This window comes from Lonchura striata, chromosome 2, assembly GCF_050655825.1.
Source record: "Lonchura striata isolate lonStrDom1 chromosome 2, ASM5065582v1, whole genome shotgun sequence".
In the NCBI taxonomy this organism is placed as follows: domain Eukaryota; kingdom Metazoa; phylum Chordata; class Aves; order Passeriformes; family Estrildidae; genus Lonchura; species Lonchura striata.
In genome coordinates this window covers 18,617,169-18,737,341 of record NC_140704.1, presented here as the reverse complement: position 1 = coordinate 18,737,341, position 120,173 = coordinate 18,617,169, and the positions used below count along the sequence as shown (strand labels likewise).

General features: G+C 37.1%; 1 protein-coding gene across 2 annotated transcripts; it reads right to left on the bottom strand.

Moving 5' to 3' along the window:
• Window positions 1-4,934: 4,934 nt before the first annotated feature.
• DNAJC1 (DnaJ heat shock protein family (Hsp40) member C1) lies at window positions 4,935-113,920 on the bottom strand. Of its 2 annotated transcripts, none has more exons than XM_021530379.3 (12): window positions 113,657-113,920; window positions 76,541-76,642; window positions 75,749-75,795; window positions 69,611-69,776; window positions 68,640-68,737; window positions 67,490-67,583; window positions 58,044-58,134; window positions 48,456-48,622; window positions 20,294-20,413; window positions 7,198-7,246; window positions 6,290-6,753; window positions 4,935-5,155 (listed from the first exon to the last, which is right to left on the bottom strand). In XM_021530379.3, exons 1-12 carry the CDS (start codon window positions 113,819-113,821, stop codon window positions 5,087-5,089), a joined length of 1,632 nt encoding a protein of 543 aa, XP_021386054.2. In that variant the 5' UTR covers window positions 113,822-113,920; the 3' UTR covers window positions 4,935-5,086. The 2 variants fall into 2 exon arrangements, with proteins under 2 accessions (XP_021386054.2, XP_085421741.1); XM_085565615.1 differs by lacking the exon at window positions 113,657-113,920 and adding an exon at window positions 77,954-83,091.
• Window positions 113,921-120,173: the final 6,253 nt, after the last annotated feature.

The window sequence follows — 120,173 nt, the reverse complement described above, 5'->3', positions numbered from 1 at the left end:
TCTGGGACAAGCAGTAGGAAGATGGTGTTGCTGCTGCCTGTGCCATTTGACTGTTGTTCCATTTGCTCAAAGCCCATGTGTTGAATACTTTTATTTTCCAATGGGGACAGCTGGAGTCCTCAAAGAAGATTGGTAAACAAACAAACTCGGAACTAACAGTAAGGCAACGTGAAACGTCACGTGGCACAGCAAAGAAAAACCTCCTGACATTTTGGGGGTGGTTGATGAATGTTTTATGCTTTGAAGTGAAGAGGTCTGGGAGACTTCAGCATTTCTACTGATTAAACCTGTACAAGGGCCAGAGCTGGTCAATGCTTGTAAGGGAGACTACAGAGCACTACAGAAGGCCGGGCCCCAGAGTTACACTTGGTAGTGCCAGACCTGGAGAGGAGGGGGAAGAAAAGCCCAATCTGCCCCTGCTCCCAGCACAAGGCCTCTAGGGAATCCTGAGTGCCACTTCTCCTGGAGCTGGTTTATTTGTGGACCTAAACCAGAGCCAAAAACGCTTAGGCAATGTAAGTCAGCTTGCTCCAATTGGAGCATACCATGATCAGGAATCAGTAAAATTGCTAAGTCCCACCTTTCCTTGTGTATTTCTCCTATTAGAGGCATGACCTAAACTCTGATACCAGTCTCCTGCCAAGAGAAGTGTGAAAGGGGCAAAGTTAGAAATACTTGTGAAATTGTCAAAAAGAGATTGGTGTCAGAAGTCCAGGATAGCAATGGGTGGTTTACAGCACCACAGTCCTGGTGCGCCAACAGCAACAGCAAGGAAATAATGAAAAGGACAATTCTGACATCCAAACAAAAATTCAATTCACCAGCCCTTCAAAGAAAGAAACCACATCAAAGCCAAGTTCACATGAGGGCCAGATGCAGTCAAAACCAAAACTTGTTTCAGTGATTTTTCAGGTCCTGACATGAAAGATGATGGCCTGTGGCTGACTTGGCACCAGTTCAGTAAAGTTCACAGTGCTGTCCCTGTGGAATGCCTTGGATAACAGAGCAGCCCAGGCCCCTCCACAGGTCCCTGGCAGCGAAGCTGCTGAGCTCTCCAAGTGTGTTGGGAACTGTTCTAGGCTCAGTGTCATGAAAGCAAGCACAGACTAAAGGTGCTGCATTCAGAAGATTTTTTACCAAAAGCCCACTTTACTCACAAAAATGACAACAAACCTTATGGCTTACAGAAGCCAACTCATTCTGGACAGCCTACATCTGAAATCCTGCTTTTATCAACTTTACCCATTCAAACTGTGTTAGCAGACAATTCATTCAGCAGTAGAACTGCTGTGACATTTAAACTGACCAGTTTCCTGATGCCTGTTTTTCATAAGCTACACTAAAATCTCACTGTTGGGTTTGCCTAAAGGAGAACTCTTCACTGTTCCTGTTGTCTTCAGGTCCCATCATCTCACAAAGAGGTCACATTGCAAAATCTTTCCTGAAACATCTTCAATCTTTTTTTTTTTAATTAGTTCAAATACTGAGAACTATTAAAGTTGAGATTAATATAGTCCAAACATCTACATTTACAAAAGGACACTGCAGAAGAGCATTACTGGACTTTCCTCTAGAACTAAACAGCCTAAATGAGAGCACTTCACAGCATCTCAGTCATATTCTGCATACTTGTGTATGGTTGTCAGGGCCCTCTAGCTTGGCATTGGACTTTATCCTCAGCATGGTAAGGAAATATTGTCCTACCTGTCTCATCTGCCCAAACAACTCCTTTCCACAGTGTTCTGCCCATGCCACCAGCAGAGATTAAAAAGGACATTGAAAGTGGGTTCAAATCAGACACATTCAGGTGCAAATCAGAGTGTAGTCTGTGCTGTAGGTTCTATCTCTAGGATTGAACACAAAGTTACAATGGAAAAGCACTGCTGAGCTACAGCTCAAAACTGCCCAGGAAAGAAAATGTATTTTGCTAGCAGGCAAATACTAACATTACTTAAAGGAAATCTGCTAGATTCTGTACTAGAACAAAAGTTGGAAGAAGTTCCTTAAATCCCAAGTCTGGAGTGACGTTGGTTTGCAGGGCTGCTAGTGGGTAACAGACCCATGAGAAAACAAAGCCTGGGTACAGTCTTCCACTTCTCTGGGGAGCATCATGTCTGACCTCAGTCACCACAGACTAAAGACATTGATAAACGGGCTGTGTCATCATCCACAAAACACCTGGCAACCCAGCGAGGACCCTGAGAGGCTCTGAAGGTCTTGGACTCTTACCAGGCCTCCTTCCTCCCTACTGCCAAACACTAAAGCTAAAGCTAGAGGTGGGCCAGCTCCTTTGGCCCTTGATGAACTGAACATGAACATTCACTGGATGCACCCTGGACCAAGCCTTCACTACCCTGCTCCATGAGGGATGGCTCCCAGATGGGGATCTGAGCATCTGGTTGCAGAGCACAGATCCACTGCTGTAGGGCACTGGTGCACATTCCCCATCCCAGAGCTTCATCCAAAGACCCAGCAGTGCTATGCAAAACCTTCCCAGTTCTTCATGCTGAGACAGTTGGGCCTGTCACCGATCCCCGGTGCAGCACCACTGTGCAAGAGGCCAGTGCATTTCTCTTACACAGCCAGCCTGCCTCTGCTTTCAGGAAGGCTCAGTCTTCAAGCACTAAGGATGCAATCCATCAATTCCTTTCTATCCAGGCATAAGCAACACCTGTGACTAGACAGACATCCACCTCTTCAGGTATTCAACCCAACAAGTGTGACAGCATGGCATGTTCAACCTTTGCCCATCCTTAAATATCTTCCTTCAGGTAAACTGGATTTGTCAGGAGCATTGTTTTAAGTTTCTCAGTGTGAATGGTCTTACAAACAAACAAACAAGAATTCTTACCAGTCAGCAGTGCTTGTCCTTCCACCTTGGACCCCGGTGCAGAAAGGCTGTGGTGGAGGGAAGCCGAAGGTGCTGGGAGGCAGCGTGTGACTATTGCCATGCACTGCTGGGGACGTGGGCAGTCTTGAGCAGTGCTCACCTCCAGCAACAGAGGTGTCAAGAGGCCTCCCAAGTCCTTGTTACAGCTGCCACTGGATTTTTTTGCCCTGACACCTAACTAAGCTATTTCTCACTCCAAACTGAACCCATTGTTACTCTTCACAGCCACAGCAGATATGTAACAGTTCCATGTGGATCACATCAGGGAAACAGATCACGCAACTGCAAAGCTCTCTTTTACGTACCTGGAAGATTTTTCTCTCCCTCTAGTCTAGACCAAATACCAACAGTACCTTCCTAGCAAATCAAGCAATGCAAACACTGGATCATTCTCTCTGCTCTCTTCTGGGTGCTCTACATCTCAAAGTGTGATACAATGAACCAGGAACACCATCCCAGGCAAAGTCTTATAAATCCGGAGTGGAAAAGAAAGGTTATTCTCTTCTCCTCACAGACTAAACTCTTCCATTACTTGCTTTCTCTTTTAGAAACTGCAGAAATATTCCCATTGCCAGTCTATTTTTCTCATGAACAGTACATCTCCATTTTCTCATATCCTACCCCAGCTCCACCCATTAATTTTCACCAATTCACTTTGCCATTTTAGCCGCTTTTCTTTGCAGCCGCTTCAACTACCTTGCTTTACATCTAGTCATCTCTCGCTGAGTGTTCTGGATGACTAAAAGCATTTGAAAGTTCAGTTTTCCTGATATCTCTTGAAAAATCCTTCAAAGTAGCATAGAAATCCTGTTCCATTGATTAGCACCCAGATCACAGCTTCTAAATATCTTTAGCTTCCACTGCAGTTAAGCTGTGAAGTGCTCTGTGAAAAAAAAAATTCAATGCATTATTTTGTATCTGACTATGTTTCCATATCATTATTTCTACCAACTAAGATTTTTTTTATATGCGACAAAAAAAAAAGCTCCAATTGGAAGAGGAACACATATGGAATGCTGTTATATTCCCTAAATACTTCGCCTTTAAAGTTTTATGGGAATGGGATGAAATATTGTGAAGTGCTGATCTGACAGAAGGAGCACAATTGGCAGTTACTGGGGAAATCAGCAGTGGAAATGGCAGGAAGTTAACAGAGACTTTCAGCCACCGAGTTTTGATTTGGAGTTCAGATACATGATTTTCTGAGTTTTCATTTTGATTTTGTATTAAAGCTCAAAAAATTTCTAGAATCCTGGTATTAAATCACAATTTAAATGGTAAATAATGCTTTAAAAATGCAAGTCCTTAATGCTTCTTGCAATAGACTCTGATCATTGCTCTGATTTATTGCTGTCATTTACAGCCCATTTAGTACCCTTTGTTCCAGCCTTTTAAGCTTTTCACAATTCTGGAAAAGTTATACAAAGCAAAATTACAAGTATGGAATAAATATAACCCTTATTACCTGTTCTTCAAATTGAAGCCAGGGTACACAACCATCCCCAAAATGAGAACTCTTACCCCAAGAATGTTAGCCATACTGTACTTAAAAAATGGTCCTGAAGTACCTCATCTCCTAATTTCTGATTAAAATATGAAGGCCTTTAGTGTTTTTATCAATTTCAATTTTACTGAATCAACACTGCAGAGTTGGTAAAATCAGGTATTATATTGCAGATGCACATAAATATATGTAGAAGTTAATATTAGAAATACTACTTAATTTAAAATATTACTAGGTACTTATAAGAATAAGGTATTTATAAGCATATGGTCTTGGATTTAGAGGTGCAAGCAAGAAAAATATATTTTGAGTACAGTGTTTCATTACTCTCATGCTTGCTTAATAGTTTCAGGTCAATTCTATCTTTCAAAATAAATATAAGTTATTTGTATTATCCACTGGCTGCAAACCTACCAGATTCAGTATGTAATTATCAGAAGAGGTTTTCCTGAAGCTCTGCTCACTTTTAGACACTGTTATCACACATCTAGATAAGCAGCTCTTCAATACAAACACACCTTCATTCTTCAACACACAAACCAGGTAAGATGGTATAAGATTTATTAATATTTTCTTTTACTAAGGCACATGACATATAGAAATACTGAGGTACAAAAATGCAGTTTCCTGCATATGAGATTTAAAACCCCATTTTGACAAAGATGAACTACATCTCCTCTTGCTCACAACGTTCAGCTTTTAGCCATTTTTTTCTTTTGTACCAGTTCAACAAGCAACTTGTATCTTGCTATACACTCCTCCTGAAAGGAAACACAAAGTGTTATTCAAAGGTTGATATTTTAGAACTGCTTTAACTCCATACATGCTGCTTTATTCTAGAAGAGGAGCTGTGTTCTGGGGGTTGTGTAGGGGTTTTTGTTTGTTTGGGTCTGGTTTTGTTTGTGGTTTTTTTTTTTTTTTTTTTTTTTGTGGGATTTTTGTTGGTTTTTTTCTTGGTTGGTTGTTTTCTTATTGTTTTGAAGTTGCACACTAAATTTGAGAAAGGGAATCTACATCTAGTGAAGAGGGGATTAGAAAAATGAACTTGCAATTTACATTTCTTAGTGGCTCATTTATCTGTTTGAAGACCCAAGAAGCAGTTGCCAGTACTTCTTGACCGTGACTGCAAGAGCCATGATGGAACAGCTGTATTGCAGTGTCTACTTAGAACAGTTACTCTGGTGTGAGCCACACTGCAGGCAGGTTAAGCTGAGCCTTCAAGTTCACTAATGCAGCACCAGAAACTGCAGAACAGCTTCTGAGCCAGAGAGACACCCAAATCCTTCCCCATGCACTTCCTGCTCCCTCAGTGTGTTTGGCACAAATATTACAGGGCTTTTCTGCAGCTACAATGACTGAAGCAAGCAAACTAAGCTATCACAACTATTAGGAAATCTATTACACACCATCGATATCAATGACAATTAATGCTATTTTTAAAAGTTATACTTAGATTATTGAGCATTTAACACTTGCAGATGGATTACTTATTTTGTCTGTTCATTGAGATGGGTTGAGAAAGGTATTGTGAAAGTGTGAGCAAAGCAGCTCATCAACATTTGGTTACTAACTTTGAATCAAAATTTGTTTTAAAATTTAATTTTGTCCTGCAATTGAAGATTGGAAAGGCAGAGGAGAGGCAGGTATTTCAAATGAAACAGGAGTTATTTCAGTATTTTCTGTGTTAGATAAACAAGCTGACATAAATAAAAAAATGTTTTAAATAAAGCAACAAATGTGACAGTGATGCTCTTTAGGTCACCTGAGTCTGGACTGAGAGGCCAAGTAAAGGCTTCACCTTTCTAGATGGACCCTCATTCTTACAGTAATCATAAATTGGTAGCAAATACGTTTCCCCTCAGTTGATACTAGAGTTCAGTCAAAACAAGTCATACCTTGCTTTTTCCAGGAACACATTTTGCTATTTTATCCCAGCGATCTGATGTTCCCTTTGGATACTGCTGCAAGGCCATTTCAAGAAGTTTCTGTTGATTTTGAGTCCATGGTTCTTCTGGTGCACGGCTTTTCTCCCTTCTGCTTTCATCATCACTCTCTTCCTCTCGCTCAGTGTTATCAAAATCTTTCTGACGTCTCCCTCTGCCCTTCTCTTCTGGTACCTCTTTTGTTGCCAGCAGAGCCATTTCAGGTGCTTTGACAATTTTTCGTCTTCGGTGTCTAGTTTCACTTGCTGTGGTCTCCTTTGGATCTGTCTGGGTATCCATCTGCTCTGATAGAAGACTGTAGTTCCCCTCCTCCTCCCTTTCTCGCTGGGTGATTATGTGATCTGGCAGATTCATGTTGCCTTTGAAATTTTTGGAATTGTGTGCCAGCGTTTTAAGCTCCGAGAGCCTAATGATACCTGTTAGAAGCACTGCTGTTACACTTCTGAAATAGTAAAACACCTCACAAACAAGCAGAGAACTGCCCACAAATTAAAGGTTCTCAGAATAGTGCAGAGTGGACAAAAAGCTCTTCTGAACTGACAGCTTAAGGAAAACAAAATTGAGAAATCAAGGCATTCACCTGATCATCAGGGTGATGAACTTTGCCAATTAGGAGCTTATCTGATCTAGAGGAAATGCTACTGAATTCCCACACTGATATGAACAGAGAGCAACCTGAACAAATGACCAAACCCCACACTAAACAGAGTAAGAAAGCCCAGGAGGATGTAGCTAAAGGAAACATTCCCTGAGAATATCCAGCAGTTCTTTTTTCTCAAAGCATGGTATGGTTGCAAAAATCTCTGCAGACTGAAAGGCACAGCTATTACCCAAACCCAGTAATTTTCAGAAGCACACACCTGGTGTATATGTAACAGAATCCTTCACCTGTTTGGCTTTCAGGGTAACCTGCATGAAAACAACAAAAATAAAGGCCTATTAAAAAATTTAATCATTGGAGCTATTGAAGAATTCATTATTACCTTACCACAAAACACCTACATTGAAAACACAATAAATACAGTGAGGCTGTGGTTCTTTGGCTGCCTTTGCTCTTATGTGGAGTTCATACTGGCTTAAACTCACCTGCTAGATTTTTTTCTTTCTGAATCATTACTGGCTTATTAAAATAATATAAATGATGCTATACATTTCTATTACTATCACCATAATACACCACAGTTGATACTCAAATTGTATTTTATTTCCTTGTTAAACCCTAATTTTCTGGTCTAAAAATACCACAAGGATAAGGGGAAAAGAACTAAATGAGTTATCTTCTATATATTAGTTTCTCAAGACTGAATAAAAGAACAGAATGACCCACATAGGTCCGGATGATGGAGCACACAAGCAGACAGTCCCCAAATGAAAGGTAACAGTCTGACTGCCAAAGATCAGCAAAGACACCTCCTAAGCCCTGGTACTGCAGCAAAAGTTATTACTGATAGTGCAGAGGATAGAGAGCTGTTTGATTCAGCCTCTCTGTGTATACTGAAATCTCTGTCCTGGGAGAAAAATAACACTAATTTTAGCATTATTGGATTTTTTTGAGTAAAAAGTGATTGTTTCAAAATTTGTTCTGTTTGTAAGCAAACAAAGAGCCTTTCTCCCTACCCAGAACAAGGAGCTTCCTTTAATGCCAAATTTCTAGACTTCAGATAATAAGCCAGTCTGCACTTAAGATTCTTTAATTATTTAGCATCTTTTTTATATAAAATGACCACAGAATTATAGAATGGCTTGGGTTGAAAGGGACCTTAAGGATCACGTGGTTCCAACCCTCCTGCTGGATCAACCAAACCTTGAATACTTCAGGCATCCATGACTTCTCTGGGCAACCTTTTCCAGTGCCCCACCACCCTCACAGAAAAAAATTTCTTCCTAAGATCTCATCTAAATGAACGTCCTGTCAGTTTAAAGCCATTGCCCCTTGTCCAGTCACTACAGACACTTGCAAAAAGTCCCTCTCCAGCTCTCTTGTAGCTCCTTTTAGGTAGCAGCCTACAGCCCCAAACTCAGCTACCACAAAAAAACATCTTAAAATGTAGTACTCAAAGAATTATACAATCTTTTTAATTGCTGAAGATGTTTTATAAATACCAGATATAAATTTCTTTATAAATGTATTTTTTTTTTTTTTGGACGTGAGGCCTTTATTAAAAAGCCAGAAATTAAAATCATGTAGTCTCAACCACTTAAATAAAACTTAAAACACGAACAGGAAAGACACTGAATCAAACTTGATACTACGTGGGATTCTCTGCTCTCTGAACCTGGGACCTCAGATGTTAATATCCATTTAGTGTCAGGTGTACCAACAATAGAACATACATCAGTTACAAAGTCAGGAATTCCTCTGTGTGGGATTTGTGGGATTTAGCCACAATAGGAGTCATTTAAGCCTCCTGAACCACAGCACAAATTTCTGCTGCTTTAGCTACCTAATGTTAACAACAAGAATTATCCCTACTCAGAGCAGCACTAGAGAGCAAACCTGCCAGAGGGTTGTAAAGCCATTTGCTGTGAGAAGAATTAAATATTAAGATTCAGGATTTTTGTTCTATGACAAGATTCATAAGTGAGCACCTCAATAGTTAAAATTGGTACCATCTGCTTCTAGTCTGGTGTGTTTGGTTCCTCCTGCCCACCTTTCTGCCCATGGAATTGCAGCAGTTTGCTGTAAAAATAGGCTCGTGCTGGATCTCCTTAAGGAAATGACAGCAAGACTTAACAAGGCAAAGTGGTCTATTTTCCCTACAAATTAAGCCTCATTTTCTGGGATGATTAAGTTCAAATGAAAACTCTGTGAACAATGAAATCCCAACTCTAATTAACCAAAACCTTTATCCAGAGGTAGACATCTGGCACAGAAAACTCCAGTTTCTACTGCTGCAGTACAATAAAGTTTTAATTGTGCAAAGAAAAATGTCAGAATACTGTAATATGAACAAATAATTTTAAGTCACACTAACAATTCTGGGACCTCTGTGATCCCAATTTTGGAACAATAGAAGGGATCTTTCTTGAAAAGCATGATCCATTAATAGAAATTGCCTTCTTTCAAACAATTATATTCCAAAATAATGAAAATTAAAATGCTTGTGTTTCATCTTTAGCAGTGTCTCTACAGTACTAATGATTTAAAAAGTGGAGAGGAACAGAAACCATTCTTGACTGCTGAACAGAATGGATCCTTAGTGGTGTCCTGCTATGCATTTCTTACAAAGAAATCATGTTATATAAACTGGATTATAACAGATTATTTTCAAAAGAGGGAAAAGAATTTGCCATGCAAACAAATAGCTTTTAGAGCTTCCTGCAATGAAGCAGTGGATTTATTGCAAACATGACAAGGCCCTATCTTTGTGCATTCCAAGAAAGCTGTCTCTAAACCATTTTTGCTATCTTTAAAATATGTATTTCAGAGATTTACAGCCTGCTCATAAGGACATGAAGGCAAGAAAAAGAGAGCAGAAAAGATTCCCTGAATAAAACAGAGCAGAATGAATTGCAAGAAAAGACAAGTACCATGAGCTGCTGCCTCAGTGCCAACTGAGTTCAGTTTTCTCTCTGTTGAACCTCTGATGTTTTCAGAGGTCAGCAATTATCATTTGATCTTTCAAGCTGAGACTATATATGTAACACAAACTCTGCTTTGGAAGTGGTGCAAATCAGCTGAAGTTAAGTTTCCTTTACAAGACAGGTGTCCCCAAATTCACTTAGTGTACGTATCCCATCATAGATATAAATTTTGCTGCATATTACATCTATTTGGACTGGAATCTGAACTATACCTCTCCATTTGACCAGTGAAGGATTTTGGCTTATTCCCAGATCCTGACTGCATTTAGTATTTCCACTTACATGCAGGAAATTCAGGAGTAACAGTCTTTCCACAGATTATTTTATGTTGGCCAACTTCACTCATTATAGCTTGGTGAAACCAAATATTAAATTACTCCATTCATCACATCTAATAATTCCAAGATGTTAACTTTTGAAGGCTTTAGGATATTTGTTCATATTTTGATGGACTTTCAATTTGAACATCCACCAGGCAAGCTGGAAATAACAACTGTGTGTATGGTTTAGATACTGAAAATCTACTATTTCAAACATTGAACAAGCACTTTCAGTTGATGTAAGTTTGACAACTCATCAAGCTTCCCACAGCTTTACTATCATCATTTACAGGTTACAGGGGAAGATTATTTGTCTATTATTATTTTTGTCAGCTTTCTTCTTCACACAGAAGTCCTTTTCCAGGTGCTATGTACAGTGCACGTTTACTCCAGCTCTTTTCACTTAGAGTTCAGGTATCACTTATTTAGCCTTCAGATTTATGTGTCATCAGCCTCAACTGTCATTGTCATTCCAGATGCTGACACAGGGCAAGAATCGTTAACATGTCAGTATTAAACTGCTGAGGATTATTAGGAATCCAGCCTATGGAACATCCGAAATTGTATTTCAGTTTGATCTGTTGGAGTTTAATCATTGTTCTTGCCACTCAAATCTGCAGACTCTTCTGTTGCCCATTCCTTCATGCTTTTTGACATCCTTAATATCAATTTAAATTTCCTCTCCAGGTGTGAATAGCATTATTTACTAGCTAGTTCCTAACTGATTCATAAAAAAAAAAATCACTGTTATGTAACATAAGTTGCTCCATTGCTTTCTCTACTCAATTACTTATCAAAGCTTACTTATATGATATTATTACTTTTTCTTTATTAACAGATAACATACTTGGAGAAACTTATTCAAAGTATGAAGCAGTTGTAGAATATTCTCTGGTACTTATTACTGCTGTTTGTTCCTGCATAATGCTTTAAGATTAGAATTTTAATGTATATTAAATTATGAGTTTTATCCTGACAGTGAGAAGGTATGCTAAAAGCCTGCTGTTACTGACAACAGCTTTCACAAGAGTATTAGCCAATCCCCTTAAGAAATCCTGGGTCTGAGGACACCTTAAATAATATGGATCAAGACTGTGAAATTGATTTAAAACAGAAGATAGAAGATCTCATATTCCTGCAAGTATTTGTACTGTTCAACAGACACACTGCATTATTTTATAGGAATCAACTTTAAATATTGTAGTCCATGAGGGATAATAGAAGTCACAAATAAAGTCAGGTAATATCATGCACAGTGAAAGAGATTTCCTTAGACAGATAAAGATGACAAAAAAACCTGGATGCAAGCAATCAAATTGCTGGAGTAGAAATCAAACTACTTTACTATGGGACCTACAGAAAGAAACCACAGGAACAATTTGCTTCTGAGAACTCCCTTCTGAACTCAGCTTCAATAGCTCTTCAGCTATAAAAAGATTCTATCAAAAGCAAGTGGGATTAGTGGGATGATTTTATGTGATGAAAGCCAGACAGAGCTGGTTTCCTCCTGTACTGCTAACAATTAGTCCAGATCACAAAGACTAGTTGCTACTTAACAAGACACCTAGCAGTAAAAGCATTCCTCATCATGACCATCCAGATATTAACTCTCTTACTACCCTGGACACCTGCCACCTCTTTCAGATGGGACAATTGATACTTCAGAGATATATAAGAAAAAAAATCAGCTTTAAAAACTCTCAGATGCATAGGCAAAAGCAAATTTTGCTATTACATGAATGAGATGGTACTTTCCACCCTGCAAGGAAGGCAGACATAAAAAAAGCACAGAACTATGACACACCTAGAAAGCAAAGTGTGTAAAGTCAGGTACAGTGATCCTACTGGTGCTAAACAGAGAGACAGAAACCTTTTGCATAAGATGAAGAGCAATTCCACATTCTCATAGCAGCAGCCACTGGCCCACCAGCTCAGCTGAGCCCTCCAGCACTGCCCCCAGCCCAGCTCCCCCAATGTGCCACCAAAGCCTTCAGCACTCGCTGGCTCCTGGGAATCTTCTGTGGGCAACAACCTATCTTCTGTCCTTCTCTAGGATAGTATTTTGAGCATTGCAGCAGATAGTCACAGAAGTACAAACCTCTTGGGTTCTAATGATATTTTAAGAAAATAATGTGGGATTTGTAGAGGAAGAATATCTACATCTCTTGGCTTTCCAAATGTATATAAACTCCTTGCAAAGCAGGATGACATTATGGTGCTACTCAACACAGGAGAGTCTGGTAACATTTTTTGTTACTCTCAGCATCTTCCTGAGCAAAAGTTCTCTAAGTATTTACTAAAGATGTAATAGTTTCTCAGCATTAACTATCAGAAATGTGCTCTCCCAGTAGCAGTCTTCTGCACCCAGTTGTTATCTTCCTGCATGCTCCCCATCTAGTTATGTAATGAAAAAAATGCCAAGATCTGTGGAATTATGGAAAAAAACTTTGTGGAGACAGCCTGTGAGTACTTGAGGTTACTATAAAGCAATAAGAAATTTCTTGAATCTTCTAATTTGAGTTGTAATCACATTTTTTTCCTACAAGGGAAGGCCAGATACAAAAGGATTTTAATGCCTTTGTGGCTTTGTCAAAGTAGTAGATTTTTACAAAGCTAATTCCCCAGAACCACACAGAATAACTTGCCAAATTTAAAGTTCTCCTCTTATAACCAAAACACTACCTGCTGCGCTGAATTTTCTTCCAATCTAGACCTAAACAGCTTTTTTCTGTTACTAACAGAAGAAAACTAACAGAAAAAAACTGTTACTAAAAGAAAAAAATGGCTACAACTGTATCAAGCACTGATTGACACAAGTCAGGCAACAATAACGACCCATTCTTTTATTTCCATGTGACTCAAAATTTGTTGCTTTATACACTGACTTCCCTTTTAGACACTAAAAGAGCTTCTGAAATGGTCTTTCAGTTTCACCAGATTGTGGAAACTTCAAATCCTGATACATTGAGCCAAATCATTCTCCATTTTCTAAGTGTCCTCATTTGCAACTTACAAGACCACTTGAAGTAAGTATTTCAAATCAGAGGTGTCGCTGTCGAGGCAGGACGGGAATGAATAGACTTGACTCAGAAGGCTGTTGAGAGTAAAACTCTGATTTATTCAAAATACACTGCTCTTTTATACAGAGCTTCACAAGGACCAACTCCATTGGTTCTGAAGTGAAAACAACCCACAGCATTGGTGCAAAGTGCTTGATGCACAGTGATAGAACTTAACTATAAACAATGTGAAAAACAAGAGAGATAAAGAATTATTTACATTCTTTCCCAGCTCTTTCCCAGGCTTTTTGCCTGGCTAGAAACTCTCAGTTTCTTTCTTTGACTGAATCTGAGACCCACACAGAGGTACCTTTGTTTTGGCACTGCTGGTAACAGTTTGCTTAGTAGAGTGCTACACTTTCCCAAAAGTTGGTAAGGCTACTAATCTCTAGGCACTGGGTAGGTTAAATTTGATACTAATACAGCTAATGAGTATTTGAAGGACAATGTTCTTGACAGAACTAAAAAACATGTTATGAACTTAACTGAATTTGCTTAGAACCACCAGTTGCAGCCAGCAACAATACAATTTTATTATACTTATGGACTTAGAAGCCATGTGTGATTCTGAACTTTGCCACTGCAACAGAAATCCCCAAAACAACCGTAAGTTTTATTATGAGGCAGTTTAAGATGTGGCCTGCAAGAAAGGCAAATTTGACCTAAATCAGCAAATTTAGAACTTTCTCTAGTTTAAGTCCCCAGACAGTTATTTCAAAGCAGCAAAATAATTACTCCTTTTTTCAAGACGCAAGAGGAAGAACTTTGCAATTAAACTTGTGATAATGCTGGAGACTTCATACTGTGCTTTTTTGTCAGTTAAAAATCCATGAGAGAGTTTTTAGCTCTATCCTGTGGGCACTCATGCAGGAGAAGGCTTTGACCCAAAAGCCCACTGCAACAACTACTTGGACATCTTATTTTGTTATTGATGATGCAAAATGCATTACCTTTTTTGACAGTCAGAAATTTCAATTCTGCAATGAAATTCAAGCCCAGATCACAGTGAGCTTTGTGAGACATTATATTAATTTATGCTACTCTATAAAAAGTTGCAGCATCACTGGCTTAACCCCTTCACAAGCCATCTATTTGGACCAAAAATTGCTGTTCCACTGCCTTCTGTAAAAAAACTTTTTCCTTTAAGTGAAAAGAATTGCTCTGGTCATGCTTTATGAGACGAAAATCCATTTTGTTTGTAAGGGGCGTTGTTCTGCCCAATCTTGTAAAAAGGCAGCGACAACTGTAGAAGTGCACAGGATAAAACTGTACAGTGAGAGTGCTGTGAACAGCAACCACCTTTTCCTCCCTCCAACTATCAACAGAATCACTCTGGTGTGTCTGTGGGATTAAACATGTGTTTTGAAGACTTCACTGTCAGACTGAGGTCCACATGACCTATATATTACCTAAACCCCATCTGAGATATTCATAACCTCTCTTGGACCTCGATCTAGGTCTTTATACTTCAATAAGCAACTGGGAGAGCTATTGATTACATAAATATATGCAAACTGCTAAGGGTGAGTGTTTCAGAATACCCACAACTGGATTGCACTGTAACAGAGTTAACACAGATACAGTACACAAAATGAAATGTAAAACAGTCTTGGGAAAACAGTTAATCTCCAGAAGCAAAAGACCTAATAAATTCATGAGCTTTAACATATGGACCATTTCTCATATAGATGGTTTTTTTGTTGGCAGAGTAATGAGCTTGCATTTGTCAAAAATAAGAAATCTATTTTACAATGGCATATGAAGTGTAATGAGTATGAACTCACAGAGTCAGACTTACAGGCTGAAACTGTTCCTTGGGCATACAAGAGATACCACAAAATATGCACCCACCCCCCAAAACCTTATGCTTTCAGGTTTCATGGTAATTCAGAATGTCTGCCACCTGGCTATTGTTTTGCTGTCTACCTCAGTGTTCTTCTATACAAGCAGCAAATCCCAATCAGTCTGTTTTTGCAACACAAATGCATGAGATTAGTGACTGCAGGAGCAAACAGAATCAGTTTAAATCCTGTAAGACAAGTGAATGATATTACTTCACAAGTATGAAATCTGAGATCTCTTTGCCTTTAATTTAAAAAACCTGTACCTAATAATCACATTAAAGTCTGTTTGGCATGCCAGACAGCTTTTACTTCCTCTATTATTTTTACAATTTGAATGTCCTTTGTAGTTACTGAAATTAATTTATGCCTTTCAGCAAATATTTTTTTTAAACTTTTTATCTATAAAGGTTGGTATTGTCAAGTACAATATACTTCCGTAATTTCACATCTAAGTGCTTTTTCTCAATTTTTGAATTCAGCAAAAGCTGACAATCATTGTTATAAATCTTCATAAGGCTTAGCATTTGTCATATCAAACAGTATATTTTTTGCAGAAATAATAGTATTGCAACTCTGCTCCATTCATTATTTAGACTGTGCTGTAGAGTGTTCACAGTGCTTAGGAAATTCAAACATAACTTTTTTATTTTGTTTTAAAAGGTCAATTATTTCCTTAAGTATTGGCAGACAGGAATGAGAACTAACCCTGGAGCAACAAATTCAGCAAGGAAAATGGGTCAAAGAACAGATGTTTGGAGGATGACAGAGAGCAGTGGTACAGGTAACCAGGTCAGCAGGCAGGAATCCTGATTAGAGTTAACTGAACTCCATTTCCCTTTCATAATCAAAATACTTGAAAACCTAATTTACAATAACAGCCAATTGCAATAATAATTACTCTAAAAGCTGCAGAAGCTTTCAGTTGTGAAAGCAGTAAGATTTCATTATACTAAGCCAGCTGAAAATCATCTTTATAGGAAAAGATTGATAAATTCCCTATATGTACATACTGAAGTGACAATTAGCAATTTAAATAATTCAAATAACTGAACATACTGATAAAGTGAGCAAAATTTAACCTCATCTATTTTGGGTCGATTATTCATTGGCTGTTAAAAGATGTCTTCCTAAAGAGAGACAAGATAAACATTTACCATGACAGAAGTTAAACTAGTAACCCTTCCTCCAGTATGTCTGTACCACAGCTACAAGCCTACCCTTGCTCTGAGATGAAAAGCACAGGAATATGCTGCAAAGATATTTATGCTGGTATCATATGAGGCAGCATAAATAGAACCAGTAGAGCTGAACGAGCTCAGGGGTACTATAGCATGGATGTAGCTGCTCATTGCTGGATTTTGGTTGCACTTCCCAGCAGCCTGCATCACACTGGTGGATGTACTTGTTTGGACAGGGAATCTGGTAGACAAACTCATATAATGGGCCTTGCAGTAAACCTTATTTGGGCTGTGCTTTGGGAAATAACAATTAACAAACTAAATGTCTACAAAACATGTACTTGAAAAGTAGTAGACAAGAAAAATGCTGAAGGAACACTATTAAGAATTACTGAATTTAAGAAGTCAAGCATAAGGTATATGCAGTGGTTACTGACCAACTATGGTGACTATCTGGCTTTAATTCTACATTTCTGAAAGTGAATTCACACATGCTTCCAATTGTAGGGAAGGTCTTTTTCCTCCCCTTTTCCTCCCAGATAGCTTGCACTTGCTGGTGTAATCACAGACCATATGAAAGAAAGGACCTAACCTCAGGCAGAACCACTATACTGATGTTGTTTCTTGCAGATGGTTGTGTAACCTGTTCTTAAAGGCCCACAAATACAGAGACTTACAGCAGCTTATTCCACTGCTTTATCATCTCCACTGTCATTCTTCATCCTTCAGTGTCTAACTGAAGCCTCTGATTAAATTTTGAGGCAAAAACTTCTTGCCCTGTAAGATTAATACAGTGGACAAGACCCTTCCTCATTATGGTTTTCTTTTTATGTAGTTGAATACTTATATTCTCAGATAATTTTTTTTTAAGTTCAAGAGTATGAATTCCTTCACAATCTTCCCTTGTAGATAACATTTTAGGAACCTATTATTCTTATCTGGACTCTTTCTATCAAACCACATGTTTCAGTGCAATACTGAAAACTAGACACAAACTAAAGATGCAGTAAGTTAAAACAATACCATGAAGCTGTAAAGTTCAAAAAAGTCAAGAACACTATCAAGTCACTGCTTCACACTGCCTAAAAATTGCAAGTGGAAACACAATTGGATGCAGTAGTAATTTATTTCTTAAAAAAAAATTCAAGACAGAATTTCTTTGGGGTAGTTAGAGGGAATGAATTTCATTGATGCTCTTCTGATATATATGAATGGGTTCAGTCTATTTTTTTAAAATTTTGAGGCTTTTTCTAATTTTTTTTTTCTGAGTAAGAAAGCTTTGAGAAAGAAGCAACAATGGAGATATTATTTTGGACTGGATTACTCTGAGCTATTTTTATTAATACCTATTTAGCTAATCTACTATTAAATAAGGTCTGAATCAATAAAATCACTTAGAAGCAAGCACACTGTACCTTATCAATCCCTTCTATCATAATTCTCTTAACTAAGAAAGCAAAACCAAGCCTTACTGCTCTTGATGCTTTGCAGAAGAAAGAAGCAAACACTAATCTCAAAGTCTAACTATTTCCTATACTAGAAAATGTTAGAAAACCAAATTCAAATCCATCCTTGAATGCTTTTCTTTTTCAAGATGTAGTACATTTGCTAGATAATACATATTTCAAACCCCCTCTGGCTTGACTCCTGTTAAGCCAGCTGAAAGCAAGGCATTCCTAACCTCTTCTACCTAACACAAGCTGTTTCAAAGCAGCACCTTCTTATCTCCTTGCCCTGCTCCCAGCAGAAACAGGGAACAGCTGTTTGGACAGTAAATGCTGCATTGCACCTTTTTTACTATATACAAAGTTAACAACCCAGAAGTTTCTCCTGCAACTTTACCATAACATTTCTTATCTAACTATGGTGATGCCCAAATAAAATAACAGTCCTCGCTGTAAATTTAGATTCTATGTTATCTTCAAGAAATATACAGGATAAGTTGCACATCTTACTGAATATTGAAATCTTACTGAATGGATATATCTGAAGTAGTTTCCAGTTCCACCATTTCTAATACTGATGCAGTAACAATCTGAGACCCAAAGAAGTTCCCATTAAGCTCTTGTTTAAAACATTAATTTTGTAAAATACTTGTTTCTGTTTCCTCCTAATACCTAATTGCTGCAATTCTGTGTAATGCAATGATAAAAGTAGCAGGAATTCTAATAAATAGTTTGTGTCAGGAAAGTGACCTAGCATTAGCAGCAGTTGAAAATTTTGAGAGAAGCAAAAACTTGTGTGAAGAACAACTACATTAATCATATAGTTGGAGGTTACTAGGAGTAAAAAGGATTATACTCAGACTTTTCCCCACACATAAAAATCCTGGAAATTCCTTTTCTTATACAAGAAAATGGCAGCTCTTAGAACAATCATATGTCTTTCATTTCTCTTTCCTACTCACTGAAACAAAACAGCAAGTTGCTGAGGACATCTCATCTAATGGAAAAAACAAGTGAGCTTTGTTTTTTTTTTTTTTGCAGCACTGGATGCGTGCAAGTACAATGGCCAAATGTATTACACAAAGGATTCTTAATACACCCAAATCAAGGAATAAAGCAGACAGTGGGTGCAAAGGGCAATCTGAGTATAGTGTTATTTTTGTGATGGATGTATGTAGAACCATTCCACATGTCCATACTATCTGTGTCAAGATTCAAATTTTCCAAACCAATCTCAAAAGCTCTTTGCCATGAACACTATATACTACTAACATATGTGAAAAATTTTTGCTATTAAGATCAGTAAAATGTAGCATCTTTATGATAATAATACTAATACTGAACTTTATTAAAAAGTTTATTCTATTATTAAAGTTTAGTATTAGTATTTTTCAATTTAGTCCAGTTCAGTAGTATGAATACTTCAAGTATGAACACAATAAACCTTAAAAACCCTAATTTAATTTGATTAGTAGGTTAGTAACTTCTTGTCTACATGCACTATTTTGCAAATAATGTATTGTTTTAAAATTATAATAATGCAAAAGACTTATTTTTTTAGCATATGTATCAGAACAGTATGGATTCAGTAAAACTTTAAAAATAAGTTCTAAAAATATCTTTTTGTCATTATATCAACAATGAAAAAAATTTAAGAAGTATACAAATATCCCAGAGGGCTGTAATATTCCACTGTAGTCAGTGGCTTTGTTTCACATTATTTAAGATAATTCCTGAAATATGATAAAGAACATCTAATCTCAAAACATACATGAACAGATTTAAATGTTATCCTCATTAACCCCTACAGAGCCTATTAAATAGGGTCAGCTGAAAGGGCTTTCAAATGGTCCTCAGCAGACACTACAACATGTTCTAGTGATCTATTGCTTGAAAAGGAGAAGTCTTTTACAGCCTAGCCCCTAAGGGTTTTAAGATCATAGCACTTAAAAAACATAAGTACAAGCCTTGGCATCTGGTATATACTATAAAATATGAATTAACAAGGACATTATTTTACATAATATAGTTTTTAAGCATGCTATAATACTGAAAAAGGCACTGAAATAGTATCATACATATTAGTAGTTTTAAAATTTGTAAAAATATTTCTGCTTAATTAATGGAAACCACCTGTCAAAACACCATTAGCTTATATGCATTTTTTAAGGGCTGGCTTGAAACAGAGATGTAATCTTTAACCAAGTCACACAAACATTCACTGAAGTGAAAGGAGGTTGCTACAAAACCTGCAGTTCATTGTTTTTCTGTTATTGGGTTACAGTAGCTGAAGTTTGTAAGCACCAGAATCCCCCATCCAGCTGATCAGTTACAGCTGTTAATTGTGGAGGGAGATACTGGCTGACATCTGCTTCTTGCATAGTTAGTTAATGGTTCACTTCCAGGTCCTAAAAGGATTGTAGCTTCTCTCAAAAGACAATGTCAGCCCCCATATCTGCCTTCTACACTGCCTGTCTTGTTCTGGTTTGTCATCCTCTACACAATGCAAATCTGAGTGCACTCACATCTGCCACTGATCGACCCAATTCGTGAGCAATCTTTTCCCATCGACCGGGGGTCCCCCCTGGGAACTTAACCATACTTCTTGTCAGCTGGCTCAGGTCCTCCTCTGTCCATTCAGGTGCCTGTAAAACATTTGTAAAACATTCATTACATTGGAATATTGGACATTTATTTGCAAGGTAATATATGGACAAAAAAAATCTTTAAACAAATTAATCTAACAATGTAAAAAAAAAAAAAAATCTAGGTATCTGCTCCATGTCTTGTTGCTGAAAATGAATAAAAACAAGAGACCAACAGTAAGACACAAAATCCTGAACACTCAAAAACTGCACTTTGTCTATTATGTAAACTAACACATTTAATTCCTATTAACTTTAATACAACATACATAACACAACACTACAAAACGCAGTAAAGATAATATTCAACAGCACTTTTATTAAATGGGGTTGTGCAAAAATTAGATGAGCCCAAGTCCAATAAGAACTTAATCTGATTGCTGCTGTAAAAGACAACAAAAAATGTTTCTGCAAATCCATGAGCAACAAAAAGGAGAGCTGAGGAGAACCTCCATCTTTTACTAGATCTAGGCAGAAACAATTACACACAATGAGGAAAAGGCTGAGGTACTTCATACCTCCCCTTTGCCTCAGCCTTTACTGGAAAGATCCATTGGTCTCCATGTACCCAGTCCCTGACCTGGAAGACAGAGCACAATGAAGGCCCCATAATCCAAGCAAAAATGGTCAGTGACCTGACAGAGACAATCCATGGGGCTGGATGGGATCCAGCCATGGGAACTGAGGGAGCTGAACGAAGTGCTCACTGAGTCCCTTTCAAACATTTACCAGCACACCCAGCTAAGGAGGTCTCAGTTCACAAGAGGTTTCCAAATGCAATACGCATACAGAAGAGTTACAAGGAAGATCCTTCTAACTATAGTCTATAGTTAGACTATAGGGAACTATAGTCAGTCTGACCTTGGTGCCAAGGAAGGTCATGGAGCAGATCCTCTTGAGTGCCATCATATGTACAGGAGAACCAGGGGATCAGGCCCAACCAGCACAGACTTGTGAAGGGCAGGTCCTGATTGACCGACCTGATCTCCTTTTGTGACAAAGTGATCCATTTAGTGGATGGGTGAAAGGCTGTGGATGTCCCTACCTGGACCCCAGGAAAGCCTCTGGCACCGTTTCCCACAGCATCTCCTGCAGGAACTGGCTGCTCATGGCTGAGCCGGGTGCTCTGTTGGATGCGTAGGAAACTGTTGGCATGGCCGGGCCCAGAGGGTGTTGGTGAATGGAATCACATCCAGCAGAGCTCCCCAGGGCTCAGCGCTGCCACCAGCTCTGTTTAATCTTTCTCAGTGACCCACGTGAGGGGATCCAGGGCACCCTCACTCAGTCTGCAGACACACCGGGCTGGGTGGGAGTGTTGAGCTGCTGAAGGCTCTGCAGGGGGATCTGGACAGGCTGCAGGGATGGGGAGAGCCCAGAGCTCTGAGCTTCAGCAAGGCCAAGTGCCTGGGCCTGCTCCTGCCCCTGGGTCACAACAGCCCCTGCAGCTACAGGCTGGGGCAGAGTGGCACCAAAGATGCCTGGAGGAAAAGGTCCCGGGGCTGCTGGTCAGCAGCAGCTGAACATGAGCCAGAGAGTGCCCAGGCGGCCAAGGGGCCAATGGCATCCTGGCCTGGACCAGCAACAGTGTGGCCAGCAGCACCAGGGCAGTGACCATAACCCTCTACTCAGGACTGCTGAGGCCACACCTTAAATCCTGGGTTCAGTTCTGGGCCCCTCAATTCAGGAAGGACATTGAGGTGCTGGAGAGAGTGCAGAGAAGGGCAATGGAGCTGGGGAAGGGTCTGGAGCACAAGTCTGATGAGGAGCAGCTGAGGGAGCTGAGGATGTTTAGCCTGAAGAAAAGGAGGCTCAGAGGAGACTTTATTGATCTCTACAACTACCTGAGATAGGAAGCTGTGGCAAGGTGGGGACTGGCCTCTTTCCCAAATAATAAGATCTAGGACAAGAGGAAATGGTCTCAAGTTGTGCCAGGGGAGGTTTAGATTACATATCAAGAAAAGTTTCTTCCCCAACAGGGTTTTTGAGCACTGTAACAGACAGCCCAGGGAAGTGGTGGAATCACCATCCCTGGAGGTATTTAAAAGTCCATGTGTGGGTGTGACACTTGGTGGGCTTCACAGAGCTGGATTAATGATCAGTCAGTGATCTGAATGGCCTTTACCAACCTAAATTATTCCATTATTAAACCACAGTTTAAGACACAACATTTTAAACATTCACTTAATTGCTTATCTAATATTTTTTTCAGCAAAGACACAGAAAATATCTCCATTTTGATATATTAAAAAAAGCCTCTAAATGAAACAGAACAGTCATCTTAGCTTTTTGTCACTGTTACTATCCTGTGCTTTAGCACTCTAGCTAAATTGGGAATGAAATCTCTTGACTCTAATATTCCATCAAGATAATTAAACAACACCCCCTCCCCCCCTCCCTAAAATGCAGTTATGCCACAAAACCAGACCGGATGCTTCCACTACTCAATAACCAAAAGATATAAAAATGTTTTACTCTAACTACATGCCAAGCTGTTAACAATGACTGTCTTCATAACGGCCAAATAAAAGTGAACAAAGCAAGAAACACACAATTAGAGCAGTTTAAGGCATGAAATCGCGTTTGCCTCTGAAGGCAAAATGCAGTAACTGTCTTTGACATTTGCAGCATCTTTGGCAACGACTGAAGAGCCAAATCTTTGCTATCACCAGTAGTTTGCCATTTTATTTATTTTTAAGGAATTATTTATGACATACCTCTTCTAATCACCATTTCCGATAATGAACAGGCACATATCAAGCGGTTTGCATTACAGAGCCATCAGCACAGAACAACAGTCAGAGGTGAGTGACCCCAGGGACCATCTCCACAACTACAGCAAAGCTTCTCCCTGACACTAATCCTGCCTGTCATTCTCCCACTGTGCTCTAACCACACTGACATCCGCCCGCTGCACTGCAAGCTTAACGGGGCCCTTCCTGACTTTTTACTGTCTCCCCCAATCAATGGTTCAAGCGTGCTCTTTTCACCATGTCCAAATGGCAGCTTCACTCATAATCAAAGTGCATTGCTCCCGTTAAAGGGCTTCCCGAAAGGCTTCACCATTTGCATTCATTTGCAAAGCAAACTACTTTTATTCACTTTGTTCTGCTATCAAGAGTGTTCCCTGAAGCAGATAAATTGGCATAAATACAACCTGCCACTTAAAAGACAGTAAATAATAGCCAATAGTAGCAAGGATTTTATCAATCGTCCTGGTTTGGATCCATGTAGTCTTTTATTCAATGCTGAAAGCCTCAAGTTTTTAATACAGGAATAAAATGAATTATCTCTGATGATTCAAACACAAGATGCTTAAGTAACATGTGTGTGTGTATGTGAGAGATCTCACACATACTATTACTTGCATTATACAATTACACCCTAGTCTACAGAAGAAATGACATACATAGAAAAAAATCTCCACACTGCAAAATAGCCTTATTACTTTTACTGGTTTAAACAAGTTAATATATTATATACCTTTATTCTATTATACTCCATACAGATATTTTATATTAAAATATTTCTCAGGGATTTTTGTAAAGAAAGATTTCCAGTGCTGAACATTCTACTTATAAAAATTTTTATCACTGTAATTTAAATAACTCTTCTAAAGAGTTCTGGTTAAAAGCCTTTTGTTTAAAAATAAAATTTCATACTTCAAAATTAGGGTTAATATGTGGTTTACCATAATTTTCTATTTAATTTGTACTAAAACTTGGTGATTTGTTTGTCTGTGGGGTTTTTTAACCCCAGATTCAACAGCTACATTCAGAGCTAGTCTCTCTTACCATATCCAAAGCATATCTAAGCAATTACACATGGAAATCAAGATCATCTTTTCAGTGATATACAGATGTCGGAAGCTTTCTGCTAAGTTCTATTTTCAGACTTTTTTGTAAACTTTGATTTGTCCTCACAGTTTTACTAGCAATTTGTAAATATTACAGAACGCTCGAGGTTATCTTCCTAAATAATGGACAAAACTACAATAATTCTGTAGATCTGTAGTTAATTACACAGCTAATTCAGGGCACACAAATTCATTAGCTACATTAAAATATCAACTTCTTAATCTTATTTCAAGCTGACAATAATTTTAGAATGTGAAGATCTAAAACATTTACAAATTTGGAAAATCTCTGAAAAGTTTTTTGGTTTTTTCTAAGAAAATTTGCTCTCAACAGCAAAAGTGGTAAAGGAGCTTTTGTGAATTTGCAATTCCTCAGCAACAGTTAATTGTGTCTTTAGATGCAACAGCGCCTACTGTGATCCAAGTACTACAAGCAGCTACGAGGGTGGTCATGGTGTGAATGTATTCTCCCTGTTCTAATCTGTAGCCAACTGTAACTGCAAGAGTCAAATGAATGCATAAACATACTGCTTTGTCACCTAAAACCATGTGTGTCCAATATTACTGAAACACTGGGCCAAAATTCATCTCTACAGTAAAGCAATGGAAGACACCACATGGTGAGGGGACAGCTGTTCTTACTACACAAGCATTCAGATTTTGCATCCAAAAAGCCCCATTCTGGGATTAATTCCCCATACTGAATACAGAATTAAAAGTACAGAGTTATGGTCTGAAGTCTTTTAAAATGAAAATAAGCTACAAGTGTAGATACAAAAAAATTCATAGCATTCCCATAAATAATAATCCTTTGCTATGATTTATTGTACAGAGCTGGCAATACTGAGGGATTAGTTCACCCAAACCGCCATGCACTTTCTATAGAAAAGAAATATGAATGCGGTTTATTGTTCAGCATCACTCTTACATGTGCATCTGCACTTGGCAATTCCATCCCACCTCTTTCAGCATGACAGCTTTACAGTATTAGGATTTTTTAAAATATGAGCAACACTATTTTCAATTACATTAAAAGCAAGTTTTTAGACAACAAAGCATTTCTTGTCAAGATAAGTCTGACTCATTTAATACTGTTAATAAGTATAAAACTATATATGCTTTTATTGATAAAATGGGAAAGCGGCTGGTATTTGAGAGTTTTTAAGGAAACTTTCAGTCACTTACAGTACCTTGACACTGAAATAATTTGATTTTTCTAGATTAAATTTTAGATATAGATAAATTCTTCCTGACATCAATATATTCTGTATAGTTAAATATATTATATATACTGTATAATTAAAATCACTGTTCTAGGGAAGTTTGGCTAACATTTCAATCTATTTAGAATTTTGTGCTACACTTCACTGAATTTTGGTGATTCACTGATTTTATGCACATCTAGTCCATGATCTTGAAAATAAAATGTGCGGCAGCATCTGTTTAAAAATACCTGTACAAATATTTTTAGACCAAGGGTCCCAGTAAAACTGTGGACAATTCTGCAAATGAAAAAACATTTAGCCTAGAAGATGGTGGTGTTTTGATCCAGTAACGAAGGAGCAGAATGTGAAAGTTTTCTGATCTAATTTTTTGCTCATAATGTCTTATTTTTATTACAATAATCTTCTCTATTGTTACAATCTCTTGGTTTACCTACAAGAAGTCTGAAGTCAGTCTTGTTTTCTCTAGTCTAACACACAGTTGGCATTGTGATCTTGCTGTTGCTGAAGAGAAAGGGTCTTGCTCCAGTTCTAAAGATCTGTTGTGAAGCTCTCAAGATCAGCTAAAGGGTATTAATCATCTGAACTCATTCAAAGCCACACCTTTGGTCCTTCAAAGCTCTTACATCCAACTTTCACTAGTACTGTTTTTATTAGGTGAGCCAACAAAAACAAAGATAGCTATGCTGTTTCAGAGCAATGGTCAGAGCAGGTCAGTAAGCACATCATTTGTGCTCAGGGAGTGCAGCAGCAGAGAACTTTGTGATAACAAGAAGATTATGTTTATCATTGATTCTTTTCAGTCCCACCCTACTCTGAAAAAACAGGCACCATATGCACATACAGGAATTAGATGAAGGCAAGCATATAGGTTACCTACTGTGCCCCTAATACTCTCCCAACTCCAATTATTTTCATCTCAAACAATTTCTCTAGCCTGATATATTTTATCTATTTAGATTTATTTATCTCAATTAATCTGTTTTTCTGCTTTTTTCAGTTTCCTGTGAAACTATGTAAACTTTCTGGATTTGCAACATCATGTTCACGAGGAGCTGCACATATCTGCTACTCACTATACAAGAATTCAGCTTATTTTATGTTTGAACCTGACTCCCACTAGCTTTGATGACATCTGGCTCTTGGCTTTCAGAGAGTCACCTCCAAACAGTCTGCATCTACTGACCTCCATGTCACTTATAGATTTGTTTAAAATACCCCTCAAGAGTATTCCTCTGTAAGTTTTCTCTTTCTGCCTAACGAGTTCTGATCTACTCAGCTGTAAAGCCATATTACACATAATACTTCCCACAATGCCTTTTTCTAAACCACCTGCAATTCCATTGTAACCAACCTCTTTGAAATGAGGTACTAAACTGCACAGAGCAGGATTAATCCTAAGCTACACAGTGGAATAAGGATTCTTCTGTTTTGCTCTCTATTCTTTTCTTAATAATTTCTAACAGTTTGCATCATTTTTTGGTATGATCCTGAACTGATATTCTCAATGAAGCCAGCACTGATAACTCCTCAAGGATCAAGGTCACCTCAGAGCTCATTATCTTGCACATGAAGTTTGGACAGTCATCCACTGTATCAATCTTTGCATCACCTTGTATTTATATACTGGGAAACTTTTCTGCTGCTTTATTGCCCAAGCAGCCAAACTCCTAAGATCACTCTGCAGTTCTTCAGTATTTGTTCTCATGCTCACTGTTCCACACACCACTACCATTGATAAAGTCTCTCACCTCAAGAATCATCTTTTTATCATATTACCATCTTCACTATATGAATACATTGAACAGCAAAACTCTTAGCAGAAATTCAGCCAAACTGCACTACTAACCTTGCTCTATTGAAAGAGGTATTTATTACTACCCATCATTTCCTATCTTTTAATTAATTGTCTGGGAAGTAGCCTTTCTCTTATTCCATGACTGTTTATTTCCTTAGAACCTACGAGCCTTGTTAAACCCTTCTGGAAAGTCAGGCAGAGGCTATCAATCAGTTCACCTTCTCCCTGTATATTTGTTAATCTTTCTATGAAGCACAAAGGGTTTAAGACAGGACTTCCCATTACAGAAACAATGTTCAGGACTCCATGCAGGTCATATTTACCTGATGCTCACGGATTCTTCTCTTTGTATCAGCTTTTTGTTAGTTTTCTCTAAAGAGCTGTTGAAAGTACAGGCCTGTAAAGGTCCCTGAATTCCACTGACAACTTAATAAATATGCAGAATGACACATTTGCCATTTCAGTCCCTAGGCACCCACAAATATAAACAGTTACTTGAATTATTTAATCCTTAAATTTTCTTTGAACTGTGTTGCACGTCCTCTGGTCCCAGTAACTTAAATAATTTAAATAATTTAATCTTAAACAATATATTACAGAGGTTTTAAAGAACATTAATTTTAGAATTTTTCAAAGCAACTATATGTAAACACGAAGACATAAGTAACTGTCTTCTCTTACACAGTTGTCAAAATAATAACCTAATCATAACAATTTTTTGTTTGTAGTATTCCTCAAACAGGAATGCCTTTGGCATTAAAAACATTAAAATATTAAACAACATACCTAAGTAGACAACAGCTCTTGGAGAAGAGTGAGAACCTAAGAACAGGAGCATGAAGTTTCATCTGCCTCAGTGTCAGGTCTTCTACCACATGCAGAAACAAATGTTTTAGGAAGAGATTCTTTCCTTTCTCACAGCTGTCCCCAGCATGGATTAGCAATTTCCTAAGCATGAAGTTGAATCCATTTTGGTTATAAAGCCAGTAATGAAGTTGTCCACTCTCGTCATCCCGTATTTACTCTAAACCAACATCATAAGCTGGCTTTCTACACATTCAGTTTCTCACTTCTTACCATACCCTACTGCCTTTTCATTTCTCTGTCCCATATATTTCTGCTTTGCTCTACAGCTTCAGATATAATATAGGAAGGAGAAGGAAAAAAACCCACATTAAAAAATAAAACCCACCAAAACCCCCACTACCAGGAAGCCATTTACTTTCTAAACCCACAGATGAAGGGAGTCCCTAGGAAAAGACAGTACTCCTTGGAGAGATGTTTTTAGACCTTGCCTGTTTGATCATGAGGATTTCATAGACATTTTGATTAGTGGTGCCCTAAATAACTCTGTTACCCCTTGCAATTCACTCCACTATAGATAATTTCCAGCACTGAACAGATCCTTGCAGATTTATATGAAACTCCTCTAGTGACATTTTACAATAAAAATGTATATGTTTCCTGTTCTTGACAAGCATTTCTCTAAAGATTTTCCTTTCAGTCTTAACATTACTTTGTAACTATAAGAAGTCTTGCTGACAGAACCTGTCAAAACCTTTAAAAAATCCAAGTGCATTGTAAAGCTCTAATAGTAAGGCATAACTTTTCTTTAAATTCACACTGACTTCTTACTATGATTTTTAAATTGGCACTCCTAATAGTACCATTCATTCATAACTTCAAAAAATTACCCAGTATGGAATTCATGCTAACCAGTCTGTACTTCCCAGAATCCTCAAGCAAGCTCAAAAATTGGTATCCTACTTCTATCTTTCATTTCAAGGCTCATTTAAGTAATTGCTAAAATATTAACAGCAGTATTAAATGGATTTGATATTAGAGTTATTTTCAGGTCAACGAATGGTGAAGACCATTGTTCCAAGCAATTTGTTATTCATCATCCTCAGATGAACACTTCAACCTAAAACATTCCCTTCTCACTTGTCATCAATACATGATGTCAAAAGTCTCTAAAACTTCCTTGTAGTAAACATCAGTGAAAAGGACTTTTGGCCCTAGCATCTTCTAGAAACTGCTTTATATTTTGATCATTCAGTATTTCATCTAAATCCTTGACAGTGCTCTTTTCTCTATTTCTTGGGGGGGGGGGGGGGGGAAGTTATAATCTTTTGTTCTTGGGCTTACCTTATTCTGGATTTGCATAAGTCTTTCCCTCTTTAAAGCTCCTCACCACACTGACCCCCCCTAAGCAGCTATCGTCACTTTTTAGTCTGGGACATGAATAACTTAATTCCAGTAAAATGCTTATATTTGTAATTCCTCCTCTAGCTACCATATTAATTATTCACAATTTTGACGATTTTGTTTTACCTTCAAACTATACATTGACCCATCCTAACTGCACATCAACAGATGATATGTAAGCAACAAAACAAACAAAACAAAAAGAACCAGACCCCCCATCCAAAAACACAAAACCAAAATTCAGTTCTGAGAGTTTAAGCATATTACAAACCAAAATGCAAATATGTCCATAAATATATAATGCCAATACAACATATCCCATACATTTTTGGGAAAACAAAACCAGTTACAGTCTATTCAGAAAAAACAACTGAAGTATTTATTCACAAATATACCTCACAGCTAATGCAGGTCAAAAAGTAATTACTATTCAGCTCTCATTCCTAAGATTTTCCTCTCTCTCTCTCTATATATATATACACACACACATACACACACACACACACACACATATATATATATACACACACACACACACATGTATCTTATTTAGCAGGAACCTTACTTAACCTCTGCAGGAAGCTGTAATGAATAAGAGATTGTCCCATCACCACCTTCAGCAGTATTATTTGGTGCTGCCAGGATATTCCCAGATTTGGAATAAACCATACCTTAAGACTGAAGAATTTATGTTCAAAAAGACAGACAAAAATCAGAGGAAGAGGATGAGAATTACATTTTTTAAAATTTATGACTATATTCAGAAAGCTGTAGATACTTGAAAAACCGTATTAATCAGTCATCTTACAGAAAAGGTGGCAAACAGAGACTTGAAGAAGAAGCACAAGATGTGCTGTATACTCACAAGATGAATGCTATTATTCTACATTCATTCCAACATCTTTGCCTTTCACTTCTAGCCACTGGCCTTTCTCTGTCTTCCTCCCAGACCAAGCAAATCTTTAATAACAAGTATTTTCTCCCATAAAGGTCTCTCTCCACGTATCAGTAGACACCATTTCCAATGCTTCAGTAATTCCTAGATTTTCTTTATATCTATTTTACACCTTTTTTTAATGTAAATCTCTAAATGACAAAAGACTGTTCAGAGTTGATTTTCATTCCCCTTTCTTAGTCATTATTTATTCCTACTTCAAGAATTCGAAGCCAAAAGAAGTTTTTAATAGTTACTTTAAAAATGCTCCAGTTCTTCATCAATAATGTGTAGAGGAAGGCACAGCGAAGCAGTAATTCTTAGGTTTTTCAGAACAAGAATACCTCAAAACCAATTTTATATTACTTTAATATAAATATTTTCTTGTCACTAGAGCTGAAAGTGCTCAAAAACAATGACTTGTTAATGCCTAGTCATTGATATGAAGCAATCTGGTTAAAACTACACCACCTTGGAAAAACTGGAATAGCATGTAAAAGAATGAAAACACTTAGTATTTCATTGCAAGAATCTTTAGAAATACAACAGAAAAAGTGACACTTCTTTTATCAGCTGACTGTAGGCAGAATTTTGATAGTCAAGGCAGCCTCTCTGAAAGGAGGTGAGGGGCTGCCCTGTGTTGGGCATTGCAGACCCACTGCAGGACACAGCTGAGCCCATGAGCCAAACTGGTGGCACCTCTGGAAACATCTGGTGGCACTGTATTTAGGAACGGGCAAAGTACTGCCCAGCAAAATGAGGGGAAGTGTGAGCAACAGCTCTGCAGGCACCAAGGTCAGAGGAGAGCAGAGACTCCCTGGCAGCCTGTGGAATACACCATGCTGCAGCCTGTGGAGGACCCCCACTGGAGCAGGAAGAAGTGTGAGAAGGAAGGAGTGGAAGGAAGGAACTGTAACAGACTGACCAAACGCTCCCTAACCCAACCCTCTGGGCCACTGGGAGCAGGGAGGAGAGAGAAGAACTGGGAAAGGAGTGAAGTTGAGCCTTTGTCGTGGTTTGACATGGAAAGAGAATATTTTCCTGAAGGAAGAAGTCAATTTGGATATTGACCAATTGAAGGTGGACACGCCTCTGAGAACACAGAGGGGTTGAAAGCAGAATTCCCAGGGGAACTCGCTCTCTTTGGTTCCGGTCAGCCGCAGTGCAGACCTTCCCCCCCCCCAGCAACAAGCTGGGTGGGGGAGGGGAAGCCCCATGGCCTGATGGAGGTAAGGCCGAAGGGTGGTGGAGGGACTGGAACCGGGCTGGCCCCTGCAGATGGAAGGGTGGAGGAAATCTGGGATGCCTCCATCCCCCCCCAGAGTTTCTCTCCCGAGAGGGAGAGAGAAAGAGACAGCAGCAGTCCTGTCAGCAATTCCACCGCGAGGAAGGAGGAGTGGAGGGGAGCTGCTGCAAGGTGCCCAGTTGTGTGGGAGTTGCTGGATGTCCGGGCAACGAGCCATCCCTGGGAGTTCAGACTTTTAACCCTTCCTTGAGAAATGAAAGCTTGTGAATTTTTCCTTCCCCTCCTTGGTTTGAAAGAGAGGAAGAGGGACACCTTGGACCCTGGGATGTTAGAAGGAGGAATTCTAGATGGGAGGGGGACAAGGAGTGGCTTTTGGCTGGACTTTTCCGTGTTAGCCACAACCTGAACCAATCTTCTCCTCCAAGAGGGACTGTGTTTTGGGAGGATGCCAGTGAGTCAAGAGACCTGCTTCAGCTGGGAAAAGACAAAATTTGAGTGAACAGAGAAAAGGTTAGGGGGTTTATGGTGGCGCCCCCTTGCCCTGGAAAGGAAAGAGAAGAGAAGAAGATCTCTGTTCTTGAGCCCTCGGCCCCAGGGGAAAATGGGGGGGACTGTGGTCCCAAACAATGAAAACTGAACTGTTGTTTTCTCCCCTCTTGGCAGGGCATCCTTGAAAGGAAAATCCTAAAAGCAGTCTGTCCATCCATGCATTGGTGGTGAGAGCACTGTGCATGGAAAGGAGAAGGGTCACCACAGCAAACTTTCTCCGGGTAGTGCCATGTGTGACATGGAAACACGGGATGTGGAGCTGTGTTTCTTGGGGGGTCTGTGGCACAGGAGAGACTCTGTTCCCTCGATGGACTGAGTATCGATTGTTTGGAGGGTGGAAACCTGATTGGAGTCCAGATTGTGTCTCACTGTGGTTTGTTGGAGTTGGGTGGTGGGGGGAGGAATGCTTTGCAAGGTTTTCATTTGACCTTTGTGTGGTTTTTTTTCCTTTCTTTTTCCTTTTGTAGTAGTAGCTTAATAAAGTTTTTTTTTTCCCCTGTTATTAAGCTTGGGCCTGCTTTGCTCTGTTCTAGATTCCACTTCACAGCATTCAAGGGAGGGATCACATTTTCATGGGGGTACTGGCATTGTGCCAGTGTCAAACCATGACACCTTTAACTTCAAGGGATGTGGGAGAAAGATGTTCTAGGTTTTGTCTTAATTTCTCACAATCCAACTCTATTTTACCTGTCAATAAATTAATTTTTTCCCAAGTCAAGTCTATTTTGTCTGTGCCACCAATGAATTACTTGATCTCCATACCTTTACCTCAACCCATGAGATTTTTCATCTTGCTTTCTCAGCCAGTTGTGTTGAGAATAAGGAGGGAAAGAGTGGCTGGGTAAGGACCTGGCAGCCGGCCTCAAAACACCCACTGAAGAATGATGAAATACCAACATAAATGGTTTGTATCTAGAAGAAGTTCTGTGGAAGAAGGTTTTGGTGATATCTCCTTAAAACCACAGGACATTACCAGCACCTACAATTGCTGCTATTGGTTGCAACAGTACAAATACCAGATTTTAAGTAAAACTCTCATAGCAATAAAATAGTCTGCAGATCTACCTCCATGGGAAATAAATATAAAAAGTTTATTACTCATTGATATAACCTAACAAACTGGTTGAATTTCCTACACCAACTAATGATAATTTTAATAAAAAATTACTCCCTCAGTGATTCAAGTGCTTCTGAAAAAAATTATTCAGTTTTTTCCTTTTTTTAATACCTTATAAAAAAGTAAAATCTTCCATGGATGTCTACATCGTAAAAATGTTGTCACCCCTTTTAAGTAGCAGAACATACTGGTTTACTTCACTAAAATGCTGAAGCCCTTTCATGATCACATATATAAAGGACATACAACAAAATTGTTAGACCATGTTAGACATTGTTAGACCATGAATGTTGTCACTTAAAGTTAGAGAACAATTACACCCTACTCCCTACACATAGTAGGGATCAAATAACATCAGAAGCCTAAATAAATTAATAAACTTTCTAACCCTGTTTTTCTTTAACTAGAGGTGTTTGGAAAAATCACTTCTATTTCAGTTTTACTTGATCAGGAAGATACAAGATATCACTTATATCTGAGGAATAAGATGTTTCTCTCAGAATACTTTCTTACAGTCAATTAAAACTGGCATTATCCTGGAATTGTTTGAGACTAGGATTAAAGTCCATGAGTAAATACACACCACTTAATCCAGTACAGAACTGCAAAGCAGCTGAGGTTGAAAGGCACCTCTGAAGGTCATCTGGTCCAACATTTGGCTCCAGCAGGTCCACTAGAGTCAGCTGCAATGGATCATGACCAGACAGTTTTTTAATATCTGTCTTCAAGGAGGGGGACTCCACAACCTCTCTGGGCTACCTGTGCCAGTGGTCTGCCACTCTCACAATAAGAGAGCATTCCTGAAAGACACTCATATTTGCAACCACTCTTATATCCTGAGCCACAACACCCTTAGAACAGTTGAATTTGGGTAAAGGTGTAAGTTATTTCTCCATTAGGAAATTGTTAAGAAAAATAAAGTTCTTTGCAAAGTTACACTTAAAATTCTACACAGTTTTCTTACATTGTACTCTTTCTCCTTTCCTAAGCAGGTTTATCAGTTGTGATGACACTGCTGTTTGAGGACACTAAGTTATGAGGATGGGACTGGAACTGAAAGACTGTTCTGGTTCTGGCCAGAACAGGGTTAATTTTTGCAGTAGCCAGAAGGAAGCATGATTAGGACCCAGAGGTTATTCTATACCATCTCATGTCATCTTCTGGGGACTGGGGAAGGGCTCCCTTATGGGTGGCAGGGGCAGAGGTTAGGTATTGTCAGGGGGTTTCTGTGGAGTTGAGCAATGACAAGTGAATCTTCACCTTTTCCTCTAAACTGTCATTACTATTGCGGCTGTTCTTTCTTATCTCATTGCTGTTTCCAGTAAATTGTTCTATCTCAACCCACCACCTATATCTTTTGTGCCTCCAATTCTCCTCTGCAGCCCATCACATGGAGATGGAGAGTGATCAAGTAGCACCACGTTTTGGAGTGCTTCATTGAGAACTCTAAATTGGGAAATAGGATTCCAAATGCACAGCACTGTTCTGTGATACCCTCTCCAGCAGCAGACTTTTTAAACGATACTAAGAGCCCTTTTTGGCAGTGAAGCTGCTGTGTCCTCATCACAGCATCTGAGGCACAGTTCATGGCAATACCTGGACTTGTGTAACAGAAAGAAATACAATTAGATGCGTCAAGGTTCATTTCAGTCCTAAGATACAATTTTTCATGAAACAGAATTGAGCACCAGAAAAAATTCTAAAAGTTCTAAGATTTTGTTGTTTTACAAAGATCAGTCTATCTTAAGTACTTTACAAATCTGGTAATATATTGGGAAAGCATTAAATAAAGTGCATGATACTTTAAATTTATACATAAACTGGAAACTCATCAACTGCAAGTGATACAGAACAAGGTTTACTGGTAGAAGGGTCACTCTAAACTTCCACTGTTACTCAGAGATCAAAACTACAAAAGATACTACTATATGGATGAAATAAGGTCCTTCCAGAGACACAGAATCTCACTTGAGAAAATAAAACAACTTTTTAAGCCAGGCTTTGTTTTGCTTAATCAGAGTTTTCTGATTATGTTCGCACCCCTACAGCCAGTAACTTGAACAGAACAGAGTAACACATCACAGAAGAGGGACATGAGCACTTGACTTAGTATTTACCAGAAGTTTATTCTGGACTTTAGAAAATGCTTCAATGTGATTTTCAGCATGCTAAAAGGACCTGGAGGGTTCAGAGGGGAAAAGAAAATCTTAATCCATTCTGGTAAGGACCTTGTTCCATAGCAAGTTCTCTCTAGCATTAACATAAAAAAGTGTTAACTAGCTGTTCGCAGTGCATCAACTCATAAACAGTTTTCTTTTTAAAAGAAGGAGCTAAAGCCAAAGAAGCATCTGTCTTTAGCAATACACACCTGAAAAAGGCCACTGCTCTACAATGTAATTTTTTACACTTCAGTTTCTACCAGGCTTTGGGTTTAGACTTAACACAAAGCTTTAGCTGTTAACATGACCAAGTACATGCACGGATGTTTCAAATACCCATCTATACTACCATAAAGCAATTTGAATATTCCTTCTATTAAACAGATAGTTTTGAAAAGCATGAAAAATAATTTGAATTCCAACATATTTTTATGGCTTTTGAAATGAAATTGTGCCATCATATTTACACAATGCCCAGGTAATTCTGCCTTTTTATTTTCATCATTACAGCAAACCATGAGGGGGAAAAGGTTACTTCTTGCCACATTCACAAAATCAAATCTATGTTTGCATCATGCATGCCAGAGGAAAAATGTCACAATTAAATGGTTCATAAGTATAACACTAAAATTACTATTTAAGTCAATTTAATTGAACAGAAATTAAAATGTAGTTTTTAATTGCATATTACAACTTAAATGGTAGCACTTAGCAGAAAGTGTTAACTCATTTATTTTTTAATTGTTAGCTGCTTCAAGGCAATTGTTTTAATGCAGAAAAAAGTGAGAAGCTCTTCAGTAAATTTGATTGTAGGACACTCAGGCATGTAGATCAAATAAAATATAGGTTGAATAGGTAATTAGGTTTGGCCTGTGATACATTAACGTGGCGACAAATTCCAAAAGAAAGGGAATTAATGTTTTTCATTTTATTCTCTCTCAAACACCACTCTATTTGGATTCTTAAATGCAGTTTGAAAAGTATTTCCATTTGATAGAAAACATGAAATTGAAAATCTTCTATAGTAAATAGGTCAATGAATTCTTCAGGAGAATTTTGTAAATTTCAAACTTCAATAAGTGCATAGGGTAATAAGTCTTAACAGATTGCATGTGGCAACTTACTTCACAGTTACTTGACATATTAAAAATCTTTAACCATGCTAAATTCACTGGAGAAGACAAGCCAAGGGGCATGCACATACATTAAAGCATATGATTAGTCTGTACTAATAAGGAGTGGTTTTCCTCGCAAGGTTATTATTTGACTCATGAAAGTGTCAAATATTTTACAACATCAGGCTGTATACTCTTCTTTTATCAACTCCAGTACAACATGGCATGTTATGGGTATTCTGAAAACATTAACATATGGTTTTAAATACCATTCAATACACTAAACCGTCCTGTGATGGTGTCACAATGAACAAGATACTATTACACAGCTAATCCTGCTGACTGCTCTGCAGAGCTGTCCTCCCTCTTCTATCCTTTGTCCAACTTTTCTGTCAGGCTTCCTGGCGCGATTTATCATAAGATAGAGATCTTACCACAATAACATTTGGATTTGTTTGGTTTTCTGTTTTTTTTACATTGGTCTGTTGCTGGCAACATATTTCTCCTACCTTCATTCATCTTAAATAGCTTGTCCAGAATCAGGGGGCTTTTTGTATCCCTTGACTTCTTCAAATATAGTTTTAACTATCTCCCTCTGAAGTATTTTGTCACCACAGATAATTTCTAAATAATGTTCTTCCTTTCACATCAAATGCAACTAAATTCTTTTACTAGCAGTGCTATCTTGCTCTAATGTCCTAAACCAGCCTGAATATTCCAATCTCTTAATTTAACTCAAATGCAGGAGGTACTTTGCATCCCCAAAGTGTGTAGATATACTATGGAATCCAGTACTATATAAGTATGACTCAGGTCTATCACTATGCTAAGACCCAAAGGAAAAATTCAGCACCCTTCTACAAAGGGACAAGATATCCAAATATCTGAGAAGTCAACCTTGAGCAGAGCACTGCCAAAAAACCAAAATTCAAAATTCTTAATTGTCATGAAATACATGTAATTGAAAATAAGGAAAACACTAGTAAAACTAATTAAACCATATAAACAGTGAACCTGCCTGTCAAAATCCCAAATACAACCACAAAGTTTGGGCTAATTAAAATCAAAGGTAGTCTTTTTCTCATATGCAGAGATTTTCCTTCCCATAATTTGTGGCCACTTGCAAATGTACCATTAACGTCAGTCTCATTCTTCCTGCACTCACTTTCTCATTACCAGGCAAATTTTCCAACCAAGGACAATTTAAAAAAAGTCCAAGGCAGTGACATATTGCAGGCACTGGTATATATCCAGTCATTCAGACCAGCACTATTAAAAAAACCCCAAAACACACTCATACACTAGAAGTTACAAACCTAGATCCTCTACTGATATATTTTCTTTCTAGACCTATTCCAAACCAGATTTCCAACATGAATTACAAATATCACTGAGTATATAGTAAAAATGGAAGCATTATGTTTTCCATGTTCATGTTTGCATGTTTCTTAAAAAAGCAAACCCAGGCACACAGTTTACTTTATGCTTAAAAAGAAGACCACTAGGAGAACTTTGGATGGTCAGAATGCTGATGGTTCCCTAAAGAGGTTTGTGTAAAAAAAACTGATGCTATACAACACATCAGGAAAATGCTCACTGTAAATGCATGCTTACTTTGTGAATGTGTGAGTGCTGCAAAAAACCACAAGCTTTTCATAATACTCAATTGCAAATAATGCAAGAAGGTCCACTCCTTCAAAACTTGCATTTCAAGTCACTGTATTAAAAAAATTCTGCATTTTGGAAATTACAGAAAGTGCCATCAATGTAATAAACCAACCTCACTACAACGCACTATTTCTCATACTGTTTCAACTTTAAGAGTGCTCTACTCTTTTGCAGGTTTGTAATATATAAAAGGTAGGTAATATATTTTCCAGTAGCATTTTATAAGAATGGTTATGAACACAACTTCTATTCCTTTAAATGGAATGCAACTGCATGCTCAAATGTGCTGAACTGAGAGTTTGAAGAGTAAAGGTGAGCTTTTCAAGACTGCATCCTGCCTGACAAAACCTATACAGAAAATGGCTAATTAACTGGATTGAGATTCTCTGAAAATTCTGAAGCAACAAAAAGCATATGTCAGAAGTGTTAAATTGTTCCTTACCAAGGCAGGATTACATACTTATCTTTACTACAACAACAAAAACCAAACATCTCTCACACTGTTCAGTTTATTTTTAGTAATTGGAGTTTACCATAGATTAAGGTTTCTGGGTAATTTTTTTAAATTAATTTGACCAAACCTCACTATAGTCATGGCCCCAGGAAGAAAAGGAAAGGAAAGCAACAGCACTATACACTGTGAAAGAAAGTAAACTGCTGAATCTAGCCAGTTTTTAATTGGTTTGTCTGGAAAATATTATATAGAAATATCACTATGGATTTACACTTATAAATTAAAACTGGATTTATTTGAAGCTAACTTCCTTCTCCAAGTTAAAGATCACTAAAATCATACGAAGAAAAGTAAATAAGTATTTTGCAACAGTCTGCACTTTTCAAAATCATGTTAAAAAGCCAAAAAGAGCAGCAGTGAATTGAACTACAGAAGTCAGTGCTATAAACTGCAAATTCTTTCTGATCCCTAAGTTGTGGATCCTGTGAAAATCCCATTTCAGGGATATTTAACATCCTTGCCTCTCATTTGTTGCCAAAATTGTGATGATACAGGGATTGTTGAATTGTTCTCTCCCTTCCCTTGCCTTGGGCAGGCAAAAGGGGCAAGGTCACAATGATTAAACAGCTTTCACATCTTCTTCCAGCTCCTACTTCTCATATGTTCAATTACTCCCTTCTGCTTCTTTACTATTCCTTTTGTAGTTGAGATAGGAGTGACTTTGTTTTGGGAATTGAGAGAGACAATTCTGCCTAGGAAACTAGGATGTCCAGCACCCCCTGATTCCAACTGGGCTAAATCAGACCAATCCCATCAGATGTTTTTCTACATCTCTCCCAGGCTGAGAGGAAAATAAAACCGGTGCAATAAAAACTATTGTACAATTTCTTGCACATTTATGTAAAATGGATATGACCTTCAGGACAGAAGAAATACTGACAATGATTAAAATCAGATCTTCAAGGATTGACTGGGAAAGATCAATTTCCAGTTTCTCCTCACAGGAGTGAAGTTTCTTTTCTGTCAGTTACCATGTTTTCTTGTGATAGACAACTACTATGCCAATCTCAGAAGTCCAACAGGACTTGAGACCCGAGGTAGATTAAGAAATCCAGCCAGAGCTAAAAAAAGTTAATGCAAAAAGCTCCAATCTGGACCCAGGCAGGTGCCTGAACTGAGATTATAGTACTGCCTAGTGCAGAATGCAGAGTTGCATTTTAAAAATACTGTATGTTCTTCCCCACAGGTTAATACTTTGCACAATTAACTGGAGCTCTTTGGTAGTTTTCAACTGACAGACTCAAAAAAACTGAGTACTACATACGGAAAGTACACGGGTAAAACTAGATTGAATTATTGCAGCAAGTCACATCAATCACTTCTTCTGGAACATAGATGCAGTTGGAAAACTACTGAAACCTAAAATTTGACACCACAACATCTATAGCATGGTGTTGAAATCAGTGTATTACTCTTCTTGTCTTTACAAGACAAGAACCCATCCTACTATATTTAATTAGAAGGAAAGTTTAAAAACTCAATCAAAATCAGGAAATATCAGGCAAATGTCAATTGTATGGTCTTAATTCAACACATATGGATGGCTGATTTATGTTTTTAACTAGTGCATAAGTGTTTATATAACACACTGTTACTATCTTTAGGAAATGCCCTTAGGGAAATATGTATTTTGGGTCTTTGTTTCTTTTGCAATCTAGACTGAATTTTGGTTGTGCTGTGAAACATACCACTTCCAAACCCCCTTCTTTTTTTGGCTGTCATATAAAATGATTTCTCTATAGCATTAGATACATTTCAATGTTAATCTTTAAATGTTCATAGCATTACTTTCTTGCTTGCAGTTCTAGCTAGCCTGAGCATGGTATATTTGAAAGCAGGATATTATTGAATTATCTATATTCTAACAACACACAATTACTTTCTATAAATACAAGAATAAATAAATAAATAAACTTTCCTATGCTTTGTTAGCCTAACCTAACTAAAGGCCAAAAAGAGAAAATACATAAACTACACATACTTACATTGCAGCTATTCAGTTTGTGTTTATTCACAGTCTTTACATATTCATTACCTATTTCAGGCAAAACTCTGTAACTCTTGGTTTAATGCTTACTGCTTGCAGCATTTGTCTCAGTCATAAAAACTATTTTTTCTGAATCCAATGCTAGGAGAAATTAATTACTTCATTATGCGTTTACAAATACAATTTGCTCTTCAATGTGTATTTGCCATAACATTGACATCATCAGTCTGAGATGCTAGTTAAAGAATATATCACCATCCTATAATTTTATTCTTCCTTAACAAAACCTGAGGACTAAAAAGCCTTGCATGTTTAATACTGCAGATTAAATTAAGATTCCTGATGCTAATGATATTCACAGCTCAAAAGCAGACAAGCCTTATTCTAGATTTAAAATATATGGGTCATCCTCTCCAAGGAAAACTTAATAATTAAAAATTATATTTTTTTAGAATCACAATTATTCTATTCTTAAAGCTATTCATGTCCAAAGTAAAGTACTTTGAGGCTTAAATACTTAAGACAGAAGCCTGAAAAGAAAGTTATTGTCTATATTTAAGGAAAGATGACTCAAAAAGTATATAAAAGTAAATAATTGTTTCAAAACAAAACAAAAACGACACCAAGTGGATAGAAATATGCTAAATACACTAATTTCCTAGAAATAGACTGCTCTGGTTCAACAGTCACATTAAGAAACAAGCAAATACCCTAGGAAACCAACAAAAATTTGGCCATCAGTTATAATGCTTGAAAAATTGAAAAAAAAATCTCTCTTGCTTTCTTCTGTTCATTAGGCTGACTGAGCTGGTGGCTAGCAAAGAGGGAAAGGAAGAGAAAGAGAATCACTAATATGTAATTACATAAACATTTTAGAATAACCAAGGTGTCAAGGTATTTTATTTGTATATCCTGTTCTCTACATCGCCAAAGTAACATATAACAAAAGGATGCCTTCCCCACACTCTCGCTGGGTGCCAAGGAAGGTCATGGAGCAGATCCTCTTGAGTGCCATCACACGGCATGTACAGGTCCTGCTTGACTGACCTGATCTCCTTTTGTGACAAAGTGATCCATTTAGTGGATGGGTGAAAGGCTGTGGATGTCCCTACCTGGACCCCAGGAAAGCCTCTGGCACCGTTTCCCACAGCATCTCCTGCAGGAACTGGCTGTCCATGGCTGAGCCAGGTGCTCTGTTGGATGCGTAGGAAACTGTTGGCATGGCCGGGCCCAGAGGGTGTTGGTGAATGGAATCACATCCAGCAGAGCTCCCCAGGGCTCAGCGCTGCCACCAGCTCTGTTTAATCTTTCTCAGTGAGCCACGTGAGGGGATCCAGGGCACCCTCACTCAGTCTGCAGACACACCGGGCTGGGTGGGAGTGTTGAGCTGCTGAAGGCTCTGCAGGGGGATCTGGACAGGCTGCAGGGATGGGGAGAGCCCAGAGCTCTGAGCTCCAGCAAGGCCAAGTGCCTGGGCCTGCTCCTGCCCCTGGGTCACAACAGCCCCTGCAGCTACAGGCTGGGGCAGAGTGGCACCAAAGATGCCTGGAGGAAAAGGTCCCGGGGCTGCTGGTCAGCAGCAGCTGAACATGAGCCAGAGAGTGCCCAGGTGGCCAAGAGGCCAATGGCATCCTGGCCTGGACCAGCAACAGTGTGGCCAGCAGCACCAGGGCAGTGACCATAACCCTCTACTCAGGACTGCTGAGGCCACACCTTAAATCCTGGGTTCAGTTCTGGGCCCCTCAATTCAGGAAGGCCATTGAGGTGCTGGAGAGAGTGCAGAGAAGGGCAATGGAGCTGGGGAAGGGTCTGGAGCACAAGTCTGATGAGGAGCAGCTGAGGGAGCTGAGGATATTTAGCCTGAAGGAGGCTCAGGGTAGATGAGATAACAAACACTAGGACAAGAGGAAGTGGCCTCAAATTGCACCAGAGGAAGCTTTAGACTGGATAGTAGGAAAAATTTCTTCACTAAAAAAGTGGTCAAGTATTGGAACAGGCTATCCACGGAAGCAGTGTAATCACTGGTCTTGAAAGTTTTCTAAAGACTCACAGATGTGCCTTAGTGGTGAACATGGTGGTGTTGAGACTTGATGATCTTGGGAGGTCTTTTCAAACCTCAATGATTCTATTGTTCTAACTTACCAATATTTCATCACTAGTATTCTGTTGCACAGAAGAAAAATACATTGTTCCATACTTGTCCACTGACCTCAGACAGGAGGCAAAGAAAAGAGGTAGATTTAAACAATTATTTTTAAAAGCATGTGTACAATTTTTCATTAATAGTAATAATGCTAATGTAATGTGCCAACTGCAGGATTATCCTATGTAACATAAACAGTTTTTTTAACATGCAAACCCCAATATTCTGCTCTGGCTGAGTCAACAATATTTGCAGTGACACTAAGTATAAAAAAAACCCAGGAAAGTCTGAACTCTTAACAGTTTTAGTAACACTGTAATGCAGATTTTATTTTTCTTAAATTAAGCATTTTTTTAGTAACACTACATTTTTTAACAGCTTGGTAATAGAATACTGAGTTTTTCACCTCAGGGTTACTAAATTCAATATGGCCCAGATCAATAGTGACTCAAAGTCATCACCATTTTGATGAGAATTTGGAGCTCAGGTTAGAATGTATTATGAACATAGTCTACTCCAGTGAATAGCTTCATAACTGATACTAACATGTATGGTTACTGGCAGTCTCAATACAGAGCCTTAAATTCACTGGGAACACAGAGAGATTTACTTTCTGGACCTACAGCAATCCTTCTGAGTCAGGATTAAGGCCCAGTAGCTTGCACTACAAGGAATCTCAGACTTGTTAGCTGCTTATTTGTACCTGTCCCAAGAATAAAAGAGCATTAGAACCCAGACACACTTTTCAAGTACCATATTTGCTTCACTGCTTAGAAAGAGAAAATAAATTATTTCAAAACTACATGACCTCAGGCTGCACACCAGAACAGAATAACCCTTCCCCTCAAAGACCAATTTATTAAAACATCTGGTTTACACAGCACCTTAATCCTGCTAAGATACAAACTGCTTGCTTAAGAAATTAACATTTTTTTAAAAGCCTGGAAACTGTATTCAGGTAATCTGTCATATGACATCTGATTAGAACAAGAACCACATTATTTGCTAGTAATGAAAAAGCATACTCAAATTTCAAAGCAGCACAGATGTGGGAAGATCCAAGGCAGAAGAGAGCAGGTGGCAAGCTAGCTGGCAATTACAAAATGTACAAGGTTATAAAATGACTAAGACTTAATTGTCAAATCTATACATTTTAAGCTAACAAAATAGTAATTTAGCATTTGTATAGCATTTTGCCTTTTAATGTTAGAAAGCAGGAGATCTCTTCTGTACATTTAAAGTCATATTCCTGTTCCACAGCCAACTTTCAAATAAAACCTTCATGATTAAAAAGCTCCATCAGTTATCAATATCCTGTATCTGAAACACAGTACTTTAATGGCGCAGGCTGAGAAAAACAAAAGCACAAAATGTCTTTTAACCAGAAAGGAGCTTAGCACCAGAGTGATCAGTCTACAGTACAACAATAAAGAAAAAATGATAACTGCCATGTTTCCAGCATCTACAATAACGTGTGTAAAAATAATTATTATGTATAAAAGTCTACTTATATAAAAGTATACTTAATAAAAATATACTTATGTACACTTTTATTTCACAGTATTTTTAATAATCTTAATTTAAAGGTTAACAGTATATAAAATGCAAGTGATGTGTGCTAAGTTTCCCATACTCTAGGCACAAAAAATTTTTACAACTCCTGCTTTAGTAAAATCAAGTCAGGTGCTCCTGCAATATCAAAAACACCCAAATGCCAAGAAGTGCTGCAGATAACATGAAAAACAAAAATAATGAGAAACATCATTTTCTATCCATACATCTGGTCCAGCTGGAAGGGATCAGGCACTGTCTTTTTCCACCTTTATCTCCTCTTTACAGAGCAAGCAAATATCAAAAGGTCAAAAGTATTCACTAGTCATTGAGACAGAACTTGGAACTCTATCTTCATAGATGAATGAGTGAAATAATGATATGGAGATTCCAGTGGAGACGATGAGGAATCTGCAAACCAAAAGAAATTATAATCCTGGTCCTACTGAAGACAATGATAAATCTCCCAATGATTTCTTAAGGGCCATGATTTTCATGCAACAACAATATTCTTCACATAAGTAATGAACTCTCATGAAAACAACATGTGTTACAAATCACATAAAATCAAATCAGAACAAAGTATGAGGAAAATCCCTCTGAGAGAAATGATTCATCAATAGCATGGTTCCAAAAACAGTGAAGACACATTGTTGTATGAATATTTGCAGAAATGACTGAACAAGATCAGATGTAACAAAATGCGTCCTCTAAGAAGTCCCTTTTCTTTCTTCCAGCTCCACATAATAGGTTGCTTAACAGGGAAGTAAAGTGTTAAATCATTGCTAACTAATGCAATAGTGGCTAAACAACTTATTCAGGCTACAAAATACTACATCTCAAAGCAAGTTCCATTCCCTCTAAATTTCCCTTAATTACTAATAAGCATACATAGAATAAATTTTCCAGTCACCTTTTAGTGAGATACAGCAAAAAAAAAAAATATCAGAAACTTAAGCTAAGCGAATTAAGATCTCAAAAACCTGTATGATCTTGCAGATCTTTTTAGAAACAGAGCATCAACATTCAGTGACAAAACAAAAATAATCCTAGAAATAAACTTTTTCTTTGCTTGTTTTGCTTTGAAGAGTTTTGTTGATCAGCATAAGAAGCAGCTTTTAGCAATTTCTCCCAGTTCTTAGTCATATGCAGTTTGCATGAATAGTACAGCTAGCACTATATCAATATGCAATTTAGTCCTAGGTAAGTATATGATTTCCTATATAGCAAAAAAACCCCTGCCTCTAGAGTCCCATTAGTTCATTTTCATGCTCTCAAATACAACTGACTCAGCCCACACTATTTCCAAGAAAGCGAGTTCAAGAACAGGATAGATGGAAAGGTTTCATAAATGATATAGGTAACATGCTCTTGGTATGTGCCTCCACCTATATGTGTTCCCAAATCTGAATTCAAGCATCCTGGCTGCAAAGAAAATTGAGTATTTCTTTCTCTCTGAATTTATGAAAGGTAGTAAGTCATAATAAACTATTATAATTTTACCTAAAACAAAATTGGAATGAACTGAAAAAGCATTGTAACCCATTAGTCCCACACAGCCTCCCTTTTTTGTGGTCTAAAATTCCAACTATTTAACCTTCTCTCATAAATATGATTGTCTAAATTTATTTTTACAGTTGACCTAGTCTTTCTGTTATGTATTTTTTTGAGTACAATTAAAACTGTATAAAAAAGGTACTAAAGGTAGATGGATCACTGCCACACAGAAATACAGAAAAATTACCTTTCTGTTCTGCAATACTGATATTATCTATCTCCCAATAGGTTGCTTTCTTTTATTATTTCGTTTAATTTTCAGTTCTAACTAAAGAGTAACAATATGGCAAGATTAGCTCCCTATGGACATAAGATCAGTGCATTCTCAAATTTGGGCAGAAGAATAACTTTACAATGCTATAAGCATGTTTTCATCCAGCTATGTAACCTTATGAAAGAAAAAAGGGAAAACATTTTCTCTTTCCCTTGGTAGATAATTTTACAATGCCTAAGAAGGAAACTATTTTCTTCTCTACAGCCTATTCTTTATCTACTTCAATACTTAAATCCTATGGAAGCAGTAATCAAAAAGAATAAATCACAAGGAAAAAAAACCTCAAAGTACTCAAAAAGAATAAATCAACCTAAGAACTGAACATAATCTAATCTTTCTATCAAATTAGGCACTTTGCACAGTACAGCATTTCCAAAACACTAGTTCATGGATTATAGGCACCTCTAAAGTATAAATATCAACAGTTTAGAGCAGCTGATGAACACTATTAAATTACTGTAATCATCTGCACCTGGAATGCCAACAGCAGGGAAAGCAACTCCACTTCTTACTCCTGGAATACTACTTTATAAAGCTACTTTGATGTTGTCTGGTACATAGTCCACATCTCTGAGCTACCACAGAAGACAAGGGAGAAAAGAAGCTAACAGGCATCCTTATGAGTGAAGAATGACAATCCCAAGAAAAGGTCTGATAGCAAAATGATTTATGACAGGCTAACTTTTCCCTAAAACAAGCAGAACTGAGACGTGGGCATTACACACCACTTGGTTTCATGTCTGTGCTAGAGGCAGACTAGGGATGCTGACCCAGTTCACATCCACGATGTGATGAAAAATATGTATTTCAAAAATGGAAAATGTGTCAAATGACAGTTAGGAACAATTCACTTGTGGTACAATCACTTCCCCAGTGAGCTTATTACAAAGCATATGACACAGCCCTTCTCCTATTAGATACAAATGGCTCCTATAGGCTTCTGGAGCCAGTGACATATATTCTCCATTTTGACTTGCAGTTTATAAATCTGTTTTCCTCCACAACTATATTAAATGTTGATGTTGCATTGTGATAACATATTAGCTGTCAAGCAAAGGAAGCAGAACTCATCACAGTTTGTTCAGGTCAAACACTTTACCCAGACAGCATACCTACAAACTGCCTGGCTGTCCCTAAAAGGTTAACCCGTTTTGTAACAGAATGATTTAAAAAAGACACTAATTTATCAAAGCAATGGAATGCAATACTGAACATCCAGGTGAAAGTGTAGAAAACCAAGTTAGTTTTGTTGAAGACATCTGAAAGGACCTACAACCAATTCTCCTAGCAGTGTCTCTGAAGACACTTGTGAGGAGGTATAAATTTACAGATGGAATAGGCCCATTCTTACTCAATTTCTGCATTTTCATGGAAATTCAAAGACAGACTCAGTTTCTGTCAGAGGGGAAGATGAGTTTGGAGATCTAGATGATCAAGCATGCAACCAACCCAACTTTGCTTCAAACATACCCTTCTCACCTGTTTTCCAAGGAAGGCAGATTTTCAAGACAGCAGACTAATTTACAATGTTTATTCTCAATGTTTATTCTAGTATGATTTAATAAAATTTACCAGAACACAATTATACTAACTACCACTAAGAACCCTTATATCTGAGTAGAAAGAACCTTAACAATAGGCCTAAACTGAATTGTTAGAACTGTTCCATGCATCAGATAAAATACACAAAGTACGTAATCAGCTCTACAAAAGACAATACATCTGCATATTAGAAAGAGGTTTTCTTTTTCCTTTGCTTCTCTTTTAAGAGAGAAGAATCTGTTCTTGCAAGCAAAATGTTATTAACTGCAATTAAGAGAAAGAACCAAGCCTCATACAACTTGACAGCATTATATTCTACTAATTTCTAGTGAACAAGAATAGTATTTATATTAGAAACCAGAGAGCTTTCATATGGCTTAATCAATGACATCCTATTATAACAACATTTCCAGTATCATTACACAAATTACACTGAACATTAATATAATTTTTTCTGTTATATCTCTGTCAGACAATTAATATGTCTCTATACTTCAATGGTATATGAATATTGTGGTGGTAGACACACAATATTCTGTTTTCCTGAGAGGCAAAGAAATGAATCAACATTTTAAATATATAACATGAAAGATTTTGAACCTACCTTCTTCTTCTGTGTTCTGTTCCTGCCTCCCAACCAATCATCCATCTGTTCCTCAATCTCTTCGATTGAAGATCCATGATCATAAGATGGTACATACACACTTGATTCCAGAGCTGTGTATACAGGGAATTCTAATTTTGGTTTCTTGACTTTAGGCTTCTTCTCTTCTATACAAAAGTAAAAAAGAAGAAAAAGTAATGCTACTAGTACTGCAGGCATGCATAATTAAGAAGCAGGTTTAGCTTCTCATCTCTTAATCCTATCTTAAAATTTCCACTAAGGAAGTGCCTTCAATTCCTTTGTTAAAAAGAGAATCAGAGTTTTGCATAATATTTTTTTTTTCTTCCATCTGAACTATGCTGGAAAGGGGCAGTTGAGTTAGCTCTTCTTACTGGTACACCACTTGGCAGAGAAGATTAGTACAGGCAAAAGCACAGGAGCTGTTAAAAGATTCTAAAATCCAGCCAGCTTCAGAGAAATTGGCAACAGTTGACAGGTGAATTTTAGACAATTCTGTGTGACTTTATGGTCAGCTATGCTAAGTAGAAGCTTCTCAGTCAACAGATGGCTTCTCTATTCTCAGATTTCTCCGACCACAAATAGCTCTGTTCTAACTCTTACACATTTAGGAAGATTAAAATGTTGGACCTCATTTCTAACACTGATTACCATTTTCTGCTCTCTCTGCCCTTCAAATGATATTAAATGGGAGATGCAAACTCATGGGAAAGAAAGGAAGGACCACAACCTAAGTCCCAGCACCTAAAAATGCCTCCACTATATAAGATGATCTCAAAAGCAAGATTTAAAATGGACAACTGACAGAACTTTAGGAAAAACAAAATGAGGAGCAGAAAGACACTTGAACACTCAGAAAGCATCCAGAAACCTCAGGTGTGTCCACGGGACTCTTCTGGCTTTTCCTCTTGTTTTCAAAATATGCTGTATTCACAATGACTAAATGTTCCTAAACTGAAAGAGCTGATCTAATACTCCACTGTAACCAAGAGGGAAGTTCTACATTTGACTCCACCTTTTCACTCTCCACTGCATATCTTTGTGCTCCTCTCCCTCCTATTGTGTTTCTACAATCACCCAATCATTCAGCAAACTACTTCAATTTACTAAACAAGTAGAAAGCTACTCTTAATACTCAAACAAATAGAAAAAAATCCAAATCATTTAAAGGTGGTGGGCAAGGAAAAGAAGAACCACACTTGTCTGATCAGCTTATCTGCCTTTACAACCACACCCTAATTCTTCAGAGGAGAAAAATCTGTTTTTAATGGAAACCTTTAAAAAATTCCTAAAGAAGACAGAGGACTGTTCCCTACAGACTCTGAAGCATAATTTCTTTTCCTAATAGTATATGTACAGAAACAGCACAGTAAAAAGACTGCAGATTTGACAAAGCCTAGGAACTGAGTATTTAAGAAAATAAAGGGACAGAGAACTGTTCCAAGTCCAAAATGAAGAGAAAAGTCATAGAGATCTTAAAGTCTAACAGGATGATGAATGAGCTTTTAAACTTTTCACTGTTCAGAATTTCACTGTACGTTGTTCAGAGACCTGTTTTTATATAGAATCTTTAACTTTGCCTGTCAAATTTCAGTAAATGAAATATTAAGTTAAAATTTGTATTTGGATATTTTAGCATGCTTCTGTAGGGATGTGTAGAAAATACAATGAAAGGACAGGTACTCCTCAAAATTAAATGAATATCCAAAAGTGTAATACCATCATTCGTCTCACTATGCAGATATCAGTAAAGATTTTTTTTTTTATTTCAAAAGGTAAATTTTATCATCAAATCACATATATTAAATATTATCTCATTTTACTCCAAAACTGCCACATATAACAGCTTCTAGAATCTGTTAAGATTTGTATGGATAAGTAACAGTAGTTTACCAGCTCTTTGCAAACACTGATACCAGCAAAAATATTCTAGGAAGCTAACTTTAGTGACAATTTTCACCACTTTATTTCAATCCCTCAAAATAATCAAGCACACTCTGTGTCTTCACTTGGAATTACTTAACAGTGGAGAACCCCATGACAGTTGGCTTTTCCTGAATCTTGCACCCCATCAGCTACTGCTTATTAATTTTCACTCTCAAGATATGCAAATAGTTAAAGCTTGAATGCTTCTAACCAACACTTTAAATGAAGAGCATAGCCTGGAATAGGTCATCTAGGCTCTTGCTGTAGTTTTGGAAAAAATAATTATGTAACTATTTCCAGAGGACATTGTGCTCCACTTTAAAATGAGGTATCAAAGACAGTATCTAGGCTTTCTTCAGGGAGTTAAGCGACAGAGGAAGACCTAACATAGATAAAACTGTTTGCTGACTACAAAGGAACAAGAAATCCCACCTAGAGAAGATGGCTGTACAACCTCAAACAAGCACTCAACCATAATTAAAAAACCTTATCTCTACTGTCTCCCATGGGTATACATAAAAGATGAAGGAGTTCAGCATATCTCTTGATACCACAATGGCTGACATATTGAATTAAAAAAACCAGATAGAATTGAAGTTGCAGCACCTTTGCCATAGGGCTCCCAATAACCCATCATGAACAGTTTCACCTCAGAATTTTCAAAGCTACTTTTTAGAACAGGAAAGCACATAAAAACAGTTTAATGGTAACATCTTAAAGTATTTTAGACAGAGGAAGTTCAGAAGTTATGTTTAGTGTTATGAAGCCTCAAATTAAGGGAGCCAAGCACTGGTGCTCTTTCAGGTAAATATGGAGAAAGCAAAATAGACCACTGGAACTATTTCACACAAAAACCAGAAGTCCACAGGAGATACTCAGGAAGAAAACCTCCCTCCTTCATGTTATCTTTTCACTATCAGCAATTCAATTGGCAGCCTAAAAGACATTTCCAACCTGACCAGGCACTTTGCCCTGAAGAGAACATGGATCGGGTTTTCCAGACACTAGATGATGCCTAGACAGGTGAATCCTGTATCTCCTAAGGCTTGACAGACAGCCAGGAAGTTGGTGCAGCTGCCCACCACCACGACCTAAAGCAAGGATGTGTTTGATCATGCTGACAATAGTGACAACTGCAGCTGTGATTCAGAGTTTTGAAATACAAGCGTTCCCTTAATATTTAGTGTCATTTTCTAATGGTACTGGTTTAGGCCATCTACTATAAGAGACTTGAAAAAGACATTTTTCTCATCCAGTCTCAAATATTGTTTTAATATCGTTACACACAAACCTAACTAAATGCAGGAAAAACATTCAGTAATGACTTCCTGGGTTCTTCTCAGTTCTGTGACAGTGAGCTCAGTATCTGCTGGAGACCCAGTCAGACCAAAGTGCCCTATGTAGGCACCAATATCCAGCAAACCTCCACTATAACCAGAGGTACTGGCATTCATACAACCAAACACAGGGGAGAGAAAACAATCTTGGTAAAACAGAGTCTGACTTCAACAGAGTAAATTAAAAGCTTGTTCTCATTACTATTTTCTGGGAAGATAATGTCCTTTTATTGCCAATTTACAATGTAGTAACTTTTTTAGTCTATTAAATAGAATTAAAAAAACAAATGGAATTTGGTTTTTGTGCATATGGAATCCAAGATCATAAGTACAATGGAAATTGTTTGATATCTACCAGTCCCATGTCAACTGATCAGTATTTTACATGACTCATAACTTTTAGAGAGTTCTAGTCCTTTTTAGAAGGGATTTAGTTTTATCATTTTCTGAATTCATACTGCAAAAAACCCTAATTTTCTAGAAGTATTTTCCACCTTTAGAACTATAGAGTTCTTTATCAGAAGAATAAAATCAATAAGATTTAAATAAGATTTAAAAAAAGAGAGATGCAGTTACACCCCCTATGTTTGAACAGCATATAAACACACCTATCACTGGGATGCTCAGACATTACAGATAACAATTAGCTAACTCCCCTGAAGTACAAAATTTTATGTTTCTAAAGGCCTCCAATATTATTCTTCTACTGGCTCTACATTTTAGTAGTTTATGGTGCCATGGTGTGAGTTTTGAAGTCTAATGAATTACTTGCATACAATCAGACACTTCCTCATTAGTACTTCCACCTTGTTACTACATTAATTTTATCACTGGCAAAATTAATAATATCTAGCTAATGGTTATTTGCTTTAAGATACATCATGCATTAAGATACTGTCAGATAAGGAATCTGCTAGACTTTATGGATCAAGTACCATGTAATAAAACAGTGATGCTTTTTCCATAACAAATATCAGAGGTCCTGCATTTTGAAGTTTTCAGAAAAATTTATGTTGATTTTACATGTTCAAATACAGAAAAAAAAAAAAAAGACAGTGATATCTTGAAAATGAAAGGGACAAATTACCTCATACCTCATGCATTAGTAAGCAAGAAATATGACCACACAAAAAGATAGACAGCAAACATCTTTTGGGCAAATCAGTAAGATACTGCACTGAGATTTCTTTTTTCAACACAGTTCTCTTACCTATGTAACTATGAAAGACAACCAAAGCATTTTTAACATTAAAATTTATTGAAAACATGACAAGAGAGAAATTCACTTACACATACAGTAACACAGTCAGACAGAACACAAAGAAACCAGAAGTCTGGAAAAAAAATGTACTAAGGTTTTGACAGTCTATTGACAAAATGGAGCAAATTATGCTCAATATCAGTGTAAATATGGGGCAAATACACATATGCTTAAAAAAAGGTGCACATTTCTATACACAAAGTCAATGGGATTATATGAATATATCAAGAATTTGAGATAGATGTATATATCTTCTGTACTGGGACATACAAGCTAGTTTATTTTTGAGCAAACTGAAAGACATGCTCAGTGATGAATGCATCCTCAGCTACAAGAAATTTCTCACAAGCTACAGCTTCTGATGACTTTCATCTTTTTTCCTGACGATCTACCCTTCCCAAAACTTCCAATTCCCCCAAAATACAAATGGGTTAGAAACAAGGCTCCAATATTTGAGCATTAATTTGCCTTCCGACAAATATGTAATGAAGCATGCATACCTCTCTCAAATGAGCCTCATGCACTGTATTTTTAAAGAATATTTTCCAGAAAGTCTAAAGGAAGTTTTGTGAGGAGAGGTATCATACAAGCCTAGTTGAAACAACTGGGAAAAATACACAAGCTTGAAAGTTCAAAATTCTTTCAGCAGGCCTGCCAAAACAATCAGTGAAATAGATGATACATAGTTTGCCATAATTAGGCTTCAGAGGTAACAATTAAGTGATCAGAATATTCACACCCACACCAACCAAAAAAGCGTGCATTGCATAAATTAATTTTCTCTCAACCTGCCTGTGAGCAAATCATTACTGAGCAGCCATATCAACATTGCATTTTGGCAGAGATTAATACTAAACACAATTATCCAATATATTTATCAATTATTTGGATGGAAAGTAACCTTCAGCAGGGTGCTAGATTCTATGAATTTAGTTCAAAAGGTTTCCTCTTCAAGTGAAGAGGAAGCACAAGAAGAAGTAGGAACATGGATTGGCTGGTAGCCTGGGACCAATCAAATCAAAAGTGTTTTTGAAAATTACACAGTTAAGAAGCTTATGGCACAACTGCACTTAAAAGGGACTTTGGACAAGAAATCTTTGATATCAGGGCTTGCAGTTATGGTGGACAAGTAATCAAAAATGAGCTATCAAAGCAATAACAACTAATGTAACCTGTGATTCTGTAATAACCACAGAAAAAACACGATTTCATAATCAGAAGATAACAAACTTTGGAACATTATATACGAACCCAGGGCCCAATTGTTCTAGATACATTGCAAAACTAAATCGAGTGCAGAAGATCCACAGAAATTAAGGAATCAAGAAAGACTTTGTATTAAGAAAACCCACAGATAAATAAAAAATGTTTTAGGCACAGACATACTAATAAAGAACAACTGAAAGCCAAACCTGGCGAAATTCATACTGAAATTAGGATATAACTATACAATAGCAAAATTAATTACCTGAACAAACTATGAAGAACAGAAGACATCTCAAGGTTTACTGATCAATGTTGTATCTTGAGTAACAAGGAAGCACAAAGCTGAAGTGCACCATTGGTACAAGTCAAATAACACAAGTCAGAGAATCAGTATTTTCCACTGATTTTCACCTGTAAGAGTCTGAAACACATTGTACTACATGACCTAATCTATCTCCTATCCCTATTAATGAAATGATATAAAAAGCTATGTAAGCAGCATGCTGTATTCCAAGCTGTCAGGAAAGGGCGACCAACCAAGCCTAACCAAACCTGATCAAATGCATTAAAGGTTTCACTACAGCTCTGGATGTTTCGTGGCAGGCACTTGGGTAAGAGTGCTGTAAGACCCTGTGGAGATACATAAATATCACATCATAAAAGCCCAATACAGAAAGGCAGCTCATCAAGCAGCCATGGGGCTCGTAATTTCATACTTTAGTTAAAGCTTGAAAGATGGGGGTAAGGAAAAAGCAGAAAACCACACATACTATTCAACATGGTTTATAACTAGAAACAAAACAGTTTCCTGCTAAAGATTGCTGCAGATGCCTTATACATCATGGCAAGAATTCTGGATTTACAAAGCAAATATGTTTTGTAACTGGGATGCCAGTGAGGAGTTCACCTGCAATATTTAGCAGGCACCTTTTTTAAAAAAAGCATATTTTAAAAATAAATTTAAGTTTTCATACTGAATGTCAGGGAAAACAAACTAAGAAGAATGAAAAGTAAGAGAATGGCCAAGGCTAAATATAAAGAAAGAAAAATAGATGTGTTTCCCCGCAAAACTGACATCATTAGAAGTAGTACTTCATGCAAAAACAGCTAGAATTTGTCCTGGTAAGTACTCAAACCTTGCAATTTAAATTTAAAAATGGAGCAATCTGTCCTGATTGTATGCCTACGTCATCTTAGTTTAGTCATGCCTATTCAAGTGCAGCTAATACCTACTGTACTTTACATCCCATGACTACAAGGAACAGGGTTATCCATTGGGAAAGAACCAGTCCCTGATGCAGGGATCACACATGTGACATGACAGAAGAGGGAGAAGTTGGAAGAAAGTTTATTAATTAAAGCACTTCCATTTAAAAATAAAACTATATGTTCTTACATCTAAATGTGAAAAATGCATCAGAAAATGTAATGCAAACCATTTCTACTTTTGTGCCTAAAATACACATCTCTCTGTTAATTCCTATTAAATCCTATTTCCTAGAAACCTAATGCTGTGTTATAAGTTGCTCTATTTTTGTAAAGCAAAGTTGCTATAATTTATTAAGGCAGTAACAACAGCTTTGGATGGGTTGAGAAGTGATAAGAAACACAGCAAAAGTGCCAGAAAAATAAATCAAAAGTGTGTAATATAAACTTCCCAATAAATTACCTTTTCATACTCCTTCCAAAAAATAGAACTTTAATAACATCTCAATACAGTCCTCTCTTTCCTGTTCAGCAAACTACATTTTCCTTCTTCAGTACCTTACTTTGGTTTTAGTTCAAGCTGCCTACAGAATACTGCAGAGTTTCAGCCAGAAAGCAGACAAGGGGGCAAACTAGCAATTAGGGCATGAAAAAACCAAGCACTGAAAAACAACTAATGCTAATCAGCATGAGATATATGTTTACTCAGTTAAATAGACAGAACCTTTATTATGACCTCACATCCCAGAGATAGTGTCTAAAATTAAGAAGAATGGGGGCAAACAAAATGCACATTTGGTGATTTACAACCTTTCTATGCTAATTGTGATGTGACAATGCAGAGCAACATAATGAAATAAGCAAATTTAGCAGATGCCTTGCATGCATGCAAGCTTCAGTTAAAAATGATATAATTTTTTTTTTGCCTACAGTAACATGGATGCATCTCTTGCTTCTCTCTTGAGAGTCTTACTTATTAGAAAAAGAAGGTAACTGACAGCTCATTCTGCTGCCCAGCTATATCACTACTATGGCTGACCAAATAATTCCATGCCAAATCTCAAACTCTGCTAATTACAGGTGGTGATTCTCAATCCTCTTTGCTACCTGCCAGCAAGCCTACGATGGGAGGGCAGGATGCCAGCCAGTGAGACTGGTGAGGACTGGCCCCTGCTCACATGAGTGACACTGGGTCACCTGGCAGACATGGCAGTCATGCCGTGGTGCACCCAGCAGTGTGACAGGGGACAGGGTGGTGCTTCTATGAGAGATCAAGGGTGACTTAGAAGCCCACACTTGTGTCTCTCAGGGGTGGGCACTGCTACTGGAGGTAACAACAAAAAAAGTTACTCTCACAACACACCTGGCAGCAGGGAAATGCTTAAAACTTCACGTCGCCTTTCAGTGACACACAGGAATGTGCAAAATATGATGTTAACAATTTTACACTTTCATTTGCACTTCTGTTTTCAAAAACTAGTCCTTTTAAAACTCACAGTAGTTCACAGGTTTCAATGAGGAATGTATGCCTGCTATTTTGAACAATGGTAATACATTACTATCTGACAATTTAACAAGTTTTTAATAACCCGAGTCAAGACCCTTTTCAAGGACCCATTTTGTGGTAGGTATCTCAAACATAATGGCAGGCCTTCCTAACAAGCATTAAATGCACTATTTTGCTAGATTTGGCCTGGTTCCATGATGCTCACTGAGATGCTGAATGTTATCCATTTTCCCAAAACAGATTCAGCTACTGGTAAGTTGGGAATTATTGCTGGAACTGGATCTCTTCACTGATTTTACAGAATTAAAATATAATTAATTATATTTTGTAAATATATATAATGCAGCTGTATTTTAAGTACCTAAAGGCTTATGCTTATTCCAAGCTACTAAATTATCACAAAGCACTTGTCAGAATAAAGGAACTTAAAAGCATGCACTTAAGTACAGTAAATAAAGCAAGCATGCACATACAAACACGGACAAAAAACTGTTAAAACTGTCTTCAGAAGAGGGTAGGTTTAATCATTGTCAAAAGCAAATAACTGAAAGAAGAAAAAGTCACCTATAATTATTCTGAATGCTCTATTAAAGGAAATGTTAATTGCCTTCTCTGGTCTTTTATAAGAGTATAAAAACTTTAAAGCATTTATTTGAACAATAGCACAAATCCACCTCTGAAGTCTGCATTCATCCTTCTGGAAATTCAAATTACTGTCACTTTCTATCACAAAAATCAACTCAATATGCATAACAGAATTACTAAACACATTATTTAAAAAAATATTTACAAACAACAAGAATACAAAAATGCTCAAAAACCCAAATGTCACTTCTGAAAATATACAGTACATTTGAGATCTTCCCCTCCCATAAAGCAACATTTCTAGCAAGGTATGATCTTCTTGATCTAACTGATCACCTGAGTTGTATGTTTCTATAGGAGCAAACCAGCAGTCTACTGCAAAATTAGCCCCAAAATTAAAAGCTTATTTAAATTTAACAACAGTAGAGAAATATATAAAGCATGTATTTTAGAAGGTTAGAAAAGTGTTTGTTCATATACATCCAATGCAGAAGCTATATCGTATTACATCTTTGTTTATTAAGACAGCAGTAAAAACTCACTCTGAAGTGTTTCAAGTTCAGCCTTAGCCAGGGCATCTTCTTTCGCCTTCATTTTTGTTTCTTTATATTCTACATATAATTGTCTGGCATCCTTTAAGAAAATGTTGCAACGGCATTAGCATCCTTATACAAACAAGTAATTGCAATGGCTCTGTTTTAAGTTCTCACTTAACCTCACAAAAAAAAATTAAGATATATTTGTTTCCTTGAGTTACAGCAATTTGCAGTCTAAAACATAGAATTTGTATAATAAAGGCTCAAATGTAATAGTGTTGATATTTTAGACTATGATGCTCATTGACAATCTGAAAAGCAAAATGGTTAGAGAAACTACCTACAGCTTTGCAGAGACCATGCACCCCCTTTGCTCAAATCAGCAATCTGGAAGTTCAAGGGAGAAAGAGATGTTTTTAATTAGAGTAGCATGCACAGGGACAAACAAAGGCAACTGCTAGGCAGCAATCATCTTAATGTGAACTCATTAAGGTAACACTAACTGCATGTGCCAACTTGTTCCCCCCTTTTTTTTTAAACCAACTTTACTCTGCTATTAAAGTGTTGAAAAGATACTTTTTCTTTTCTCCAAGGGTTATATTCTAATCTGAAATCCATAAAGCAAATGTACACATAAAACTAGAAGTCCTGTCACACATACACCATAATAAAGTACATCTTTCCAAAATCTGATGAATGAAACATTAGGGCTTTCTGTTGAAACCTTTCCGATATGAACAACCAGATTGCTGAAGTAGGAAAAATGGAGAGTTTTCTTACTCTCACCCATTTAAGAGATATCTATGCCCATTCAAAAACAAAGAATCCATTACAGAAATGCTGAAATAGAGAAATTGCTATTTATCATGCATGCAGAATGTCTATTGTATTATACAAAAAAATAATGATAGCATTAGATAGACCTAATCTTAGATATTTTTACCCAAAAATACTTTTTGGTCTTATAACACTAATAGTACTTCTTTTTACAGATAAATTGTAGCTTAAATTTGAATGCAGAATGGTAGTAAATTTTTTATAATTTCAACTATATTTAAACAAAACCTCGTATCATCAACATGAAATAAGACACCTTAAGGAATCTTGAAAAGATAAATCTGAGCTAAGCAGTCATTATTGCTAACTCTAATGATAGAAATCATCTCATTCTCCCTACAAAAATAAAATAGTTGTTCTTCATGTTACAGCTGCATCTACCCTTTCAAAGCAACTTGAAGGAGGCTAGAAAGAACATGACAGGAATCAAGCTCTGAGCAGAACTTTGTAGTGGTTTGGAGACATCTTGCTGATAAGGTCAGGATGTTTGAAAAACAACTGACAAATTCCCAAAAAAGATGAGTAAAGTTTCACCTCTTTCCAAAACACCTCTTCTTACTTTTTTTCCCTCCCCCCAGGTACAGGAAATAAGATAGTTTTGGGGTTTTTTGTTTTGGGGTGTTTTTTTTTCTGTGTTTTTTATGTAGGAAATCTCTGCACACAAAAGTAATTTTAAATGGTTAAATGGTTTACATAACTTTTTGCTCCTGGAACATAACAGAATAGACCATATCATATGCTATTACTTTTAGGATTAGGTAAAAGGGGTTTGTTTAAACAGAGTTGTGGCTAAAAAAAAAGTGTAGTTACAGGAGTTAGCATTAATAGCAGATATGTAGGCTTTGAGGAGACATATTTGAATTACAAAATAAGTATCAGCACTGCTTTTCTTTTTGGTTTACCTGAAATAAGAATTCCCTACCACACTGGAAATTTCCTTTGTACTCTTGAGGTTTGGCCTACTTGAAAAATTAAGAAACAGAAACAGCCATAAATGCAATAGTTCTTTTCTGCTGAGTTTGAGACATTTGGGTTGTGTGGCATACACAAGACTCAGACTTATGGATATCCAAAAAACCACTTTTGTTTAAGGCTATGATTTCAAAATGGCTACAATTAACTGGCATTTAAATTTAACCCATTTGACACTGAAAGCCAATATTTGATGCTAAATTCTGGTGTAAAATCCATTATTGCTTGTGGGATCTCCAGACAGCAGGCACTAGGGGGTAACTGTCAATCTCTCCAGCATGTCAATCACAGAACAATTGGAAATGTGGTTCAGATGAAAATGAGACACAATAGCTGAACAACAAAGAAAACTAGTCAGAAGCACGTAAATGAAATGTGGTAGTATTGTTGCTTTATAGATATAGAATGGATTATCACTACAAATGGAATAATATGCAGGTAAGATTATTATGGCTAGTACCATAATAACAAAAAAAGGGGAAAGTGCACATTTTGAAGCATACATAAATGTATACATATAAAGAAAAAAAAAAACAACAAAAAGCTTAACTCAAAATGGATTTTGAAGATTTGAAAATCAAATCCTTTCCACAAAAAAAAAAAAAAAAAAAAAAAAAAAAAAAAGGCTCTACAGGTTGTACAGGAAAATTAAAAGGTGTACCTGAATAAAGACTTTAACCACAGACACAAATTTTATGCGAATTGGACCTTATAGGTCAAAATGAAAAAAACACTGGAAAACCATTTAACATAGGAAGTTCTTTGGTGAAAAGTTCTGCCTTAATGTAAATAAACCCCTTTCAATTCACTCTTCAATTAGCTTTCAATCAGTGTAAACAGGAATATTTGCTTTCAAGAATATTCAGTTTTGGTAGTGTTAAGTATTTCAGAATAGGTTTATACTCAGAATTTTTACTTTTCCAAAATGATAAATTTAAGCAGTCATTTATCTCAATACAAGCATTTTAGGGCCTTAAAGATACTGTCAGTACAGACACAGTGTCTTCCAATCTAATGTTCCTTCCCCATGATTCCATAACAATTTCATATCTCAAAACATCAACATTTTATGCTTAATGTATACTTCACCTTAAAAACATAATAGACATAAGAAAAGTACTATTTTCATACTTCTGGGGTGGAAAGATACAGAGAAAAGAGACATAAATACAAATCTTGGAACAGTTCTAACTAAAACTCCACTTTATCTAATCAGAAATATGTTCTCATTTGCAGGAACTTAGGACGTTTTCAAAAAAAAAAATCAAAACAAATACATTATTTCTTCCCACCACTAAAGCAGCATAACATGTAATTAGTTAAGTACAAAGAATAGAGAATAGAGCTGATATATGCTGGTTTATTATATTATAAATCCATATATATACTTTCCAGAAAGGAACAGAATGAAAAAAAGAATGTATTTGAAATGCAAAATTCTGCTATTAGTATTTCCAAATTATATTTAAACTGCCATATATAGGAAAATCCTGTGATTACCATCATATTTAATCACAAGTAAAAATTAAGAATACTAAAAAATTCTTGAAAATATAGTTTCTCTCTTTATATCAGTATCATCTCATGCTATTAAATTGAGATTGCCCAGACAAAGCTGAGCCTGAGTTATGCAGAAATACAGAAATTCCTGATACTGAACTTTCAAGGGTTTCTTTCATTTGTTTAAGGTTTAAGGTCTTGGTTGGGTTTGAGGTGTTTTTTGTTTGTTTCTTTGTTGCTTTTAAATCAAGAGATAAAGCATTTACTCAAACTGTACTAATTCTAGAAGTAAAAACTTCCATTCTGAGTAAGACTCAGTAATTTTGGTTTCTCCTTGATTTTTGGGGAGGGTGATAAGGCTTTGTTTGTTTGTTTGCTTTGTGGTTTTTGGGTTTTCATTGTTTGGGTATTTTCCCCTCCAGTAAATATTAAATCCTCCTGGCTTTCTGGTCTACCTCAAAAGAAACTGGAGATTATCAGAAAGAAAGCAAACAACTTGAAACAACTTGCTGTATGAGAATCTTAATTTCAGATTTTGTGATAGAAAGAGTTCACATTTTAGTTCTTTGGGGACTGACAGAAACAAAATTCACCCTTAAGTGAACTCTTTCTCACAAGCATACTTAAAGTCAGTATACTGAAATAATTTTCTATGGATTAATTTCTACTACATTAAAAATATTTTCATGGAGCTATTGAACCAATTTTTTGTCTTTTTGAGCACAGTATTATTATATGCAATTTATATTAAAAAGAGAGAAAAAAAATAGTTAAATTAAATTTACTCCACCAGCCCACTTTCAATTTGCTATTTCTATGCAATAAAAATTCCAACCATTACACCAAAACAAAAATACTCTTTGGAGAGGATTCTGTACTAGTGATATCAATGTGTTATGGTAAGAAATAGTGTTTAAATGTTTAGAGTTAAACATTTTGATTTATAATTTTCTTTGGCATTTTTACCTTTTTGCCCAAGGGCAACCTAGTAAACAAATAGGAATTGCATTACTTCCTCCTTTATAATCAAAAAATCATGCTTTGCCTGTAAAATAATCCCAGGTGTGGGGAGGCTCTTCAGCTGGGTACAGCCGTGGGCAGTTGTGGTGCGGTTCCCAAGCCCCATGTGACCAGCAGCTGGCTGTGCCACTGCAGTCTCTGCTGGGAATTCCATGTGCCCCATAGTGAGACAAAGGCAGCCAGAAGGGGAAACAGAGGTCAGTGCTGCAAGGCTTCTCTGGGACCCATTTCACACCCCATGAAGCCTCATACCACAGCAGACCAGGAGCAATAACTGAGAGTCAATATTGCCTCGTACACATGAGCTATTCACACTCATGTGGTAGGACATGTAGAGTTACAGTGATACAAAGAAGCTGCCACAGCAGAGCAGGCAACTAAAAACAAATTTCTTTACTATCTTACATTCATATACAACTTCTAGTATTTTTGCAGCACATTTTTCCTCCAGAGCCTCAAGCGGTACCCTGTTAGACGCAAATTATTTTTGCTCACTTGCATACACCCAGAATACTTCTTTTACCATCCACTCTCCTCTGACCTGCTTCTAAGCTTCTAATTGACCTCAGGGTCAAGAGCTTCATCCTTACTTTGGTTCTCCCAACAGCTGTGAAATAGCAAGAAACAGAGCAAATGGGCAATCACTTGTGCCACACATCCTGCAATTGCTCGCTCCCCACAAATTATACTAACAGTGGATCTGTACAGTAAATTGGAACATGTCAAAACCCTCAAAACCTTGTAAAGCTGGGAAATAGAGAGATATTTAACCTTACTGACGTGACTATTTTTTAAGGCATATGTTATTAAATGCAATAAATTTCGTTTTAATCTCACACAATTTCATATAAAGTCACATGTGAAGACAGAAACAACTCACAAATACATTTGCTGACCTAATCAAATCTTGCTTGGAAGCTAACTTGCCAAAGGAGATGCCCTGCTGGCAAAGCCTCTTGAGTTTAATGACACATTGCCAATCCGTTTAAGGCCAAAGCTGAACCATCTCAAAACAGGTGTTGAATTGTGATCATGGATTAAAAGAAAACCTGAGGAAAAAATGCCAAGAAATTAAACACCTCTGGGTCACTGGTTTGAATCTATTCCAGACTACTAAATCTGCTACAGTAATTACCATCTGGTAGTCTACATAAAAATAAATTACTGGCTTTTTTGTTTTAATTCATTTTGTGCTACACAAAGGTCTTTATAAACACAAGTTTCAATTGTAACTGAAAGCTCTGTTGATAATCTCACTAGGTTATACCCAGTGCAACCATGTGTACTGAGCTCAAACTGGCTTCTCATTAACCGTGAGCTGCCACATCTCCCAACAGCTCACTGCGAGGGTGTGTGCTCTACACCTACGAGATTACAACAGAAGAAGGAAACTTTATTTTCTTTACAAGAAATAATTTCTGTCAAAACAAACAAAAATGCTTTCTGCTGCATTACCCTCAGGACAACAGCAGGCTCACAATTCAGTCGGTGTAAAAATAAAGACATTCACTGCTAAACTTCACCACATCAGTGTGGAGGTAAAGTTGACAGGACCACTAAGAAACATGCCTATCTTCTGTTTTCTGAAGGAAAAAAAATTGTGAAGAATAATTAAAAACATTTTTCAAAAAGACCACTTTTCTCAAGTTGTATGTCTGGACATGCAAAAAAACCCACCCTCTAGTCAGGTACTTTTGGAAGAAACTGCAATTTACCTATGGCAGCTCTCCCTCAAAACTAAGTTCACTTAACACAACTGCCTGCTCTGTATTTCATACACAGTTTGAACTGAAATTCTTGCACACTACATGTAGCTAGTTTATTTCATTCTAAGAAGAAATTTCAATAAGCATTTTAATTGAGTTTTTGGGGGGTCTTTAATCCCTTTTTTTTTTTTAATATCTTGCCTATTTCCTGGTTGTTCTCATTAAAGCATTAACTAAAATGGCCTTAGAAACAATTTTCATTCTTTTTTTATTTTTTCTTATCCTACATTATAAGAATTAAACTTGGTAATAGACAATGTAATTTACACTCCACTTAATGTTTCCTTCACAGCACACATTTTGATTTATGATACATTTTATGTATTTTTCTCCCTTTGCTTCTTCAAACAAACTCTAAAATTCTGTTTTTACTCCTAAATTTAACTAAATTCAATGTGTGGATGTAAAAATCTATGTAGTTTCTCTCAAAATACAATTGTCAACAGTTTAAAAAACCTGCTCATTTTCTTAGTTTCTCTCATCCTCCCCTCACACATTTTTCTTCCAATTTTTTGACATAAAATGCAGCCTACAACAAAATGGCATAGGCCAGCACAAGGGCATGCAAACAAAGCATTTTTCTTCAGTGAAGGCCCACCTTAATTATTTTAAGTGCCTCCTTCTGAAATCTGACATTTTGAAGGAAGAAGCGAAGTAGGAGAAAGACACTCAATTGGATAAATGAGAGCCAGGCATGAGCAGAAGCTCAGCAACCTGAATCCTCAGACACAGCTGTTGCAAGAAGAATATTCACATTAATTAACAGAGGGAGAGATGGATGCTAGGTAAAAAAAAAAAATACAAGAAGGACTAAAAAGTTTTATTTGTTGCTATTGTTGTTATGCTGTTATGTTTGATTAGGTTTGGGGATTTTTAATGAAGTCTCCTCTGAGGAAGAACTTGTGTCTGTTACAGGCAGGTGCTTCTGTTTTGTTAGTTGGAAGAAACATTTCAGCTGTTTTACTGGCAGGGCTTTGAAAAACTCAGTGGCAGAGCAACATTCAGTTAAAAGCCTTGCTAACTCTTCCCCTTTCCTGTTCCAAATATGGTTCCATTAAATATGGATGCATTTTTAGAAGTTCATCTGCAATTGGATTAAGTTGCAGCTGAATGACAGATTTTGAAAACAATTTGTTGGCTCTTAAATGACTGGAGAAATAATTTAGATTAAAACAATAAACAACTGAAATCTGTAGCATCCATCCTGATGTCAACCACTTGCAATATGACACGTAATACTACTCAGGATCTGTAGGATCCTTCATCTTCTGCCTTAGTGATTTACTTTTATTAAAGCATTAAGTAACCTGAAATCTCAAGTCTGTGACTACTGAATAAAAAAGCACTCAGATTTAAAACAGGACCTCTGTACCAGGGTATAATCTTACAAGTACAAATTACTTTTTGCTCCATGTTGGTCATTCAGCCACATCTTGCCAAAATGTTAAATATACATCAAAATCAAAAATAACTCAGAGGTCTCGCTGTCAAGGTAGCTACAACATACCAGGTACCAAAACAAAACTCCAACTGCTCTTATGCTCTTCAGAAGAGGTGATACTTCTTTAAGTATTGTTAACTAATAAATAATAAGAAAGAATAATTTATTTCAGTCACCTGAAGTCCTGAATAGTTTTAACATTGAAGATTTTTTACGGTTTAGTGCATTTGAACTCATGTAACTAGCAGGTCACATTAAACAACAACAAAACAAACTCTGCAGTTAAGCAGCAGTGTCATTTCTATATGGGCCAATTTACTCTAGAACCTCTATCTCTTTTCTCCCCCTTTGCTTCAAAGCCTTCCTGCTCTGAATTCCTCTACAACATGCTTCCCCTGCCACAAACACCCTGCTGGATGGTCTCCAATATTCCAAGAGTTACTGGACAGCTTTTATTTTCCAATACTATTAATTTAATGGTATAGGAATCCTAACAAAGGGTAAGTTCTACAAAGCATGAAACATCATTTTGTTGTATTTTTTTTCTGCCAATTCTGACAGGCACAGGAGCTGCTTTTTGAACAACAGATCTGAAACCTGCTATACTAACATAACGCTATCTTAAGATCATAAAAATTATAAGACATAAGAAGTCCTATTTTCAATTATTCACTAATCTCACTATATTGTGTGATTTTTAAAAATTTTGCAATTAAAGCAAAAGGGAAAGTATTATAATTAGGAATAAAGTTTCAAAATTGCAGCAACGAAGTTTGCCGACCCTAATTATTTTCTATCTGACTCACCTTGATGAGGAATGAACATCAAAGCTTAATATGGACACAACAGATAATTAGCATAATCAACTTGCTTTACAAACTTGTAAAAAGAAAAGTTTTTTAATAAAACAGCCCCAAAGTTCTGATGAAAATTTTAAGCGAGAGAGATTAACTTTTGCCACTGTAGGAAAAGTTAAAGGCCATAAAAATGGATGCTAGAAGACCAAGCATTATTGTATTTATAACTTCTACATGGGTTTAAATAAGAGAGTAGGAATTATAACTGTAGTCTTTTTCTAGATTGAACACAGACAAAACCCAAACAGTGATGCCATTTGTACTACTTATACTTTCAAAACAATACTCAATATTTCTGTAAACCAAAGAAAAATCATCTCACATTGCCTGATCCATATTATCAGTGACCAAGGTATTAAAATCAAAATACTGTATTTAAGGAAGATGCAAAGAAAGAGCAGGTGATATTAAAAAAGTTATTCTGGTAACTCATCTGACAATACTTCTATTGGTTGAATGCCAGCTAGATTTTATAGTATTAGATTAAAACACAATAACTATGAGCAAGCCTGCCACATTGATGCTTATAAATTACAACCATACCTTTGTTATTCTACTTCAACAATTTCAGGTATCAATTTGTATCATTATCCAGTGAATTAAAGAAACTCCATCATGAAAAATAATTTCAATGTTACCCCAAATTTAAATGGCATATTAAAATTTGCCATGGAAGTACAGCATTTGTTGATTTGAGATTAAAGTACTTTTGTTAACATCACTTAAAAACACTAGTATTCCAAATTAGATGGATATATATCCATCTCCCCCACCCCTCTTCCATCATTTATTCTTGTAGCTTTGCCTAACAGAAACTGCTTCCCTAGCTTATTAAGATTAATATACATTTAAAATACATTCATATTTCCATGAACTTTTTAGCTTTTTATATCAAATTTGCCTCCAAAGAGTAATTTATATATATATATATATATATATATATATATATATGCTATGTGTTTGAGCCAAAAAAATTAATTAAGAACAAGTGCTACACATCTGATTATGCATCACCATCAAGAAAAATTAAGTAACACAATTTAACATCATCACTGTTACCTGGAATAACTGAGGTAAAGCTTTCACTGTGAGACAGAACCATATTCCCAGCTTGCATGGAAGTAAGTCATGCCAATGTGGTTTGTCCAGTACCCTGCAGTCAAATAAAATTGTAGGTTTTTCATTATTGCCACACAATATCAAAGCCAGAACTTTCCTATTATCCTTTAAGATGATTAGCACTCGTCAGCGCCCATAAAAATATCTGACTACATAATAATAAAGATTCATTTTAAACATTTAATTCAAAATACCTAACAGCTAATTTCTAATCATTTCTTTATTTTGATCTTCGAATAGGCCTTTTCTTCAGGAAAATAAATTCATAAGCCACATAATCACTTTAGTTTAAATAAAAAACCAAACCAAAAAACCACTCAAGCTTCAACCAAGTGTTCACAAGTGCTGACAACCAGATATGAAGACTGTAGCATAAACAAAACAATACATAAAAATTAATGTCATTTGCAGTTCACTGGAGCATTACTCACTGATGTCATCAAGAAAGACGACAGGCAGAATGGTCTCTGATCTCCATCCCTCATTGATCCAGTTCATGCCCCTGCTGTGTGAACTATTTAAACCCTTTATTTCTTTCTATGAATCAATAAAAGAAATAGTGGTATCTTTTGGAGTCACTATTTCCCTATGTGTTCCTTGACAAACAACGTGTTACAAGCCTTTACCAATACATTAATTTCTAAGTTAATCAGATAAAAAGCATTTAATCAGACAAGCATAAAAAACCCCATAAGAACTCCTTGCTTGGAATAGGAATAAAATGAAGCTCAAATAAATTGAAATATGCTAATTGTAATCAAAGACAAAAGCCCTTACAGAGGGAAAAAGTTCTAAAATCTCCTAAAATCAACTTGCAAAAAATAATAGCCTTTTATAAGACAGAAGCCTTTAATTCAGTCTTAATCTTTCAATGATTATTGATCTGATGCATAAACACCATGTGTTTATTTACAATCCAAACCTGAAAACACATCTACACTGGCACATTTTATATCAGCAATGGCTGTTATTACAAATACAGTTGTTTTTCTCACTGAGTATTTCAAAGATGCAAAAAAAAAAAGAGAGAACCAAATCAGTAGCTGACAGAATGTTTTAAAATGCAGAAAACAAAAGAGTCCTTTCCCACCTTTCGTTTTTGTCTAGAGCAGCAAGTTTGGCTTCATCTGTACTCCTGCTGCCTGTTTTTTTCTTCTTTTCCCTCTTTTTTCTGCTAAGCAGTTCATCCTTGATGTAGAAAGAACTACGGTTACAGGTTATCATTAGCATGTAAACCACAAATGTTACTGGGACTCTTCTGTGAAGGGTAAACACTAGAGTAGCATTTATGCAAATTTATCTGGGGTCCTACATGATTAAGTAAAATGATCTATCTTAACAATAACTGTTGCCATGGTATCCAGTCTTTAAACACACATGAAGTCCAGTTCTGTCACTCATGTGTATCTCCATAGCAATCAAAGTTTTCTAAGAGGAGAAAGCATTCAACTTGCCTCCTTTCTCATTCATCAACTTCAATAATGCAGTGGAAAATAAAAAAAGTAAATAGATGCTAATGTATGAATATTTTTCAAGTTATGCTTAGTTTTTTTCTTAGTCTACTGAGTGCAACAGACTTCTATATGACAAAAAATAAAATTATCAAAAAATAATGTGATTTATACTGCTTACCAATTCCCACCATATTAAGAAAAACCCAAAACAAAAAAGCATGTAGCTGATAACAAAGGAAAATCAAGTATGACTTTTAAACAAACAAAATCTGTTTATTTTTAAACCTTAGCTATGACTACAGTAGCATATGATTCTTCATCAACAAATTATAGACTTTTTCTCTTCTTCCTTCCAGATAAAAACTCAGGACCAGCTCTTGCAATTTATTACCAATTCTAGAAAAATTAAGTCATTTTTAGACTACTATTTCAGAGATGTTGAATATCTCATTCTGTAATTATCATCATTTTAAATATAATATTTTAAAAGTATGAAAAATCCAAATTCAAATCAAGGAAAGTGGTAGAGGTATCTATAATACGCAAACTTCTACAGGAAATGCAGTACTAATAATTGAAGCAAGTTTGATTTATTACCAATACTTACCAGCTGTTTTTCCAGGTAGATTGACCAAACCACAGCATAATGACCCACTGTGAGTATAATGAACAAGAGTAATGCCAGCTCAGCATTGCTCATTTTTCTCACCCGCCTGTAGTAGAACACAGGCTGTCGCCAATCTGGTAGTCCATTGATCAGAATATCATCATACCTACAGTAGCAAACATAACAGGCTTTCATGGAGAGCTAAAAATGAAATAAGCCAAGCCATCCAATTATAAAACAAAAGATAATCCACAGAGTGTTTGAATAATACACACACAAAAGATCATTTAGTAATTTTTTTTTTTATAGAATAATGCCTTGTTTTGTCAGCAGATTGGCTTTCATGTGGAAACAAACAGGCTCCAAACACTGGGGCAGGGAAAAAAAAAATTCAAATCTTCCTGCAACACTTGCCTCCCTCCTCTTCCAAGTTCATTCACTTTTGAAGTAAGAGACTTCCAGAAATGTGTTCGACATGCTCCGTAATCATTGGGTAGGTCTCCATGATCGAGGTAAGTAATAACTCACTAAACAACTAAATAGGTAGCCAAGAACAAATGTCTCAAACACTAGAAACCCCTTTTTCTTTTCCAAATTAAATGCAGAATGTTGGGGGGAGGGGAGAGGTATCTCTGCTTTTTGTTTTTGTCCTTTAGTGCCATAAAATCCATTAGGTAAAGCATGCCAGACTTATAGCTTCTTTGTAAGATAAGAGCTTAAATTAGAGGATTGATATTGATGTTTGAAAATGAAGTTCACCAATTTTTTATTTTCTATTTGAAACACTGTCTTCAAAAACAATCTATTTTAAAACTGTTTAATAACTAACTCTGCCAACTGTACAGAAACTATTTTATGACAAACCTTTTTCCTTCACACAAATGTCTTGAAATATCTTGAAATGTTTGAGGTCTTTTATTTACAGTATTTGAACAATTTAAAAATAAACAAAACAAAGACATGCAAGCCAGATTTTTTAAATTAATTTTCAGAGTAAACAAAAATCTCTACAGTAAACTCAAAAATCTGTATGTTCAAGATGCACAACCTGTTAATCTTAAATTGAACACCAACTCATTATATATTCTAATCACACCATTTCCAGAATTAAATCTGCACTGAAAGGCCTAATTTGGTGCAACACATTGACCAAAATATTTTAATTAAAAATATTCTGAGTTAGTCGCAGGCCTAATTACAGGAATAGAAATAGGGCCTATATTGTCATGCAGGTCAGTAGAACTCAGTAGTAGGTTTTTCTCAAGTAAATTGACCAATCCAGGAATAATAGCGCAGCTGCTAAACTGCCAGTCTTGACATGTAAATCAATTTAAATGCAACAACTGCACTAGCTACTTTGATAGTTATTAAATTGATACCTTGGAGATGCAATAAAAAAAATATTTCCATAAGCAAATTTATTTTAAGCAGAAAAAGAAGCAGTGGTTTTCAATTAAAAATATATCTTAATATAGTTCATATCTGAAAAGCTAACTTCTGATAAAACATTTGTTCAACTTGGCACCATTATGTCTGCATAAAAGATTTAACACCTCAGGATTCTGCTGTGTTCTGAATGATACCAGAAGTTAAATTCATATTACAAATTTCTATCTCCCATTACAACTATGAGAATACTAAAGTTAACATCTATTATTGTAAAATTTGAACTACTAACTTTTTTCCTTTCCCAGTAAGTCAGAACAAATTAACTACTTATACCTTAATACAAACTTGTTCAGAAAAATTGCTTATGATGCTATTTTAAAATTAAAATTTCTACTTTTCATTAAGAAATAAGTAGAAGTTTTAGCCTTTAAAATATTAAGACATTTACAAGATTTTAGTTATAATGGAAGAGACTACTTTAGAAACAGAAGCATTTTAAAACACATTAGGTTGATAACAAGGTTTTACATAACATGTTCTTCCTCTGAAATCTCCAGAAAAATACATGTACAATCAAATTTAATATACATTTATTAAGCAGTTGCCTTCTTATATACTGAGGGTTGCTAATTGATGCCCTGAAAAAGTGGCTACTGATTAATAAAGTCCATATATCCTGATGGTAGCAATATAGTAATATGTAAACCAAGATTTCAAACTAACATTTGGCAACCATGTTCTATTATCAATTACCTGTTAAGAAAAAATAAATTAAGACAGCAGAGCCTCTTGCATTAAGTGCTTTAAACAGCACTCGGTATTTACTAGGCTGTGTCCGCTGCTCTGAACAACAGTCTCCACGGATTAAGTCCCAGAATCAATGCTCTATTGATTTTACTATCAATGAGCATTATGGCTCACACGACTGGCCATTTTAAGGGAAGATAGCTTCTATTATAACCCACTTTTTAGAATATATACTGTTAAAAGATAAATCACTGCTTTCAATAGTAATTAAGCTCTGTATTTGAAAAATAAAGATATCAGTAATTTTTAATTTTTCAACTGGAAAATGATCCTACTGAAACTCAGGAGCTCCCATAATTTTTAAATTTTAATTTTCAAATTTAGAATGTAATTTAATTAAAAGCAAGTTTGTCATTAAAGAATCCCTGTATAGACACTTATATTAATTACGAAAGACAGTTAATCCGTGTGCATCAAGAGCTACATTCGGAATTTAATTACAAAGCATTTTTTTTTTTTGCAACCTATATTAATTGTAACTCTATACAAAAAGAAAAAACAAGCTGAAAAGAAAAGCTACATCTGCAGGGTTTCCTTCACAAATATATACACACAGAATACAGCAAATATTTTACATATGTGTATGCCTACTAGTTGTCCTTGAAATATAGTAGTCAACAAGCTACAAAAACCCCAAAGCACTAGTACAGAAACAGAGAGCCAGAACCATTCTTCATTTAAAACTACGTTGAGTATTTATTTTAGAACTCAGCAATCTAAAAAAGATTTGGTAGTTCTGTACTAAAATTGCAAGATTATGAACATTTTTTTCCTATTTTATTTCATTAAATAGTTTTTAGAGTTCTTTGTGAATTAATTACATTGCAAATAAAAAATCCATTAACTATAGTAACTAATTACAATAACATCAATCTTAATATAATTATAATTTACTTTTCCCTTTAAGAGAGCCACTGCATTTCATATTTTAAATAATTTCAGAGATCTGATATAGTTTATATACTATAACCTTGAATAAATGAGGACTATTCTGAACTATGGAAAGATTGCACTGATGCTTTTTATTTTGGGAGGCCTATTTTCCTCAAGCTGTCAAAGACATCCAGCACAACATCAACCAGAACAATTTATACCTATGAATACAGACGTATAATTATTAATGAGTACCAAAACAGACACCTTTCTTACTCTACACAACTGTATTTTGATCCCTTTGCAAATAGTTTGTTTCCTGTAATCAAGCCAACTTTGCTACAGAGGACAGGCTTGGTAGATAAAAAAAAGCTCCTTAAAAAGGTAACAAACATTGAAATGAAGACCTAAGATTTCTTTTACGTCTAGTTACAATTAACAGAAGTGCATACAATTATTTTTCATGAACTAAGATAACCAAGGCAAATAAAATTTATCACCATCAAACTGATTTACCAACGCCCTAAAGGTGAAGTGTATGGCAGGAAATGCACGCCTCTCTACATACTCTGAAGATAAAATTTTCTGTAGTATTTCACACTGGAGTACGTATACAAAACAGAAAACACTGTGTTCTGATGCATATTTAATTTAATGCTAAACAGTGCTACATTAAATGATGCTGCATGTATCTTTATTGTCAGAATATTTGAATGTTTTTATCATCTTTCACTCAAGAGTGTGTAGGAGAGAAGTCCTAACATGGTAGTATTACCATATTAGGTAGTACTACTAATGATACTGGTATACTTCATTAGTAACTATATAACTTTCTCAAAAAAGAAAAATGCTTTAAGGCTCAGTCGTATCACTGTCAGTAGAGTAAAAGTAATATTTTAAGAAAGGTTTCTGCCATCAGATAAAGTAAAAAATTCACTGATAAATAAGAAAATGCAAAGGATTCAGAAAAATAGTTACATGTAGCTGGCCAACAGATCTGCCTTTTTAAAACACTGTTTCTATACTCACACAAAGGAACAAGACCTCTGACATTCACCAAGAATGACATTCACGGAGAAGGGGTTTTATTGTTTCAAAATGAGTTTCATCACTCTCTTGTATAGTGCAGGACCTTATTCCTGCCTTTGCTGGCTCCACTCCCTGTACACACACCAGGAATGATCAGACCACTCGAGAGAACAGTAAGAGCCAGGTACAGCTGACTTCACTGTGCAGAAGTAGAAGGTTGCAGCTTGCTCTTCTCTCGGTGGTATAAACCCCTGCCCCAAACCCTTACAGTGTTGTGAAGGGATTCCCACTCCACTGCCAGCATAAGGCTGCAGCGCAGGGACACTGAGTCAGCTTTGAGCCTATTCCTATGTCCATCACATCATACAATTCAAAGCCAAATACCAACATTTAAAGTAGAAAGATTCAAAGAAGTAATAACTCCCACCCCTTCCTCTGCTGTACAGCTGCAAGTAAGGCTCGAGTTACCTTACAACAATATAAGAGGGAGAGCATCTCCTATCACACTTACTGAAGACTTGTATTAGAAACGTGCTGCAACAACGCCTTACAACCACCCTCCATTTACGAGCTCAGATGAGAGATTATCATTACACTGTGCAATAAACCTGATCAATACAGGGCTTTTCAAAGTAATGAGACTATCTAGCTCTGCTCTACAGGTTATTTCTAAACTCTGCATATTATTTCCAGAAAATTCTCTGAAAGTAAAGACTGTTTAATCCACTACATTTATATTAATTCAACTATAAAATCAGTATTAACCATACATCCACATTGTGCAAGAAAAAGATGACATTGTGTATGTACAAATAAGTTAGTGACAAATCCATCTAAGAACGATCTACTGCTGCTTTAACTTCTCATTTAATCATTGATGAACTAATTAACAGTATTTGAGTAATTAATCACATTTGTAATGTATGCAATAGTCTTTGTAAGCTGCTGCATCACAGTTTCATGCAAAATGCTTCTATTACAGCTGCAAAGAAATTCCTACAAGTTCCATGATGGAACTAAGTTCCAGAGAAGCAACACACTGAAGTGTATACAAACAATGCTATTAACAAAAAGTTAGGAAGATCTGGGGAATAACTCACTTTAAGTGGCCTGAAATAATTTAACTAACTTTTTTTTAAACTTCTGTTAAGTGTAACTTCACAATTAAATTCTCTTTAGAAGGATGAAATAAAAAACCTCACAAATTTCCAAAAGTGCTTCTATGAAGTACATTTTCATGACACTTGAAAAAGGGATTATCAAAAAAGTAGATAATCTGTACTATAAACCCTGGACTCCTGCCAAGACATCTACAAAGCCAAAATCCTTTCAAGAAAGGTCTCATAAAACCCCAGTTAAAGACTTGTAAGCTGAAAGATGATCTACTAAAACACCAACCCAAAAGCAAAAGTCTTTCAGTGTCTCAGTTTTTCTGATAATCATTGGTTGAAATTCCTATTTGTTTAAAAACAGAAAAAAAAAAAGTTCTAAATAATCTTCCAGAATGCAAGGACAACTAGCATTTATTAAAAAAATATTTAAAAGTTTCCACTATTAGAGATAATGTCTGAAAGAAAAAAGAACCTATGAACTAAGCAAAGAAAACAATGCTGAAGACAACATACAATGAAAATAATCCCTAAACATCATACAACAAGCCTTTTACTCATACAGGGAGGTATTACTGGCATTTGAATAAGTGGCCAATATTTTTTAATCACAGTTTTTGAAAACTGACAACTGAGCAAAAAAGCTGATATAGTGGTTAAGTATTTTTAAAAATTGCTTGAAATAACAGCTAGCTTTCAAAGTTCTTTCAGGTACTAAGTTTAAAAGAGAAAAAACAATATGCATTGCAAAAAAAAAACCAATTTACCCTTTAAGCCATATAAAATTTTTAATTAAACAATTACATTGATTTTACTAACTGAAATTATGCAAAAAAAAAAATAATCTGAAGTGTTACAACTAAGTCACATAGGGCTTAAGTATAGCACTAGCATGAATGCTTTATTTAAAAACCTGTTCAGTTTAACTCACCTCTGCCTCCTTTCTTCATCCTTTAAAACCTCATAGATAGCCACCAACTAAAACAAACAAAACACCAAGAAAGAAAACACAAAGATTTTACTTCATGACTGAATTTATAATTTTGAACAGTAGTATCATATTTACATTTGCCAACAAGTGACCTTTGCTAATTATCATTTTTCCCTACATCACTAAGTAGCAAACTCAGCATGCAAAAGAAACAGTAATATATTTATATACAAATGTCATCAGACACAAACAAGCTACTCTTATACAAGACTTTCTTCCCATCTTCACTTCTGTCAAACTGAATCTTGTCTCAGGTAGGTATCCCTTATTTCATCCTGAAGATCTTGCTAAAATTAAGTAAGCTGAACTTAGCCTGAGGTACATTTTTAAAGGTAGAGCTAATTACAAAGTCACATTATTTCACTCTATAAATATTCAAAAATAACTAAAATTAATTATTTTCATTAAATTAGGCCTATCTAGAACTTGTGTTAAGAACTGATCAGAAATTTTCCCCACTGCTTTTGGAAGTGCAAAACATATTTACCTCCTAAGAATGTTAAGTATTATGTTCAAATTATTTTTAATATAGAGGTAAATATGAAATACAAGTTACCAAACAAGTTAATTCCAAAAAAGTGTACTTGGTTTTAGTCTAGCTACATCAGCAAAAACGTATTTCAATGTTTAATTTAGTAATTTCCAAGGTGTACCACTATTCTTACTAAAACAACATCAACATAAAAATTTCTATTTTCCCCTAAAAGTTTTACTGGCACACATTGTACTTACTTGCCTAAACTGTATTTCTGCATTTTCATCTTTATTCTTGTCTGGGTGTAAAATTAGAGAAAGCTTTCTATATGCTTTCCGAATGTCTGCAGGCGAAGCATCCTGAAAAAGAAGGAAACAAAGCAAATTGTGAGAAACCGATTCCCCGAACTTTCTGAAGATCTGCAGACAAGCCAACCAAGTGTAGGAACTAAGGCCATGTAATTGGAGACCTGCAACCAGCCCAGCCTAAATGATTTAACAGCCTTTCAGTCCAATTCATCCTTCATCTTAACTCCTTTCACTACCATACATCCATTACAACGACATTTGCCAATACTTGCAAACACTTTCTTGTTTAAAACCTAGACTGGGCACCTTCTGCACCATTTAAAAGTTCAACTGAAAACTGAAAATTATTGCATCTGCATATCTTCAAGACAGACATAATTTCAGCAAATTATCATGCTCAATTTCCCAAACTCAGGACTTGCTAGGAACTCTTCCCTTATTAATATTTACATGCAATTCACTCCTAATAGGACTTCCATTCAGTTGCAGTTTCACCATGTCTAAAGAATTGTATTTTTCTAAAGTAGCTTCAAATTGCTATCTTGGAGCAATACTGTATCACTGACATCAATCTATACCTTAACCATTATAAGAATTGCACACATTTGGGGAGAAAAATAAAACTAAACACAAAATGATGTACCAACTAAGCAGCACAAATGCAAATTTCTGAATAATGGCTGCTATTTAGTACATGCTGTAAAGATATCTAGAAATGAAGATATCAAGAGTTGCATTCTATGTCATATAGGTGTTATCCTCACCAGAAGATACACAAAGCACAGCACTTAAACAAAACTACTTGCATTTTACTGCCAGCACGTTCAAGGCAATACTTTAGAAATTAACTACTTATCTGACAATTTTTATTTCTTGATTTTATATATACTATTCCTAAACAGATTCTCTCTCTCAAAACTACAGTGTAAACAGGGATTAAAAATCCAGAACTGAATTACCTACAGAACAGAGTGAAATAAGATAACAATTAATGCAATACTGTAATTAGTCTGCTAGGATTTTTATTATGTATCATTACTTTAATTTTAAAATTTTTTGTTTTATAACATAAGGCTATTAAAATGCTGTGTACAAGTTTGGGCCCAGAGTGAATAATAGGAAAAGACTGATCAGGGGAAGGAGAAAAGCAGGGGAAAGTGCAGAACTTGTGAAAATACAGCATGAAAACTATCCTCTAAGGAAGTTTGTATTTTCCCCTAATAAAAGACGGAGGTTTCCACAGTCTCTTCCCCATCAAAGGAAAATGTTTCTACTACTGAAAGAAGATTTCTCCTGAAAATACAACACATCCATTTTTAAATTTTTCCATTTTCAACAGCTATTTCTAAGGCATGTACACACCAAAGCAGAATTCCTCTGCTGAAACACCAGCTTGCTTCCAGCTTGATTACTGCCAATGAGTTGGTTCATATTGCCATTGTTTCATAGGTTTATTTTCAACTCTCAGCTAAGGGGAAGGAAGAGACAGTGACTAAATATACATTCTAAGCTCAAAGAAACATTAAATCCTTGAGATGTGGACTTAATAGACCTGTATGAAATACAAATTAAAATGAGATGCAAAAATATCTTTTAAAAAATTAGGCATTGAGATTATGATAACCTTGACAAATCAGTACCTCTAGTTGGTATTTTGGATAAAATACAACTTATTTCTTCTCTACCACACAGGTGCTGGGTATTATTTTTGGAGCACTCATGATTAACAAGTCATGATTATGTTTTATCAGTTAAAAACCTAATAAAAGATATTAAAAACTGTTCTGCAATATTCTTCCAATTACTTCAAACAACAAACAAGCAAAAAAGAAGTTACGGTGTTTTCAGTTGTATCTGAGGAATTGAAACTTTAGTTTTATTTGGGAGCGGCAGGATTATTTGTGTAAGAGATCAAGACAAAAGGTATTTTATCTGTTCAAAGCTTCAGCAAAGCAAAAGATCCCAAGACAAGTCTGAAATTATAAAGTTAAACATTTATGTTGTTTCACCCTGAGAAGTTGAAATAAAAATGTATGATCTTAGTTACCAGAAATAATGTAGAGATTGTTTTGTTTCCCCTCATCTACCAACACAGCTACTTCATAAACATCATCGTTTGCTTGTCTTCAAACAAAATACAATTATTTAAACACTACTATAGCAAATAAAAAACAGGAAATAATTTACTGGCCATGGTTTTATCTAAACCATGGACGTGATCTTCATCAACATATCAGCTTATTGTAATTAAGCCTCTAAAAGGTTGAAGAGTATTATAATATCAACAAATAACTAAATAATGGGATATTATTGTCAATTATTTAATTACAACTGGCACATGTTAATTTCTAAAACAATAAGTCTGCCTGCTAACCCATTCTCCACAATACCCTCAAACATGAAACAGAGGACCATCATACATTCCAAACATTTTGCCAATTAAGGCTACCTATAGGTAGTTAGGCAGTGTTCCAGATCCTCTAGGACCTGCACTGAACAAAAGTCGTTGGTTTTTGAGAAAAGACTCTCATCTCTACAGAACATCCTACCAGTGTAAGATTCTAAATAAGCTATAAGGAATGATTCTTTCCAACCAATAAAGAAACACCTCCCACATTGATATCAGCTGCTCTAAGAGACCTGATTCTGCTGGCCACCTTCAGTAACACTTCCATAAAAGCCAAAGCTTTTAAACACGGAGTTAAGAGTTGGCATTTCTGCAGACTAAGACATTATTTTACATATTACAGCATAAATCTATAGACTAGAGAAAGCCATGACAACACTAAGGTTTTACTTGTTTTAAAGAAACAACATGTTAGATTGCTTTATTTACTACAGAAATCTCAATCTCAGTTACATCTAAGGAGGGGAAAGTAAAACTTGTATGGGCATCTCAGTAGCAGAAGGATCTGGTAATGTTACCGACAGCAAGTGCTGCTGATTCACTGATTTCTCCAACACTGCTTCAGGTTTGCAAGTTTTACCATCAATTGTTGCAAATAACCTGTCACACTGTCACTCTCAGGTGGATACAGACACCATGAGTATCACCTTATTTACTGATAAATATCCTCCCAGAGCAATACTGTCCCACCATACTTTCAAGGTTGAACATCTCTTTGTTTTGTGCTAGAATTGGTTCTCAGAAATACAAAACTGCAAGTCTACACTTAGGTAGGTCATAGTCTGGCTTCTCATGCATGAAAATATGTAAGTATATGCAAGTATTCATTTTCTAATGCCCAACATTTCATCAAACACAGTGTCCATGCACCTAGTTACATGACCTCTAGGCAGAACTTAAAAGTTAAATCTTGTACGTTTTTTTAATAATCCTTTATATTTTAAACAAGTATTTTAGCATAGAAGCAAAATTAACATTTGAAGGAATCAAAAGAATGTCAGAAGTTAAACACATTTCTTAAGGTTCTCTGCTGGATTTTCACTTTTTTGTCTAAAGGGCAATACATGTCAGATTCAAAGAGTGGGAATGAAGACGAAACATTCTTCTCCCTATTTATGATGTACTTTTGGCAGCTGGTTGAATTCTGACAATGAAAAACACATTACTAAATTTCATTTTGCTCAGCATCATTTTCATACTCTCTAGTATTACCATGAAAAGCTCTCTCATACTACAGATATATAAGTAGGAACATAAAAAGGAATTTTTCACAACAAAAAATAAATGAAATATACAAATGCACATTTGCCTTCCATTCTTTTAAAATTAAACTCCTGCTCAAGATGAACAAAGTTTTAAGTCTGGTCTCCTCCTCTGCCTATACAAATTTAGAGTCCCACAGAGTTCATGTCCACCTCTACAATAAATCAAACAACTGGTGTAGTACACAGTACAAGCATATTACTCCATTGCCTTCCATTCCTAATGTAACTATGATTACTAATGAAGCTAAAAAAAAGTCTCATTGTGTTCCCAAGACAATTCTTGGTGAACACATAACATATCAGATATTGCCATAGGCAAACAGTGATTAGGTCAAGGGGAAAAAATAATCAATGTCTACATAGTTTTCACTTACCAACATACACAATTCAAAACCTAAATTGTTCCCTTGAGTGCAATGCAGTTATACAACAAGACTTAGTTACTCACAATTTAGCAACTGCTTCTAATGCAGTAAATGTGCTCAATTCATCTTGGGTTTTAAATATGTCTGCCAATGTCTTCAAATAGGTGGCAGTATCTTTATTAGCAATGGGAAGTCACATGGTCCCGGAACCAACTATGCAGATGGGAATCGTGTTTCTATTCACCTGCAGTTTGTCCAATCACTAGTTAACGGGTGAAAGGAAAATTACATCAGTATATCTATTTCACTGCAGTGCTGCTGAATGACTGTGTAGAATTTTCCACAGCCATGTTACTGAAGCTATATGGCAAAAGTAACAACTGTATAGAGCACCAGCTGACTGTATTTCAAGTCTGAACTTGTTAGTAACATCAGTGCAGGCAAGCTTTCATGAGGCCTTTTTTTAGCCTTCCCGAACTATAAACCAAACCTAGAAAACGTATGCGTTTGGATTTTCTAATTTTATTTTGTTATTATTACAGAGCAATTCAATTGTATTTGGTTACTTTGATAAAAGTATTTCATTCAGTACTTCCATGCAGAAGAGGGTAAAAGTCACTAATTTCCTTCTAGTGAGCATCAGCCATATAAGCTGAAGCAGAATGGTAGGAAACAAAGTAAGCTTTGTAAATTTACAATCACCTGTTTTTCTACTGTGATTTCAAACTGCAGGATATACAGCCTGTCCCACAAAACTTGCAAACAAGCAGGCACAGATAACTGGACAAAAGCTACCACCGCCTATTAAATGTTTTGTCAACACTGATACTATTTGTCTTCAGTGAAGTCCATAGAAAACGAGTATTCCTAAGTGTCAGAGCACAAACAAACATGACTGTACGTCAATAATCAAATATCCACTGTCCTCATTCCTTAAGCAGCATCAAGGAACTCAGGGTGATTGCCTCCTTAGTGTCTCATTATCATATGGAGACAGAAGAGTGACAGCTGTGGCTCCACAACCCCTCTCTAGGTAACTCTTAGGATGGAAACCATATAGCTAAGACGTTTTTTCCTTATTCTTTACCCCGCCTTTGGCTTAGCACAAGCTGACACAGACCCTCATACCACTCCCAGATTTCCTTCACACATACTCACTGCAACCTGGTCCTAATTTAAGCTCCCGTGACCAGATTAGTTCCAAGAAGTACACCTGAATTTGCCAAGTCTGCATGTGGAAAAACATTTATGAGGGAAATAGAATCTTGTAGAAAATTCCAGAGGTGGGAAGGACCTGCTGGCAATCCTGAAGAATATAACTCTAAGAAAGGAAAACAAGTGTCTCCCAGAAGACCAGGCATTATCTGTGAACTTTCATAGTTAATAGATACCAGCTGAGTTTTGGCTTAAATTTCTCACTGCATAACCTTTGTTCAATTACCCTGTATTTTTACTGAACTTCTTTCTAAGACACTCATCTTTTCCAAGAATGTAAAATGAGTTAAACTCAAATTTGTTGCTTGTCTACAGATGAATACTCAGAGCATACGCAGGCAGGAGGAGAGATCTGCTCTGCTGCAAACCCAGCCATGTGTCTCACAACATTCCATTGATTTAAACTGAATGACAGCACAGCAGGGAAATACATAGGAACTAAAAATAATGCTAAAAAGGTGTTTTAATGCTTTTTTATGCTGCTACGTTTTAAAGCAATTCATGAAATGAAAATGAATACAAACCAGCACAATGTATTCCTGTAAGCTTCTGATAACTGGCACAATCCCTTCACTGGCATGTTTGTTTCCAGGGGAGTGTGTCAAATGAAAGAAGACTCTGGTTTCAGCCTAGCATGCCAAATGAATGAAAATTCTGCTGCCTCATGCTTGAGAAACCAAAAAAAGTGTTCTCCTCAGCATATGTGCACAATTATATGGGCTTAGGTTTTCTCCACCAACATGAACAACACTATTTATATATAATCTTTTTTTCCTTTCCACTATTTTACCTTCTGCATTTTTTCAGAAATAGATTACTTAGGAAAAATTAGATTGTCCAAGAGAACAATTTCATGTACAATTGTAAGCGTATATTTTAACACAAACTTTGTCTTTGAGAGTCAGAACACTCATCAACTCTCAAAAGCTTTAGAATTACTCTTCAAATTCACACTAAACAGAGGCTACCAAACAACGAGGACAACTCAAGCCAATATTGACTAATTAAAAATTATTCTTAGTGCTGTATTTTATTTCCATTTAGTTTCCTATTCTGATACTTAAAAAAAAATTAATTAGTAGATATTCTTTACTTATTTCACATGCTTTTCCAGGAGCACTATTACATATTTATTTTTACTCTATTTGATATATTACATTTATTTTTTACATAGTTACATGTCTTACATATTTTATAACATAGATTGTTAAGATAGTTGTATATATTTATATTTACATATATAAATACATCTAAATAATTAATATAAAAATATAATTTATAATATAAAAATATATTTATGTGTATAGTTACTATAGTTAGATAGTTATATATATTTTTATATGTGTATATGTGTGTGTGCATATAAGCTAAAGTAAGTTGTTTCTTGTTTCTTTTCTTAAAAATCTGCCTATTACATCTGATATTTTCAGCCTACAGCTCTCACATGAAAACATTACCTACAAAATTGCTGATCCTGCAAAATATTCCATTTTCAGAGGAACTAAGTTGCTACGAAGAAAGACTACTGCTTTTGCAGTCCAGGTTGGCAGGGAAAGCAGAATGTGGTGTCTCCTGCAGTGCATTTCATGCTCAATGCCTTTGCTCTCAGATAGCACAGCCCCTTGATTGACAAGAGGTGACACTATACCCAAGGACAGCTGCATGCAGTCCACATTCACCACTGTGGAGTGTAAGCAAAGATTTTAGGGTGTTGCATCTGACAAGTTCCAACCCTTCCCATGATGTAATGTCAAAAATATGCTGCTATTTGACTATTTGCTATTTATTTATATAGTCTTCTTGCTACATTTCTGCTTCAGAATGTTTCCAGCTTCTTTTCTTAGGGTAAAGAATTAAAGGAAATTAGAAAATCAGCAAGGCTACAATCCATACCACACCTTTACCTCTTCCTCCTTTTGCTATTCCTGCTCTCATTACACCCTTACACCAGAACTGACCCATACACTCTGACACACCTAGACATCTTTTCAAAAAATGCTTCCCTGATTTCAGTTCAAGGGTAACTTTTTGGAGGGAGATATCTAACAACTACAGACTAAGGTCTTAATGAAAACTAAATACCTATGTAAAAAAGTAAATAATAAATTAATAACCTCCCCTAAAATTGTTTGAGCTTCTAATTACTGAAGTTCTTCCTGTGACACCTAAACAGTTACTGTCACTTCTGTGGCTACAACTTCAATTGCTAAAACTTTGTATATTTTTGTAAAGTCATTACACTCTTTCTGTTGGCCAAAAAATGAAGAAAGAGCATTTGTGGGCCAGGATATAGGAGATATGACTGATAGCATAAAATCATACAAGAACCAAACACAGCACAATTACCTTCAACACAGAAGTTTTCAAAAATCTACCCATTATCTTATGCATCAACAACATTTACAAGGTGAATAATCCCCACAGGCATTAATTTCTAGAATAAACATTAACTATTTATTAGCAACTTCTTCACCGTATCAGCAGTGAAGGACACCAATTTATATGCCCATACACCCAGGCACATCCATCATACGTATTTTCACATATATACACATACTAGTTTAAAAACAGGTGTAAACAACCTTACGTCCCCAGCAGCCTTAATGTTTATAATGCTCTAATTTATACTTGTAATTGTTGCTCAACTTCATGGAACATTTTAAGAACACACACAGTTAAAAAAGTTTGGAAATCATTGTGTTACCATTTTTGTATGCTGACTTTACTAATGCTTTTAATGTACAGCATTATTTTAAACAAATGACAAAAACTTGGGTATCATAAAGCTTCTTTTGCAAGCACAAAACAAAATGGAAAGAAAATAAAAATAAATCATACCTTAAATATTTAAAGGCTCTAACAGTCAAAAATTAAAAGGTGCATCAAACAGGATTTTATGAAGCCCGTGTCCCAAGCCCACACTCAGCATTTTAACTGCCAGGTGAATTACAGAATTATGATTAATCAGGTAGTTAACCCCAACCTGAAAAACCTACACGATGCAGTCCAAGAGAACTAGTTTTAAAAAATCCAAACAAAAAGGAGAATTGCTGTAAAAAAATATGACATTATTTCCTAAATGAACGACTGATGATCTACATCTGGACAGAATTCAGCAAGTACAAAAACATAGGACAGAAAAAAGCAGTTAGGCAGAAATTATCAGTAAATCACAAGCTGAGTGTGAGTCAGAGGCATGATGCTGCCTTTCTGTGCTGCACAGCACTGTGACACCAGCAGTATGGCAACAATGTCACACAGCAATTGTAAGCCCTCAGCAGATCGCTGCATCCAGTTCAAACAATACAATTAATGACAGCCAGGGACATGTTCAGATGACAAACAAAGAAATCTTACTAATAAGAGGTCTAAAAGAATAGAACAGTGACTTGTTCAGAGAAACCAAAAGGACAAGAGTGACTTAAGCTTGCAGAAAAGGCAGCTGACACAAGGAAATAACATATTTAAATATGCAAAAGGTTGCTTTAAAGGAAAACTTTAATTATTGCTTTGTCTGATCTACCTGGGGCTAAGCACTATCAGTTAGCTGGCAGCACAGGAAGATTCAAGACAGGTACCAGGAAAACATCCCAAAAGCAACACTAGCATATCACTGGAAATGACTGCTGAAACAGACTGCTGAAGTCTCCTTTACAAGCAAGTCTCGCATAAATTTATTAGGCGGGACTTCGATTTAACCAGCTCTGTCACAGCAGGGTACAGTAGGTCACTAACAGTCTTATATTTTAGAATTTAAATACCCTTTTGATGATCAATTTAATAATTACTCTGAAAATATTCCAACTGGATTTACTGCATTTGTTTATGTAGTTTAAAAGGTCCTAGCTGAAAGACAATATTCTTGTCACACTGAAGATGACAGATGTTCATGCTGGAAGAGTACATGGAATTTTCACAGAACCTAAAAGGGTTTCGAGAGGAGTGGCAAATAAAAAGGGGTGGCAGGAAACACTTGGTTGCTATGAAAACCCATGGGACCCCACTCCATGACTTGCACCACTAGGCAGCAGGATTATTTGTCCTGTTACACAGCAGCTGCTCCAAACTAAGAAAGTCATCCCATAGCAGATGATCACAAGTAAGGCATCCATATAATTTGAGTTTAGAATACTTTTCCATCCATTACCAGCTTTAACCTTGAAAGATGGTAATACAGAACAGATATGATAAGCAAAGTTCCTTGACAATGTCAGATGAAAATAAGGACTACGCTAAACAAGAAAAACAAGCAGAAATTTCTACAATTAAAACTTTTTTAAAAATTTAACTGTTTCTTTAAAAATGTTCTGTATCTGGTTTATTATAAATACATCCTTAAATGCTACAACAAAACCACATAAATTAGGATAGGGTGGGGCTGCTGTAGTAAACCACATCCATGCAGAGTAGGCATAATTTCTTCATTTAAGACAGAAAGCAGGCGAACCTCTCTCCAAATCTTAAATATATTATGTATGTTTACAATATATGTATATATTTTTCACTTAATACAGTTCATATTTGCTTCCACTCTACTTTTCCTATAATATTACTGAAGGGCTCATTTTGTAGAAGCAATGTTATTTTTCTTAGGTTAAGGACACTCAGAAGTAGCTCTGTCCACTGAACTTGAGCTGTGAGATCCTGATGTACCTGAGTCCACAGTCTTTCATCTTTTTTTTTATCCTTCTAGAGCCTGAAAGAAGACATGAAGCATTTACTGAGATCAAGTAGTTTCTCATGTCACTGCTGCAAAATCCACATTGTTCAGTTTGAATAAATTCTTAGCACCTTTTTCCAGAAAATAATCAATGTTAAATGAAAAAAGTAGACAATACCACCTCATGTGTGAGGTGGTAATATTTATCATTAATAAAACCATATTAGGGGAATGCCACTCTCCTACCACAAGGCAAAATTGTTTCACTATTTATTTTTGGTATATAAAACAGGAAATGTCTACAAATCCTGAGCTATGGGCCATTCATTTAAGAGTTGGACTTGATTCATGAGGATCCCTTCCAACTCAGAATGTTCTGTGACCTTAAAAACCATCAAATGTAAGCAGTTACAAGGTAAAATAATTTTTTTTTAACTTCAAACCCAACTGATCAGAAGTGGCAAAATGCTACATACTTTTAATCAAAGATTCTTCATTACTCTATGTTAAGGTAACTTAGAGATTATACAGGATACTAATACTTCTGAAACCCCTAAAATACATTTTTAAAGGTATTAATTTATTCAAAATTTATTTCTATGAGTATTTTTCTCAAAAACATTGCTTTAAATAACTAGGTTTATAAAGAACTATCAGCAGCATTTGTCAAATTCTTTCCTTCTTTATTCAGAATACTTTCTACTGAGCTAGTTAGGATTTAGCCCTACCCATCATGTAGGAGAGCCGTATAATGATCCCTTTATACTCATTAACTACCATTTTAATGAGCTATTACTACCTCGGGACTCAGAAGACCTCAGGGAGGTTGTAACATGCCACTACCTATATAGTAATTCACTGCTGAGTTAGTACATAGCCTCCTTGAAAGAATATAGGAATGCCCTCCATCACTGTGTTTAGATCAGATGCCAGCATCAGCAAAATTTTTGCATGTCAGACACATCCCATCCTAAAACTTAAAAAGCATCTCAGTTAAACTCCAATAAGCTTAGCAGATTACTGTAAGTATAGCCCACCATGTTGCTAAATGTTTGCACACTCCTAACAAAATGAGCTGAAATCATGAGCATTGTCTGACCACTTCAACTCACAGTTTGATGGCATAAAATATTGCAAATCTGATTAAGGGCCAGGGTAGGAGGAAGGAGACATTATCATTGCACAAGGCTATTGGCAAAATCTGCCAGAATCTGTATGAGTCATAAATTAGGCAGCTGATGTCCAAAGGTACACAGATAAAGAAATCAAGTTCAGCATTAGAAACCATCAATTAAATCTCACACAGAAAATTAATTTACAAGCAGCTGAAGCCTAAATAATATTAAAATTTAAAAGTTGTGGACATATGTGAAAAGCCACATAAATGCAACGACTTACAATGGGACCAACTTGAAGACAGCCTTTCCCATTCAGTAGCAATTTTGTATGGAAAACTGGTATTATGGTCGCTTAAAATGCTTATCTGACATTATTTCTAGCGAGAATGAACCAAATAATCCTTAAGGAAGATAATTACCTCTCAAGATTTATGGCAGCTGTGGGCAGATACTGTTACACACAGCGGCATGCTGTTCCCTGAATTGCCCTCTGTGTTTTTCAAATCAAAATGTTTTAACTGAACCACACAGGTCCAAGCAAGGGGCAGAAAGATACCTTCCCTGCTTTTCATAAAGCCACTCCCTACAAGCAGTTATTGCTCTTCTCTTCCAGTACTTTGGAGGCATCTTTTGCATCAGGGAAGGAGGGGGGTAATTCATGCTGATCCATAAACTGCCTCCTCTTTTGGCCTGCAAGAGCTGAACCAGACACTGAAGTACAGACAAGAGACAGAGCACAGGTCTAACACAGGGAAGAGAAGCAGAAAAGATGAGCGAAGGAAACACTTCTGACCTACTTCAAGTGTTCTTCAGTCAGCTGAGTGCAACACCCAACACCCTAATCACTACAAAAGGCAGTGGGTATCAACCACATGTACATCCCTGTTTCTCTCCTCATGCACAAAAATAATTCAGCAAAAACAAGCCTTTCATGCCAGTAGGCTAGATAGTTCATCACCACCCTTGGAACACTGAGAAAGGCACAGTAACAGCCCTTACTAAATACTCACCCTGAAGTCATGACTGAAACAGATTGGGAAATGTTCCCTGCTCCTGAGAGAAAAACAAGTAAAGGAGGTAATGTAAGGTCAGTTTTTCAGCCACTGATATTCACAGGTAGCAGCTGTATGGATTGTATTTGCCTCCCATCATGTGTCATCCACTCATAGAGATCTGTCCTCGAGTCACAAAAGCAGAGTTGAAACTGATCTACTAAAAGAAATCTCTTGCTTCCTCCATTTCCCTACCATCATAAGCAGAAGTAACAGGTAAGAGGAATTTTCTTCTGATACCTGTATTTCAAGGACACCTCCTCAGACAAAGAATTACAAAGCAGAAAAGAGAGCAATAGCCAACTGCAGGACCTATAAAGTTGGGTGAGTAGAGCTGGTAGCAAGACAAACACTGCAAAAGGCTAAAAAAAACCAAATAAAGAGGGAAAGTATGCCTTTTTCTATGCCTGTGGAAAAGAAGAATCAGCAGCTGAGTGAGCAGCAATAAAAACTTGGCACAGGTTACATCCCATTAACTGTGCTACCAGAAATCTTTTTCAGCCTGCAGAAGACAGTGGCTACTACCAATTCATTATGTGCCTCTCAACATGGGTTACAGGATTATCAGCATCAAAGATAACGGCAAAAGTTGGGAGATAAAACTGTGGTCCTGCTGCCTCAAGTAGAAACACTGGGAAATGTAGAACATTTCAAATGTATAAGGTTTAAATGAAGCAAGGATAAATCCTAACATGGCTTCTCATCCAAGTTTCAAGTTAGGAAGTCAAGACCAAAAGAAAAATTGCCATACAAGCAAAAATATAATTAGTAGGTAATTTTTCAAATGGGGAAAGGAAAGAACTACAAGTACAAGCTACTACATGGAAATAAGCATTCTGTTACTGACAATCCTGCAAGTAACAGTAATACACCAAAACTGCATTTCCCTCTGTGCCATAATCCCAGCCATGGAATTTAATCCATGGAGAGTTTTTTCCCATCAGATGCAATTTCTTCTTCTCGTAACTTGTCTTTTTTGGAAGGAAGAAAACCCAAAGACAATACAGTGGTGGCAGAAATACTGCAAAATTAATTCTGAAAAAATCTGTCCCATTAAGTACCATTGGATTACATAACAGAAATATTTACTTCAAAGTGAAAAAATCAGGAAGCAGGAAGAAAGGATTAAAATTAATCTGTTTCCTCATCTAGCTCCCCTCTTTCAATCAGTACCACACAAACCCTGAGCCAACTTTAAGCAGATGCCAGCAGTGGAAGCTGAATACCCTGTGGCAATGTCAACAAAGAGCAAACAGACCTAAAGGATAACAATATTTGGTCAAATTCTGGTTTTGTTCTTTGAATCAAGAGTAAGGGCGAAACTTTATAAGCAGCAAGAGAAGGTATGGTTAAAAAATTATGAGATTGCCAAAAGATAAGAGGTTAATTTGAATTTAATTCCATCTAAAATGTAAACTTACCTTTAAAAATTAGTAGATAACAGAAATATGATAAAGATAATACATGCTACAAACAACAATGAATATTCCAAACAAGTAAAGGGGATTTGGGAAGAACTCAGGCTCTCCCTGAAAAGGAACTACAATCTGTCGTTACTCCAGCCACTCTGTCTTTATGCCACAAGCACAAGATGACTGCTTACCCAGCGAGCAGCTATTCAAGATTTTTCTCCACGCATTTATTCATGTGTGGCCTCATCTGCTCGTAGCTGCATGCTGTTCAAACAAGTTTGGAAGCTGTGGCTATTTGTTTTGAAGTCTATCTTGATGGCATCAGAGTTCATCAGTATTAATCACCATTGTAGCCTCTTAAGAGACAAGCGGACATTACTTACCTTTTTTAATATATCATAAAATTAGGCACAGATTAAGGTAAAATCACCAGTATCTCAGGTGCTAATTTTATCTCAGATATGATTTTTCCAAGCGCTCAGTATCAAACAACATTTCATACATTCAGGGCACAGACTTTAATCGACTTCAGCTGCAGCTGCAAACCCTCAGCATTTCTGCATATAAGGCCCTAGTATCTCAAATTATGCAACCAGAATTGCAGAGCACTCAAATCAATTAGTCACCACTTGGGAAAAGTTTCCTTTAAACGACTTGCCGAGCATCACATAGGAATTCTGTGGCAGAGAGAGGAACAGAATTTAATCCTCAAGGGCACTTTTCGTCTGACTAGCTTACCCATGAAACCATTTCCCCCCGCAATCTTCTCCCCCACTCTCTACATACCCTCAACATCTACAGGTTAAACAGTTTTTACAGACAACAGTCTCTTTCAATACATAAGCCTGAAGCTGCACTGGGGCCAAATCTCTCCCTGAGCCTGAATAAGTAAAGACCCTGTAGAATATAATGTAGTGAATTAAAAATCATCACAATGAACAAGCACAAAGAAACCAAATTAAGATTTGAAACATTCTGAAAACTGACATTCCCTAATTTTAGAGTATGCAGCCCCAGAAATTTGTTCCTAGTCTTTTAAAAGTGATATTAAGGTACATGGCTGCTGTACAAAAAGACAGAGAAACAAGCAGATTTGGAAAGGAATAAAAATTTGCATAACCAATGCAGACCTGCTTTATAATACTAACTCTCGAGCAGTGTTTTCCCCCCTCCCTTTAAATAAACCCCAGCTCTCTGGAACATAATTTTGATTCTAACAGGCTCCACTGAACTGTAGAACAATCTGGCTAGTTAACAACTTGCCTATTTCAAATTACAAATCTTAACACAAATAGAACATAAAATGGATTTTTCCTTAAAAGTGTAATATTTCTGTGAGATGTGCAGTAGCACTGGTGTCTTCATAGACAGAATATGATTGTAAAAGGGTTTGGAGAAATCAGTAAAGCAAGTGCATCAATTAGGAAAGGAAAGGAGACTGCATGTATTTAAAGCAGATGAGCCTGGGTGTAGACAGACAAGTCTGAAACACAGTGTCCATGCAACTGATAATTCTCTTACAGGAAAATGTACTTTTTGTCTCAAAAGACCCAGAAGTATTTGCCATGCACTTTCTGCAAGGCTTATGTATTTTTATCACCTATGACAAAGCAACCCAAGTCCCAGCACCTTCCAAAATCTCTCAAGTATAATGAAAGTAATGAGATCCTAAAAATAATAGCAGCCACATGAGAAAGTGGTAAAGTGTTTTAATTACTAATTCTCTTATGGTACAACAAAGTTCTTCCTTAATAATTCAACAGAAGTTCCCTACAGGAGAGGTTACTAAAAAAAAAAAAAAAATGGAGATGTCTACCTTTAGATCACAAATAACTGCAACAATTTTTCAACCAAATTGTCTGGCATCTTACTGAAATATAATTTGTGAGGCACATTTTCGGAAGTTATAAATAATCCAGAACCATTTTACTTATGTGAATGGCATTGTTAGCATTTATCAATACAAGACATATTTGCAATACTTTATACTGCTTCTATCACTATTTATCACATTAAATGTAAGACATTTGACTAAGAGTTAAAAAGCTTTATATACCCAGGAAGACAAATTCCATTAAGCTGAATAAACATGACTAATCCAAGCTTTTCCTTAAAAAAGCCCCAGGACTCTAAGTAGTGTAGTAATATTTTTGAAACAATATTTCATGTATTTTATATTTGATGTAGTTTCCCTGCACTATATAAAAGAATAGCTTAAAATATAGAACGATACTATTCCCACATGGGGCAATCCAAGCTTGCACACAATTAAATCAACATTGTTTTAAATACTGAAATTCCAACTACACAAGTTTTCAGGAATACTAGGACTCACGCATGTACTTACATGGGATTCAAATGCTACTGCTGCCTAAATACTGATGGAATTATGCTCTTAAACTGACAAGCGTGCTAAACTTTAATTTTATAAAATTTACAGATCTCCAGTCAGACTTATATCTATAAACTGAAAATTTTTGCTTTCTTTATGAAATGATTCTATAGAAAGCTTTAGCTGGGTCTGAAATATAAGTGAGTATTGAATAAACAAAAAATTTGCTGTTCACCACATAAATAAGTTACAACAGAAGTTCAAATTCTGAAAGGCTCTCTTTATGGCAAAACAAAACATAAAGAGTTAGTTATATGAGCAATTTTTAATTCTTCATATTTATAAGAAATGCTAATCATTACACAGATTTCTATGAACAGCTTTATCCATTTTTTTCTATTATTCTACAATTATAACAAAGAATTGTTATTGAATTCTATAACTGCTAATATAAATTAGAATTGTTAAGAAGGTCTCTTCATTGAAGGTAAGCTTCTGATTATTTTCAGTAATTCAGTAACTTTGAATAGTGAATCTCCTCTATCACTATTAAAACGCAAGTAAACGTGAAAATGAACTTCACAATAGTCTGCAGTTCTGGTAAGGCATTTTTATTTATAAATTACAAAGTGAAGTATAGCCTACGTATAGGGAATTAATTCTTTGTTCAAAATACATGTCAAAGTAAACACAGGAATATTCAAGGCTATTAACTCCAGATATTGGTTGGCAATTTGTTCCATTTTATGCCTTTTCTGAGAACTGACTTGCTCCTTCTGCCCACACAGGAAGTGACCATTTGGGATTTATCTCAGCAGTCAAGGATAAATAAAAATGCCATCAACAAACCACAAAGTTTTAATGATAAAGTTAATATAAAGATATAACTAAGAGACAGTTTCAGGGCAAAAATTATCCCAAGTGTTAGCACAGTAAAAGAAAAAGGCCAGAGGATTTTTAAAAGATCAATATGAATTTGCTGACTTCCACAGAGATAAAACCTAGAAATTGAGACCTTTACTATTATTGGCAACTCTTTACCAGATAAGGAGAAATAAAAGTAACACATTGCTTCTGGGGAATTGCTACTACTGCACTGATTAATATAGAAACTATTTAGCACAAACTAGTTACCCTGCAGAAAGCATGAGAGTTGCATTATACTCACAACCTTTTTTTCCCCTTTTGTAAAATATTATTTCTTCCACACAATATTTAACAATTGTATGCAGTCATATAACATGCACCCCTGAATAAGTTGCCCATCAGCTAGATAAGTTTATCTCTAGAATGAAAAAAACCCAAAACAACCAACCAGATTTTTTTTCTAAGTTACATTTGCTAAAATTTTTAACAATCACCTAGAAAAATAAAATTTATTTTGCACAAATAGATTTATTCTTCCCATATCTGATTTTTGACATTTATGCTGTTCATCCTGGCAAGCAAAACACAGTAAGATTAACATTAACTTCTTAAAACAGATTTCTTGTTTTGAATGCTACCATAATTATCTTGTATCTTTCAAATTTCAGATTCCCCTAAATTGAACAGTAGCAGCTAGAAAAGCTTTCACCACCTTATCATAAAATTGTATTGCACCACAGTAGCTAAGATTTTCCAATGATATTAAAAAAATACAGCCATACCATGTAATGAAATAAAATTACATTGTTTTCTAACAAATCTTACTGAAAACAACATTGACAAGAATCCCATTCCAATACTGCTTTATGCCACACAGCGAACTAATGCCATAAATGAAATGCTACCGGCTCACAAGGGCATTTCCAGCAAACGAGTCTCCCCTGACTAAAACCATCACTCTAAATACTGCACTACCTTTGGCTCCATCTTCTAACCTTTTCTTTCTACCACTTTGCAGAATTTGTATTTGATAAAATAAACTTGAATTTTCCCCAGGAAGTTTGCTCTGGCTGCCATTACATACAATCAGCAGAGCAGTCCAACAATTCAAATTGCCAGCACTAATAAGAGGAATAATACTAATTACAAAAAATAACATGCTTTAGTGCTTTTTAAAAACAAGAATGGCATCTGAAACCGAAATAAATATTTGATAGCTCTGGCAATTTTAACTTATTTTAAACTGTGAGTTTATATAATACTATTATAGAACTAGAATAATGGTGGTAATGATTTAAACTTTCAATAATTATGCAAATTTAAAGTTTGCTTTTTGACATTCTCTTAAACTAGTAACAGGCTGCACACATGGAAAACTTAACAAACCAAGGTCTTTACTGATCTTCCAATTAAAAATATAACTGCAGAATATTAGCTATGTGTATTTTAACAAAAAAGTTCAATCAACTTGCATCTGCATGGATGTTTTTGATACTCATTCAAAATCACTTACATGTCAAAGACACTGCATGAAATTGAAACCTTTACTAATGCCAAGGTTTGACCCAGGATCCAAAATAAATCTGCATGTACAGACCCTTGTACCTACACAAAGCACCAATTACTTCAAATAAGGTTTTGTCTGTGCACTAGAGTCCACCCATGTGGAGCCAATTACTACAGCAGGGCCATTATATGGTTCATTTCCCCATACCAGCTTGGCAAGAGGTGTACATGGGTGTAGGAAGTGCAAAAGAACTTTCACTAATAAAGCACCTCAAACACACATCCATGCATTGTAATATTGAATGTTACAACAAACACTTCTTCAATGGGACTAGACCATGCACAACAGTAAACATTGCAGGGCAATTTCCAGTGAACAGCATTTTTCAAGTTTCTCTTTTTGGTCACCAGTGAAATCCAACTATCTCCTTTCTAAAAAAATCTTGAATAATTATGTTGATCCTTAGTCTACAACACACATTTCTAACAACACCTGAGAATTCCTAAGAATCTTGAGAAGTTGTAGGATTTGAACAGAAGGCGTGAGAAAAATGCCAAAATAGCATGTTCTTCAAGTAGTATGCTTGTAACAGCAGAAGCACTGACATTACTTATTGATAATGTCTGGTATCATTCCAGGTCTAAATGGAAAAGTTGTTGTTAGAAACAATTATTATAAATAGGAGGAAATCACTTGAGTATAAAAATCTCTCCCCCATTGAAAGTACTGAAGCTCCATCTAGAGGCTTTTCTCCATGAACTGTCATTTGTGGTATATGTAATATCACCTAGAAATGCGAACAATATTAAATGTCAGAGGCTTCCTTTGTACCTCCTCTTTTGTTATTCATAATGGTTCTTGCCCTGAACCTTTGCCCGGCAACACTAGCTCCTTCACTGCCATCAAGTGGTAAGAAACCCAAACTGAACTTAAAAATGTAAAATCTCAATCATCGATTAAATGATCAGTATGATAGAGAGATAACTATAATTACTGAATACTGACAATCTTTATGGTTCTTCTCATTGAAGTTCTGGTATATCTACTCTAGAGCACTATAGCGCCTCACACAATAAATTCAACTATGGTTTCAAATTACTTTTTGTAAGCTTTATTTTTACTTCAAATTGCACAGAATAAAAATCTACATCCATATTCCCCAACACTAGATTAAGAAAAATAAAAGCATCATAATAAAAGAATTCATTTATTTTAAAGGAAATATATACATAAAGCTTAACACTAATAATATTTAATTTGGCACTTAGGAAGAATTTCATAACATAATTAGAAGGAGCAGCATAAACATCTCCTCAGACTTTGTGTTGCCTATTGGCAGTATCTCAAAAGAAAGCAAAACAGCAACTCATCTCTCCAGCAGTGTCTAATGCAGCAAGTATGCAGCTATGTCAGTCTCTTTGTGCTCCACAGCTGTAATCAACTGTGGACGTTTATTATGTCATGAGAAGCCTTCATGCTCTGCAATCACAAGTGACCTAATGGGAAACAAGCACACAACACACCAAAAAACTGGGAGGGTTTGTCTAGATCAAATAAATAGGAAAAAGAACTAACAAAGTAACAGCAGAATGGAGCAAGGCTGCAAGATCTTGATTATTTCAGGTTCAACCTCTCAGTGACTTAAAGTACAACTATTCCCATGGTTGCCCATCACTCCCACATAAAGTGCTTTGAGATGTAGAAAGCCCACAAGGTGTCCACCAGGACGTTGGTGGAATAGCAAGGAATACTGCTGCAATAAACCTCCCAGCACACACCCAGTGTCACTGCACTAAGAGCTTCTATGTGCTCCTGCATGCACACAGTCTTATTTCACTACATTTTCTTTTCAACAGTTATTCCAATTGGGTGTTTTGCCCATAGCAGAAGATAAAGTATAAAAACTTCTTGGTGTTGCCCTGTTAGAAAGAATAGTGATCAGCACATGCAAAGGAGCTTAGGAATTCAACTTCTGTTACAGAAATTTAAAAACAGAAAAAGGAATAGTGAACAGGGAAAAAAAAAAAAAAAAAAAAAAAAAAAAAAAAAAACAACAACAACAACAACAGTTTCTATAGTAGAGATATTCTATGCCTTATCATTACTTCACTGGTAAAGAAAGAACTATTGATTTACTTCCATCAAATCCTCTGTCCAGAAATCCAAAGATTCAACCTGATATGTGTAAGTACTGGGTGGCCACTCACCTTCTTCTAACTGAGCAGAGGGAGCTCTGCTGAAAAGAAGGCTCACACAAGGCAGTCTGCTAAAACTTTGCCATTTAAAAAGCAACCTCCAGACAGTAAAACTTTCCAGCTGGAAGAGGTCAGTCTAAAAGATCTGACTTCTGTGTCTGCTTGTCCCTGGAACCCAGCCTGCTCATCCAAAGACATTTCATTTCTAGACCAGAAATTTTTAAACACAGCTGTAAAAAATCCTCCTTCAAAATAATAATTGATACAACACCTACATATTGAAATTTAGAACACATAAAGTATTTGAGAATAACTTTTTAAAGTTATTATAATAAAATAATATATATATATATATAAAAGAATAAAAGTATATATTGGGAAACTTAGGACAATTTTTTCTTCTATAATATTGGGAAAGAAGAAATAGAATTTATACCGGCAGGCAGAAGTAAAAACGGATCTTCAGGAATTACATGCATAAAAAAAGACTAAAAACTGAACAAAAAATCAGTGAATTGGCAAAAACTAAAAACAAATAAATTAAAAAGTATGACCAACAATGCCAAACTATGTGTGGATTAAAAAAAAAGGCAGGATTTAAAAAATGGGAATATACAGGGCAACTGTAAATGCAACCTAAAGCCACATGGAGCTTTAATATCAAAGCAACACTGAGTGCCTGTTGCTTGTCAATTCATCTCCAGGTCCACCTGAAAAGCCAAAACCAATTTTAGGCAGTCATTTTAGTTACAGAAAGCATAGCGATTAGACAAAGAGTGTGTTCCTGAAGTAATTGAAATATAAGTTAACCAGGGTGCATGCAACCACTTCAGCTCCCAAGCTGAAAGGGCAGACTGAATTTATGATGAGCAGCGAAAGCCACAGTAAAATCTGATGGCAGCAGGAATACACCTAAAAACAAACCAACCAACTACGCAATAAAGAGAAAAGATGACCTTAAAGATTAGGAGTGACAAACAGAAGACACTGGACATTAACAAGAAATTTTAAGACCCTTGGTTTTTTCTCCCAAACATGATTATGTGTAGTTTGAACTGACTGCAGATATCTCAGAAGGATCAAATACATTGATAAGAAAAGTATCCAGAGGAAGGGTGCTTTAAAAGTTACAGATATCCCTGTAAAGTATCACTGATTGATAACTCTAGTTCTTAATGAGAGGACAAATAAAAAACGGAAACAAACTCAGAAGGCAAAGTACAGTATAACCCAAGCAGATCAGAGAGGAGTGTCAGACTTTTCATTCTTGCAGCCTCTAAAAATTAGAGCAAAAAGAAAACCAAAAAACAACTAGCACAGAAGCCATGGAAAATGCCATCAAAGAGTAGAGAACAATTACTAGCCTAGAACTGCATTGTTCTAGGATGCACTCACAAAGCTGTAACACCACTTGAGCATCACAACCAGCACAGCAGTTCTCAGCTGCGGCCACAGGAGACCTCGGACACTGCCCTCATTAAAGGAACACTCGGTACTGGCTGGGTGAAAACCAGCTTTAGGCATACCAAAGAACAAGAAACCATTTATTTAACTGTCTCGTACTTCATCATTCTTCTAGGATTAACAGTCTGAAGAAAGGGATTTCATTCAGAGGAAAAATTATGTGAAAAAGGAAAAAAATCAAAACAACAACAAAACCACCAGGAAGTCCAGCAAGCTAATGGCAGCAAAAACTGTAAACCTGTTGCCAAACATTAATCCAGAAAATTAAGTTCTTGTGGGCAGACCTGTTATGAAGTCTAGAGAGAAATGAAGAGATTGAAGAAATAAAAAATTATCAGCGCAAGTAATTTTTAAGTTTTGTTTGCATCTTTTCTGGGTAAAGAATATAACATAGCTCAACTAAAAACACACAAGAAGTCTACAAGGAAGCATCATCTTCCTTTTTGGGGCCACAGTTGTTATCCTAGCGGTAACCAGAAGAAAACATGCCTGTGCTCTTCTCTGTCAAGATGGGACTATCACTGGGACTCTAGAAGAAAGGCTGTGGCCTAGAAATTTAAGATCAACTCACTCAAAATATCATCTGAACTAGGTTTTGTCAGAACATGGGATAGGTGTTCATACTTTATCCAAATAAAACCACCAAGGTCCAGCTTAAACAGAAAACAAAGGACAGCATAACAAGCAAGATGCAACTTCAAAATGTCATCAAAAGATCAGCAATGAATCTCTTGAAGATTAGCTCCCTTTCTTGGGCTATATTAGAAAATGCAGCACTTTTCCTGATGCTTGAGAAGAAACACAATTTTACAGCAGTTATACCAGAGCACATGCAATAATTCTTCCTAAAATCACCAATTAGATATTTATCTTAAAAATTTAATACAGAAGACCTCAAGCCTGTTAGGCAGTCAGTAAGACTGACCATAAGAAACTTCCCTGGAGTAACTTGCTATTCCAAGCACATGCTAGCTCACTCAATTCTTCTATTCTCCTTCCTCTTACCAGAGTGTTGGGCCTCAGCAAAGTCAGGTTAACTGATAGATTTTACACTAGCACAGCTCATTAGAGTATTATTTCACCTTTTGAAATTATGTTTTTCCGTAATTATGTCATTGCAAGACAGAATCCTTGTGAAAATGAATCCTGTTTTCAAGATGCCTACTGCCAATATATGAATGTGTTACCACCAATATCCCAGAGCACAAGCCTTGGGCTCAGAGTCAGAATCAGAACAGCATTTTCTAGACTGAAAAATTATCTGCATTACATTTACTATAACCTAGCACACTAGCTAATGCCTTTTGTATTAATTCAGTCACACCAAAAAACACACACCACAAAAAAAACCCCCCAACAGTTAAGCAGGGAAGGAGGAGAAAAGATCTGTTAATGTCCACATTTCACTAGATTTTTTCATGTTTTTAGAATATCTGATAGATCAATGTCCTTCATGGAGTCTAAATTTTTCTTTTTGCCACCACTTCGGGATTCATACCATTTCATCTTTAACTGGCAATACTGGTTTCACTATTTAACTGGACAAAAAAATCTATTTTTATCATGAGTTTGTTATTTTTCAGCTTTGCCAACTCAGACAAGATTCCATCTTTTTAGGCATTCTTACCTTCATGCCTAAATCCACTAATAGATAGAGGGGGAAGGGGGAGTGTCAGAGGGAACACTGCTAGGTTTTTTTAGTTGTGAATCTTTTTATCCATCTTCCCTTTGCCAGTGGAGAGTCCAAGAGGAACCTCTGATTGAGCAAGCTGCCCCTTAAAAAAATAATCTTACTAAAGTATGCTTTGAATCTCATACTCAGGTGAAGCGTGGCAATGGCTACAATACATGTACTCCTTTCAAGCTTGCAGCCAAACACTCAGACTACACAAGCAACCCTGGTGTAAGCTGGGGGCAGGGTGAGTGTTTGGTTGTATGACAACTGCAAGTTCTACACGTGCAACTGGAATGGGAAATAGTTTATATATTTGTCTTAGCTGAATTGCAAAATATTGAATACTTGATCAAGATACAATTCTATCTTGACTGAGAAATCAATTTCAGAAAGCAACCTAGTCCAGTACTGTCTTTCCTGGCCATAGTATCAATCCAATCACGTCTAACCAGCTGTCATGTAAGGCTCTCATATCTCATGACAGCAGACAGGATAACCAATACCCTGATAATAATGGGATACCATTAATTCAATGACAGTGTCTTTGAGTTAATCTGTTAGAAAAGACTGCAGAAGCTGCAGGAATGCATCCTACATATTCCAGAAGTGAAGACACTCACATTTTACAGCCTTCTGCTTCCTTTCGGTCAAAAGTTTAAGGAAATATGCCCCTGCTAACAGCTGTCTAAATACCAATCATATTTTCTTTTTTAAAAAAAAAATATTTTTGCGTTAAAAATCTGAACTTTGAGGAAGTCAAACACACAGAAGACGAAAGAATGTTTCTTAGAAAGAAAATGTGGATATCCATATTCAGTGTTAAGCAGCGTTTATTTTCACAAATACATTTACAAGGGAAGCCGACATTCTGCAATGCAAAATGGCAACCTATGCAAGAGCACTTTTTAAACAGGTGTCCCAATTTACTTTTTAGACTTCAGATATTATGAAATTAATACTAACAAAAGTTTTGTACTGAAAACTTTAAAACAGCATGATCTAAAATAGGAAGTATAATATCAAGATTGAAGTACTTTATTGTTAGGGCATGATTTTCAATTCAAATGCATTTCTCTCCAACTCTATCCCTTTTTATTTGTGAAGATAGTATTACCTACACATTTTGAATGTAAATACAATCCACTCAAACATACTTCAGAGACTGAGAGAATGAAATCTTAGAGTTTTACCTAAAAATCAAGATAAAGTTAACTATATATTGCAATTTGCTGTCACACTAAGACAAACTGCAGCCTTAAAGAGACAATCCCAAATGGAGCTCAAAACACAAAGTATTTACCACCAACACCTCTGCTACAAAGCTCTTTATCTAAACTCTGCACCCAGTGCATTATACCTACAAAACTACTGTTCCCAGGAAATAGTCTGATTTAATCTTTCATTACCCCACACTTTTTTCTAGATACTGTTTGTTTTCCCAAACTTGACTTCTCAATGCACCACATCAGACATGCAGATGCCAGTAAACAGCACAGTCTAGCCTAAATTCTCATCTCTTGATAGTCAAGGTACAGGCAAAGCATGGAAGCAATGTACAGGACTAAACACAGGGTTTAATTCCTTTAAATTGGACATAGAACTATGACTTTATGTCCCTGAACAATAAACAGATCAACTCTACTTAGAAGAATAACAAAATTGATTATACAATAAAGAACTGTACTGAAAACTTGAAATTCAATACCCTTTATCTGATACAACTTTTAGCTTTAGTATGTTCAATTAAAGCTCCTCTATTTCAAACAAGTTCCCTGCTGCAAAAGTTATTTCAGCAACTGTCTACCTTTTAAAGACTTCTAGAAGTGAGGATATTTCATAAAACCGTGTCATGTTTCTCCTCACAATGCCAATACCCGATAGAAAACACAAAATCCAAGTTTTCACTGTGCTTTATGCGATACCAAAATCTTGCCTAAACCGGTAGGAATAAGCAATGACATAGAAAGCAATTGGTACCATCAGAATTACAATAACTGGATTAAAATAATCTTATTGTTTCCAAAACTATATACTTAAGTACATCACAGTAAGAATTTTGCTGCAGAATTAATAAATCCACAGATTTCCTATGCTATAAAGGAACTGTGAGTCAAGAAGAAGGGAGGGATGACAGGACACAAACCAACTCTGCTGAAATCTTAACTCGAGTAGTAATACAAGCCCAAACCCTCTATCTTTCTCCCTGAAAAAAGAACTACTGAGTTCTTTGACTCTTTGACTGAGGTTACAGAGTTGAGACCAGTAACCAAAGCAAAGTGACCAGAAGCAGATATGTTCCTGAACTCCCTATGGAGATCTCAGTAAAAAGCCTGGGCTCCTATGAAAAGGTGCTCAATCATTCATGTGTAGCAGTTAATCAAACAGGAAAAACAGCGTAACAGTAGCTATTCTTCCTTCTAACAATAAATAACCACAACAGCAACATGGTGGATTTTTGTGCCAGTTCCATCAGAATTCATGGAATGCATAGCTAAGAAAATGTGTTGCCTACTTCTTTCCAGCATGTTACTGAGGACTTTTGCATTTGTCCAAGAAAACTAGAGTGTCAATTTATCTTATTTTCAAAACACTTTTATTTCTTCAGATGTAATCAATGATGACAAAACTATGAAAAGTTTCATTTAGGAACAAAACTACAGACAAGTAATTTCATAATTCACTTAATGAATCTTCCCTGTTGGAGATGTTCAAGAGATTTCCACACCAATTGCATTCTTTGCAAGTGAAGAAGTGATTCAACTTGAAATATATGACATATTACCCCAAATGGACAAACTAGATGCTAATAAGTCAGGACCTGAGTTATCACCTGAGACTGCTGAAATAAATATATATAAAAAACTGCACACCTGCAGGTAAGGAAGATAAGCCAGTGCTGCAAAGAAAATGCCACCAGGGACCCGACAATTTTGAAAAAGCTTTTGACAAGGTTCCATACCAAAGGCTATTAAAATTACTAACTTAACACAAGATGGGAGGAAAAAGTCTTACAAAAAGAAAATTAATGAACAGGATACAAAAAGCAAGGTCTAGTGGCCAATCTTCAGGGCAGAGAAAAGGCAGCTGAAAGGTGTCCTGCTGGGGGATTGGTGCTGGGACCGGCTTCATTCAGCATTTTCAAAGACAACCTGAAGAGCCAAGCACGCAATGATGCTAAATGTTTTGGGTAGGTACCAGACACAAGCAAGGGAATACCAAACCAAGTGATCTAACAAAAAAGTGAGATACCAGATCTAGTGCAGGTAAGACTGTTGCCTTAACTACACCTTTCCTACAAAGAGCAGAGCTTGCAGCTAGCAAGTATAAATCACTAAGTGATCCAAGACATTGCTGACAGTTCTACAAATCCACTATACAGCACCAGACTGAAAGGTACCACCAGGAATGCATCTCTGAACATCGTTAATCAAAAACTGTAGCAGCTGAAAGGTATGGGGGACAAATGGACCGCAAAACACTGTTACATTCACATGTGCTCCCCAGTGACACCATCTATTGCCACTGGTTTTATTGCTTTTATTAAAGAAAGGAGTGCAAGGATAATAGAGAAGTGCATAATTAGTAAGAAACAAGAGCAGAAACCAGACAGCCCATTGACAGCATTCAGCATTCCTTCAAGGCACCCAAGGAGTTCATGGATGACATGGAGGGATGCCCTAACTGGAGACCAAGAAGACTATGGAATGGAAACAGGCCCTCACAGACCATCAGGATGCATTGCTCAAGACAATTCCAGACTATTGCCAGATAAGGCAAGAGTGTTTAGTACTCTCAAGTGCATTAAAAATCACATTATTTTTTTAACTGATACAACAACTATTGTCCTTTAATTTAAGGTCAAGAAAGAGAGGTCTGCATCTCCAGAAAATTAAGGTGTCTTAACAGATCATATCTGTTTGTAGGTAAGAGAAGTAAGTATAAGTGTATGAAAGGCCAAACTCATCATGATTGATGAAATTCTTAAGTCAGTAACAGGTTGAGTCTCTATCTCTCCAGCAGACAACCAGTTTCATTTTTATTTCCTTTAAAGCAAAACCAAAACCTCACACAACCGCTTTCTAATTAAGCACCTAATATTACTCAGCTAGAAAACACAGAGACCAAAAATATTTACTGCATGGGGTAATGGTGCACTCCAGCATGGGAACTCTGTACTATGCAGACACAACATCCAGTAAAGCAATTCATGACTTGGACTGTCACAAAGTTAAGTGGCATACAAACTCTTACTCTCCCATCAAAGCATTTATATCCCACAGAAGAACACTAGAGAAATCACTGACTTTGAAATGTTGATTATAGAATATATAAAAGATAGCTTAAATCAGTTTGATAAAACTGAATTAAAACTGATCAATTTGATAAAACCAAATTCAGATAAATAAATAAAGAAATAAAATTTAATAAAGCATTGCTCAATCACACTAAAAAATCATTTGCAATAGTTTTAGGGGTGGGTAAAAACAATCACTGTCCCTCAAAGGAGAAGCTATTCAACCCAGATCAGTGCAATATGGCTATTTCACAGCTTTCTCATGTCCTCATCAGCACTGAACACTTCCTTCAACAAGTACTTCACAGTATTGAGACAGCAGCATTTCATAATTTCAGCCCATGTGGCAAGACCCCTTTAGCTCTTCCCTCTCTCTTCAGTCATACAAGTGACTTTATTTCAACAGCTCCTATGCATCATCTGGTTTCTTCCACAAATTTTCCAGATTAACACTGATAAGGAAGAATTTCAGATCAATCAGAGACTGCATATGAATTTTCTTCACTTCTCACCCCACTGCTCATTTGACATCAGTAAGAACAGTTTGCAAGGCCTGCAACCAGGTCATGTAGGAAATCTGCACTTAACCAAAACCTCAGATGAGTCCAGGAATACACAATCCTGCTTTAAACTGCTACTGCTTGCATAACTAACATAGACCACGTGTACAACACATTACCACATTCCTGAGACTGTTTACAAATCACTTTTATACAGAGTTAGTAACATCCAAACAAGACTGACATACAAACGATAAACAAAAACACAGAAACCCCAAATCTCCTCATAATTTAGGGAAACACAACAATTTTACACTGCAAGGGAAAAAAAAAAAAAAAACAAAAGAGAAGCAAACTTCTAACTGCACAGCAGCTAGCTAAGCAAAAGCACAAAGATTAAGCAGGAAATCGAAAGCAAAACGGCAGATTTTCATATGCTGCTTGAATTTTGTTAGCCCACTAGGATTCTGTGGAAAACCAAAACATTTCAGATATTAAAATTAATAAAAGGAGGAAATTAATGTTTATCAGACCTACTCTTAGAGACAAAATAAACCCCTCTGTTATCACTTATACTCTCATTCTTACTGTCTCAGCTGTGCAACAGCACCACAGACTCTTTGTTACCAGCTCTGCTGAGAGCAGAGAAGCACCAAACCAATTAAGGAACATCTTATATGCTGAATTCTCATTTTATTTTTTAAATTTTACCACATACTTAAAGTTAAAATAGCACCACAGATACCTCCAAATATCTCCCTTGAAGCTACAGTTTTCTCTAGATCTGATTAGAAAACCATGTTAATCTTAATTGTAAAATGATTGTAGATAGAGCATAAAAGCTTTATCATTCAACAGAAAGAAATTAGGGCTGCCTCTATGATTTTTTTTTTTTTATATATAGCTTTAGAGACAAATATGATGAATACAATCCACAGTAGTCAAGTAGTAAAAGGCCCACTGGGAATTTGTTTACAAAATTCCATGCTGGATCAATTATGTAGCTGTGTCAGATACCAACATGGGCACATACCTAGAACTTCAGCAAAGGAGATGAATTTTGAACAACCATAAAATGTAGAGCTTTTTGTAAGCACCAAAGGCCACCAGCACAGGTTATCCACCCTTCTACACTAAGAAACTGGTCAATCCCTTCAATGAATTACAGATCAAACACAGAACTACTTGGGGAAAAAAAAAAAATATTTCTGCAATTTGAAGATCAAACTCTTATGGTTACATCCTTAATGGATTAGTGAAACAAGAAGTATAGAGAGAAAGAGCTGAAACATTATATCTGCTGCAGACAGAAAAAAAAAACAAAACCAAACCAATTCAAGACTGCTTGTTTTATCCTTTTTACTGCACTTTGAATGCTGTCAGCTCCCTTGGGTTCCCAAACATAATAATTTCCTATTGCTGTATGTTCTCTAAACAGCAAGACGGAAGAAGTGAAAGAAATCAGGAAAGTACTACATAAATGAATTGTCAGGGAAAGTTAAGAGTAGGTGTCTTTAAAACTACTTAAATCGGTAGATTCGAAACCACTTTTGTGTCTTGAAAAAAGGAGACAACAATAAAAGAAAAAAAATTCTTGGACAACATCCAGGCAGAAATTTAATAGGCAACAATGCAGAAAACCCATTTTTATGGAAAATACAAGCTTTACATGTCTAGATGTCTCAATCATTTTTATATGTAACAGCACTGAACAGAAAGATAAGGGCAGGGCACTTACAGAATAGAATACATTATCTATCAGCAGTTTACCCATAAATTCAGCAATTTTAAAAAATCCCAAAACACACAGAAACCTTTACCCTGCACCATCCCCAGTTACAAATGGTGCAGTTATCATTAGCACTTCTCTATGGTGTCTCCTACAAGCCATTAAACCACTCAAAATCAAAACAACTTTGTTCTATAGGATCCAAGTGAATAATATCAATGATGACTTCACACAACCTTAATAATTTACATATTTTTGGACACACAGAGTTTCCTGAACTGCTGAAAATCTCAGTTCCATGTATAACTTACAAGTAACATTCAGAAAGGAAGTTTTCAACCATAAAGGGATGCAAAACTGTGTCCCAGTAACATATTAAGAAAAACCACGTAATTACTTTTATGGAATGAACTGACATTACAACTAAAGCCACCAGAAACAAAACTGGATTTTCTGATGATATTTTTGTTTGAACCAGTGTAATGGACTATTACTGCCTCAATGCTGACAGCATTTTCATGAGCTTAAAAGAAATACAATTTCAGAAATTACTAAAATCCCTCAGTGTTTGCTGAGGTCTGCTACTACTATCACCCAGTTGTGTATTATGGAAGTTAATTATTTTCGAAAGCTTGGAGCAAGAAAATGGAAACATTTCATCTTTCGAACTGAGAACTCTGATGTTGCAATTGACAGTGTATTAAAATCTAATGCCTTCCAATTTAGATAGACTTTGAACAAGAAGTAGAAAGCAATCTCAAAACAGGCTGAGACCATTAGACTTGATGTTTTATCACTAGCTGAACAACTTTTCTTTGTCAGAAATGAGTGAGACACCAAGGTGCTACATGGCTCCATGTCATTTCACAGCACAACACTTTTGAAGGTCACAGTAAATATCTTATTTGTCATGCCAGATAAATAATCTTACAAAACAAAGCAAGAATAGCTTACAGCTCATAGTTTTGACACAATCATCTGAAGAAGTGATGTTATAATCACATGCAAGTGAAGTTTTGTCTTACTTGATCAAATACTTCCAAAGCTCGTAAGACTGAACTACTAGATTTTTGCTAAAACATTAGCAGATGATAAACACTCCATGATTTTATCAACACTGCACCCACATACATTAACTTTAAAAAGCAGCACGGAGAAGACCAGTCTGAAGTGGTGTAGTGGTAGAAGAGTAACCAAAACATGTCTATGGAGAGCAATCCAGCCTGTCAATGGGAAGAACAGGCTGCTAAATTTATTCCTGAGCTACCCCTCCTTATTTCCCTCCTTCCTTGCTCTAGTTATGTGCACCTTGCCTGCCAGAAAAGTCAGAACTGCATGGGTACAGGTAGGCTGTTCTTGATGAGGACTTAACAGTATTCCTTGAACAGATACACATGAGGAAGGGCTGTTTCTTCCTACTTGAAGAGACCAATTTATGTACTTAAAGTTCCCCAGAAGTTTTATAGGAAAAAATAGCTCAATGTAGATTTTTTTTCTGGACAATAACTCAAAGCCAGAACTATGGCAGACCAGACAAAACAATACTGACACCTTCCGAGATTGCCATTATTTCTGAAAAATAGATTACTAAATCTATGTCCAAGAACTTTACTTATATAGTATACGAATTCACAACTTCTGAACTGTAGCGATGTAGGCACTGCATGTATGATGTATGCATTTGCACAAAACAGACCACATAGAAACATCTTACTGAGAGTTCTCTTCCATCTCCAGACTTGATAATACCATAAAAGCCACACAGTTTGTTGTGGTGTTCATTCCTTTTCTTACAGAGCATTGCCAATAATTACAATTCACTGTCAGCAATTTACTAAAAAGTATAGTCTTAAAGGTGCAGCTACCTCCTACTTTTAGTGCAGCCCAGGAGTGCACGTGTAAATCAAACTTCTTTATTGTACCTACTGGCTACATATCATGGAAGCAGTCCTGGAGTGGATGAACAGGATTCCTTTCGGAAAGAACTGAATGACAAGATGTGAAACCAAGCACAAACAGCGTGTTTCAACACAAGCAGCCATTGAGTCCATGCAGCCAGCCTGGAATTAGTTCAACAAGACGAAAAAAAAAATCCCTGAAATGCAAACAGCATGAACATCAATTGCGTAGCACCAAACATTGCACTCTACAGACATAACCCTGTCAGATCCTACTACTTGACACAGCATACAACAGCTCATCTGTTCCAGCATTCTTGAGAGAAGCCTATTAGCCCAACACATCCAGCTCATCTGGAGAGGTTGTGGTTTCCCACAGCCACAGAAATCCAACTCCTTGGTTTTCATTTCATGCACTTTTTTGGAGTTGCTAACAAAGCAATGTCTCACAAGCTGTCAGACCAAAATCAGGTTCTGTACACACAGTTCTGACTTTATGCTGCAGCATCATCTACCAAACCATCAACTTGCAGTGGATATAATATTCTTAGTTCTCTACAGTAAAGTCACACGAACAGATTAGAGCATGGTTCAATATAAAGCTCAGGTGCCATAAGAAGGACAGAAGCCAATACTGAAGAAAATATCCCTCTCAACATTTTTCAGGTTATGTATTTATCCACCATGCTGGGCATCAAGTCCTACTTGTTAGGAACCTGAGCTCCCAGGGCCTCCTCCACTACCTCAAAGAGTGCTCAGAGAACCTGTGTTTGTTTCCCTACAATGCACAGGCCTAGCAGAACTTTCAACATCAATCCCTTCCCTTATGTGATTACCAGTGGAAGCCAAAGCCTTATGCAGACTTTCCTTGGTCCTGACACACAACACACGGCTCCACACAGCTCAATTCCAGCAATAAAGCTCACGCATTCTAATACATCTTCACAGACAACATCCTAAAAATTTCTTGATCAGATCTTTTGTATCCAAAATTTGTATGACAAAATTTCAAAATACATTCAGAGGCTTGTAGTGCCCTCCTAGCTGCAAGCCAAAAAAAGTGGAGGAACAAGTAATTCCCTTGAAGCCATATTAACAAATTATAATCAAAATATAATCAAAAATATATTTTGGGAAGGAGGGACACAGGTTCAACTGATGCAAAGTTCATTTATCCAAAGCATATCATATTAATGAAGGTATCCACTATTAAAAGCTGTAAGAGACAATAACATTAATTTGTCCACCATACAAGCCTGTAGCTCCTCAGATCTTCCTGGCATTTTTCCAAAATGTTAACATTGCACTCCTATATTCTCTGGTAACTGGTCATCATATTACTGAGTCTGCATAGCCCCTGGTTTAATTCTGTTGCTTCATCTGAGTTTTTAGATGACTACTATTTGGTCCTGATTCCTTTGTTGGTTTGAAACTGGCTATATTGAAGTGATTAATGAAATTACTCTAACATCAGATTTGTCAAGAGGTTATGATTCTATTTTCTTCGGTAACCACTTGGAGGATAGGGAAATGCAACCTTTTCTCAAGCCAAAGGTTACATCCCCATTCTGTTAGGTCAAACTTCTTGAAACCAGCAATGTTTCAAATGAGTCATTTAAGTTAATTACATCATCAATTTAAGAACCACCAAAGAAAAAGAAGGTAGAGCAATTCCCATATTGGTCAGAACAACAATAGGAACAACATAATAATGCAACTATTAGATATGTCATGGTACTATTAGTTATGTTAAAAACTCAAATAGGTAGATTGTGTCCTTGTATAAAAATCAGATACTTCTTAACCTAGGTGCTCACCCTAACACTTGGGAGTTGGACAAGAAGGGACCTTCCAACCTCAGCCATTCCATAAGCACTTGTAGATTGCTCAGCCATCACTCTTTGAAATCAGGAACAAAGGTCAGTTATTTAACAGCCAAGACAGTCACAATCTTACTTTGTCATTCCACATTCAAAAGACATTCAGAACCACAACAATCACTTTGCTTAGATCACCCTCTATCATTGCCATTGATATCAGAAAACACTACAGCAGCTCAAACTTAGCACCTTACCAGAGCTGTATGAGTTACTTGACAATGCCAGGAAGCTTCCACAAGGCCCTCAAAATGACAAAACACAAAACCCATATTCCTGCAAGCATAGAGCAGCAACAAAACAAAACAAAACCCTAATCATTCCTCTCTAATTTGAGTGAAAAAATCCACACAGCAGAGGCTTCACCAAAGCATGTTTGAGAACTACAACACTTCCCACAATGCCTTCTGCATCTTGTCAGTTGAGGTCAACATCAGCTTCTGACATCGTATATGAGTTCAACAATCAGTGCCACAATTCTCTCATCAAAACCTAAGCTGCTTTAATGCCTTGAGGAAGCATTGGAGTAATTCCCTGCATTTTTTCAAAACACAACATGACATGTTTAGAAGAAATCTGGCAGCCCTGACACACTACTGTTAACAAACACAGTTGAGCATCCATATCTCAGATGTAGAAGTCACATCCTGCATAAGAGAAGTATTCCCTCCCCCAGAAGTACATGAAGGAAGAAGGGATTATCAGGACATGATACAAAGCAATGAAATAGGAATGGGTGGGAGGACAGAAAAGCAAGCCTTGATGAATGGAAGATAATTAAACAGTTCGAAGGTGTGGCTATAAAGGCTATTGTCACACACACAGTCAACTCTTGTTAACAAGAAAACCACCCGAACTCAGGGAAGGAAACTACAGAACTACAAAAAGTGAAATTACACTACTATAGTAAAAAGCATCCCAACTAAAACAATAATGACATACAAAACTAATAAATTCCACTAAACTATAGCATTAAAAAATAGCAGAAGACCTGAAAAATGTGCAAACATCACATTGAGACATTATGGTAAAAGACAGCTTTATGTTGAGACATCCAGGGTAGGATACAGCACACCTGAGATTTGTGCACTTCCCTTGATCCTGTCACAATTACCCTTCTCATAAGGTAACTTGAAAAGCAGCAGCTGCCTACCAAGGCACTGCAAGACAACATCCCTTCAGGATGACACGAGGAGCTTGTTGGAAGTTTCAGCTATAGGTCAGAGCTGGAGAAGCAAGCAGCAGGAACAAAGGATAGCATGAAAGAACCCACACAGCATTTTCCAATCTTACAAATTCCTATTGAAGCTCAACTCCCAACACAGCATACTCCATTATTCCACTCACAGGTCTATTCTGCTGCATGGGTCAAGTATCAGCATTATGTACACTTCCAGCCTTGGCTATAATGACAAGATGAGTGACCACTTTAAATAAAAGTACACTTTTAACAAACAAACAAACAAAAAAAACCAAACAACAACAAAAAAAAAAAAAACCAAAACAACAAAAAAAAAAACCAAAAACGAAAACAAAAAAAAACCACCAAACAAACCGCAGTTTCATTTCATTCAGTGCTGCACTTCCACCAACTTTTTCCTTGCTCCTACACTGCAAGTGTTACAAGTTTGCCATTATGACTAGGAGTAGAAATGTGAGCTAGAAGAATATTTGCTTGCTAAAATTAACATTTGCTAAACATACAGGGCAAGGTAGAGATTTGGCCCTAGAAGAAAGGACTGTGGAAGATGTTAACAAAGAGTTGCATACCAGACCTGAACATCACTAACAGAAACAGAATTTTGCATTCCTACATTATCTAACACTAACACTGTCTTTCAGAATTAACACCTAGATTTTTAGGGTCTTGAAAATGAAACATGAATAACAGTGCTTGCTGTGTTGTATAGATGATGGAATTCCATAATATTTATCACTGAATGCTTAAGGACTGAAGGAAAGAAAGAGATGAAACAGAGCCAACCACAGCCAGTAGTTTCCAAAACTAGACAATTATATATTGCAGACATCTTCCCTCTCTTTTTAGACATGCCCTTAGTGAAATGCTCTGAAAATACAGTCATTACCCTCAAAATGTACAAGAATGACATCAGAACAAACTTCAAGGCTGGCAGGGAAGCCATTTAAATAGGATCAATCCCCAGAATATAGCACTGGAAAGAGAAGGTACTAGGGGTACAGAATGCACTAGGAGACAGAGAAAGATAAAAATGTCTTTTGGGGATTCTGAGTGAAGTAGCAGCATGAAAAGAATTGTGAGGAGAAGAATACTACTGAAGAGAAGAACACTGATTGGAAGAAAGTAAAAAAAGTAGTTATGATGCATGTAGAGACACTGAGTAGGGTCTCACATAGAGTAGAGCATCTAGAGAAAAAAAAGGGCATCACATGGGAGCCAAAACAAGTGATACAAGTTGAAGATGCCAAGCGGCAGTGAAACCAGCAACCACATTCAAGATGTACACACGAACCATGGGATAAAAGTGTTCCTAAAAGGAGTTCCTGTCTTGACCACACTGGCATGAAAAATTAACTGAAGGTGCATAATAAATTATTTAGGATAATGTTAGGAGCTACTTATCAGAGAGAGGTGAAAACCACACACAATAACCATGATACATGGAAAGTAAACAAATAAAACCATCTACAAGCCATTAACACAGCAAAGGGTCACAGTCTACCACGTGGCATGAGTGAGAGAAAATATGAGCTGCAACACATGGTGATGCACAATCTTAAGGGCATAGCAGCTATGCAGAACGAGGGAAAGGTGAGAAACTGCCATACCGACAATATGAATGGGAAGTGTGAAAACTCCAGAAGCTACTTTTGTCTGGCTGTAGATGCATTTGGAGAAAATGAGATACGTTCAGAAAAGCAACAGGCAGTAGGAGAACACAAAGGTGTGGGAGAAGGAGGGCTGATTTATGGTGGGCCCGGAAGAAGCAGCAACAGAGCAGTACGTGAAGCACAGCAGAGCCCCCGCAGTGGGACGGGACAGGCTGGGAAGGGACAGGCTGGGAAGGGGCAGTGGCGTTGCCCCGACCCGCGGGAGCCGGGCAGGAGAGGGTGACAGCGCCAGGCGAGGGGCCAGGGGCCGGCGGGCGAGCCGGGCAGCCGTGCCGGGGGCCCGGGGCAGCGGTGACCGGCGGGGCCCTCGGCGACGAGCCAGGGCAGGGGGCAGCGGCGGGCGGGCTCGGTCCCTCGCTCACCTGCTGCACCCCCAGGAAGTCGTAGAAGTTCCGCGGCACCTCCTCCACCAGGTCGAAGAGCTCCAGGTCGCCGCTGTCCCAGGCGCGGGCGCGGGGCGCAAGCAGCGCTAGCAGCGCCAGGAGCGGCAGCAGCCGAGGGCGCGGCGCGGGCGTCCGGCGGGCCATGATCCCGGCCTGCGGAGCGCCGGCGGAGAGCCGGCGGAGCGCGGACGTGCCCGGGCGGCTCCGCCGAGGCCGCGCTCGCCGCGGCGGCCGCTCCGCACTGAGGGGACGCGCCAGGCCCGGCCCGGCCCCGGCGGTCCCACGGCGGGGGAGGGGTGAGGGGGGCGCTCCCCGCCCGGCCAATCGCCGCCTCCGCGGCTCCTGACGTCACGCGCCCCGGCAACCGCCGGCGCTCGCGCAATGGAGAAGCCGGGGGCGGGGGGAAGGGCGCGAGCGGCTCCCGGCGCGAGCTGCGTGCGCGCGGACGCCCCGCCCCGCCCTTCCCCCGTCCCGCGCCCTTCCCGCCGGGAACGGCGGGAGCGCCGGGGACACGCACGGGGTTGCGGGGACACTCATGGGGACACTCATGGGGACGCACACGGGGCTGCGGGGACACTCATGGGGACACTCATGGGGACACGCGCGGGGCTGCGGGGACACTCATGGGGACACACGTGGATCTGCGGGGACACTCGCGGGGCTGCAGGGGCACGGGAAGGGTCCGGTCCCTCGCGGCCGCCGTGGGGGCCGTGGAGCCCCGGTGCGTGCGGGGCCGAGGAGCCCCGGTGCGTGCGGGGCCGTGGAGCCCCGGTGCGTGCGGGGCCGAGGAGCCCCGGTGGGTGCGGGGCCGAGGAGCCCCGGTGCGTGCGGGGCCGTGGAGCCCCGGTGCGTGCGGGGCCGTGGAGCCCCGGTGGGTGCGGGGCCGAGGAGCCCCGGTGCGTGCGGGGCCGTGGAGCCCCGGTGGGTGCGGGGCCGAGGAGCCCCGGTGCGTGCGGGGCCGAGGAGCCCCGGTGGGTGCGGGGCCGAGGAGCCCCGGTGCGTGCGGGGCCGTGGAGCCCCGGTGCGTGCGGGGCCGTGGAGCCCCGGTGCGTGCGGGGCCGAGGAGCCCCGGTGCGTGCGGGGCCGTGGAGCCCCGGTGCGTGCGGGGCCGAGGAGCCCCGGTGCGTGCGGGGCCGGCTCTGGCCGCGAGGCCCTCGAGCACTAAGTCCTCTTTCGATTTCCTGTCTTCACGAACTCCTCAAGGGCGTGTTTGGTTCCTGTAACCTATTTTACCCTAAAATCGCTCCACCCTGTTGTTAGTATCGACCCGATTTTTAAGGTGTTGTCCGGGAGTTTTTCGTTCTTACCTTGCTTAATGTGAAATGTTTCACCTGGGACGCTAGATGAGAAATTAGATGGAAACTTAGTGGCTGAACAATACAAATTATCAGCATTAAATCACTTTACTCTGGCACGGGCAGACTCTTCGGCACACCACATCTGTTTTGTCTCTCTCGGAACTAGGCCTGGTTAATAACTCATTCTGGGAATATTTTTAAGAAAAGAGAGATTCACTCATCTGAAAAATGTCCATGAACTAAATTTTAAAAAATAGAGTTTGCAATTTAAGGAAAAAAAATAATCCCAAATGCCAATCTTATCTGCACCTCAATTCACCTAAGAGGAGCTAGCTACCATTTACAGAACCACTGTACAGTAGAGTGCTTCCTTGGATACTCCATGGGAATACCGATGTGGCTTTAAAACACACTCTACTCAGTTCTGAGTAAGGAGTTGAATCAACATAACCATTATCAATTTTCCAACTCATAAAGTATAGAGTAGTCTTAGGTATTCTCTACTATTGAAACAGTTCCCTTTTGTATAAACTATTTAAATATTAATTAGATTGATATTTAAACTCATGTTTCCATATCCCATATGTATGCCCACTGGGCTTTTAGGATCACAATTCTGCCTCTGGCTCTGCTTTCTGAAGAGTCCTAAACCCATTTGCCAGGAAATTATAATTTAGCCAATAGTGTCTTATGTAGACCCTTTTAACTTACCCTTCACAAAAAGGTGCACTTAACTGTTCATTCTTATAATCTTAAAAAAGGTTCCTACCACTTAATCACAAAGCAAAAAAAAGAAAAAAAAAACAAGTTCTTTTTTACAGAATGACAGTGTAAAGTTATGGGCTAGTTAATTTATCAGCTGCTTTGTTTGGCTGGAGCAACTGAACGTGGTATAGATCAGTTTCTTCCCACGTCCTTACTTTGTTAATCTGTTGTTTTGCATGCCAGTATCCACAGTATAAATTTGTTGCCCTGTATGTTTACATTATCATTCCTTTCAAGTCTCAAGTTTTATTGTACAAAAATACCACCTTTGCATTCAAAACATTACCTACTCATAAGGTTGTAGAACAAAGTTTAAAGATGCAACGTATCCTCAGAAACCAGGGGCAAATAAAGAGTTCAGTAAGGTATCATTATTTTTAAACCAGGTGGAAGATATTTTAAAATGTGAGATTAGTGATATTTAATTCCCCTGAACAAATACTTCCAAATTCTCCATTCCTTCTGACTTGTTCTGCATTTTTCATATTTACTTCCTCTTGCCTCATTAGCTTCTAAGCCTCCTTAGTTAAGTTGATCTAGTGTGATGATGAACCTTGAAAAGAAGCATTTGTTATTTTGATCTTATTTTTTGGCATTTGGAATTTGTTATAAAAAATTACTCCTTTCAAAATCCACCTCTGGCTGCTTTTGCTGAAACTGTTAAAAAAAGCCTTCAAAAAACCTGATAAAACCAGGTCATTTATTCCATTCTTCTGAGACCAGGGAAACCTGTCCTAACACTGATCACAAATTGCAGGTGGCTTGTGGCACCAATGCTTCTGAGAACACAGAAAAAGATAAGGTAAGATCACAAGATCCATACGCCATATAAGATAATAGGTATTTTGAAAGAAGTACCTCAGAATTCTTCAGATAAATTATTGCTTCTTTTAGTCAAGAGGAATGTGAATTTGGAAAGAATAAAAGGAGGAAAAAATGTACTAATGTTAATGGGATTATGATTATCTAAAGTACATATTTAAGAGATCTCTTAATTTAAGTCAGCATAGTTAAATTATTCCAATTGATTTAAACAATGTGAGAAATTTGAAACTCATTTTTATTCTGCTATTTAAACTGTTGGAACAGAAGGCCTCATATTGCATGGAACATTTCCAAAAGGAATTTTTAAGAAATTCTACGTTATGAGATTAGTTTAAATTAGTTTCCATTAAAATTGTTCTGTACTCCAAGCATAAATGCTGAAATTTTGGGAAGAAAATGCTGAAAATACTATTAAAATGCTCTAAGTGCCTCCATAATAATGAAATTTCCTTTAGCTTTCTTCTTCAAAGTCATGAGAGTGAGTAATGAAGAGTACTTCCCCCTTCTCCAGCACTTCAATTAAAGTCCCATTAGGCCCCCTCAATATATATTAAAAAATCAGTTAAAATACAAGTCAGTTCTCTCTCACCTTCAGAGAAATACTTAAAATATAAAACAAATTCAAATTCAGCAATTCTTGGCCTCTCTATGAGCCTGCAACTACATGTGAGACATCACAGGCAGGTGAGTTGGGAGACTGATGATGGCAATTTAAATCTCACTATTGCAAACTCTGGCACAAAGGTAGAGGGGAAAGTAAAAGATTACACATGGATTTTTCATCATTGTCTAAAATTACTCCTGCTGGGAAGTATTAGTATTTTTTCCTGTGACTCAGCCATGACATTTGAATTGCTAGAGGATCAGAGAACAGCTTTTAATCCTGTATGTAGGCCCTTCAGCTGGGCAGCTCCTTTAACTGGAGGATATAGAAAGCTATGAAGGCAAGGATAACATTTTCTTTCCGTGCCCCAAATTTGCCCGCACATGCAGACGGGTGTTACTGAAATAGGTCCACTTGGTCATGAAGCTCTACTTTACAAAGCGTAAGCCAAAGAAGCGTATACAGAAACAATTTGTTTAAATAACTCTCTGTTCTGACACTAATTGACGGTAGCACCCAAGGCCCAAGGCGTGAACCAGTTATAATTAGCATTTTTAACAGCACTGAAAGACCAACATGCTTCATAAGCCCAGTAGGATTCACACGATCATATCCTGAATAGCTAAAGAGCTTGCGATTTGGGTGTCTCAAACGAATAGCAGACGTCTAGGGGAAAGAGCTTATTAAGGGACCACCCCTTTTCTTCCTAAAGATGAAGCCTTATCCCCAGGAATTGAGGAGCCTGGCTGCTCCGCGGTCTGCCGCAGCTCTCTCGGGCTGTCAGCGCAGGTGCTGGGCACGGCTTTGCGCAGTCACAGCGTGCGCTGTACCTCTCTGCTCACAGAGCTGCCTCCAGCGCTTCCTGCGCCCTCCCCCAGCCCAGGGCTGCTTCCACCTCTGCGCCTCCCTTCGCTGCCTCCTCAGCTGCGCTCATTCAACTCTTTGTGGGCCACGTTTTAAGTCAAATGACTGAGATGATCCAGCTTTAAAAACACAAAACAAAACAACAACAAACGAACAACAACAAAACCACAAAACGCAAACAAACGAACCAAAAAAAAAAAAAAAACCCACCAAAAACACAACGCAAAACTACTCGCGCACACAATACGCACACAACGCACAGAAAAACTCAGATGTTCCCCTGATCCGATTTACAACTCAACCCACGAACAGCCGCACTCCCACAACCACGGGGACAGCGAGCCCTGATGAGGGAGCAAGAACAAGAGGGCAGAGCAGGCAGGAAACAGCCCGACTTAAAGTGGCTTTTCCACTGGAAAAAGCCCTGCTGTACAGCCAGAGGCGGAGAGCCGAAGGCTCCCCGGGCAGCAGGGCAGAGCAGAGCGGGCAGGAATTGTGTCCAGCCGGCAGGAATTGTGTCCAGCCGGCAGGAATTGTGTCCAGCCGGCAGGAACGCCGCAGCCGCGCACCGGAAGGGAAGGCGCTGCTGCCGAAGCTGCTCCGAGCGCTGCCGCAGTGCTCCATCCCCACAGGCGAGTGGCCTGGCTATTGCCTTTTTAAGGGATTTTTTTCTAAAGTCAGATCATTTTGCAGATGCGGTTTAGCGTTTAGCCACGCGATCAGGCGAATGGAATGGAGACCGAGAGAAGATGACATCCAGCGTGGCAGTGGGAAAAGAAGGACGGCGGGGACAAGACTTTATAGCAACCCTGCCCACTGAAAGATTTGTAAGGAAAATGCCATTTGTGTACGCCAGCTGTTACCTTAGGTCCGACATAAGTCAAAGTAATGAGAAATAAATGTAGGAATCGGAAGAGAAGCAAAAGCAAGAGAGCTAAAAACAGAAAGCTATTGCAGTCCATCAAACATGTAAGAGTATTATTTAGGAAATAGCCCATTTGTGCCTGGTCTTGGCAACTCAGTCGTCTCTTTTAGCTACATTGCTCTTTTTTTTTTTTTTTCATGTTACATCATTAGTGCCAAAACCCAATAGTGCCTGCTGAGCATGCCATACATTTGATGCTGTTTTCCAAACTCAAAACCTACCTGAAGACACATTACCATCAAAGAAGATATGGTAATACACTCAGATCATCTTCATATGAGCCATATCCTTAGGAGCCATGACAATATTCTGTAATCAAATTTTAATATATATTTTTCTGAAGAAGAACATCAACATGGGGAAGCACTCCCAGGGAGCAGTTTTGGAGGCACAATAATTAAAAGATAGAACAAAATGAGTGATTAGAAGGCTAATAGCATATTTTTAGACAATGTATTCTTGACATCTTTCAAAATTATCTGTGGCTAAAATTGCAAGTGGATGACTAGCAGTGTTAATTTTGTTATTACTATTCCAAGAATGACATGCTGATAGTCTATTCACATATAGAGGTGCTCAGCATATGCAAGCTGAAAACCTCTAGACGACTTAGAAATATGTACAGCTATTTTAAAAGTTTTATCCAGGGAATTTTTTCTAGCAGCTCAGAATGGGAGCTCTCAACACATGGACAAGCTACAGAGAGGGGCAGATGTAAAGATGATGTTTGGATGAATATAATTTCCATAGTTCATATCCAGTAAGAATGCTGGAAGTTAGGGATTCTCAAGACTGCATTACATTCTTAAGACATTTGTATTAATCCCCCCAAAAAAAAAAAAGCAAAATAAGAGACATGATTTTAAAGTATTGAAGGTTTCATGCAGTTTTCAAACTATTTTTAATCTATTCTGCAGTGACTATCAAAGATTGATGGCGCTTGCTCATAATAGGATTTTTTCTAATTATGTTTGACACATTAAGTGTTGCTTAGCGCTGTATTATTACTTGTATTCAATGAAGCAATTAGCATTTATTTTTCATTTCAAGTAAATTTTCCTAAAAGTATTTTGTAATATTTTTCAAAATTAATTCACCACCAGGGGGCAAAGAACTATTTCTCCGGAGGGAACGTTTTTATATTGGTTTCATAGATGAGTGACCCTTTCAAGGTCCTTTTCTACTTCACAGTAATTGCAGATGTGATTAAAAACA

Excerpts from the sequence above, each read along its gene's own strand:
- DNAJC1 (XM_021530379.3), bottom strand. The coding sequence starts at position 113,821 with ATGGCCCGCCGGACGCCCGCGCCGCGCCCTCGGCTGCTGCCGCTCCTG. Across the intron at positions 75,796-76,540 it reads CAGAAATACAGTTTAGGCAA|TTGGTGGCTATCTATGAGGT; the intron begins GTAAGTACAATG and ends TGTTTGTTTTAG. Across the intron at positions 20,414-48,455 it reads ACAGAACACAGAAGAAGAAG|GCACCTGAATGGACAGAGGA; the intron begins GTAGGTTCAAAA and ends AATGTTTTACAG.